Source organism: Pituophis catenifer, unplaced genomic scaffold (genome assembly GCF_029215685.1).
Source record: "Pituophis catenifer annectens isolate HBS135680 unplaced genomic scaffold, rPitCat1.0.hap2 SCAF_13, whole genome shotgun sequence".
Classification (NCBI taxonomy): Eukaryota; Metazoa; Chordata; class Lepidosauria; order Squamata; family Colubridae; genus Pituophis; species Pituophis catenifer.
The window spans coordinates 21,018,883-21,163,061 of record NW_027256893.1 but is presented as its reverse complement, the minus strand read 5'-3'; the positions used below and the strand labels follow the sequence as shown (position 1 = coordinate 21,163,061).

General features: G+C 41.4%; 1 protein-coding gene across 1 annotated transcript; it reads left to right on the top strand.

Moving 5' to 3' along the window:
- The first annotated feature begins 55,054 nt into the window (after nucleotides 1–55,054).
- On the top strand, nucleotides 55,055–135,102 carry TOX3 (TOX high mobility group box family member 3). Its single transcript, XM_070953111.1, is given in 8 exon segments — nucleotides 55,055–55,156; nucleotides 112,072–112,134; nucleotides 122,612–122,869; nucleotides 129,362–129,631; nucleotides 131,748–131,975; nucleotides 133,267–133,347; nucleotides 134,394–134,603; nucleotides 134,605–135,102. Coding segments are annotated over 8 exon segments (1,710 nt in total).
- The last annotated feature ends 9,077 nt before the right edge of the window (nucleotides 135,103–144,179 follow it).

The window sequence follows — 144,179 nt, the reverse complement described above, 5'->3', positions numbered from 1 at the left end:
GAATATTTATCCCAAAGGGGATCCATTTAGTCTAGTGTTTCATTAATTTTGATACTTTTTCCCCCCTTGCAATTTATTGCAGTGACTTATAGTCACTGCAGTTCTCAGTTTAGAGCAGTGTTTTTCAACATTGGCAATTCGAAGATGGATAGACGTCAACTCCCAGAATTCTCTACTCCGGCTGGGAGAATTCTGGGAACTGAAGTCCACCCATCTTCGAATTGAAATACTGGTTTGGAGATTTTGGTTGAAGGTATCAATGGGGGCCATTATTACAGATTGTTCTTGACTTACAACAGTGTGTACAACAGTGTGTATAAACACACATAGGACTCAATTGTGATCATACATCAAGGACTATGACCTTGAATTCCAGGCTGCTTCTCTCCTTGATTAGTTTCCAACAATGGATGAGCAGGAGGGTTAGACTAGAAGACCTCCAAGGTCCCTTCCAGCTCTATTCTGATTGATTGACTATCTGTATTGTCAATGAGCTTGTCGATTGAAAGGTCGGCAGTTCAGATGTTCGAATCCCTAGCGCTGCGTAACGGGGTGAGCTCCCGTTACTTGTCCCAGCTTCTGCCAACCTAGCAGTTCGAAAGCACGTAAAAAATGCAAGTAGAAAAATAGGGACCACCTTTGGTGGGAAGCAGTTGTGGGTTGCCCCGGTTTGGACCGGTTCTATAGAACTGGTAGTAAAACCAGCGGGAGGGTCCTCCCACTGACCCCAATGTCATCAGGAAGCTTCTGCGCATGGGCAGAAGCGCATGTGTGTGAGCTAAGTGAGTCTGTGCTTATGGCCCCATTGAGAATTGGTAGTAAAGGTAAGTAGAACCCACACCTGGTGGGAAGGTAATAGCGTTCCGTGCACCTTTGGCATTGAGTCATGCTGGCCACATGACCACAGAGACGTCTTTGGACAGCGCTGGCTCTTCGGCTTTGAAATGGAGATGAACACTGCCCCCTAGAGTCGGGAACGACTAGCACATATGTGCGAGGGGAACCTTTACTTTTACCTATTGTCAATGCAATGACTGGTCGGGTGGATCTCTGAGATTATGTAGATGGTCTTGCCAAGTTACTAGCCCAGCTGAAATTTTAAAAAGAGACTTTTTGGGACCCCACACAGCACATGGCTGACTGGGCCCGAAGAAGACAAAAGACTAATCCTCTAAGAAGATCCTTTAATGCAATACCTGAAAAAGATTTTGTGCAATTTCAGTTCTCAGTGGGAGCCCTATTCTTCCCACTTTCTCGCTGAACACTGTTGCTTTCGCCTTTATCTTTCTTACAAACATAAGCAACATGTTGCTTTTGTGCCGCCATATCGTATGCAGAGAAAAATGTAAGTCCTTTGAGACCGTTTTCTCAAATGTAAAAAATAAAGTTGGGCTGGAAATTGTATTTTTATTGCAATTTGTTTAAAAAAAAAAAAGGATGGCTTCCAACAATGGCTTGACAAGTAACAACAATAACAACAAAAACTACTCGGCAATTCATCTGAAAGATTAAATACAAACAACACAGCCTCCTTGCTTTTATTCTCTTATACCTTAGTCGGTTATGTCTCCCAACTGGTATCCAGGAGATAGGATGGCTGATAGCTATCAATGTTTTTATTTTTAGATATGAATTTTTCTTTCGAAGTTTAGATCAGGGTTTGTGTTTCTGTGAGGCCATTTTAAATTATGCAAGGTTGAGAGTTTGTATTTAGAATAGAATAGAATAGAATAGAATAGAATAGAATAGAATAGAATAGAATAGAATAGAATAGAATAGAATAGAATAGAATAGAATAGAATCATAGAGTAGAGTAGAGTAGAGTAGAGTAGAGTAGAGTAGAGTAGAGTAGAATAGAATAGAATCATAGAGTAGAATAGAATAGAATAGAGTAGAGTAGAATAGAATAGAATAGAATAGAATAGAATAGAATCATAGAGTAGAGTAGAGTAGAATAGAATAGAATAGAATAGAATCATAGAGTAGAGTAGAATAGAATAGAATAGAGTAGAGTAGAGTAGAATAGAATAGAATAGAATAGAATAGAATAGAATAGAATAGAATAGAATAGAATAGAATAGAATAGAACAGAACAGAATAGAATTGGAGCATTCACAACTTCTGGAGGCAGGTTGTTCCACTGATTAATTGTTCTTACTGTCGGGAAATTTGTCCTTTGTTCTAAGTTGCTTCTCTCCTTGATTAGTTTCCACCCATTGCTTCTTGTCCTACCCTCAGGTGCTTTGGAGAATAGTTTAACTCCCTCTTTTTTGTGGCAGCCCCTGAGATATTGGAACACTTTTATACAAAGCTTCTAAACATACATTTGATTCTTTGCCAAGATATCTCAACTTATTACCATTACGTACACTTTTTGAAATTTCAAAGCTGCTTCACAGAAGGTAGAGAACACCTTTCCTCTAAAGATAGATGATATTCCATTGCTGTATTTCATATCACTTTGGGGATATAACAGTAGCACTAGCACTTTAGAGTGCTTTACAGTCCTCTCTAAGCAGTTTACAGAGTCAGCCTATCTCCCTCAACAATCTGGGTCCTCATTTTACCCACCTCGGAATCTTGCACTTACCTGGGAGCCAAAACAACGTGCATGGGGACTCCTGGAAGGGGAGGGGCTGGGCCAGCCAGCAATTTAACAACCGGTTTTCCCGAACCGGCCTGAACCGGCTGAATCCTGCCACTGGAATAGGGTGAAGACAAAACTCATCATTTCCTATGCTCCTGGAAATGGTAACTCAGCCATGCTTGTGATGGGCCCAATAGTAAATATGGATTTGCTGTTAGAGCGATAATCTTTGGATAAATTCCATGGGCAAAATCTCATGCCCACATTCTGTAGAAATGGCTTCATGGTATTTAACCAACCTGAAGACCCCTAGAAATGATTTTACTCCCTGATTTTGCTGATGAGCTCCTGCTGATAGGATTGGCCATCATGTTAGCAATTTGATGTTAGAGCAGAATGTTTTACAGTCTTTGCAGGTAATTCAAGAGAAGGATAAATTATCGTGTAATAGACAGGGGGTTTAGCAATATAGACAGAGATATTAGGAAAAAAGTGTAATAACATTTCATGGAAAGATAATGGTTTTTTCCCCCTGTATTACTATAATTTGAAAATATCTAACCCTGCTTTATGGATGGTTGTACAAATTATATCACAGTTGATTAATTATTCTTTTTATAGTTCTCAAATTTAGTTTAAAGTTAAAATGTACCCTGTCAAATAGCTTCATTTATTAAGAAAGGAGAGCATATTCTGCCATCTCTTAAATATAATTTGAACAGCTGTCAAGGGAAGAAAAAAAATAAGACCATCAATTCTAAAACGCTCTAAACCACTAAAAACATTGGGGGAAAAGCATATTTTATTGTCTACAATATCTATGGTATTTTAAAATTAATTTCTCAGAATACCGAGAAGTCAAAATATAGCAAAGTAGCTACTTTACTTCGCTTTTTCCATCTCTTTCCAAAGGATTATTTAATTTTCTTTTTAGATTTATATCTTTCTGTTATCTACTTCAATTTTTCCACCACCAAAAAATGGGATGTTGGTTGGGTTAAGACAGAGAACCTGCGTCTACACCATCCTAGTCTATTTTCTCAACCACTAAATCACATTGTTTATCTATCTATCTATCTATCTATCTATCTATCTATCTATCTATCTACAATCTATCATCTTGCTTAACCCATTTCTCCATCTCTCTCTCCCCCATCTCTAGCTCTCCATCCATCTATCCATGCATCTCTGTCTATCTGTCTGTCTCTCTCGTTATCTCTCTCATCTCTCTCTCATCTCTCTCTCTCTCTTTCCATCCATCATTATGATCTATCTACTATATATGTCTGTCTGTCTGTCTATCTATCTATCTATCTATCTATCTATCTATCTATCTATCTATCTATCTATCTACAATCTATCATCTTGCTTGACCTATTTCTCCACCTTTCTCTCTCCCTCATCTCTAGCTCTCTAGCTCTCCATCCGTCCATCTCTGTCTGTCTGTCTGTCTATCTATCTATCTCACTCGCTCTCTATCATTTCTCTCTCTCTCTCTCTCTCTCTCTCTCTCTCTCTGTGTGTGTGTGTGTGTGTGTGTATGTATGTATGTATGTCTATATCGTCTGTCTGTCATCTGTCCACATGGATTGACACTGACATATAAAATATGGCTGTATAGTAGTTTTGCATACAGAGGGAGAAGATTCTTCCCTTGGAGTGCATGAGGGTCCTTACCGAGCAATATCCTCTGACTCCTGAAAGTACCTGCATCTTTTTCTGGGGGTTGCACAGCTATTTTCCATAAGTGTCGCACAACTCTGGGGCAAGTTGTATTCGGTTTAAGAGGCTGTGATGTTCATCCCCGCCTGTGTTCCAAAGCACCATGGTTTTTGCCTTCAGAACTGGAGCACAATACAATTCCATTTCTATCCTTGGAGGCTCGAAGCATAATTCTGTCTCGCATCTGCATCCCAAGACAGCCATTAGTGGAAATTAAACATTAAACCACCTGAGACTCTTCCTTGCTCATCTAGTGAAATGGTGGAGTCCCAGACTCATGATGACGATTCAGGAGAATGATTTCTAAACAGTCAACCACCACTTTCATTCTTATCCAACCCATCTCCTTGACAGATCAAAGTAACGCTATTAGAAAGACGCTGGAAAAAGTCTCCCTTCTAATGAGTTGCCGGATAAATTGATTCTATATAGAAAGAATATTTATTAGAATATTAGAATATTTTGGACATGTGATGCGACACCTGGAAAAATATGGCATTCTTCACTTAACCCTCCAGGGAAAGATTGAAGGCAAATGAGGTCCAGGTAGAAGAAGAACATTGTGGCTTCAAAATCTAAGGGACTGGTTTGGACAAACTCAGCAGCACTTTTTCGTGTGGCTGTTGATCAAAATAGGATCGCCAACATGATCGCCAACCTCTGATGACGGATATGGCACAAGAAGATGAAGAAGACTATAGAAAGAGCTCAGATTCTGAAATTCTTGTAACCCCATCCTTTTCATTTCAATAAGTTTTGCTAATGGTAGATTCTCGGAGAGTTTTGCATGCAAGAAATTACTTTTGATTTCAGCAGCTGCCAAAACAGCCTGATATCTAGTCTAGCATGATTCCTTTTGATGGATAGCAGGAACTCCAATGGAGGCCTTCTCTCTCTCACTTGTTAGCCAATGCGTTCGCCTGGAAATATCTGGGACTACATTTGAAACCTTCCTTTGACATCAAATATATATATTCAGCAACTGGACAATGGCCTACCCCATGTCAGTAGAATAAAAGGGGATTCGTCTAGCTCATTACTGCTCACCCTAATTCACAGCAGTTTTCTATGATTTAAATCACAGAAGTTATATTCTCATCCTGTAATACTCTGACTTTATTTTACTGTAGGTTTTATGCCTTATACTTCCTGCCAACAAAGCATGTCTGTTTTCTCTCTCTCTCTCTCTCTCTCTCTCTCTCTCTCTCTCTCTCTCATCTGTCTGCCTGCCTGCCTGCCTGCCTGCCTGCCTGCCTACCATTGATCATCTTGCTTTCTCCATCTCTCTCTGTGGCTTGGTGGGTGTGGCATGGCTTGGTGGGCATGGCAGGGGAAGGATACTGTAAAATCTCCATTCCCACCCCATTCCAGGGGAAGGTTACTGCAAAATCCCCATTTCTTCCTGATCAGCTGGGACTTGGGAGGCAGAGAATAGATGGGGGTGGGGCCAGTCAGAATTTTTACTACCAGTTCTCCAAACTACTCAAAATTTCCACTACCGGTCTTCCAGAACTGGTCAGAACCTGCTGAATCCCACCTCTATCTGGGACCAACTAGAGGTGGTATTTGCCAGTTCTCCGAACTACTTAAAATTTCCACTACCGATTCTCCAGAACCGGTCAGAACCTGCTGGATTTCACCCCTGGTTCAGTTATGGCCATAAATCAAGGACTACCTGTATACTGACTGCAGACACTCTGAAAGAAAAGCCAAGTTACAATTAATAAGCAAATCCTCCTGTACTATTAAACAATAGAGTATCAGACCAATGTCATTGTAACATGACAGGGATTTGTTTGTTTGTTTTTTTCCAAAATCCCTTCTTGATTGACACTGTAGGTTGTTTTAATAACGATTCGCTGGGATGCTAAAATGGCCTCAGTTTTGGCAGGAATTTTGTCTATCTTCAGCTTCCATTTTTATCCGGGATTTTGGCAGCCCTCTGAATCCATTCACCTCCTTCTCGTTCTCATTTTGCATCTCTTTTAAATTTAGACTCGCATTCTAAATATTTGCTTTTTAACATTAACACTCCATCCTGCAATTAATTAAATTATACTTCAATATACATATATTTTTTTTGCAGCTTTAACTCATAACTTAAAATAAATAAGATTGTAATTATCGGTTTCCATTTACCCATTTATTAAATCACAAAGTTCACACCAAGCAGTCAGGGTAGCTGAGTTTTTTTTTTCCTTAATGTGTGTCTGTGTATGTGTTATAATAAGGCAATCTCTCCACGATGACAGATGGTGTTTCATTTTGCCGACGCTGTGCTAAAGTACTATGAGTTGTGATGTGTTTGATTTTATTAGAGATCAGATTTAACACATGCATGCTACATAACTGCAATAGCAATCCCATTTCTCATCTGTGGGAGAAAATGAAACTGTGATGAAATGTAATATACTCACCCTCAGGCAAAACTAGTTGGGTAGGGAATTGCAACATTATAAATCTAATGGATATTGCTCTACAGGACTCTAGAAATTTACTGTTATTATGTTCAGAGAAAGAACTAGCTTTGGTAAAACTCGACAACTCTTCTGTTGGCATGGCTGCAATTTCACATTATTTAATTGCTACATCCCAACAGGTGGCTTCTTTGAGGAGTAACCTAAATTCGAAGCCACACATCCGTCAAAGGGCTCGGGAGAGGAATAATCATAAATGTCTCCACAATAAAGTAAGTGCAATTATAGTCAACTTCTACTAAAAGACAGCTGGAAGTAAGAAGTCTTCGCTTAAAGTTGTGGAAAGGCAGGGAAAAAAACCCCAAGGACTGAAATATTGGGAACATTCAGAAGGACATATATATATATATATCAACATTTAGGTGGAATTTTGGAGAACACGAGATGGTTATATCACAATATATTGTCTTATGCTGACTGACAAAAGAGTTCGCAGGTTTATAGGTGGATTACAGAATAACTGGCTGCCTATGTCCAGCTGATGAGCCATCAGTTTTATAGGCTGAAGTGGAATCCTATTGGCTATTTGTGCTGGTCATCAGTGGTGATATAGATCTAGCTGGGATCTAACAGAATAGGAGAGGAGAGGAGAGGAGAGGAGGGGATGGGATGGGATGGGGTGGGGTGGGGTGGGGTGGCGTGGCGTGGCGTGGCGTGGCGTGGCGTGGAGTGGAGTGGAGTAGAGTAGAGTAGAGTAGAGTAGAGTAGAGTAGAGTAGAGTAGAGTAGATGCTTATTTATAGCCTATCACTATAATTAAGTGTTTACCTTATGATTCTTGATGAACGTATATTTTCTTTTAGGTACCCTGAGAGCATATGCACCAAGACAAATTCCTTGTGTGTCCAATCACACTTGGCCAATAAAAAATTCTGTTCTGTTCTGTTCTGTTCTGTTCTGTTCTAGAAGAGAAGAGAAGAGAAGAGAAGAGTTGGAAGGGACCTTGAAGGTCTTCTAGTCCAACCCTATACAATGTCAGATAAATGGCTGTCCAATCTCTTCTTAAAAACCGCCAATGATGGAGCAACCACAACTTCTGGAGGCAAGCCGTTCCTTTGATTAATTGTTCTCACTGCCAGAAAATTTCTCCATAGTTCAGAGTTGCTTCTCTCCTTGATTAGTTTCCATCCATTGCTTCTTGTCCTGCCCTCAGGTGCTTTGGAGAATAGCTTATCAACTTATCTTTCCTTATCACATTAAATAACTACAAATTAGCTTATTGAGGCACTGCTAGGAATGTTTTTTTTTATTAAAAAACCATATAATTAAAATAGCATTGTGACTATCTATTCTGCCCCATGACATCCAATATATTTCTCATGATTTGACTCCCATCTTTATGAGAAACTGTTATGACTTTTTCATCAAAGCAGGGAGAAAAGTGTATTTCTCTTCTCCTTGTAATTTCCAGGGTTTTTCTTTATAACCTCCATTGTATCAAGATACGCAGCCACAACTATGTTGTCGTGATCTTGATGTGGGTTTGGGAAAAAAATTGAGCCCTAATTCTACCCAAGGATGGATTATATTTTGTGTGAGTTCAGAATTTAATTCACCTAAAGGGGAGATTTTGAAAAGCCATCCTATTTATGGCAAAAATGTATAGCTGCATTAACGAGATCTTTCATCTTAGACTTCCTTAGCTGAAGATGAAGTGAATAACCATCAATTATACCAGGTAGGTTAAAAGACAGGTTGCAAATCATGTAGAATAGCCTGCTCCGGAGGTGGGATTCAGCAGGTTCTGTCCAGTTCTGGAGAACCGGTAGTGGATATTTTGAGGAGTTCGGAGAACCGGTAGTAAAAATTCTGACTGGCCCTGCCCCCATCTATTCTTTGCCTCCCAAATCCCAGCTGATCGGGAGGAAATCGGGATTTTGCAGTAACCTTCCCCTGGAGTGGGGTGGGAATGGAGATTTTACAGTATCCTTCCCCTGCCACACCAAGCTGTTTTTCAGCCTATTTGTCCTTGTTTTTATTATCCTGTACCATCTGCCAGATGGTAAAAGTTCCAAAAAAAAAAAAAGGGTGCCCAGGATGAGATGGATCTTTTAGAATGTAGGGCTAGAATACTTAGAAACTCCAAGTATTTTGTTTCCATGTAGAGGGAACAATCTTTCTCTTTGATTCTATATGCTGGAGCAATTCAATCCGATGATTCATCCCAACTATTCAATAGCCGAAGTGCCGTTTAACCACTTCGATAACCACGGAGAGAAATTGGGCTTGGCCGCTACGAACCGAAGCCTTAAACAAGCCAAATGTCTTCAAAACCCAGCGTAATCACAACCGATAACAATTGTGTTTAAACTTTCTAGCATGACTGTGCTGAAGGGCCTGCTGAAATGATTATCCATCCAGTGCTCTAGCATTTTTCTGTGGGTAAGCACAGCAGGTGGATGATTCTTTCAGTCTTAAGATATTCAGCAGACAGTTTGCTTGTAAATAAGCTTCGCGCGCTTGAGATGAAATCAACAAAGATGAAGCTACCTCTGCGAAGAGCTTATTGGATCACATGAGGAGAAGAGAAGAAAAGAAAAGAAAAGGAGTTCTCTCTGCTAATCTTTCCTTTGGCTTTATTTTTCGAGGGGCGGGTTGGGGAAACCCCAACCCCCTAACCTAACCCTAAACAAAACCCACCAAATCAGTAATGTGTAAATTGAAGAATTTAAATCTCAACACCTATTTCAGCCTTTAATAAGGACTAGAACAGGGACTGTGCATTGTGTAGGGTCTCCTGCTTGAACTAGTCCTGCTTGGACTAGAAGACCTCTAAGATCCCTTCCAGCTCTATTCTGATTGATTGATTGATTGATTGATTGATTGATTGATTGATTGACTGGCTATAAAATCTGGAGAAGTGAATTTGGTATTTTCATTCCCACATCAAATCAGGAAGTTTGAATTATTAGAATTGCATTAAAATGGTAAATGGTATGATGCAACACATTTATTTATTCATTCATTCATTCATTCATTCATTCATTCATTCATTTATTAAGGAAGGAAGGAAGGAAGGAAGGAAGGAAGGAAGGAAGGAAGGAAGGAAGGAAGGAAGGAAGGACCCATCATAAGGAGTTTCATTTAAAAAGCAGAAGTCTGAATGCTAGCAGAGAATATGGATTTAGAATCCATATTTCTCTAAGGTAGGAACCTTTGGTCATTTCATTGAATGACCACATTAAATGTGAACATTTAGCACACAAAAAACTTAACTATAAAGCAGGGGTCTCCAAACTTGGCAACTTTAAGATTTGTGGACTTCAATTCCCAGAATTCCTCAGCCAGCTATGCTAGCTGGGGAATTCTGGGAGTTGAGGTCCACAAGTCTTAAAGTTGCCAAGGTTGGACACCATGCTTGCTGGGGAATTCTGGGAGTTGAAGTTCACAAGTCTTAAAGCTGCCAAGTCTGGAGACCCTTGTTTTAAAGCATCCACACCAGTGGTTGTGTAGTCTCTCCTTAAATATATCCATCAAAGGGATGGATGTACCACTTCCCATGGTTTTTGATTCTTCTATTTAATTGCTGTTTTTTGTTACGAAGCTACTTTTTATGTCCAACTTGAATCTAACTTTCTGTAACCTAAGATTATTATTATATGTTCAGCATTCCAGCATGTGAGAGGAGAAGTTATGGCCTTCTGCTGGGTGATAAATTGATCAATGAATAATGAATGAAATAAATAATCAAGTCCAAACTGAAGGCTTAAAACCACAGAGAGATTTCTCCAATCTTGAAGACAAAGTTATTACACCGTAAAGTTTTAGAGTTAAGCATCATCTCTATTTGGCACGCTTGTAGATACAAAACTGATAATTCAGCATTCGCCCATGCTGGACTGCTATGCCGAATACATTTTAAAAGGCTGGCTTTCGTTTCTATCTCCCTTTCTATCAAAGTGGTGTGTTTTATGATTGGATTTTACAGAATTTGAAATTTCATGCATCAAAAAGACCCCTGGTTTGGGAGAGGTTGGTCCAAATCTTCAATATGTGTTTTAAAATGCAGGGTGTACATTGCAGAGAAGCATTTCTTTTGAGGGAGGGAGAGAGGGAGCAGGAGAGAGTGGGATAGAGGGAGAGGTGGAGAGGGAGAGAGAGGGGGGGAGAGGAAGAGAGAGAGGGAAAGAGAGGGAGAGAGAGTGGGGAGAGAGAAAGGGGAAAAGGGAAAGAGAGAGAGAGGGAGAGGGAGAGGGAGAGGTGGAGATGGAAAGAGAGAGAGGGGGAGAGGGAGAGAGAGAGGGGGGGTAGAGAGGGAGAGGGGAGTGGGAGAGAGAGAGAGAGAGGGAGCAGGAGAGAGTGGGAGAGAGGGAGAGGTGGAGAGGGAGAGAGAGGGGGAGAGGAAGAGAGAGAGGGAGAGAGGGAAAGAGATAGAGGGAAAGAGAGGGAGAGAGAGTGGGGAGAGAGAAAGGGGGAAAGGGAAAGAGAGAGAGGGAGAGGTGGAGATGGAAAGAGAGAGGGGGGAGAGAGAGGGAGGGAGAGAGAGGGGGAGAGAGGGAGAAGGGAATGGGAGAGAGAGAGAGAGGGAGAGGGGAGGGGGAGAGTGGGAGAGGAAGAGAGAGAGTGGGGAGAGAGAAAGGGGAGAAGGAAAGAGAGAGAGGGAGAGGTGGAGAGGGAGAGAGAGAGGGGGAGAGGAAGAGAGAGACGGGGAGAGAGAGGGAGAGGAAGAGGAAGAGAGAGGAAGGGAGAGAGAGGGGGGGAGGCAATTGTAGACCAAAGGACTTACATTCCCCAATACTGTTCTGATTTCCTCTGCTAGTATTTAATATTCTTCCTCTCTACCTGCTCCTAGATTTATATGTCAGATAACCAGTAAAAAGAGGCACACAAATATATCATGCTAAAAATGCTATCAGACTGAAATTGTATCCGGGAGATCTTCTGACAGCTACAGTTAGCTTCAGTTCAGCCTAAAATACCCAGGAGGCTCTCCAACTAAGATGAATGGTGCCTCTCCTGAAGCCGTAGAAAGAAATGGAACTTAATAACTTTGCTAGGCAAATTTGTCACAGGAGTCACTTGAAAGAAGATGGGAGAGCAACGTCCCTCCGTGTCTCCAAAATATGTCCCAGTTCTGTGTAAATAGAGTCCAGTGCTATTCTACGGCTTATGAAGCAGCTGCCAATGTAGAAACAACATTCGTTCTGCAGGAAAAAGGCGTAGGGTTGCTGTCAGGCCATGAATTCTGATCGTATCGATCACCAGACTATAAAAAAGATGTTGAGACTCTAGAAAGAGCGCAGAGAAGAGCAACCAGGATGATTAGGGGACTGGAGCAGTAGTGAAATCCAATTTTTTGGTTCTGTGGGCATGGCTTGGTGGGCTTGGTTGGCATGGCAAGGGAAGGATACTGCAAAATCTCCATTCCCACCCCACTCCAGGGGAAGGATACTGCAAAATCCCCATTCCCTCCCCACTCCTGGGGGAAGGATATTGCAAAATCTCCATTCCCACCCCAGTCTGGGGCCAGCCAGAGCTGGTATTTGCCGGTTCTCTGAACTACTCAAAATTTCCGTTACCGGTTCTCCAGAACCTGTCAGAACCTGCAGGAACTGGGCATGGCTAGTCTAGTGAAGAGAAGGACCAGGGGAGACATGATAGCAGTCTTCCAATATTTGAGGGGCTTCCACAGAGAGGGGGGGGGTCAAGCTATATTCCAAGGCACCTGAAGGCCAGACAAGGAATAATGGATGGAAACTGAACAAGGAGAGATTCAACCTGAAAATAAGGAGAAAGTTGCCTTTGGAAGTTGTGGGAGCTTCATCACTGGAGGCTTTCAAGAAGAGACTGGACTGCCATCTGTCAGAAATGGTGTAGGGTCTCCTGCTTGGTTGTATGGGGGTTGGACTAGATGACCTACAAGGTCCCTTCCAACTCTGTTAATCTGTAATTCTCTTTTGTTGGCTTTCCAATCTTACTTGTGTTTCTCTTATTCCTAGCAAAATATCCAAGCAATGGGTGGATGAATGGAAATAACTTTTTTTGAGGGGTAGCTTGTGGAGCGCTATATCAAAAAATGGGTTTGCTCAGAGGTTGCTCATGGGCTCCCTCAATATTAAATTCTGAATGAGGAAACCTGTAGTTTGTGATATCCTATTTGGAGCTTATATGGCTTTGCCTTTTGTATCCAATATCCTTAATGTTGGGTTCAATTTTACTGATGGTGAACTCTGCTGGTCCTTTGGCCAGATTTTTATAGAAGAGGAGGGTTCAATTACTGGAGAATAACTTTGCTTAATGTCTTGTGTTTGCAATTCCATTTCGCGTGGAATCAGCAACTGACATATTAATTATAACAATCTGTTAAATGTATTTCACCTACCTGTTAATTACGGCAGGCCATTCTCATCCATTTCTCCGGGTAGCTTATTAATTCCACCCAGATGGCTTGGCTTTGGGACTGTTAACACACTGACTGTTAACTGAATGAGTCAGGTTGCCAAGCTACAGCAGCCTAAAGAAAAAGGAAGAGAGAAAGAAAAAGGAGAAAGAGAGAAGAGGAAAGGGGAAGAGGAGGAGGAGGAGGAGGAGGAGGAGGAGGAGGAGGAGGAGGAGGAGGAGGAGGAGGAGGAATGAAAACAAGTATCATAACTGAACGGGGCCAAAGGATGATTTATCAGTGAAGGAAGCCTTCCTGTTGTTTGCACAAGTCGGTTATGCCTTCAATCTCTGTCTACTAATTGCTATTAGGAAATGGCTGGAGAAGGATCATAATGTTGGAATTTGAGATGTGCCATCAGTTCAATGAATAATATTATTCTATCCTATCTCAGTACCATGGGGCATGAGAGGTACAAAAAATCCAGGACATCTCACCCAGGGTTATAATCTTAATTTAGTTTGGGTTGTTCTACGCCAGGATTGTTGCTCTTGAGTCTGAAATACCTCACTCATGATGAGAACATTGAAGTATTCATGCTAAATGACCAATAACCAAAATGTTTTGAAAGCAATAGGAAAATGTTTATTCATAGCTTTAGCAGATAGAAATCTTTTGGTGCCTTCAATGAAATGTTAACATGCATTTCTTGGTTTTATATATAGAATAGGATAGGATAGGATAGGATAGGATAGGATAGGATAGGATAGGATAGGATAGGATAGGATAGGATAGGATAGGATAGGAAAGGATAGGACAGGACAGGACAGGACAGGACAGGACAGAATAGAATAGAATAGAATTGGAGCATTCACAACTTCTGGAGGCAGGTTGTTCCACTGATTAATTGTTCTTACTGTCAGGAAATTTCTCCTCAGTTCTAGGTTGCTTCTCTCCTTGATTAGTTTCCATCCATGGCTTCTTGTCCTGCCCTCAGGTGCTTTGAAGAATAGCTTGACTCCCTCTTCTTTGGGGCAGCCCCTGAGATATTGGAATGCTGCTATCATTTCACCCATAGTCCTTCTTTTCATTAAACTAGACCAGGGGTCTGCAACCTTAAACACTCAAGGAGTCATTTGGACCTGTTTCCCACAGAAAAGAAAACACCGGGAGCCACAAAACCCTTCCTGTCCCTGACTATTTCTTGAGTGGCCACAAAACTGGCATATGTAGTTGAATTAAACATTCTGTTTTCTTCTGAAACTTTTCTTTTCTTGGATTTATCCATGGTTGGCCTACCGGGGGTTGAAAAGCCCAATAAATCGTGTGCTGGTGGGTGTCGCACTTTGGCGGTTGTGACTCATATTTTGAGTGACAGGGAGCTGCAGCAGAGGGGTGAAAGAGCCACATGCAGCTCCAGAGTTGCTCTTCACTGCACTCTTTCCAGAATCTCAACATCTTTTTTATATATATAGTGGTGACCAAAACTCCATTGAGTCTTCTTTGGACTCAAATGAGATTTCATCAAATTCTCCTTGTTCAGCCACCAGTGAAAAGTGCCACGGATCTGTCAGGATGAAGGAACAGAAAGCTGTAAGGCATTTATATCCTGAAAAGCACGGTAGACCAAATAAAGATAATACATTCGCATTGTAGAGTGAATGAATTACAGCTCAGAGACAATTCTAAACCAACTCCTGAGTAAGTGCTCAACAAACACTACACGGTTAAGAAGAGACTGCTAGCTGGGGAATATAAAATCTTAAATTGTACTGGATGCGTCAGCCTGAGTTACTGTTTTCGGAGTGACACAGATGTTAGGATAGGGAAGCGTAAATGGAAATTAAAGAGAAACAAATTTGGAACAGATGTGAGGAAGTGGTTTGGTTATTTATTTATTTCTTTAATCCATGCTGAGCATCACAATTGTGGGGAATGGCCTAAAAGGGGAGGGGGGAGCAGGAGCAAAAAAACCCAGAAACTGTTAAGGCAAGGGGCGAAGGAATGATCAGATGGCATCATGAGGGAATTGAACAACGAGAAGGGAAATGAGAGCTCGTGAGGCGAATGGCTTGAATTTAATGTCTGTTATTGGGTAAACAGACAGAACTCTGCCGTTTCCCATTTGCTTATTCAAAATGGAGTCGATGTTTAGGGCTAACAAAGAAACATTGTCACTACAAAAAGAAAATGGAGTGAGGTGGAACGGGTTACCTTGGATCTGGTTAATCAAGGTAGTCTGGTCCAGGTCACTTAATTTTCCAGAATATTCTATGTACGCACTTGGTGGAAGAATTTGTGGGAGGAATAATAACATGAGGAAGAGCTCAATTCAGCCAGGCCTGTGTTATTTTATTTCACCCATTTAAATCACTGTGGGGGATTGCATGAGTGAAGTAGAGATAGCCATAACAAACTTCTCTAAGAGAAGTTCAAGGCCATGGTGTCCGGCAGCTGTGCAAAGAAGAAATTGGAGGATGTCTTCTATTCGGGAAAGAACTGATTGGAGTTGTGGTGGACATGTGGAAGATGTGGGCAAGGTCTTGAACTTTCTTTTGGGTGAGGAAAACCCGGAAGCTTTCAGATTCGGGTTTTCCCAGATGTGCCAATATCACATCTCAAATAAAATGGAACTTTGAGGAACTTCGAGCCTCAGAATCTTCTTTCGTTGCGGATGTTACTTGGAACCCTAACATGCCATCTCATATTATGGAATCTTCATGCCATAAATCGTTCTATTTTCAGCTTCTCCAAGAATGGACTTCTTGGAAGACCAAGGCAATTGGGTTAGGAAGCCAGGACCATAAACACATGGTACAAATTGATGATTGGCTTCATATGGTTGATCCAATCTGCACTTGGAGTTGATTCAATATCCTTTGATGTCCTTGCATAGATGGAAAAGTCAAGGAGCAGGGGAAGAACTGATCAGGTTTTGCATTGGCTCTACATCTGATTGTGTACCAGGCTGGTTCCCCCAACCAACCAAAGCAGTTTGGACTGGAATTCCTGAAGTCAGTTTTTTAAGAAGTTAATAGCAGCAGCAGCACAAGAGACAATAAAAATTTAGGCTCTGGAGTTGCCTTAAATCTTATTAAGCAGTGGGTTGGATTAGAAAGTCCCTTCCACCTCTGTTATTCTGTTTTCTGTTTTTTCTTATTATTATCAAGATTATTATTATTGTAATCTTATTACTAGCAAGATTTGTGTGGAAATCCCTCCCTCCCTCCCTCCCTCCCTCCCTCCCTCCTTCTTCCGTCCTCCCTCCCTTTTTCTTCCTCTCCTCCGTCCACCTTCTTCCTTCCTTCCTTCCTTCCTTCCTTCCTTCCTTCCTTCCTTCCTTCCTTCCTTCCTTCCTTCCTTCCCCACTCCCTTCTCCCTTTTTCTTCCCACCCTCCATCCACCTTTCTCCTTCCTTCCTTCCTTCCTTCCTTCCTTCCTTCCTTCCTTCCTTCCTTCCTTCCTCACTCCCTCCTCCCTTTTTCTTCCCACCATCCGTCCACCTTTCTCCTTCCTTCTTTCCTTCCTTCCTTCCCCACTCCCTCCTCCCTCACGCCTTCCGTCAACCTTTCTCCTTGCTTCCATCCATCTTTCTCCTTCCTTTCTTCCTTCCTCTTTCCTTCCTTCCTTCCTTCCTTCCCCATTCATTCCTCCCTCTCTTTTTCTTCATGCCTTCTGTCCACCTTTCTCCTTCCTTCCTTCCTTCCTTCCTTCCCCACTCCCTTCTCCCTTTTTCTTCCCACCCTCCGTCCACCTTTCTCCTTCCTTCTTTCCTTCCTTCCTTCCCCACTCCCTCCTCCCTCACGCCTTCCATCCACCTTTCTCCTTGCTTCCATCCATCTTTCTCCTTCCTTCCTTCCTTCCTTCCTTCCTTCCTTCCTTCCTTCCTTCCTTCCTTCCTTCCTTCCCCATTCATTCCCCCTCTCTTTTTCTTCATGCCTTCTGTCCACCTTTCTCCTTCCTTCCTTCCTTCCTTCCTTCCTTCCTTCCTTCCTTCCTTCCTTCCTTCCTTCCAGAAATTCAATTTAATTTCACTCACGGCCTTAAACAAGTCCAACACCCTGAGTATTGAGGAGCCCAAGGGCCTATAAAGAACAGCACAATTGCACGTGATAACTGATATTTTAAAAATGCATGTGTTTAGGTTTGTTTTATTTAATTTTACTGGAAAACGGCAGCCTCGTGACTAGGAGCCAATGGTCTTGGGCCAAATCTAGACCCAGGCCGCCCCAAAATGAGCTCCCGATCCAGATGTCCCTGTTTTGAAGTTCTTGCACCTGGACAGTTTGGTTTCCAACTTGACCCCAATGCTTGTCATCAAGGCTGCCTCCTTTCGTCCTGCCAAAAGTGGGAGGGTGGGAGAAAAGCTTAAGTGGGCCCATATGGCGCTGAACAATTGGCAGCAAAGTCCCCTTGCCAGCCTTGTATTGCAACTCCGATTGTATTTCAACGTTCACAGAATTGGTTGACTATTCACAGACCAGCCAAGTCCTGCCAGGAGCTGCTCAATCTATGAATTTACCTAATTATGTCCTGAAAGCGCCGGAGAAACTGCCGTGGGGTTTTCAAGAGCGAGCCAAAATCCATTTTGTTTGTCCAAAGTGGGACTCCATCCCTCCCACACCCCCAAAAACAAGACACAGATCCCAAATAGGAGGTATAGATCCTGCCTACAACGTACAAACATTTCCTGGCTGGCTGTTCTTGTGTTACTTAGCTCGCTTACGTAGAAATGAGCCTCGGTGTTTTAATAGGGATTTGCGTTGAAAGAACCCAACTGCTCCGTTTTCGCTTTGGACCCGTTCGCGGGATGGCGTGAGCGTTAAGGTCCATTGGCCATAATGGTCTCGAAGCTCGAAGATCAAATGACATTCCTGTAAAATCCACCGTAATCACCCGAGTCGTAACGGGATGGTATTTGAGCTCTGTTTGTTCTGTACTTGTTTCATTATGTATTTTTATTGGCTATTTCTCCTTCTCCTTCTTTTTTTTTTGTTTTGTTTTATCCCCTGTTGATAGAAGGCACTTAGCTATTTATGAGTCTTTTCAAGGGTGAGGTGTGTGATTTCCTGCTTGGAATGTTAAGCAAAAGGATGGTTAATGACACATCTAACAAGGCAGATGGAGTAAAACTAAACGGGATGCTTGCTAGAGAGATCGACGCATCCTTGGCTCGACTGCAGGGAAAATGGCCCGAGGTTTTGAGGCTACGACGTCTTGTTTTGGGAGGCAAGGAAGGCTGATTCACAACAGATCTGGTGTAATGCCTATACATGCGAGGTTTTCCGTGGTGTGACAACACCTCCTTTTCCCATCCCTTGTTTCAGGGGTGGGCTGCTGGGGGTTCGCAGGGGTTCGGGAGAACCTCTAGCTAAGATTTTAGCCTAGTTCTAAGAACCTCCACCCTGACCAGGTGGCTCACTGGCTAAGACACTAAGCTTGTCGATCAGAAAGGTCGACAGTTCGGCGGTTTGAATCCCTCGTATATGTCTCCTGCATGAGCAGGAAGTTGGACTAGATGACCTCCAAGATCCCTTCCAACTAAGTTACTCTTACAGATTCTGTGCAGTCCAGGGCTGGGTTCCAGTGGTTGCTCCCGGTTCAGTCCGGTTCTTGCGAACCGGTAGTAATGGCGGCAGGAGGCTCCACCCACCCGTCCTGATATCATCACTGACGATCTGCACATGTGCAGAAGCGCGCACGAGAGCTCCCATTGTGAACCAGTAGTACTTACCTTTACTACCGGTTCGCAATGGGAGCGTGCGCACACCCGCTTCTACGCCTGTGCAGATCGTCAGTGATGACGTCGGGGCAGGTGGGTGGAGCCTCCCACCGCCATTACTACCGGTTTGCAAGAACCGGACTGAACTGGGAGCAACCCACCACTGGTCTGGCCCGCTTTCTTTCAATATGAAGACTGCTATTTATTCCTTCCTTTCTTAAACGGCATCATCTGAAGCAGCCATTCTGGCTGGCTGGGGGAAGCAGGAACCGACGGGTTTCTCTAGAAAACCTAAGTTTGCAGAAAGAAGCGCAAGGGAAGAAGATTTCTCTAAAGAAATGAAAAGGTAATTGCAGGCTCAAAGCTAGGAGGGGAAGGGTGGGGAAGAGAGCCTCTAATCATGCCAGGCTGGATTTGCCGCTAATTAGCAGCCCTTGAAAAAGTAAAATTAAAATGTGCCCATGAATAAAGATTATATATACACACACACACACACACACACACACACACACACACACACACACAACCTGTCTGTATGTGTGTAAAAGAGAGAATATGTGTGTACATACACCCAAATATATACACTCAGTATGATGGGAAGATGGATGGATGGATGGATGGATAGGTAGGTGGGTAGGTAGGTAGGTAGGTAGGCAGGCAGGCAGATAAAGATGGATAGATGATAGGTAGATAGATAGATAATGATGATAGATAGATAGATAGATAGATAGATAGATAGATAGATAGATAGACAGACAGAAAGGCAGACAGACAGACAGATAGTAGATAGATAGATAAAGATGGATAGATAGATAGAAAGATAGATAGATAGATAGACAGACAGACTGACAGACAGATAGTAGGTAGATAGAGAGAGAGACAGAGATAGTAGATAGATAGATAAAGATGGATAGATAGATAGATAGATAGATAGATAGATGATAGACAGATGACAGACAGAAAGGCAGACAGACAGATAGTAGATAGATAGATAAAGATGGATAGATAGAAAGATAGATAGACAGACGGACAGACAGACAGACAGACAGATAGAATAGATAGATAAAGATGGATTGATAGATGATAGATACAGTAGATAGATAGCTTGATGATAGATAGATAAAGATAGATAGATGCTCTTGTGTGACATTATGAAAAAACAATTCATCTTGGGCAAGAGGTTAGCAGTTTCAGCAAATCAGAATTTGCAAGGAAACAAATATTAACATTTCAAGCATTGTTTCTACAATTTAGGTCAAAATCAGCTGGAGAAAAAGAAGGAGAAAATTAGAAATCAATTATTTATCTATATTGTTTTTAAGGATGTTTTCTCTTCTTTTCTCTCTCTTCTTTTTCTTTTTCCTTTTAATATTTATAAACAATACCATAATGGAGGCTTTGTTGCTAAGTTGAAACATTCATATTTCTTTGCTTCCTTTTTAATATGGTAAAAACAATTCAATGTATTTTGCTTGGTATATTTTATTAATGTTATATTCAGCATCAGTTGTGCAACTGTAGTAATGATGCTTCTATACTAGGCATTATCTATTTTGGGAATATATTTCTGTTTGAAATTAAAAAAAATAAAAACTGGAATTTGTATCTGAATATGCAGGATGCCTGCATGTTTTATTCAACACACAGGGTTTTTTTAAGGGAATGCAATCACAATTTAAATATTATATCTATGTATTGCATATATAATAAACAAAATGAGGCATTCGCTATCTCAAGCTCTCATTCCAAGGGAAAAAGAGAACTTCTTAAGAACTTCCTTCCTTCCTTCCTTCCTTCCTTCCTTCCTTCCTTCCTTCCTTCCTTCCTTCCTTCCTTCCTCTCATCTCCCTCCCTCCCTCTCCTCCTTCTCTTCCCTCTCCCCCTCCCTTCTTCCCTTATCTCAATCTTCCTCTTCCTCCCTCCCTCCCTCCCTCCCTTCTTCTCAATTCCTCCCTCCCTTTTTTCTTCCTTCCCTCCCTCCCCTTCCTTATCTCAATCTTCCCCCCTTCCTTCTTCTCAATTCCCTCCCTCCCTTCCTTATCTCAATCTTCCTCCCTCCCTCCTATCTTCTCAATTCCCTTCCTCCTTCTCTTCCCTCTCTCCCTCCCTCCCTCCCTCCCCCTTCCTTCTCAATTTTCCTTCCTTCCTTCCTCCTTTCCTTCTTCTCAATTACCTCCCTCCTTCTCTTCCCTCTCTCCCTCCCTCCTTCCCTCCCTCCTTCCCTTATCTCAATCTTCCTCCCTCCCTCCCTCCCTCCCTTCTTCTCAATTTCCTCCTTCCCTCTCTTCCTCCTTCTCTTCCCTCTCCCTCCCTTCTTTCCTCCCACCCTTCCTTATCTCAATCTCCCTCCCTCCCTCCCTTCTTCTCAATTCCCTCTCTTCCTCCTTCTCTTCCCTCCCTCCCTCCCCCCTTCCTTATCTCCATCTTCCTTCCTTCCTCTTTCCTTCCTTCCTTCCTTCCTTCCTTCCTTCCTTCCTTCCTTCCTTCCTTCCTTCCTTCCTTCCTTCCCCATTCACTCCTCCCTCCCTTTTTCTTCATGCCTTCCGTCCACCTTTCTCCTTCCTTCCTTCCTTCCTTCCTTCCTTCCTTCCTTCCTTCCTTCCTTCCTTCCTTCCTTCCTTCCTTCTTTCCCTTCCTCCCTCCCTCCTTCCCTTCCTTCCATTTTGGTTTGATAAAACTTATCTTCTGTTGCATCTATTGTTTTTTTTCCTACCATGGTTACTGAGGGTAGTTTGTTATCATTATGTAACCAAGCATATGTTCTCTTTTTCAATATAAAGCCCAGCACACTTTCATCTCTTTCTGTTTCATAGTTACTGCGCTAATAACATGCACTTAAAAAAATGACAAAAAATGGATTCTGTTCTCATCTTGTTCCTGAAACTAATATTGATCTGCATTATACAAAGACATTTATAATAGAATAATCTCCCTTCAACTCTCCATGTTCTACCACAAAAGCTGTAGGGAAATCATTACTCTATATGCCGGGATATGCAAGCATGAGACAATCTTTATTAAATTGCCGTTTATTTACCAGCCTGATCTGAGCATATATAGAATTAACATCATTGCTCAATGAACACATGATAAAAGTTAGCTGAGAAAATGGAACTATACATTGGAGAAGAAAAGAAATCATTTATTGGAAGTAGATTTATTGGGTTGAATACATGACATTCGGTTAAAGAAAGATTCAAGCAGGCAGATAGATGAGAGATACATGGATGATAGATGGATCATAGATAGATAGATAAATAGATAGATGATAGATAGATAGATAGATAGATAGATAGATAGATAGATAGATAGATAGATAGATAGTGTAGTTAGATAGATAGATAGATAGATAGATAGATAGATAGATAGATAGATGGATGGATGGATGGATGGATGGATGGATGGATGGATGGATGGATGGATGGATGGATAGATAGATAGATAGATAGATAGATAGATAGATAGATAGATAGATAGATAGATAGATACATACATACATACCGAGGACGGACAGAGAAGCAGGCAGGCAGGCAGATAGATGAGAGATACATGGATCATAGATGGATCATAGATAGATAGATGATAGATAGATAGATAGATAGATAGATAGATAGATAGATAGATAGATAATAGATAGATGGATGGATGGATGGATGGATGGATGGATGGACAGTCAGAGTCAGATAGATAGATCAGAGATATATAGGATAGATGGATCATAGATAGATAGATGGATGGATGGATGGATAGATAGGTAGATAGGTAGATGGATCATGAAGCTCAGTTCAAGAAAAGGCCAGGTTTATGAGACTTGATGCTGCCTGGAGGAGTTGTACTCCACAACCTCTCAGTTTGCTGCAATTATAGGCAAACATAATCACTTTAATTAGCTCTATGAGTAATCTCCATAATCTTTCCTCTCCGATTTGGATCCTATATTAGCTATTCCACACCTTGTACTCACAAAGCAGCTATGAGATTCCCTCCTATCTTGCCATTCTAATTTTTCCCAGCTTCCCTTGCCTGCTGCCCACGATAAGCAGTTAAGAATCCGTTTCTTTTGATACCTCAATAATTACTCGGATATTAATTGAGTGCTAATCCTGCCTTTCCAGCCTGCCTGCTAATCTGAAATGTACGTCTTCTTTATTATTATTGGTTTTCGGTTTTGCTGAGCGCTAAACAGAGCTAGTAATGAAGCTTGTTCGCAACCGCCCCATTATAAATGATGGCTTGTCAAAAACACACCTTCTAATGATGCCAAAAAAAAAAAAATGCATGTTTTCTTCCAAGATGCTTAATGAGTGTACAGTTTTCACGTGGCCATGGAAGACTTTTAATGAACTCCAGAAAAATAAATCTATCATCACAGTTCACTTGGCAAAGATTTCAGTCTCTTGTCCTGCATAAATCCTAATTATTTTAATTCAGTGGGACTTTTTTTTTTTTGAGAAAGTACTTTTCAGATTCACCCAGCTTACAATATCTTATATCTTTAACGGATGAGTTGGAAGGGTCCCTGTGAGTCATCTAGTCCAAACCCCTGCCCAAACAGGAGACCCTACACCATTTCTGACAGATGGCAGTCCAGTCTCTTCTGGAAAGCCTCCAGTGATGAAGCTCCCACAACTTCTGAAGGCAACTTCTGTTCCATGGGTTGATTGCTCTCGCTGTCAGAAAATGTCTCCTTATTTCTAGGTTGAATCTCTCCTTGATCAGTTTCCATCCATTATTCCTTGTCTGGCCTTCAGGTGTTTTGGAAAACAGCTTGACCCCCTCCTCTCTGTGGCAGCCCCTCAAATACTGGAACACTGTTAGCATGTCTTCCCTAGTCCTTCTCTTCACTAGACTAGCCATGCCCAATTCCTATCTTGTAGCTTACAAGTTATAAGAAGACCTTCAATGTGAAAAAAGAAATTGTTTCTTCAGCCCCCCATTTTTATTTTGTTTTGCTATTTGTGGTCCAATTTGATTTTTTAAATTGAGTTTACAGGTAGTCTTTATTTAGTGACTGCCTCGTTTAGTGACATTTCCCCTCACGATAGTGATGGAAAAGTAATTTTGGGATCAGTGGTTGCTTTTATGACTTTCCCAGGTCTATAAAGCAAGGAAAAGATGAAAAACGGGCACATTTTATCACATGTGGTGGACTTGTTTCGAAGCAAAAAAAAAAAAAATGGGCAAGGATACGCAGGTGGTTAGAAAAGATGATAGGGAAACATGTAGATTTTAAACCTGAATTGTTTTTTATTATTGGTATAATATCAGAAAAAAATTGATAAGAAAATTATGTACTTAATATTACATGTGTTAACAGGAGCGAGGATTATATTCGCACAATACTGGAAAAATGAAGATATACCACAAGATGACGAGACAGGAAGACCCTAGATTGTGCCGAAATGGATAGATTGACATTGAAAATTAAACAGAAAGAAGATGTAGAATATTATCAAACATGGAATCTTTTTGTATCAAATGGTTGGGGAAAAGGGGTGGAGATTAAGAATGTAAATTTGTATTGTTATGCAAATTAAATACCCAGACAACACAATGTTTATTAACCGCTAAGATATGTATTTAATAGAAAATCAATTTTAAAAAAAAGTCAGATTATTTTTGACGAGACCAAAATACAAATCTCTGTCAAAAATGTATTGAACAGTGCAGGTGTCTCTCCATCTCTATCCATTTGAATTGGCCAATTGATGTGATTTGAATAGAATCATTGATTCAGATCGACACACACCTTGGTGTGTTGGATACACTTGCGTGCTCTAGTACACTACACATCGACACACAAAACCATCCACCCTTCTTCTGGGTAAGAAAACTCTGATGACGAGAACTTATTTGCTTATTCTTAATTTGTAGCTGGCGTAAGTAATTAAGAATGTGATTGTATTCCCCCTAGGCAAGCGCTAATGAAACTAAATACTCTTTCTTGCATTATCTTTGCCAGATGAATAAGTTCAAGTTACTTAGTCTTTCTCTCTCTCTTTCTCTCTCTGTGCATTCACTCAACACACACACTTGTGTTTGTGTGTGTGCGTATTTAATGATGTATAGACTGTCGATTGCTCTCATTTAATGCATTCCGTGTATCCTTCTTCTCCTGTCACCTTTTCTTTAAAACTCCAAATTCTTCTTATCCTCCATAGTTTCCGTACTCTCAAAAAAAAAAAAAAAAACTATAGGTGTAGGAAATAATTTTTCTTACAGGTTTTTTTGTTTAAATTGCATTTTTAGGTTGCCGCTTTTCCTGTTTGTGAGATACCTGCAAAGAGACCCCGCAATGAGCTAAGTCAGGGGTGTGAAACTTGATTTCATTGAGGGCCGCATCAATGGGTTGTGTTTGACCTCGGGGGGGAGGGGTATGCCTGGAGGTGGGCGTGGCCAGTTCAACATCATTCGTGACTGGGGCGCCTGTGGTGGCCCAAGCGCTCTGCCAGCAAAAACGGGCTCCCGAGCTCCATTTTCGCCTGCGACGGCCTCCTGCAACCCTCTGCCAGTGAAAACGAAGCTCGGGAGGGCCGCCCGCAGCCCTCACAAGCTCAGTTTTCAGGTGTAATGGCCTCCTGCAATCCTCTGCCAGTGAAAACAGAGCTCAAGAGGGCTGCCCGCAGCCCTCATGAATTCCGTTTTTGCTGGCAGAGGCACCGCGGGCTGGTCCTTCGCTTTCTCCAGGGCAGCCCCGCGGGCCAGATCTAAGGATCCCGCGGACTGTATCCTGCCCCTGGGCCTTGAGTTTGATTAGGGGACTGGAGGCTAAAACATACGATGAACGGTTACATGAACTGGGCATGGCCAGTCTAATGAAGAGAAAGACCAGGGGAGACATGATAGCTATGTTCCAATATATGAGGGGCTGCCACAGAGAGGAAGGGGTCAAGCTATTTTCCAAAGCACCTGAAGGCCAGATTAGGAATAATGGATGGAAACTGAACAAGGAAAGATTCAACCTGGAAATAAGGAAGAATTTTCTGACAGTGAGAACAATCAATCCGTGGAACGGAAGTTGCCTTTGGAAGTTGTGGGAGCTTCATCACTGGAGGCTTTCAAGAAGAGACTGGACTGCTATCTGACAGAAATGGTGTAGGGACTCCTGCTTGGGCGGATGGGTTGGACTAGATGACCTACAAGATCCCTTCCAACTCTGTTAATCTGTTAAATATGTCTACAAATCTCATCTACAATAATGAAACTTCCCAAACCGCCATCTGGAACTCAGCCATGTTTTCTCTCAATCTAGATCTTAGCTTTCCCATTCATTCCTGTCCTTGAAATATTTCTCTGGAAATTCTTCTATTTCCTACCAGGCTTAAATTATATGTATTGGCTTGATTTTTCTAAAAAAAAAAAAAAATCTAATTACAAAAGAGATATGCAAAATATTATATATAGTAGATCAAAATTAACTAAGGGTTATTATACTAATTGAAGTCAATGAGTCTATTTCAGAAAAATTATTTTGAGGTTGGCAGCCTAAAGCAGTTAAGGGAACAAAGGAAAGATTTAATAGTCTTTTCAGTTCCTGACTTGTGGATCTCTTACAGTTTAATTTACATTAAACACATTATTAAACAAAGAATTAAACCTGTGATTAATTCTGATTTATAATATGAAAAGTTGAACAGTGAATTGGAGGAAAATATATGCTGTTTTTTAAACTTCTAGTAGCCATCTATTTTAATGTGTCAGCTTCATGTCCAACTAAATATTATTAATGTCACCTTTTCTGTTAAAGTACCACACGTCAGAACTGAAATGGACTTAGAGAATAGCTGATAATGAAAAATCAGCTTTGAGATTCTCTTGCTTTTGTTTCTGAATTGACAATTGCATTTATTTCGTCTGCTGGGTTTTTCTTGTTTCTAAGAATAGCTCCTTATATCTTTGAGTCCCCAGGAGCATCGATCTCAGAGTAAGCGAGGTTACTCTTCCAAATAACAGTTGGGTCTACTCAACATCTGGAGATGCCACCATACCTGGAATCTGAAGCTAGCACTGAACATAGAATAACAGAGTTGCAAGGGACCTTGGAGGTCTTCTAGTCCAACTCCCTGCTCAAACAGGAGACCCAATATCATTCTGGACAACTGGCTGTCCAGTCTCTTTCTGAAAATCTCCAGTGATGAAGCACTCACAACTTCCAGAGGCAAGTTGTTGCACTAATAAATTGTTTTCACTGTCAGGAAATTTCTCCTTAGTTCTCGGTTGCTTCTCTCCTTGATTTGTTTCCATCCATTGTGTTGTGGCCTGCCAGCTTCTAGTAGAGCTGGCAGCAGACTTGGACGATGAGGAGGTTGGGGAAGAACTTGGGCCAGTTCTGGAGTCTGAGGAAGGCTCTGATGGATGCTCTGCATCGGACACAGAGATAGAGCCAGGGCCATCCGACATTACCCAGCCACCATAGAGGCAGCTGTCTTTGGAGGCTGATATGAGTGAGGAGGAAGAACAGCTGGGGCCTGTTCCAGATGCACGTATGCACAGAGCAGTGAAGAGAGATGAACAATGGAGGACAAGGAGTCGACTTGGGAAGCAAAGCACACATGGATGCTGAATGGTCCCTCCCTGGCTGGGGAATAAATAGAAAGAAAGGGGAGTGGTTGTCATAGGAGACAACAGTTTGTATTTCTGAAGATTTTGCTCATTGTGTTTCGTGCCACAAAGACTGCTTACCAGAACTTAATTTGCAGCCTTTCAGCTGGGAGCTCATAGTCGCAAGGAACTGATAAAGTCTGTTACTGCAGTTAACTCTGCAGAATGAGCTCCCCCCGGAGATACGGAGGATCCCGGATCTACGCACCTTCCGCCACGCCCTCAAGACTTTTTTATTTCAACAGGCTGGCCTGGCCTAACTTTTCCCTTTTAACTTTTTAAATTGTAAATTTTAAATTTGTCTTAAGTATTGGGGGTGTTTCAATTTGTCCCGGGCCAAATTATTTAATGTGGTTTTATACTGTCTTTTAAATTTTGTAATCTATGTGTTTTATTTTTTGGCTGTTTACCGCCCTGAGTCCTTCGGGAGTAGGGTGGTATATAAATTTAATAAAATAAAATAAATAAATAAACTCCTTGCAGGACTCTTGCTTGGAACTTTTCGGTGGGTGAATGCCATTAATTCACAAGAGGTAAATAAAAAGGAGGGGCTTTTTTTGTGAGAAGGAGTCTGTTTCTTGCTTTTGCTAAGGCTGGGTCAGAACACATTGCTTCTTGTCCTGCTCTCAAGTTCTTTGGAGAGTAGGTTGACTCTGTCTTCTCTGTGACAGCCCTTCGAGTACAGAGGCCATCACAGCACCCATAGTCCTTCTCTTCGTTAGACTAGACGTACCTATTCCCTCAATCGTTCGACCTATGGTGAAGCCTCCAGACAAATTTGTTGCTCTTCTCTGCACTCTTTCTAGAGTCTCAACATCTTTTTTGTTGCATGGCACCCTGTCACTTTCATTCTCCTGCAGGCATTTTCTTTATTTTACTTTATTTAGGCTTTGATCCCTTGGGTTCTCCTCTAAGGCTATAGAAAATTGGGCACAATTCTCTTTGACTCATAACCAGATAAATAGAGCTGGGTTTTCTTTTCATAATCACAAAAGCAGCGTAAGATCATCCTCCAGCTGCAAGTTTAGAGAATCTGTGTATTAAAGATTAACTTGAATATTATGGAAGGGAGAAAAAAAAATTATAACCATGAACATCATAGCTTGAGAATGAATTACATTAACTTCATTTGTGGCTTAGAGGCATTCTCTTTGAAATGCTGAAATTTAATTCACGAACGATATGTTCCGGTATCATAATGATTTATATTCATCTTGGTAAGCTCTTCTATCCACATGGAATTAAATTCCCAAGCCATCTCAAGGATTAAAACAATATCATCACTGTTAGGCCATTCTGATACCTTAATTGTTATTACAGTCTAACCTTAAATATTCAGCTGTAATTTTATAACTGTTTGAACTATGCTTTGAGGAAACCAGGCACCTGGTGGAATTTATTTTTTACGATCTTGAGTTTTTGTTTTTGTTTTAATTATTACTATATTACTGTTTAAAAAGCAGGGAAGCCAAAAACTAGGTTTTTCACCATGGATTAAAAGCAAAACAGAAAGGGTGAAAACAAAGGAATTTATCTCCACTGATGTGGCTTGACACATGAACAAGAGACTGAACAGTTGCCATGGCAATAAATGTGCTGGACTTATATGCATGCATTTTCTGCTATAGGATTTTGATTAATGGCATTGACTAGGGAGCTGGAGAGGAGGAAGAAATGGAACACAATGGAAATGGACTGTAATGGATGGACTCAGCTCTCTTAGTTGTGCGGAGTATTTTGTAGCATTAAGGAAATGACATAAGAGTTGCTAGCCATATTCTCACGGAGTTAGCAGAGAATGCCTTTGAACAACTCTTCCGCCAAATACGTCTCCTGAACCCACATTTTTCTCTTTTTAAAAATGCACTCCTTCAATTGGGTGGATGAGAACCACTTGATAATGCCTTGGTAGGACCACGCTTGGAATTGCATCCATTTTTGGTCGCCACGATATAAAAAAGATGTTGAGACTCGAGAAAGAGTGCAGAGAAGAGCAACAAAGAGGATTAGGGGACTGGAGGCTAAAACATAGGAAGAACGGTTGCAGGAACTGAGTATGTCTAGTCTAATGAAAAGAAGGACTGGGGTGACATAATAGCAGTGCTACAATATGCCCAGTGCCCAAGGAGCTGCTGAGCCAGTTCTACAGAGGAATTATAGAGTCTGTCATCTGAACCTCTGTAACTGTCTGGTTTGGTTCTGCAACCCAACAAAACAGATACAGACTTCAGAGGATAATTAGAACTGCAGGAAAAACAATGGCTACCAACCTGCCTTCCATTGAGGACCTGTATACTGCACGAGTCAAAAAGAGGGCTGTGAAAATATCTATAGACCCCTCACATCCTGGACATAAATTGTTTCAACTCCTACCCTCAAAACTACGCTATAAAGCACTGCACACCAGAACAACTAGACACAAGTACAGTTTTTTCCCGAACGCCATCATTCTGCTAAGCAAATAATTCCCTCAACACTGTCAAACTATTCACTAAGTCTGCATTACTATTACTATTAATCTTCTCATCGTTCCTATCACCCATCTCCTCCCACTTATGACTGCATGACTGTAACTTGTTGCTGTATCCTTACGATTGATATTGATTGTTTCCTAGTATGATTCTATTGCTTATTTGTACCCTATGACTATCATTAAGTGTGATTCTTATGATTCTTGACGAATGTATCTTTTCTTTTTATGTACGCTGAGAGCGTATGCACCAAAGACAAATTCCTTGTGTGTCCAATTACACTTGGCCAATAAAGAATTCTATTCTATTCTATTCTATTCTATTCTATTCTATTCTATTCTATTCTATTCTATTCTATTCTATTCTATTCTATTCTATTTGAGGGGCTGCTTCAAAGAAGAGAGGGTCAACCTAGTTTCCAAAGCACCTGAAGGCAGAACAAGAAACAATGGATGGAAACTAATCAAGGAAAGAATCAACTAGAACTAAGGAGAAATTTCCTGATAGAACAATTAATCCGTGGAAAGTGTGGAAATTGGGATCGTAGAAAACACCCAGGAGCATAGAAGAGTCCAAAGGCAGATGCATGAATAAATGTGATAAATGTATTTATTCATATAACAAAACATATTAACTATATACAAAGGCTGTCTTAATATCCATTAGGGTAGGGGGCACACAGCGTGTGTGACTACCCCTATCAAAGATCATGTCTCATGGAGAACAAACGTAAAAAAGAGCTTGGTGGAAAGGTTAGAGGGGGTTTTATACTCAGTGTAAGCCCCTCCTCTCCACATAGGGGTGGGGGCACTTCCTGCCTCCACTAGTGTCTGTATGATATATGTGCCAATGGCTTGCAAATACTTGACAGAAAGACTTGCCTCCAGAAGTTGTGGATGTTCCAAAACTGAGGGTTTTTAAGAAGAGATTGGACAGCCATTTCTCTGATCCGGTATTGGGTTTCCTGCTGGAGCAGTGGGTTGGACTAGAAATCCTCCAAAGTCCCTTCCAACTCTGTTATTCTGTTATAGAATTCTTTGGCTTGGGATCATCAGAGGCTTTTCAAAGCAATTTTTTCTGCAACCTCTTGGCCGAAGAGGTGGTAAAAAAAATGCTTTGAAAAGTCTCTGACGATCCCAGCTGAGTTGCCTGATCGGCAGAGGCTTTTCAAAGCATTAGAAAAAAATGCTTTGAAAAGTTAAAAAAAAAAAAAAAAGTTGGCCACGCCCACTCAGTCACATTACCCCCCTCCACCAAGCCCCGCCCAAAGAACCGGTAGTAACAAATTTTACATTTCACCCCTGGTTCAATGGCCTCGATTTGAACATAGAACCTTTGAGCCTTTGTATTTTACTGTGTTCTACTAATCTAGATGAAACGTTAGTAATATATTGCTAGCTCACGTATGACAGGCGATACGCTAAATTAATAAACAAGGTACCCATTTTCTCTTTAAGGTTTGATAGGATCCCCTGAAATCCTATTTGGAAAGTATAGAACTTATTAAAACAACAGGTTTTAATGGGCTCCTATAAATGCCTTAATGGCATCATTCCAGCTGAGTTAATGACGTTTGACTAATCATAAGCAAATACATTTAAAGAAGCAAAAATGAACACAAATGTGCAGCTGCCACTTCAGTTACAGAAGGACATCCCTTCTTGATTTGCTAACAGGTAGTATTTTACTCAGAAATAACTGTTGCCGGGATGCAAGTATTATTTGTACTGGATGGCAGAGCTTCAGTGTCAAAGGTACTTCCACAAATGGAGACGTGAAGGTCTCACCTGGCCAGGTATAGGTTGCTTTCTGTAATGTAAACATCAACGATGAAGAGATAAGCAATGTTTTTCTGTATCAAAGATAAACGAATCCAGGTATCTTTCAGAAAAAGCTGGCATTGAACTCATTCACCGTTGCTTAGAATTCATTAAAAAAAAAAAAGCTGGGTGTTTCAAAACAACAAGTAGTTTTACCATTGTAATAAGCTCTTTAAGGAAATATTTCTCTCTTTTCTCCCATCTGTCTAAACAAAATAGTTTGGCCTTTCTCTCTCCCTTTCTTCCTTTCTTCCTTCCTTCCTTCCTTCCTTCCTTCCTTCCTTCCTTCCTTCCTTCCTTCCTTTTCCTTCCTTTCTCCCTCCCATCTCTTTTCTTTCTTCCTTCCTTCCTTCTTTCCTTCCTTCCTTCCTTCCTTCCTTCCTTCCTTCCTTCCTTCCTTCTTTCCTTCCTTCTTTCCTTCCTTCCCCCAACAGCCTGTTTCATCTTATATTGGAAAAATACAATGTGACATCTGGAGAATAAATTGTTCAGTCAGCCAGAAATACGCCTTGTAAAAATTGCTTAGGTTTCTGTAACAAGATTATTTACTGCAACTGTTCACTGATAATAGACTACATTTTTGAAATGGACCTTTTATGAATCACATCAAGGTCTGTAGAAATGTATTCAGTGCATTAATCTACAACACTGCACATTTTATACCACTTCTGCGATGGAGTTTGAAAATCAAAACAGTGAATGAGACATAGTTCTTTATAACAAATACAGGGTACGTGAGTTGTAACTACTGTTTGCTTTTGTGCATGTGATGTTTCATGCTAAATGTTGTGGATATTTATTTAGCAAAACGTAACAGATTTGTTTCAGAAGCCTATCAAAATCTGATGTGTGACAGACACCGGCATTTATTTTGCCTAAATTAAGAGCATAAGAATATACATATTCATATAAAAAAGATGTTGAGACTCTGGAAAGAGTTCAGAAAAGAGCAACAAAGATGATTAAGGGACTGGAGACTAAAACGTATGAAGAATGATTGTGTGATTTGGGTATGTCTAGTCTGATGAAAAGAAGGATTAAGGGTCACACGATAGCAGTGTTCCAATATCTCAGGGGTTGCCACAAAGAAGAGGGAGTCAAGCTATTGTCCAAAGCACCTGAGAGCAGGACAAGAAGCCATGGGTGGAAATTAATCAAGGAGAGAAGCAACCTGGAACTAAGGAGAAATTTCCTAACCGTGAGAATAATCAAGCAATGGAACAGAAGTTGCCTTCAGAAATTGTGGGTGTTTCATCTTTGGAGGCTTTTAAGAAGAGACTGAAGAGCCCCTTGTGGTATAGGGTCTCCTGCTTGAGCTTGAGTAGGGGGGTTGGACTAGAAGACCTCTAAGGTCCCTTCCAACTCTGTTATTCTATGTTTCATGTTCATAAGACTTCATACAGAAAATCATTGTATCCCTTGGCAAATATTTTTGGGATGATCTGATCCATCACAGCCACCAATGACATCTACCGTACATCAGATTTAAGAAGGAGATGCGACTATTGACCTAGAGATCTTCCATCTCATTAAGATCTCTTCTGACAGTCTCAAAAATTCTAATTTTTTTATTAACAATACTTCTTTACTTCTGGATCACTTGAATATCCCAACAGATAAGATTGCTTAGGAGATATAACCTCAATACTCATCGGAAGTAACTGGATTATTGCAATGAACTCTACCTGGGCCTACCTTTGAAGAGCAGTTGGGAATTTCAGGTGGTGGACGCTTCAGATGGTACAGAAGAACGCATCTGTTCCAAATTTGCGTGCAATTTTTATTTTTATTTTTTTTTAAATGTAGATGAAGGTTGGTCTTCCCTAATTGGAAAAGGAAGACCAGTTCCGGATCACAACCCTGCCTACAGGAGGGTTGAACGTAAAATCTTTGAAGACTTCCAAACAATTCTGGATTTTTCTGCAGAAGAATGACCATTGTTCTCCTGTTTTCCCCCACTTGTGGTTATTTCAGACATGGGTTTCACATATTCTTACCACCGGTTCGCCACATGCACGCACGCTCACTTTGCAAGCAAGGCGCCTTCCGTGCATGAGCCCGGCCTCGAAAATGTGACTAAATAGGACGGCATTACACCGGGGCAGGTGGGCACTACCGGTTCGTCTGAACTGGTTCGAACCTGCTGAATACCACCACTGGGTTGTTTGTATTTTAGGATTTCGCTCTGGGGTGAGGAAATGGTCTCGTGGCCTGGGACCTAAACCATTCCAGATCCACCAGTTTTAAAGTTGTTTATGGCAGAGGCAAGAAAAGACATTCGCCCAACAGCCGAGTGTCCAGCACTTTTAGTACAATAAGATTGGCGTTCTTTTTTTTTTGGAACTTTTGTTTTTATCCATGTTGTTAGGGATTGTTGTGAGCTGATGTAATGATATGGGGCAACGTGGGACCTTGGGAAATAAGGGGAAGAGATGCTGCCTAGGAAATATTTGGATAAAAGAAGCAGCAGCCCACAGCTGCTTAATGGTTAGAGAAAGAAACTTACAAAGGATCTGCCTTATAATAATAATAATAACTTTATTGTCATTGTACATGTATACACTGTTTACTCATACAACGAAATTCACTTAACACCCAAAGACCAGGTCCAACACACATAACAATCCCCAAACACACTCCCACCCACCACAATTCCCCACCCCTAAACCACCCAAACATCCACACAACTGACCAAGCAATGCTGTCCAACAGCTCATTGATGGTGGCCCTTTAGTTCATTGTTGAGTGCAATTATAGCTCTGGGATAAAAACTATTCAGAAAACGTGTGGTCCAAGTTTTAATTGTTCTGTATCTTCTTCCAGAAGGCAACAGTCCAAAAAGATGGTAAGCAGGATGGGAAGAGTCTCTGTTACGCAACTTCCTCAAACGGCGAGATTCGAAGATGTTGTCCAGGGCTGGTAACTGGAGTCCAATGATATTCTGGATAGTTTTAATGATTCTCTGTGGAGCTTTTCTGTCTGCTACAGAGCTGCTCCCATACCATGCAAGAATGCCGTATGTCAGGACACTCTCAATGGTGCTGCGATAGTAGGACAGAAGTAGATGCTGAGATAGATTTATCTTCCTGAGCATTCTCAGGAAGTACAGCCTTTTCTGTGCCTTCTTCACAAGGCTGTATTATCAGGCTTTAAAAAGTGATGGTGGGAGATTTGTACTTTCAGACCTGCAAAATTCTGTTAAGAGTAGTCCTTTAATAAAGTAGAATGAACTCATCTGATCATGTTTCCTGTCTGGTCTACTTGAGAGATTAACATTGTATGAGATAGGCAGCCATAAATCAAGTAAGTAGGTAAGTAAGTACCGGTAAATTAATAAATTGTCTAGAGAGTACAAGAATTTTTCCCATTATTTGGTGGATCTGTCTGGGCTGTCTGTGAGTACAATAGAAGAAAATGCAGATGTATTTTTAATGCTAGCATCGTGTTCAGCACTTGGGAGCAATGTCTTAATTTGCCCTGAAATTTTAAAGAAACTCGCTTTTTTTGTTTTTTAAAGGGCATAAATATTAAACAAATCCTTGCTGCATATACGAAATGGCACTGACTGGAAAATTAGGAATAAATGTACAGAGAAGTAAAAAAGATTTGCTGTCCAGGGCTTGACCACCTGCAACAATGCTACACCCATCCAAAGTAATGAAATGAAATTTACTCTGAAATGAAATTTACAGGCTGTAAAGATCGTCCTTTTGTTCTCTTCTTCCCCAAATATAGCTGAGCTGTTTTATCAGTTGCTCTTGAAGTCTGAAATTATGATAATAATAAAATCTGAAATTATAATCAACAGGAGACCTAGCAACTCGGAATTTGCTGCAAGAACAGAAAAGTGATTTTTGCTGTGAAAAGGGCAATTTTTATAAGAGACATCAGAGGAATTAAATTTCATATTTTCCACCCAGGAGCTTAGGATTCTCTCCCTCTCTCAACCAAAGTTGGGAAATGCAAAATTTGGACTGTTAGTATGACTCATTTAAAGAAGGACATGCCATGAATTGCCAATGCAGTGGATTAACATGAAATATAGGTAGTCCTCGAATTACAACTGTTTGCTAAGCGACCCTGACTTATGACCGCTTTCCACATTTACGATCATTGCAGCATCCCTATTGTCACATGATTAAAATTTGGACGTTTGTCCACTGGCATGTACTCATGACGGTTGCAGTGTCCCCCAGGTCATGTGATCCCCCCTTTTGTGACCTTCTAATGAGCCAAGTCAATGAGGAAGCCAAATTTGCTTAGTGGCCGTAGGACTAACTTAAGAACGGCAGGGATTCGCTTAACAATGGTGGCCAAAAAGGTCGCAAAACAGGGCACAATTCGCTTAGCAAGTGTCTCGCTTAGCAACGGACATTGCGGGCTCAATTGTGGTCATAAATTGAGCACTACAGGTATTAATCGTGGCAAGGTGTAGTGGTGTAGTATCTGTATTTGCAAGATTTAGGGGAGGAGAGGGACCCAGAGATTCCAGAACTTTTAGAATGCAGAATTGTGTTAATTCAAGAAGCAGCTTGTAAAGGTGTTTTGCTCAAAGAACGATGGAACAAAGCGTTCCTTTGAAGCTTTGCATGCCCTTTGAATTTATTCTTCATGTCCTATCTATCTATCATCTATCATCTATCTATATCTATCTATCTATCTATCTATCTATCTATCTATCTATCTATCTATCTATCTATCTATCTATCTATCTATCTATCTATCTATCTATCTATCATCTATCTACAGTGTCTGTCTGTCTATCTATCTATCTATCTATCTATCTATCTATCTATCTATCTATCTATCTATCTATCCACATATTATATATATTCCAGACTGGGAAAATACATTCTCAAAGAAGATTTTGCTGACTTGCTTCCCCACCTTTGAGGTTTGGTTCAGAGAAATGGCTGATGGTAACATATCCGGCTTTGAAAAAAATAATGGGTTTTTTTTTGGTTGTGGTTCATGTCACTTTGGATGCTGTTGTAGTATCATTTCCCTTTCTTCTATGCCCCTTTGAAAGTTGCATGAGTGATAGAAATTTAAATATAAATAAAACACACAGTCGGCATTCACAGACCATTAGATCTTGGCTTCCCCTCCAGCGGCCATCTGTCAAGATGGCATCATGCCTTCTTGCAAAGGAGATGCCAACTTTAGGTGGGGGAAACAATGGAGAAAGTGAGACCCTCGTTTCAAACTGGGGGAGAAAATCGTATTTTTTTTGTGAATACCCTCTGACCTTTGCTATGTCCAAGGGAGGAAAAAGGCACTAACGCGTACTGTTGCATTTGGGCTGAATGTTTACTGCATTGCTTAAAAATAAGAGAACGGGGATGAAGCTCCTGAGAGTCTGTAGTAAGACTGTGACTGTCTTACTACAGGAAGCAAAAGTGAAAAACCTCCAATGATTTGTCTTGCCTTGCAAATTCACCATGAATTGGGTGTGGGACTGTGCCAGGATCAGGTGTTGTTTTAAAGGCAAGGGATCCAGATGGCCCTGTTCTTGGTAGCCTTCAAGAAGGCCTTAAAGCTTTTTTCTAAGACACAGGGGCCACGGTGGTTAGGTGAGCCCAGCATCTGTGGGGTTTAGATGGTGAGACAATTTTTTAGGGGTTTGGGTTACATTGCAAAATTGCCTTTTATGAAATATTGTTTTATGTACTCAGGGTGACAAGGTTGAGATGGGCAATGTAAACTCTATAAACTCTGTCTGTCCGTCCATCCATCCATCCATCCATCCATCCATCCATCCATCCATCTCTATTGATTGATCTATCAATCTGTCAATCACTCACTATCAATTCAACCAAGGAGACTATCACAATAACAATTTAATTTAATTTAATTTAATTTCCAATTTATATACCGCCCTTCTCCCTGAGGACTCAGGGCGGTGTACAGCCAAGATAAAAAACATAGAATACAAATATTAAAACATTTAAAATATATATAAATTTTTGGCCCGAAGTTAAGAATCACAAACTAATTAAAATAATTTAAAAATTTGTTCTAAGCCAACCCGGCTTGCTGAAAAAGATAGGTTTTCAGGGAACGACGGAAGGCATTGAGGTCATGGATTCTTCTTATCTCCGGGGGCAACTGATTCCAGAGGGTGGGAGCCCCCACAGAGAAGGCCCTCCCCCTGGGGGTCACCAGCCTACATTGTTTGGCTGATGGCACCCTGAGGAGGCCCTCTCTGTGGGAGCGCACGGGTCGATGGGAGGTCGTCGTAGCAGCAGGCGGTCTCGGAGATAGCTAGGCCCTATGCCATGGAGCGCTTTAAAGGTGATAACCAACACCTTGAAGCGCACCCGGAAGACCACTGGGAGCCAGTGCAGCTCGCGCAGGAGCGGTGTTACATGGGAGCGCCATGTTGCTCCCGTCACTACCCGCGCTGCTGCATTCTGGACCAGCTGGAGCCTCCGGGTGCTCTTCAAGGGGAGCCCCATGTAGAGAGCGTTGCAGTAGTCAAGGCGAGGTCATCTAACAAGGTGGGTCAATGGTCATCTATCTATCTATCTATCTATCTATCTATCTATCTATCTATCTATCAGTATCCATCCATCCATCCATCCATCCATCCATCTCTATTAACTGATCTATCAATCTGTCAGTCAATCGCTCATTATCAATTCAACCAAGGAGACTATCACAATAACAAGGTGGATCAAGGATCATCTGTCGTCTGTATATCTATCTATCTATCTATCTATCTATCTATCTATCTATCTATCTATCTCTCTATCTCTCTATCTATCTATCATTCTATCATTCTATCATTCTATCTGATATATAGATAGTACATATTTATTCATTCAATTACTATAGCCACCTATCTCAATCAATGACTCTGGGTAGCATACAATTAAAAAAAAATAGAATCATAGACTCATTGAGCCAGAAGAGACCTTGGAGCACTTCCAGTTGAACCCCCTGCTCAAGAAGGAGACCCTGTACCATTCCAGACAAATGGCTGTCCAGGTTCTTCTTAAATACCTCCAGTGAGGTATTTAAGAAGGTTCTGGAAGGAACCTTTTCTACCGATTGATTGTTCTCACTGTCAGGAAATTTCTCTTAAGTTCTAGATTGGATCTCTCTTTAATGGTTTTCCATCTGTTACTTCTTGTCTTGCCCTCAAAATGCTTTGAAGAGTAGGTTGACCCCCCCTCTTCTCTGTTTCAACTCCTCAAGTCCTGGAAGGCTGCTGTGATATCACTCATAGTCCTTCTCTTTGTTAGACTAGACATAACCCGGAATCATCCTGCTCTCAGGAAGGAAATCAGAATTGGAAATGCCAGGATCTGAAGGTATGGGGAAGAAATGGAGGTAGTGACAGATTTTATATTCCTGGGCTCCAAGATCACCACAGATGGGGACTGCAGCCAAGAAATTAAAAGACGCTTGCTCCTGGGGAGGAAAGCTGTGGCAAATCTAGATAACTTACTAAAAAGCAGAGACATCACCCTGCCAACAAAAGTGCGTATAGTCAAGGTGATGGTTTTCCCAGTTGCAATGGATGGCTGTGAAAGTTTGACCATAAGGAAGGCTGAGCGCCAAAGAATTGAGGCCTTTGAACTCTGGTGCTGGAGAAAACTCTTGCGAATCCCTTGGGACTGCAAGGCGACCCAACCGGTCAGTCCTAGAGGAGATCAATCCTGACTGCTCTTTAGAAGGGCAGAGCCTGAAGATGAAACTCAAATACTTTGGCCACCTAATGAGAAGGAAGGACTCCCTGGAGAAGAGCCTAATGCTGGGAACGATTGAGGGCAAAAGAAGAAGAGGACGACAGAGAACGAGGTGGCTGGATGGAGTCACTGAAGCAGTCAGTGTCAGCTTAAATGGACTCCAGAGGATGGTAGAGGACAGGAAGGCCTGGAGGAACGTTGTCCAGGGGGGTCACGATGGGTCGGACACAACTTCGCAACTAACAACAACAAGAAGACATAACCTGGAATCTTCCTGATCTCAGGAAGTAAATCAGGATTGGAAACGCCAGGATCTGAAGGTAGCTCACCAACTATGCCATCAACGATGGAGCTACAATTCCCTCCTCCATGTAACCCTCTGATATTGGCAGCAGAGAGCTAGCAAATACTTGTCATGTTCTTTCTTTGCACCCCCTCCTGAATCCCTACCGAACCCGGAGCCAAGTAGATAAACAAACGAACAGCTGGCTCTTCAGGGTGTCAGTCATCAAAGAGAGCCGTGTGCCAATCGGGTACTGAAAAGGCCATCAACATAAACGAGGTAATATAAATCCTTGTTTTTCTCGATCTGCCTTCTGTTACTCTTAACTCTGCAGAGAATCACTTCAGTTCCTCCCCTCTTTGCCTACGCAAACTTGGTATTGCTCAGTATTATGACTTCATTCATCAGAGCTGGGAGGAAAAGAGATATCACAGTCCATTAAACCAATTTCTTTTCAGGGAGGAGCATTAATATCCCCTAACTATATAGAAAAAGGGGTGGGGATTTTATGACTGGGTGCTGCATGCTTTTTATTATTATTATTATTATTTTATTTTTCTCCAAAGGTCTTAGTCTCATATTTGTCCACCCACCTGGAATTTTTAGCTTAGCGTATTTTGGGGAAGGGACGCAGTGGTGGGATTCAAATAATTTAACAACCAGTTCTCTGTCTTAATGACTGGCTGGGTGGGCGTGGCCAGGGGTGTGTGACAGGCAGCGTTTGGCCTCCTGCACCCCCCTGGGAGCAAAAACAGGCCGCGGGGGGGGGAGGGCGTGCCACACACCCACGCCCCATTTTGGGCCTAGTACGCCTCCCTGCATCCTCCTCGGAACCAAAATGGGGTGGGGGGGCCCTGTGCGGCACCCCCCCCAAGCCCTGTTTTGGGCCTAGTAGGCCTCCCTGCATTTACCTGGGAGCCAAAACGGGGCACGTGGGGACTCCAGGAAGGGGCGGGACAGGATGGAGTGGGGCCAGCCAGCAGTTTAACAACTGGTTTACCTGAACTGGCCCGAACCGGCTGAATCCCACCACTGGGAACGGGCTTTCTTTGAGTAAAGCAAAGAGCATTGGATGAGTGGAAAGGAGAAATCAATTAAATAAATATGTGAAAAAGTAAGGCTATATAAGCAAGAGGGGGTTATCACATCTACTTTGACTTTCACTTTTCAAAGGGTAGTGAAGTGGATTCCAAAACTCTAAATTCACGTCATAGAATGATTGTAAAAACAGGTGAACAAGCACATTGCTGAAGTTTGGCCATTTATTTGTCAATGTAATCTTGGAGGGATACCCTCCAAAAGAGAGTTAGGGGCTAGCTTGTGGCTGTTGGGTAGGGTTACTGACTCACCATCTCCAGTTCAGTTCACTAATCCTCTGAAACTGACGTTGGAAATGTTTATAGGATGTTCTAAGGCAGGGGCGTGCAACCTTGGCCATGTTAAGACTTGTGGACTTCAACTCCCAGCATTCCCCAGCCAGCATGGAACTCTGGAATTCATGGGAGTTGAAGTCCACAAGCCTACAGATGGATATCCCTGTTCTAAAGTTTGAGATGGCGTAGTCCATGGGGGGGAACCTCTACATAGATATTCTTGGATCTCCCAATTATTGTTGTCAATCACGAACATGGTTTCTATGCCATTCTTTCTCCTGGAAGAGTCTAGGGCAGTTTCCTTACTTTCATAATTTTCTTTTTTATCATCTTGTACCAATCAATTGGACAATAGTCATCAGTTCCAGTCACGGTGGCCAATGAGAAGGTTTTGTGGAGTGATGGCATGGGATGGCCTTTCCAAGATGCAGATTATAAGATTTATTTTAAAAAAAAATACCACTTGATATAATTGCATCTCTTATTTACCTAACGCCATTCTGATAGGTTCTATGCTGCTTTCCATTGGTTTGAGCTAGTCGTAGTTCAGATGTAATGTCTTAGCTACTTTCCATCCAAATTCAATCACTCTGCACTTGAATTACTAATGTATGAATCTTTTGTTTTTTAGCTGATACAGAAGTAATTCTGTTAGTTCTAAAAAGTCTAGGTCAGTGTTTCTCAACTTTGGTTGCTTGAAGATGGGTGGACTTCAACTAGGAGCCTTGGTAGTACAGTGGTTTAAAGCACCCTGTTATTAACACAGCTGCCTGCAATTACTGCAGGTTCGAATCTTACCAGGCTCAAGGTTGACTCAGCCTTCCATCCTTTCTAAGGTAGGTTAAATGAGGACCCAGTTTGTGGGGGCAATAAACTGACTTTGTATAAATATACAAAAGTATGAAGGCTATTGCTTAAAGCATTGTAAGCCGCCCTGAGTCTCCGGAGAAGGGCGGCATATAAATCAAATTAAAACAAAAAACAAAAAAATCCCAGAATCCCCCAGCCAGCACTGCTGGCTGGGGGATTCTGGGAGTTGAAGTCCACCCATCTTCAAGCTACCAAGGTTGAGAAGCACTGGTCTAGGTCAAAACGGTTTAAAGATGGGTTTAATTAAATAAAGAGGAACCTGTTCAAATATAGACAAAGTCTGAAATTTAACTAACGGATCACTCCTGCTTTTTCATTCTAAGAAGATATTTTACCCCTCTTTCTAAGAATCTTCTTTGTTGACTGTGTATCTTCTCGATTAATATCCAACAAGAAAACTGCCTCTTGTTTTTAGATTCAGGCAATTTCTTTAAAGTCAACATATTAGTTAGGCATGTAAATCTGTTTATTGCAGCTTCAGAAATAGTGTCAGGGTATGAAGCATCTGGAGCTGAGGAGCAAGCTGAAAAACTAATTTGTAAATTTAAGAGATTTTGTTCTGCCTTTGTCAAATGTTTGCTTAAATTTAACGGTTATCCATAAGACGGTGTGCGTTGCTTTTTTAAAGATCAAAGTATGCAGCGGCTCTTGGCTCGTGTTCTGTTAATCTAACCCCGCAATCTGCTACAAAGATTGATTTTGAAAAGCGGATAAAGACCAATGCAGTTCTGTTTAAGGGATCCGAACTAGTTACATGTAATTCAATTGAAGAATTCTAAGAATGTACGTGAAAACAGGGATAGAATTTTGGCTGGAAGCAACTTTCTCTGGCTAAAAGAAAAGATAGTCTCCTTAACTCAATATCCAACGTGTAATTTACATTATCTGCAGTGTTTCTCTGTAAACTATATCACAGGGCCCAAGGGCAAAAAGATATAGATTGGAATTCCAAAAACATATCTAATTGATATGTAGATGATGTCTGACGTGACCTCGGACTTAATTTTAATTAAATTAGAGGTTAGTGTACGCCTATATCCAACCATCTTAAATCCATCTGGACCTTAGCTGCAGATTATTTCTCTTCTGAACTATTTAAAGTTTGAAACCAAACCTGGAGAATGGATATTTGGGGGAATGGATAATATGGGAGAATGTTTCCCACAGGTATCATTTTGGCTTGTACTGTGTATCTATCACGGGTGAAATCCAGCAGGTTCTGACAGGTTCTGGAGAACCAGTAGCGGAAATTTTGAGCAATCAGGAGAACCGGTAGCGGAAATTTTGAGTAGTTCGGAGAACTGGCAAATACCACCTCTGGCTGGCCCCAGAGCGGGGTGGGAATGGAGATTTTGCAGTATCCTTCCCCCAGAAGTGGAGAGGGAATGGGGATTTTGCAGTATCCTTCCTCTGGAGTGGGATGGGAATGGAGATTTTGCAGTATCCTTCCCTTGCCACGCCTGCCAAGCCAAGCCATGCCCACCATGCCACGCCCACCAAGCCACACCACACCACGCCCACCAAGCCACGCCCATAGAACCGGTAGTAAAAAAAAATTGGATTTCACCACTGGTATCTATGATTAAGAGCGGAACAAACTGAAGTTCCAAATTTCCAGAAAGCTATTCATGTGCTTTATAACCAAACATGGTTGTTGAAAGCTAAAGTAAATACGAACAGAAGGATGTCACCGACAGCCAACTGCCATTATGGCTAAATATATTCATTCATTAGCTTTAGGCCTTCATGTCTGATTGGCAGGGAAACCTTGGTTATTTTCCCCTTGTCATTTCCAGGGACTAATCCAGCCGGTTGGTCTTTGTTGAAATGGAATGGTGTGGTGTTGGGCCAACACAAATGGGTGAGACTTTGCAACAGCCATTACTGAGCAGTAAGTGTGAAAGAAGAATGAGAATGCAAAAATAAAAATAAAAACGCAGAATCAGATGATTGAGACAGAGTCACCATAGGAAAGGGCTAAAATGCTAATGCGATTCTCCACAACAGATTGTCAGCCTGATCTTAGAAGGGTAGAAGTTTAATGTGTTGGTGTGAAGGAGAAAGGCATCATCAACTGCTTTCAACCATATGAGCAGTCAAAGAGGCAAGTTCGAAGGAAATATCGTGTGAGTGTTGAGTGATAATGGTAAAGCTTTGATAATAACTGGGGGTAAGGATGGATTAGATTTTGGGCTTGCAAACAAGCTACAATAACTTCTGTTCCTAGATGAATTTTCTTGTTTTCTATTTTATTGGTATAACATTTCATGTCAAAGATGAACTGTAGATAACCATTTTCGAATCGGGCATTCTTTAAAAAAAAAAATTACTAGCAATTTTATTAAAAATTACAACTACAGCTATTTGTCTATGGAGATGGTCAGTCCTCCAGGTCCTGGTTGTCCCAAAGGTGCTTTTTCAAGAGGCAACTGGACTTTCTGGATGAGATGCGAAATGTCTTCAAAGAAAAACCAGAAAGTCCAGTTGCTGCTTGAAAAAGCACCTTTGGGACAACTACAGCTCTTTAAAAAAAAACCTAATACAAACTTTAAAAAAAGAAAAGAAAAGAAAAGATGGTGCTGAAAACAAAAAAGTAGAAAAGAAAAAAAAGAATATAGTAAAGAAGAAGAAAAGAGATATATAAAGAAATGATTTCCCTCTTCATTGCAACAAGAATGTATGATTTTAATAACTTAATAACTTCTCTTAAAATACAGCAAATGATCTCTTCTTTGCATATCCCATCTCGTATCTATAAGCAAATCTTTAAAAACCTTATCAGTTCAATCCTGATCAGGAGAAGCCCATTAAGATTTACCAGAACTAACAATATATCTATTTTAACTTTGATCAAATAAATTAACTTTGTATTCCTTTCTTTTACTTTAAACAATCTTGATCTTTAATCCTAGAACTTGATTTCTTTTCTCTTTTTTTTGTCTATTTTCACACACAAAAAGTTTCAAAGCTTTAACAAGCCTCTTTTGTAAATCCAATATAGGAATGTTCTCCAGGTCACTCTCTTGATTTGTAAATCCTTTTAATTATTAAGACATCAACATTTTTTTCCTATTGTACATAGCTTGTCATTTTAAAATCCACTTTTAGATCCATCTCAATTTTGTCTAGTAAAACGTGCTCCTCTTCCATAGCAGAAAGAACATAGATTAAATCCACCTGTGGAGTCAGATATTCTTAAAAGTCACATCTGGGCCCATTGTTCTTTCTCTTGGTCTATTGTCTTTGGGTTTTTGCAATTATTTCAGTATACCACACACCCTCAAACTTTGCTGATTACCTCTATCGGGTTTTTTTATGATGCACATGCAAGTTTTTTGGACAGGGAAAATAGCTTTTAAATCTGTATAAGTATTTTGCGATAGGGACGCGGTGGCTCAGTAGCTAAGATGCTGAGCTTGTTGATCGAGAAGTTGGCAGTTCAGCAGTTCGAATCCCTAGTGCCGCGTAACGGGGTGAGCTCCTGTTACTTGTCCCAGCTTCTGCCAACCTAGCAGTTCGAAAGCACATAAAAAATGCAAGTAGAAAAATAGGGACCACCTTTGTTGGGAAGGTAACAGCATTCCGTGCGCCTTTGGCGTTGAGTCATGCCGGCCACATGACCATGGAGACGTCTTCGGACAGTACTGGCTCTTCGGCTTTGAAACGGAGATGAGCACCGCCCCCTAGAGTCGGGAATGATTAGCACCTATGTGCAAGGGGAACCTTTACCTTTAAGTATTTTGCAAAGGCTTAGGGCAGAGACAGGGAGTTTAGAAATTTTAAAATGGAAGGTTTTGAAAATGCAGTGGTCTCCTCCCAACTAGTCCTTCTGTGGTGCATCCTTTTCTTTGACTTTCCAATAAAAGCGAGGTCTGTGGGTGGTTTTCCCCCAAAGCAGAAATCAAGCAATTCCAGAGAATTTGTTCCAAGAATCTTAAACAGGCTACTTGCGAAAAAAACCCGGTCTTTTGTACCATCTTCCTTCAGTTTAGAAAGATTAACAAGGGATAGCTGTGTCAAGTCCTCTTAAAAATAATATGCTTTCATGCTATGTCTTAATGTAACACTATCTAACGCAGCAGATGTTTGGGGAACAAATTCTCCCCTTACACAATAACTGAGGCATACCAATGTTCGGTGTGTGATTTGCCTTTTAGAACTGACAAGTGTCAAGGAGAAGCAGAGGCCAAAAATCTCTCTCTCTCCCTCCCTCCCTCTTTCTCTCTGCATGCATTTGTGTGTGTGTGTATATATATAGAGAGAGAGAGCAGAGAAAGACAAATGAACAATGTTGAAATGTACTTATCAGAGAAATAGGTTGAAAATAGAGGAAGAGGAGGAGGAGGAGGAGAAGCAATAGAAGAAGGATTGCTGGAGGAGGAGGAGGAGGAGTAATAGAAGAAGGAGAAGGAATAGGAGAAGGAGAAGAAGCAATAGAAGAAGAAGGATTGCTGGAGGAGGAGGAGGAGGAGGAGGAGGAGGAGGAGGAGGAGGAGGAGGAGGAGGAGGAGGAGGAGAAGCAATAGAAGAAAGATTGCTGGAGGAGGAGGAGGAGGAGGAGTAATAGAAGAAGGAGAAGGAATAGGAGAAGGAGAAGAAGCAATAGAAGAAGAAGGATTGCTGGAGGAAGAGGAGGAGGAGGAGGAGGAGGAGGAGGAGGAGGAGGAGGAGGAGGAGGAGGAGGAGGAGGAGGAAATCAAATTTGTAGAAAGTGAAATCGTGAAATTGTAGTCTGATGTTTAACATGGTCAGACTCTGCGAGCATTAGAAAAGCCTGTGAGTACTTATGGGATATGGTGATAAAGAAATTACATACTTATTTGAGAGGAACATAAATAAAGATTAATAGGTTAATGAGTTATTTTCCTTTCATTACTACACCATTGTACTTTATTATAATTGCTTTGCACTCCTTTAATTAAATTTGAACTGAGGCCAACACAAGATAATTTGTTTTCCCTGTACTAAACAATGAGTATGCAGATTGGAAGTAGTGGAACCATAATCAGCCCTCTGTTTTGCAACACTTTTCTACTCGGAGTAGACATTATAATTGATAATTTGATTGTTGCAGCCCTCTGCACAATATATTTTAAAGTAGAATTAACATAATGGGAATTATGTCGTGTGCCTAATCTGGGCTGTTTATTGTGCCATGGAATGAAGGAATGACTTTCGGGTTGAATTGAACAAGAGATGTATCTTCCCATACCATTTGCATATTCGTATAAATAGGATGAAACCATGATTTATTTAATTACATTTGATTGAAGCAGCAATAAAGGGGCTGGGCTCATATAAGAACATTAAATTATAAATCATGACACTGGAAATACTCTGTCCAGTTCTGGTCACCATAGTATAAAAAAGATATTTTTTTCAAAAGACTGCAGAGAAGAGCTACGAAGATGATCAGGAGGGGTGGAGGCTAAACCATATGATGGACGGTTAAGAGAACTAGGTATCTTTAGTCTAACGAAGTGAAGACTTAGTAGAGACATGATAACATCTTCCAATACTTGAAGGCTCAGTGCTCTTCAACATCTTCATCAATGACTTGGACGAGGGGATAGATGGGGAACTCATCAAATTTGCAGGTGACACCAAACTGGCAGGAATAGCCAACATTCCAGAAGATAGGCTCAAGATACAGAAGTCTTGAACATTGGGCGCTATCTAATTGTTGTTGTTAATTTATTACTGGCGCTATTCCAAATTTTCAATTAAATCCCAATAGGAAGGAATTGGACCTTGTTCAAATTTGGCATTCTGGGGACGGGAAGATGGATATTCCCTCCCCCAAAGAGCTGCATATTTTGTCCTTTTGTTACAGTATATTAAGTTTATTAATTTATTATTTATTTATTAGTTTGATTTATAAGCCGCCCTTCTCCGGAGACTCAGGGCGGCTTACAATGCTTTTAAGCAATAGCCTTCATACTTTTGTATATACCTGCTTAGTAGGGCTTTTGGCCTCCCCTAAGCGGTGTTCTTTTTTATACAAAGTCAGCTTATTGCCCCCACAAACCGGGTCCTCATTTTACTTACCTCGGAAGGATGGAAGGCTGAGTCAACCTTGAGCCTGGTGAGAATTGAACTCGCAGCTAAATACTACGCAAGTTCAGAACTTGCACCACATAGCAAACATCCTGAGAATAAGCTTGTTTCACATGGAAAGAAAGAACACTTTCCAGAACTTGGAACACAGTTTTGGACACGGAATGACTAAAGCTAGTTTTAGTATTGGTTTTAATGAAAAAAAAAGAGTTAAAAAAAACCCCCTATCCTCCTTCATGGAACTCCATCAGGTCCATATGACATCATTTTCTTGGCACACAGAAAATGGGGATGAGGTTTTGGTTACCTTATTATGAATCAGACCTAGTTCAAACATCAAAGGTGTAATGGGGGCACCCAGCTAGCAGGGGTCGGGGTAGAAAGTTTGCTTAATTTAAGGAGGCTGCAGAGCACCCTGCATTCTTGAGAAAAGAGGAAATTAAGGGAAGCGCATCTCGATGTTGTAGAGGACACCAAAGGGAATTGGGAAGATAAATGTTACAAGGCTGGTTGAGCTACCGGGCAGTAAATAACAAAGCATTGTGACCTCGGGAGACCTAGAATATATATATAAAAGATGACAAGGTGAAGATGGAGAATGGAACAACTCCATGAGAGCAAATGCAATCTAAGATCATCCTGGTCTGTGGATGAGTGAAGAAAAACAAACATTTACGTTTGTCAATTATGAATTAAATTTATTAGAAATAAATGTATTACATCAAATTAATATAGATTAAATTTCTATTCCTAAAATTGAGCTGGTCTACTCTCTCTCTCTCTCTCTCTCACTCACTCACTCACACACACACACACACACACACACACACACCCTAAAAGGGGGTAAAAACTTAGGTGCGTCTTATACACTGAATGTAGCCCTGCCCACCCTTTGGCCTCTGCCTCCCAGCAATTTACCTCCTTGTAGCAAGCAGCAAAAAGAAACAGCCCATTTCAGCTTCAGCATAGCCTAATTAGCACAAGTTGATTGTCTGTTGGATCAGCCTCCCAACTCTCAGCTGATGCACAGCTGATCATCGGAAATACCGCTTCATCCGAACCGGTAGCATTTTTTTTACTGCCGGTTCGCCCAAACTGGTAGCTTTTATTACTACCGGTTCGCTCAAACTGGTCCGAACCAGTAACATTTCACCCCTGCTGTATATATTTAATTTATCAAATTTAGAAACTACCCATCTCCCACATAGAGGGAATCTGGGGGTTGTACAAATAACATTTAAAAAAAAATCTAAAATCAGAATAGAAAATTTTAAAATAGAGGCAAGGATTGTTAAAACTTAACGCTTAAAATTTAATTCAAAGGGACGGGGAGGGACTTCACGGTCCTAACTAACCCCACCGTTATTATATTAACATTGACACACAATCCATATCTCACTGAATTATAGGTTCCAACGAGTAATTTGCTTTGATTTCATTCACTTTCAATATTTTATTAATAGTCAAAAGAGGGGGGGGGAAATCAAAGTTTGTTTGTGACACGTCCTACGCAGCCAGAGAGCAAGATAAATAGCCAGTAACAGTCCATTACAGATCAACATCATTGTCCTTTGACACAACCCTACTTGGGAGTTAGCCTAATTGAACTCTACGGGGATTACGTCTGAGTCAACGGGCCTGGGACGGTCCTGCAATGAACCAAACAAATAATTAAACGGACAATATCATCATGACCAACCCTTACGCTGGATGGTTAGTATCAATTGACCCAATAAGGTTGGACAGAAGAGCAAATAACCCAGATGGATAATTATGCCTATCTCTATCTCTCTTACAGTCCTTTCCCCCTTCCCCCAAATCTCATTAGGAGAGTTGATCAAATTTAACCAACAGGAAAAGCATCAACAAGTCCAAAGCAAAGCTCAAAGCCCCCCCCCCAACACCAAACCCTAAAGTTGCTCTTGATGTATTCGTAGCTTTCCCTGCTGTGTGGATTTTGTAATGAACCCCCCCCCCCCAGTTCTAGCTCTGCCTAAACATCTTTGCTTTCATGCAAATTCCTCTGACCTCCCTCGTTCAATATTTAATATTTTGAATATCCTCCTCAAAATATCCATAAGAAAGAGGCAGAGTTGCTTGAGAATGGTTTTGCTTTTTTTAAAACAACTTGCTGTGTGGTGTGTGTGTGTGTGATGTGTTGTGCATTTATTACCAGGGAAGAGGTTTTCCCCCCTCCTTTCCTGAGGTTATAAGGTCAAGCTTTGCTGGATTAATTTTGCACAGTCCCTTTGTTGCAAACAACAAACAAGGTCATTTATTTTCATTTCCTTGTTCCTAATTGCACAGATCCCCTTTGGAGTATGAATTCACGAAACAGGTGGCGAAATGCTGAGAAGGTGGGGGCGAAGGGAAGATTTGAAACAGTTCCAGAAAACAGGGGTAGGTAGGCCCCATTCCAGTTACAGGTTTAAGTCTAAGCACAAAATACATCTGCTTTAAAAACGTAACACAACATCCTGGGTTGTGTGGTTCACGCAAGTTGCTGAAGGTCATAAAAATCTTTTCGTTGGTGGATGTCATTGATGGAAGGATCTTGCTAAGATTAGCCCACCCTCTGCAGAAATACATGTAGAAAGCCCACCAGTCTTATTTTATTTTCTAGTACGATTTTATAGATGTCTTCTAAATGTACATGTTAGACAAACCGCTCACCGAAGGAACAAACAATGCGATTCTCAGATGAAATTGGGACAAGTGAAGCTAATGTCAAATGTGGTCTCCCATCTCTTATAAAGGGTGACGTGAGCAGGGGTGGGCTTCAAATATTTTAGCAAGGGGTTCTCTGCCCGGTTGCTGGGTGGGGCATGGCCATGGTGGGTGTGGCCTAGTCGGCCTCCTGCACCACGGGGGGGAAGGGGGGGTGGCGTTTTTGCCCTCCCCAGGCTCCAGAGACTTTCCTTGAGCCTCCGGGAGGGTAAAAATGGCCTTCCCAGGCTCCAGAGGCTCTCTGGAGGCTGGAAACAGTCAATGGACTTCACATTTCATCATGCAAAGCTGCTTCTCCATTTGAGATCTCTCATGGTCCCTCAAATGAATGGATCACAGGGCAAGTCAAAAGTTCTCAACTGAGGAACAAATGACCCAGCTCCATTTACTATGTTTTGGACACATGGCACAAAAACCCAGGTTCCTTGAAAGGTCAATAATGTTGGGAAAGATAGAAGAGAAGATGACCTACCAGCAGCAGCTGGGTGGACGGACTCATTTACAGTGGTGATGGGTACACCACTGAAAGACCTAAAGGGTGAGGCTTTGGGGTAGATTATGCTGGAGAACCTCTATCGGTGTGGTTGCTGAGAGAATGACGGACTTGATGGTACATGATTAACCACCTCAGCCCATTTACAGCTGAACTCAAAAAGGGGGTCTTTGCGCTTGGTTGTTTTCTTGAAGACGTTTCGTTACCCAGACTAAGTAACCTCATCAGGCCTAGTGCATCAATACTTCTAGGCTTTCTAGTTCTGGTTTTCTAGGGGAAAGAGCAGAGAAGGAGGAACTGCCAACTCCCTATCTTTAGAAGTCCAAAGGTTCAAACCACCATACGTCTCTTTTTCCTATCTGGGCATACCAGTGAACTGTGAACTAGTTCTTTGCCAGTGGGAAGGGCAGTTGGTATTTGTCCTGAAGGATCAAAATCTCAAAGGGTTGAATCTGCTCTTCTCATCCACCCCTTGCCTTTTTAAATATATGCATATAACAACACACAGTCTGTGTAGCGTTATTGTAACGATCCTGCCTGTTCTGACAAAGATACGATTTTCTTCTATACTATTATTAGGATCTCAACCAACCAACCAGGTTGTAATTAAAAAAATCTTCCATTTTTAATGTTCAGATCCAAACTATTGGAAAAATTGATGCATACAATACTTGAGGCTGCATAAAAATTTACTTGTAAGAATAGAATCAGAAATACTGTCCTACCTCATACTTGCTATTTCAATGCCAATCTCTTTGTCTATGGAGATTCTCAGTCATCCAGGTCATGGTTGTCCCAAAGGTGCTTTTTCAAGAGGCAACTGGACTTTGTTTTTTGTTTTTTTGGAAGACATTTCACTTCTCATCCATCAGAGCTGAAGAAGCTTCTTGGATGAGAAGCGAAACGTCTTCAAAGAAAAACCAGAAAGTCCAGTTGCCTCTTGAAAAAGCACCTTTGGGACTGCCAATCTCTTTCTTACACCCAACTATTAAGTGTTTGTTTTTCCACCTAATGACAATTCATAGATGTGAACAGGAATCTCCATGGGAGGGTTCCCAAAAAATCAAGATGGCAGCACAATCTGAGCCCAGCCCCTTTCTACATACATGTGATATGACTATGGTGCTGTATCTACCATTTCCTCTGGAGACAATGCTTGCTGTATGTTAGTTTCACTAAAGGCAAAGAGAGAAAGTTCAAAAGTTAAGCTTAAACGACAGAATCTGGTGTTTTACATGAACAGAACTCTACCATCTATGCATGTAGTTCCTAATCCCTCGTATGCTTCTGCAATTCCCCTACAGTTAACACTCCTCTGTCTTATGTCCCATATCTAATTTAGGCCTCAAGTGTTTTTCTTAACTATCTTTGAAGGAAAAGATTTTCAAGTGGTCTACTGTGGATGTTTCAAATCCTATTTGGATGCTAGAAAGAAAGAAGAATTGTAGTGTCACCACTAAACTGAGGCAGCCAGACATTAGTATGAATCAATAATCCATTACAAGCGGTGGAATAATGGCAATTTCTTTCTTTCTTTCAAGAAAATGAAGTGTTTGAAAGCACATCCTGGAACATTTTGCAAATGATGCTAGTGATAGAACTATAGTGGTGGAAGTTTGCTTAAATCCCAGGTCAGAGGCAGATTTTGCATATGAATAAGTATGAAAAAATAGATTAAAGTAGTTATGAAGGAAAATAATATAATAGCAGCTGAAAACTCCAAGTTCTAGTCCTGCCTTCTTAGGGGCAGAAGCATGCTGGGTGTGTCTCAGCCTTTGGAAGGAGGCCATGGCAAACTACTTCTGAAAACGTTGGCAAAATTGTAACAACTTGTTCAAGCGAGAACTGTTTTAAAGTCACAAAACAAACAAACAATAGGTTTTTCTATTGTAGGAACCCAGAGGTCAAGAGCATCATGATGTCGTAATTCTTTAACGCACTTTTCAGGTGCTTTCTGTTATCTGTGACAATGATGTCATCCTATCTGTGTTGTGGTGGCTTAAAATCCCTGTGCCAACCCAGGGCATTTTATTACTTTGTGTGTCACTGCATGAAGTAAACCTCAGAAGTGTGTTAATTTAGATATTAAACTACACTGGTGATGCCTGTCTTGGATATGCCAGCCAGTTCTCTTCAAAATACTGTTTTGGTGGACAGCAAAGCTGCCTGGGGAATTGAGGGAGTTGAAGTCCACCAAGGCTTAAAGTTGCCAAGGTTGGAGATCCCTGGACTAGAAGACCCTGTTGTTCCGCCAGGCCGGACTATCAACACAATAGTTTTAAATTGGGGTATTTAAATTTATTGGGGTTTTAAATTTGAGCCACTTTATTTAATTATTTTAAATTTTATATTGTTGTTTTGTCTTGTGTTTTTAAATAGGCTGTACACCGCCCTGAGTCCTTCGGGAGAAGGGCGGTATAGAAATAAAATTATTATTATTATTATTATTATTATTATTATTATTATTATTATTATAAGAAGACCTCCAAGGCCCCTTCCGACTATTTTATTCTATTGATTATTCTATTTTATTCTATTCTCCCCCACCACAAAACCGCGTCCACACGTCCAATTAGTCGCGCGTCGTCCAATTCCCCCCCTCCCACCTTCCTTCTTCCCGCCCAGCCTCGCCCAACCGGTCAACGGCCGGACCATCGCCCGAAAGTTTGCCCCTTCCCACGTGGCTCCCCGAAAAACTCGGGATAACCGAGCCGAGCCGTCCGGGGTTACGACGACGAGCGAGCGCGCCATGTTTCTGAGGCGAAATGGTCGCGGAGGGAAGGCGAAGCGGGGCCACCCACTCACCCACCGCCTCAATATTCCGGGGCTGCTCCCCACTTTCCCGCCTCAAATGTGGCCGCCTTCTCTCGGCCTTGCGGGGAGACCCTTCCCTTCCCCGGGGAAGAGGGGAGGCTATCAGGGACCCTCAAAGAACGCGAATCCCCCTCCCGCCTGGCCGGGGCTCTTGGGCCCCTTTGAGGGAAGAAAGCTTCGCTTCTCCTCAGAGAGTCCCAAGCCGGGGAGGGTGGGGGGGGTGAAGGGAGGGGGCTGCGCGCGCACCCCGCTCTTTCCCCCCCTCAGCGCCCCCCCTCCAATCGGCGTCCCACCCAAAGCTGATTTGCGGAGGTGGGGGGGGGGGAGGAGGAGTGGATGGAAGAGCCGCTGTTCCTCGGCTCCGGGCGCGTGGCTCCTTTGTGTGGCGCACCTGGAAGGCGACCCGGCTCCTTGTCTGCCATTGGGAAAAGGGAGGGAGAGAGAGAGAGGGGTGGGTGGGTGGGTGGAGCCGAGGGGAAGGGACGGGCGAGCGGAGGGGGTGAGGACGCGCGCCCCCCTCCTCTCCTTCGAGCCGCGGCGACAGCGGCTCCTCCTCCGTCTCGGTGGCTTTCCCCCCCTTTCCTCCCTCCCCCTAGAGCGTCCCTCACCTGTCCCTTCCGGCTCACCTGCCGCTCTCCCCCTCCCCCTCTCTATCATCCCGCCTCCTCCTCCTCCCTCAATCCCCCTCCCTCCCCGCAGAACCCGGCAACTTGCTCCGCGCTGCCTGCTCGGAGAGTGCAGGTCTCTCTCTTTCTCTCTGTGTGTGTGTGTGCTGCGCCCGCGCGCGCCTCTTTTTTTGTGGGTGTGCTGGGGCAGGAGGAGAGGAGGGGGGGCAGCCCTTTGGAAGGTGGATCTAGTCCAAGCTTCTCCAGAACTTCGCCTCTTTGGATCAAGCAGATCTCCGACTCTTCCTCTCTTTAAGACCCCCCCCCAAACACACTCCCCCCTCCTCCTCCTCCAATCCCCCCCTCCTCACCCTCTCCCCCCTCCTGCCCTGCTGCCCCCCAAGATATCAACCCTGCGAAATGGATGTAAGGTTTTATCCCGCTGCCTCGGGGAGCTCCCTTCCCGGAGACCCTTCAGGTCTGGACTTTACCCAGTGTTTGGGTTACTACAGCTACAACAAGGTGAGTATTTATTTCATTATTCTCCCTCTCTCTCTCTTTCTCTCTCCCTCCCCCCCTCTCTTTCCCTCCTTTCCTCTTCTCTCTCTTCTCTCCCTCTTTCTCTCCCTCCCTCATTCCTCTCTTTCCCTTTTTCTCTTCCTCCTTCTCTCACTCCTCTCTCTTTCCCTCCTTTCCTCTTCTCCCCCTCTCTCTCCCTCCTTTCCTCTTCTCTCTCTCTCTTCTCTCTCTCCCTTTTTCTCTCCCTCTCTCTCATTCCTCTCTCTTTCCCTCCTTTCCTCCTCCTCTCTCTTCTTTCTCCCCCTCCCTCTCTTACTCCTCTCTTTCCCTCCTTTCCACTGCTCTCTCTCTTTCTCCCTCCCTCTCTTCTCTCTCTTTCCCTCCTTTCCTCCTCTCTCTTCTTTCCATCTCCCTCTCTTTTCCTTTCTCTCTCTCTTTCCCTTCTTTCCTCTTCTCCCTCTCTCCTTCTCTCACTCCTCTCTCTTTTCCTCCTTTCCTCTTCTCTCTCTCTCCTCTCTCTCTTTCTCTCCCTTTTTCTCTCCCTCCCTCTTCTCCTTCTCCCTCTCTTCTCTCCCTCCCTCCCTTCCTGTCTTCCCACCTCCCTCTCCCTCCCTCCCCCTCTCCCTTCTCTCTCTATTTCTCTCTATTTCTATTTCTTTCTATCCCCCCCCCTTAATCTTTTGTTCCAGGGGGTGCATAATTGTGTTACAGTTTGTGGATTTGCATTGGATGGTGTTGTGGTTATTGTCGTAGTTTGGTTTGGCTTCTAGAGGGATGGTGGAGGCTCTGGTTGGGTTGTACTTCGAGGGAAGGCAGGAGAAAGGGAGGGGGGGAAGAGATGGTCTTGATCTTACAACTTGTGCTGATGCACTGGTTTTAAAACTAGGGTTTTTTTCCCCTCTTAAAATCAGAACTTTCTCAAGTTTCTTTTTTCCTTGCCAGAACTTTCCCCCTCTCATCCTTTCTCACTTATTTGCAAATCATCTTTGGTTGTTGTTGTTGTTTGTTCTTTTCTATTTCCCCCTTTCCCTTTGCAAATACAATCCCTTGTAACTTCCTCCCAGCTTGGTGTAAATAAGGCAGAGTTTTCTCCTTTGGCGCTTCCAAAGTGGGCTCCTTGCAGGATAGGGTGGTTTTCTTGGGTCATAGGGGACCTGATGGTAAAGAAAATATCCCAGTGCATGGGGTTTCCAAGTCAAAAGAAAAAGTGCATTTTTAAAAATGTGTTTTTCTGTCTTGGGGTTGATGAGTGGGAACAATAAACAGTTTTGCTGGTTCTGTTTTGAATGCAGGAGTTTGGAGGCAGCTGCTGGGTATGTTTCCTTTTTATTTGGTGGGTCAGCTTGTACGGAGATCAGACTTATGTTTAAGGCTGGGTATTTAGATTGCATTACAGTTGTATGGATTACTAGTGATTGTGTGTTGTCTGCCGCCTGCCATTTCTCTGTCCCTGTTCTCACAATAGTCCCACTCCTTTTCCACATTCCTCCACATTTCTTCCTGGTTCGAGGATGTTAAAGCAAGGATTTTGATTCTACTAACCGAGTATGTTTTTCTGAGGGAAACTTGATGGGGGTCTCGTGAGCCTTGCATCTAAAATAAAGGAGCAAGCCCGAGGAACTCAGGACCACCCCAACTGAGAAAGGAGCTGACTACCAGATCCTTCAGCAGCTCCTGTCTTCATCAAGAAAAAAAGGAACCCTTTTTAAATGTGTCTCGTTGAGCCAGCTGGAAAAGTTGTAGCCCCTGCTTAGTTCTGTGTCTTATTGATATCTCCTTTTCTTGTCAAGAGATTACAGATGACAGAATACATGTAATAGCCAGAAGGGACGGATATTCCCTGCGGCTAAATGCATTACACAAAATATGTTTCAAACGTATCTGGTTTGTTTTCACCAGCTGCCAGACAAGGAAAGGGAAAAATTTCAAAACTTAAAGAGGTACATTGTGACTCATGTTACTCCCTTAAAGGACTTGGCTATTTGCACTATGCTTGTGTCAATAGCAGGCCAAGTTATTAGCAGTGGGCCTTCGTCCCTGTATTATAAAGAGCTCTTTCACAGTGAACTCGTCCCCTTTGGCTCTGTTTGTGCAACCTCGGGGGTGAGGGGGGGCGCTCTGGTGTGAGATGCTCCCTTAAGATACTGAGAAATTGCAGTGCCTTGCAAAGACTTCACCGATATCTGGGTTTATTGTTAGTGTCACTTGATAAAAGTTTGGGAAAATGGAAAGCCAGCAGGGAAGGAGAAGATTATTTTTTTTACCAAAAAAAAAAAAAATAATAATGTTGGGGAGTGTTTTCAGAAGTTTCTCGTTGGATCCATTTAATCCTTGGTGGATGGATGTCAGCAAAGTGAAATTTCTTTTTTGTTTAAGACAGCTCTTAATTTCAGAGATGCGTGGTGGGAAGAAATATCCCCAGTAGCTCTCCGTGGAGCGGGTGGCTTGAGAATTATATAAATGAGAGCTGACAGCTTATTTCAAATATTTAATAAATGCAGTGTAACCAAATGCAGGGTGTGCTTGTGTGTGTGTGTGTGTGTGTGTGCGAGTGTGCTACGCACGTGCCTTTTTCACCAGGCGATATTGGAGCAGCTTTGGAACAAAGCCTTATGTGTGTATATTCTCCTTGGCAAATGCAACATGGAAAAGTATCAAGCGAGCTGCTGTGTTGATGATTTCAAAAGAAAGGAGAGACATTGTTACGAAGGAGAGGTTGCAGAGTTTTTTTTTTTTTCTTTTAAAAAAGGGGTTTTAATAAGCCCTAAACAACCTTACACTGCCGTTCGGTGGTCAACAAATGTACAGTGCTGCAAATTTAGTGGAGCATGAATTCTCTCTGCATTAATTCAAGAACCGTTTCTGTGATACGTTACTTTCTCTTTTTTTAATTTATGGTTTGCGTTTTGTCCGGAGGCCTCTTATAGGTAATGAATGAAACAACACTGCAGGGTTGTTGTTGTTATTGTTGTTGTTTATTTGCAACTTTAATATGTGTACAGTTTTTAAATCAAATGCTTGTGGAGAAGAAGCAGTTGTAATCACATTTGAAATAAAATACTGTACAGCCTTTATTTCTTGAAGGAAGTTAAGAGGGCAGCTGATGGATCTTGTTTCCTAGAATATCCATCTCCCATCTGATCGGCTAGAAACTGTTAACTCATATACTTCTTCTTCTTCTTCTTCTTTTTGCCTGTGCTTAATGGAGAATATAACTTGGCCTGGGTTTCTACAAAAAAGGACGAAGCGGACTGTGGAAATGGACAGGACGTAAGAACTTGTTTCCAGATATTGGATTATCCTTACAGCTAGAACAAGTCCTGTTATCTCTGTGACTCCTGTAGAATAAAATGCCTGAAGACTGTGATGATAGATTTTAAACTTTATTTATGCAGTTTTAAACCACTGTTAGCAAAAGATTGTTTTAGATATACCTTGCTTTTTTTCAATTATACTTTCATTCAAGCTGCTTCTGATGGTTGGCCATCTAAAATTGCATCTATCTATCTATCTATCTGTCTGTCTGTCTGTCTGTCTATCTATCTATCTATCTATCTATCTATCTATCTATCATCTATCTATCTATCTATCTATCTATCTATCTATCTATCTATTCATCCATCCATCCATCTAGCTATCTAGCTATCTATTCATCCATCCATCCATCCATCCATCTATCTATCTATCTATCTATCTATCTATCTATCTATCATCTATCTATCTATCTATCTATCTATCTATCTATCTATCTATTCATCCATCCATCCATCCATCCATCTAGCTATCTATTCATCCATCCATCCATCCATCCATCCATCCATCTATCTATCTATCTATCTATCATCTATCTATCTATCTATCTATCTATCTATCTATCCATCCATCCATCCATCCATCCATCCATCCATCCATCCATCTAGCTATCTAGCTATCTATTCATCCATCCATCCATCCATCCATCCATCCATCCATCCATCCATCCATCCATCCATCCATCTATTTAGCTATCCATCCATCCATCCATCCATCCATCCATCCATCCACCCATCCATCTATCTAACTATCTAGCTATCTATGTATCATCATCATCAGTCTATCTAATCTTTACATGCCGACTGTAAACTCAATACTTAGCAATAATAGGTAGGCAGTGTGAATTTGTGAGTGTTTTCTTGAATCAGTGCCTAATGCTATATGAGTGTATGTTACGTGGTGTATACATTGGCCAGCATGGATTGGTATACCCGATGTTCTCTTATAACACGATGATCTGTAATGCATAACACATAATTGGTGTAACATGACTAATTATTGCTCATAGAACACAGCATTTAGTCAATTCAGAATCTCATGAATTCAGTGGGTTTTGTATGTGGAGTGAATGGCCAGAGGTTCTATAATTGCCTCTTTTATCCAGTTGCACCCAAGCCATGATTTTGAGCAAAAGGTATCATGGCATGATTGAGGGATAATGCTAAATCCAAGGTTTGCAAAAACATTGTGGCTGGATTTCATATTAAGGCAACCCAAGTCACAAAGGTGCTGTAGAAGCCAACCCCATTCTGACTTGAGTGCGATGTGTAAAACAGAACAAAATGACACCCATCCTTTTTTATACAAAATAATAACTTCCATTGCAAAACAGTCAGGAGCCAGGATAGAGTTCAAAAGTACTTAACAAGTTTATTTCATGTGACCTATACCTCTGATCTACTAATGGTTAAGATGAATTGGCACTAGATAAGAATCAACTGATTTCACAGGGTTGGAGTTGGGTCTCTTACAGTGTGTGTGTGTGTATGTGTGTGTGTGTGTGTGTGTGTGTGTGTGTGTGTGTGTCTCTGTGTGTGTAGAGACTCCAAACTGATGATACATTTGACCCCACTCTTGGGCTCAGGTTGATCATCTCCTACGCAAAAAAAATGTGAATCAGAATAGATCTGGAAGGGACCTTGGAAGTCTTCTAGTCCAGCCCCTTACACAAGCAGGAGACCTATACCATTTCAGACAGGTGTCTGCCCAGTCTCTTCTTAAAAGCCTCCAGTGAACCTACAACTTCTGGTGGCAAGCTGTTCCACTGGTTAATTGTCCTCACTGTTAGGAAGTTTCTCCTTAATTCCTGGTTGTTTCTCTCCTTGGTTAGTTTCCATCCATTCTTTCTTGTCCTGCCCTCTGGTGCTTTGGATAAATAACTTGACCCCCTCTTCTTTGTGACAGCCCCTCCAATACTGGAATACTGCTGACATGCCCCCCCACCCCACCAGCCCTTCTTTTCTCTAGACTAGACATACACAAATCCTGCAACCGTTCTTCATAGGTTTTAGTCTCCAGGTCTTTAATCACCTTAGTTGCTCTTCTCTGCACTTTTTTTTCCAAAGTCTCAGCATCTTTTTTTTGTAACGCGGTGACCAAAATTGGATGCAGTATTTCCAGGTGTGGCCTTACTTAGGCTTTATAAAGGGGTGCTAATGCTTCACGTGATTTTGATTCTATGCCTCTGTTTATACAAGCAAGGATTGTATTAGCTTTTTTGGCTGCTGCCGCACACGGCTGGCTCATGTTTAAGGGACTAGGACTAGGACTCCAGGTCCCTGTCACAGTTACTGTTTTTGAGCTTCTCCCTGCTTTATGACACTATCGTCCCATGATGGCGAACCTATGGCACATGTGCCACAGGTGGCACCTGGAGCCATATCGGTGGCATGCAAATGTTGCCCTAGCTCATCTCCGGCGTGCACCGGAAGTTGGGAAACAGGCTGTTTCCGGCCTCAGGAGGGCCTCCGGGGGGTGGGGGGAAGGCTGTTTTCGCCCTCCCCAGGCTCCTAGAAAGGCTCTGGAGCCTGGGGTGGGCAAAAAAACTGGGCCATCGCATGCCAAAAGTGGGGGGAGCACTGGGGGTTGCGCACGCATGCTCGAGGGAGCGGGACGCATTGAATTGTGAGTGTGGGCACACACGTGCGTGACCGCTGCCCCCCGCTTTTGGCATGCGACGGCAAAAAGGTTAGCCATCACTGCTATAGTCCATAGTATGAATCTATCGTAGTAGATAGATCAGAGTTTCCAGGGAGCCCTTGGCTTGCAATCGTTTAGTGACCGTTCAAAGTTACTGAAAGGATTATAACCAGTCCTTTCACTTAACAACCGTTGCAATATCCCTTCCAGTCGCGTGATCAAAACCCAGACATTTGGCACCCAGGATGTATGTATTATCATGGTTTTGCAGTATCCTGAGATCATGTGATCTCCATGTTCAACCTTCCCAACCCAACTTCCGACAAGCTAAGTCAATGGGAGAAGCCGGATTTGCTTAACGGCCGCACGACTCGCTTAACAACCGCAGCGATTGGTTTAACCATGGCAAAAAGGTTGCCAAAGCAGGCAGAACTCCGTTAGCGACTGCCTTGCTTAGCAGCAGGAATTCTGGTGCCCCTTTGTGGTCGTAAATGGAGGACTACTAATAAGCGAAGGAAGCTGGAGGAAAGACATTCAGTCGGCAAGCAGGGTTTTTTTTTTTAACTATGTAATTGTTCCTTTTGGGGCGTGCTTCAATTTTTATGACTGTGCGTGCAGCTGTATCGCTACGCAAAAGATTGCCTCTGACATGAGCTAAATTGTATGCTAGGGCATGTTTCATCTGTCAATAGACCTGTTTCAGAGAAGGGGGAAAAAGTAATATAGTTGATGATGGTTCACAAAAGAAGGCATAGCAAATGAGTTTTGCAGCTGCATCACTTAAAACATTCATTGCACAAACACTGGAGTTGGGTAAATAGATGGCTGAGATAAAAGGAGCAGATGGCCAACGAATCCTTGCAGATCTTGGAGAGTAAAGGTTGGCGGTGTAGTTGTCCCTTACTCACAACTTTAGGACTAAGTAGGAAAAGGAACTTCAATCCCTCCCCCCTTTTTCTTGGCTGCCTTCTGATCTCCTTTAAGAAATCCAGCAATTTTTGCGTTGGATAAGATCTCGTTTCATGCCATCTTATCTGGTTCAGCTCTTCCTGAATCCATAACTCGAAGTAATCAAAAGAAGTGGGAAATATTTTCTAGACGTGGATTTGTGTGTGTGTGTGGGGGGGGGGGGGGACGGGACACGACAATGTTTTTCAATCCTTTCTCCTTGCATTTTGGGTTCGATAGATTCGAATTTTTGTGGCATGGAAATTTCACAGCCACGGGGTTATCCAAAATGGTTTATATTCAACTTTTCCTATAAGTAGGGATGCGGTGGCTCAGTGGGTAAGACGCTGAGCTTGTCGATCGAAAGATCGGCAGTTCAGGGGTTCGAATCCCTAGCTCCGTGTAACGGGGTGAGCTCCCGTGACTTGTCCCAACTTCTGCCAACCTAGCAGTTCGAAAGCACATAAAAAAATGCAAGTAGAAAAATAGGGACCCCCTTTGGTGGGAAGGGAACAGCGTTCTGTGCGCCTTTGGTGTTGAGTCATGCCGGCCACATGACCACAGAGACGTCCTTGGACAGCGCTGGCTCTTCAGCTTTGAAACGGAGATGAGCACCGCCCCCTAGAGTCGGGAACGACTAGCACATATGTGCGAGGAGAACCTTTACCTTTCCTATAAGTAAACTTCTTGGTTTTAGATTGAACCGTTTGGTAATATGGAAGGCCTGCCGAATGGAAAAAGTGGGTGTAAGGAGGTCAAAGGGCAGAGGTTATGGGATCATGATGTCCTTATAGCAGCTATTATTTATATCGTCGTTAACCTTCAATCAAACTGTGTTTAGTTGTTCCTAATTGGTCCCGGAAGAAGATTATTTAATTACATTTACAATTATCCCTTTCAAAAGATAATATCCTAGATATTCAGATAGTTCTCGACATACGACCACAATTGAGCACCAGAATTTATGTTGCTAAGCAAGACAGCCGTCAAGTGAGTTTTGCCCCATTTTATGACCTTTCTTGCCACGGTTGTTAAGTGAATCACTGCAGCTGTTAAGTTAGTGATATGGTTGTTAAATGAATTGGGCTTCCCCATTGACTTTGCTCGTCAGAAGGTCACAAAAGATGAACACGTGATTCCATCATAAATATGAACCCGTTGCCAAGCATCTGAAATTGATCACATGACCATGGGGATGCTACAATGGTCATAAGTCACTTTTTTTCCAGTGCTGTTGCAACTTTGAATGGTTGCTAAGTGAACTATTGTACGTCGAGGACTATCTGTAATGGAAGGACTTGGTAGATTTAGTCACCCCAAGACAGACACAAGATAGAAGCTTGGTTGGGTCAATCTTGTGGATAAATCATCAATTTTTATGCACCCTGCTATCTTTGGAGGAGTTATGGAATCACACTGAAGGATTTTTGAGAGGTGGATACATTTTGGGGTCCTCGGGATATGCACCAATGCTGCAAACGATGGATATATACTCCTGTTGCGGCCCGTACGCGGCCTGTGCAGCTAGTAGGTGATTCAGACAGTGAGGAGGCTGGTGTGGTGCTGCGCCAGCAGCCTGTGCAGCTGGCACTCGAGTTGGACAATGAGGAGGCTGGAGAAGATGTGGTGCCAGAGGCGGGGATTCAGCCAGGGCCTTCAGAACCTCCAGAAGCTCCCATAAGTGAAGAGGACGAAGAGGAGGAGCCTCTTCTCGATGCACGGGCACGCAGAGCTGCCAAAAGGCAGGAGTGGCTCTTCAGGAGGAGGTCTCCTCGAGGCTAATTGGCCACTCCCTTAGCCTATTTAAGGAGGAACATCGACTGAAGCAATTTGCAGGGAACAACTTCGTTCACATACCTTCGTGTCCTGTCTTGCTTATCTTATCAGCTTCCTGCAAATTGCTTCTGGGCATTCTGCCAACCATAGTAAGCTTTCAGTTATTATTCTTTGAATTCTTGGCTGCTGTTAATGCAGTTAATTAACAGCCGTTGTTGTAAAAGACTGATTTATTTAGTAAACCAAGGTTTGAACGGACTTTGTGTGTGCTGCGTTCTTTGGGGTCTGTAGCTGGGGCGGAACAACTCCACATTTCCTTGACAGATGTATTGGGGAGGCCCAAACCAAATGGAATTTTACAATTGAATGTAAAATTTGAATCTAGGAATTACGGTTTAAGACCGTACAGGTCCGCAACGAACGGTCACATTGAGACTGGAGAATGCAACTTAAAGAGCATTTTGTAAGAGGTTATCCGCAGTCAAAATGATGTAGAATTTTTTTCCATAGAATTAGAAATGAGGAGGGTCACGTCCCCCCTCCCACTTTTTTTTTCTGTGCTTAAAAAAGGATGTAATGGAATTTGAGTGGTGCTCAGCGTTCCTTCCTGCTCTTTGAGCTTATCCCAGTAAGATCAACTGTTAACTGAAAAGGACACCTACAAGTTTTAATATGATAAGAGGTAACAATTATATTAGATTAAATTTAAAATCCCCTGGAGAAATTGCCAGAAGTACAATGTAAACAAGCCATATGGGATTATAGCAAAGTGATGTATACTTGGCAACTAGAGGTTGGTAACTACGGATGTCTAATATATTTGAGTTGGAAAAGCATACTGCCTACAGAGAGTTGGCCTTGTTAAATCAGCATAAAACCCAGCATTTCTGGAATTTTCAAGCTGGGGACATAAAATTTATATCGTTAGGTGAGACATTTGTTAAGTGAATTTTGTTCCATTCTTCTTTTGCCCTCAATCGTTCCCAGCATTAGGCTCTTCTCCAGGGAGTCCTTCCTTCTCTTTAGGTGGCCAAAGTATTTGCGTTTCCTCTTCAGGATCTGGCCTTCTAAAGAGCAGTCAGGGTTGATCTCCTCTAGGGCTGACCTGTTTGTTCACCTTGCAGTCCAAGGAACTCGCAAGAGTCTTCTCCAGCACCAGAGTTCAAAGGCCTCCATTCTTTGGCACTCAGCCTTCCTTATGGTCCAACTTTCACAGCCATCCATTGCTGGGAAAACAGTGGTCTTGACTATGGACTTTTGTTGGCAGGGTGATGTCTCTGCTTTTTAGTATGCTGTCTAACTTTGCCATAGCTTTCCTCCCCAGGAGCAAGCGTCTTTTAATTGGATAGTGTCTTAGAAATGAAATAATTCCATCTCAGGAGCCAGAAGTAATTCTAACTCACCAGTCCAAGCTGTGTGTGATTGTGGGTTTATAGGTGTCTGTTTACAATGAACTTAAACCCTCCCTTGGCTAACGGTGCAAACAGATCCTAATACTTCCCTGCCGTTTAAGCTCAGGTCTGATTTACAGGAGGATTGAATCGGCTGGAGTAAGGGTCATTTTGGCTTTGCTGACTTCTAACAAAACTTCTGTTTTATGTGAAGGGAAAAACCCACATTGGGAATAAATAAATAAATAAATAGAATGAAGCTCTACTTTGAAAGGGGCCAGCTGTTCTACATTCTGCTGCTATCTTTGAGTCCTTTTATGGTTTTGGCTGATGGAGAACTAATTTCGGGCATTGGCTTTAGTCTAGTAGTTTTTAAAACAAACAACCCCTTTTCCTTCTTTCTAAGCAATTGAATCCGTTGCATGTCTTTTGAAAAAAAATATTCAGTGGGCAGGAAAGTCCTAAGAAATATGTTAGTTAGGCCGCCTCGCTTCACAAGCCCTATTGTGTGACTGTTTTCTCCTCCTGCAACATGCACTAAAATCCCCTACCTCATCATCCGTGTGGCTGTCAGGCCTGGAAGCCATCTTTTTTCGTTGGATCGTCAGGCCTGCCACATTTAATGCTGTGGGAAACTGGGAGGGGGGATTGTATGGAGCCAGGGTGATATATAGTCAAAATAACATTCCTTTCTCAGAGAGTCAAGGACATCTTGCCCTGCACCTGGACGGCTGGAACTGGGAGGCATCTCCAGTTGGGACGGTGCTTGGATTGGACCATGTGATGGACATGTGGGGGTTAGGCAGGGACTTGAACTTTCCTTTGGGTGGGGAAAACCTGGAAGATTTCAGATTTGGGTTTTCCCAAATGTGCCAATATGACATCTCTAATAAAATGGAACTTTGAGGAAACTCAAGCCTCGGAGTTTTCTTTCATTGGGGGTGTTACTTGGAACCCTGACAGTGGCCCATATTGGAGTAAAGAACTTAGAAACAACATGTAGGTAGTCCTCAACTATCACAGTTGGGGCCAGAATATTCATTGCTAATACCCATTACGGCAGTATTTGAGGGGCTGCCACAAAAAAGAGGGGGTCAGCTTACTTTCCAAAGCACCAGAAGGCAGGACGAGAAGCAGTGGATGGACATGTCTACGGAGATTCTCAGTCATCCAGATCGTGGTTGTCCCAAAGGTGCTTTTTCAAGAGGCAACTGGGCTTTTCCTTGAAGATGTTTCACTGAACTGAAGAACCTGAAGAAGCTTCTTGGATGAGGAGCGAAACGTCTTCATGGAAAAACAAAGGAAGTCCAGTTGCCTCTTGAAAAAGCACCTTTGGGACAGTGGATGGAAACGAATCAAGGAGAGAAGCAATCTAAAATTAGGGAGACACTTCTTAACAGTGAGAACCATTTACCAGTGGAAGGGACATGCCTTCAAAGGTTATAGGCGCTTCATCACTGCGGTTTTTTTAAAGAAGAGAGTGGAGAGCTACTTGTCTGAAATGGTCAACCCTGAAACTGGCCTGGCTGAAGCAAATCTTGGAGCTTCGGTGCTGTCACACTAGAGTTGAGGGATAAGGAAGGGAGATTAGAGATAGCTGGGACTGTGTAGTCAAAACAAGATACTTTCTCTTGGGAACCAAGGACATTCTCACACCTGGCCGGAGGAAGGAAGAGTGATGTCACCAGACCAGCACAGGCTGCCTTGATTGGGCCATGTGACTGATTGTTTGGGATGGGGGGGGGGAACTTTCACTTTTAATTAGGTGAAATTTAATTTAATTGGCACCAGATACGTGCCAATATGATATTTCCAATAAAGCTATTCTTTGAGGAATCCTTGCGATGGATGTATTACTTGGAACCCTGGACAGTAGGGTCTCCTGCTTGAGCCAAGGGTTAGACTGGAAGACCTCCAAGATCCCTTCCATCTCTATTCCGATGGAGAGCTAAGCATTGTTCAAGTGCTCCATTTTGCAACCTTTCCTCCCCCGGTTGTTAAGCAAAGTTGTTGAGTGAGTCACTCAGTCATTAAGTGAATCCGGCTTTTCCCCAATGACTTTGCCTGCGGGAAGCTGGCTGGGAAGGATACAAATGGCGATCACATGACCCTGGGATACTGCAACGCTAGTAAACGCCTGCTAGTGACCCTGGGGCACGGCGCATCGGTCATAATTGCGAGGATATTGGTTGTAAGTCCCTTTTTTTCAGTGCTCTGAATGGCCATTAAGTGAACGGCTGTAAGTCAAGGACTACCTGTATTTTCACAGCAAAGCTTTTTCTGTTTTGCACCCTGGCAAGGGAGTTGTCCCATAATCTTTACGGGAGCTGTTTGTAAAGAATTATGGAGCTTTTTACCAGCACGAAAGCTTAGTTATTCATCTGTTCAAAAGAGAATAGCCCACAGGTTTCCTAGAAACTGAAACCATTAGATTCGAAATTTGAGTTAGCGCCTACTCCTCATGTAGAAATTACTCTTCTCCTTCGGGTGCTCGATGTTTTGAAGCTTTTTTCCCCCTGAGATCTGAATATTTTAAAGGTTTTTTTTTTTCTCGCCTATGCTCTGCTTAAATGTTTAGGTGTTCATGTCCTGTGTGGGTTTTCTATTTTTCTTTGTAGCTAGAAGAGTTTGTAATAAAAAATAAATGTGGGTACTGAGTTGGATCAGCAAAGGAGACCCACTGGTTTGGATCATTGTCTGCCTGCCTGCCTGCCTGCCTGCCTGTCTATCTAGATCCATCTGTCATCCATCCTTCCATCCGTCCATCTATCCATCTTATCTGTCAACCGTGAAGCGAACCTGGCTGGGGCCCTCTCTGAGCCTTCAGGGTTGCCACTAGATAGGAGGCGGGGGGAAATAGTTACCCTGTTTCCCCTGATAATAAGCCCAATTGGGCTTTTGAGTGCATGCGCTAAAATAAGCCCTCCCCGAAAATATTTAACCGCACGTGCAGCCGGTCCCCGCCATTTCCTCTGGTTAGGGTTAGGGAGATAGAGCTGGAAATCAGGTAAGATGGCAAGAGGAGCCCAGTCTTGTTCCACGCGCCCCAAAATAATAAGACCCCCCGGAAAATAAGTGCTTATTTCGAGATTCAAAAAAAATATAAGACAGGGTCTTATTTTTGGGGAAACACGGTAGCTGGAGCTTTGCAGCCAAAATAAAATAAGTTTTCCTGTGGGAACCAAGGCCATTCCAACAGGGGGTTGGGAGAGGAGGAGCGAAGTAACCAAGCAACTGGCCAGCACCTCGGTTGGACTGATGACTTGTGGAAAGGGGGAAAACTTTCTCTTTTAATTAGGCGAAAACCGCGGGAACTTTCAGAGTCGGTTTTCACCAGTTGTGCCAATACGATGTATTGAATAAAATTGTACTTTGAGGAATCTACCTGCCTCGGAGTTCTGCTTTCAATGGGTGCATTACTTGGACCGCTGATACCATCCATCCATCCATTCATCCTTGAACCTCTATGTTTTTCTGGCTCTGGTGTAGCCATTTGGAGATGCAGGGACCAAAATGGTTTTGAGGATGTATAGAAAGGTATCATGAAAACACCTGGTTCTCTTTAATCGCTTTTTTTAATTAATGAGCCTCTTAATTAACTTCCTTGCTAATGAACTCAACGGCCACATATTTTCCTTGAGCTACGCACCCCCTTTCTAATAAGTTATCCTTAGCCAGAAGAATTGATCAACAGGTGTGCGTTAACCGTTGGGGATCCAACTGTTTACATTCTCCCATTATTTACTCCCACACTTGTTCTTAAATCTCTAGCAGTTTATCAAGGAAATATAATCGACCTGTTTTTGTAGTCCTTCGATAAGTTGGGTGCTACAGTGGAAACTTGTTACCCTCCTTTTAATGCCTGTTGCAGGCCTCACTCAATATAATCTGTAAAATGGATTATTAACATTTCCCTTCCATAGCTGAAAGTAAGTTTGAAATCTGAATTCTCAGTTTTGGTCCCTTAAGCTCTACACCATGCTGGCTTTATTCAGCAGTTAACCACACGATTGACTGTTAACTGCAGTTTGTACAATTCTGTCATAGGGTTGTAGTTTTTTCCCCCCTTTTTATTAAAATCTAATGTCAGGACATTTTCATTGAGCTGCTTCTGTTAAACAAGGTGTTAGGTATATCTGGCCTAATAAAGACAAGGATTGTGGGAGGATGTAATAGTTGTTTTCCACTACTTGAGGCGCTGTCACAGAAGAGAGGGTCGACTTACTTTCCAAAATACCAGAAGGTTGAAGAAGAAATAACGGGTGGAAGCTTGTTAAAGAGAAACAAGAACCTAAAAGAAAAGAGAAAATTTTGACAGTGAGAAAAATTAATCAGTTGCCTCCAGAAGTTCTGAGTGTTCCATCACTGGATATTTTCTTTTTCTTTTTTTTTCTTTTTTCTTTTTTTATTTTTTTTTGTTTTTTATTATTATTATTTTTTATTTGAAAAGTTTGCAAATACATTTTCTCCCCAATTTCCCCCCCCCAAAACCCTCCAACCCTCCCTAACCCTCCCCTTTTCCTCCCAGGACTTCCACATAATAAAATCCAAATCAAAAATACATTTTATGAAACTTAAACCCCTCCACCCCCTGTGTGCTATTTATACCTTCATAAAATTCAATTAATCTATCCCTACATAATACGTTCATTCAGCTAAAAGCTATCTGATATTTCCTAGTTTGATATTTATTCTGCACATAATCTATCCAGTTTTTCCACTCCCATACATAAGACTCTTGAGTTCGGTCTTTTAAATATGCTGAAATCTTCACCATCTCTGCAAAACTGGCCATCTTAACAGTCCATTCTTCAATAGTGGGCGTAGTATCATTTTTCCAATATTGACCTATCAATAATCTCGCTGCTGTCACCATGTACAATATCAACTTTGTTTCACCCAATGTAAAACCCTTGGCTATACCCAATAACATCATTGGATATTTTCAAGAAGAGACTGGATAGCCACTTGACATAAGGCCTTCCCTTGCCTTGAGCATGGGGTTGGACTATAAGACCTCCGAGATCCCTTTCAGCCCTATGCTTCTGTGTTTTTATGACTTTGATATCATGGACAATCTATTATATATGCTGGGAATAGTTTTTGATGATAAAGCCTGGGGCTTAACCAATTAACAGATTAAATTGGTTGAACATGTCAGTTATAGGCAGGAGCTTCCCGTTTGCATAAAAGGATCAAACAACGGCAGACAAAATATTTGCTTGGAGCACTGAATTCATGCAAGGTTTTTTGTTATTTTTACAGCAACCTCGCAAAATGAGCAAACTCTCTGGAGGCTTTTAAGTCAGTTTTCCAAGCTTCTATCAATCCCCAGTGCTCTAAGAAAAACTTAAATAGTTTTTTCTTTTTCTTTACTGCAATAACAATTTACTGGTAGTTTCCCCGCATGTTTCATGCCTTCACGCTGTTATCCTTTTCGTAAAGTTTGAGGAGCACTCAGAAGTGTTTGTAGGAAGTTATTATGAACTATTCAAATATCCTCTGGATCGCATATCAATCCATATTTATCCTTTGTCATCTTGCTAAAATATTTGATTTTCCTTCCATTGGGTAGAGATATAGCCTACTTCAAGGACGGGCTTACAAAATCTCACTTGGGTTTTATTATTAGCATGATGAAATCCACAGTGAGATAGATCTCAATGCGAGATGTATGCAGTTAGGATTAAACAAATTCTGAGCTCAGAAATATGTTTTAAAGACATATTTAAAAAAAAAAAAACCCACCCATTGTTATCTCAAACTTCCTTTCCATTCTGTTCAGCAATATAATTTAGGAAAAGGAAAAGATCGACATTTCTGATTACGGGTCAGAATTAAATCTGTTGGTAAGTGAAGATCTACCTTCTGCCCAATTGTGGAGCAATGAGAAAGTTTTTGACAATGTTTCAGAGTTTCCTTGAAATGAACAAACAGCTGCTGCCAGTTGGTGAGGTTAGCAGAGATGGCTAAATTACCTGCTTTGATTAAAGAAAAGAATACAATTAATTCTGTTCCTACTTGGGAACCTTTTTTGAACTCTGTGCTAGAGGCGGAAAAAAAATGAAACTTTGATTTTGCTGATTAGATAAGTTTGTTGTTACAGACATGGCTATGCAGTCTACAGTATATTATGTACAAATAAAAAGTCAAGGTTTTATGTTACTACCTTAATCTACTGTGCCAAAAGGAGCTGGAAGTTGATGCTTTTTCTTTTTCTTTTCCCCTTTCTCCTACATTTTTTTCCGTCTCCCCTTTCCCTCCCCTATTTTCCCACTCTCTTCATTTTTCTTCGTATTTCTGTATTTTATATTTTAATAAATGAAAATATTCGAACCTGTTCGTGTTTCCAGAGTTCATTGGCACTCATTTCCCCACACTTTGAGCAGAAACAGGGAGCAGCACTAACCTTGGCTGATCTGAAAAAAGCTAGGGAGAGGCAGGTATGAAATGTGCTTGAACAGACAAGCAAATAAATATCAGAACGGTAGATTAGACTGGAAAGTCAAAAAACGTCTTGAAGGAAGACTGTAACAATTGGTTCCCATGTGGTGACCAACAAGACTGCAGGGTTATGTCCGTAGAGTTGCCAAGATTCAAACTCAGCTCAAAGGAGACATGATTTAAATCAGCATTCCTGCATGTGAAGCATATGTCGTATCCTAATGACTTTTCAGCTGGGTTAACATCTCATTCTAAACGGGGGTCACCAACCTTTCGGACCTCAGGGACCACTAAATTCATAATTTTAAATCCCGCAGACCACTAATATGATCTGCCTAATGACCAGCTGGGTGGGTGTGGTTAGATGGTCATGTGACTGGGTGGGCGTGGCCAACTCCTTGCTTGCCCGCCCGGGCTCCTTAGAGCCCCAACAGGAAGCAGTTGTTGGAGCTAAGCAGCCACCAGGAGAAAGAGTTGGCAAAACAGCTCAGTTCAAATTGGATCTGGCCAAGAAGGAGGCTCAGCAGAAACACCTCACTGAGGACTACGAGCATGGGCTTTCCAAGCAGAGAGAAGACCTGCAGGAGTGCAAGGCCAGGTGCCTGGAGGCTCAGCGGGCTGAGATGGTCAGCCAGTTCCAGGCCATGATATAGTCCCACTGGAACAAGGTCCTTCAGTTCTTCGCCACCAGCGGCGCTTCCCTCCAGACTTCCCCCAAAGCCCAGCACCAGGAGGCTGAAGCCGAGTCGGAATTATCTGCCCCTCTCTGACCCCACAAAAAGGAGGAGACTCTCTGCAGCAACGCAAAGATTCATTGCACATATCCGCCCCAGGGGCCGTAGTTTGAGGACCCCTGATTTAGTGCAATATTAAAAATGCAAATAATTTTTCTGTGGGCCACCAAAATTTTCTCGCGGACCACCAATGGTCCACCGACCACCAGTTGGTGACCACTGTTCCAAACCATGGTTTGTTAAACACATAACATTAAGCAATAATTTGGAGTTTGGAAATGTCAGCAGCATGGAACAGATGAATCTTTTCCTGGCACAATGTACGTTAACTGAGTGGAGTAGCTGAGAGTCCTTTTAATACTACATACAATGTCATTAAAGTACTAGCTTATTAAACTAGGAGAAGGTGAGTTCTAGTCCTACCTTAGGCACGAAAACCAGCTGAGTGAGTGACTTTGGACCAATGACCAGGGATGGTGAGTTCTAATCCCACTTTAGCCATGAGAGCCAGATGAGTGACTCTAGGCAATCACCTGGAGACGATGAGTTCTAGTCCCACCTTAGGCATGAAAGCTGGTAGGTGACTTTGGGGCAGTCACTAGGAAATAGTGAGTTATAGTCCCCGCCTTAGGCACAAAAGCCAGCTGGGTGATTTTGGACCAATCACCAGGAGACAGTGAATTCTAGTCCTTCCTTAGGCAAGAAAAGTGGCCAGGTGACTTTGGGCCAATCACCAGGAGACGATGACTTCTCGTCTCATTTTAGGCATGAAAGTCAGCTGGAGGACTTTGGGTCAGCCATGCTTCTTCAACCTAACCCACCTCATAGAGGGGTTATGGGGAAAAAAATAGGAGGAGAAAGGAGTATTATGAATGTTTACTACCTTGAGTTGCTTATAAAGTAATTAAAAACAGGACAAAAAGTTTCCAACAAATAAACCCATAGAATGCAGTGACATTAAAAATGTGAAACTTATAAAGCACTTACGTACAATGTCACTTCCCTAGCTTTCCCCTCTACACGGGGAAATAGCTTCTGTTAAAAAGGATCCCTCTTGATAAGAGGTCTGATGATTTCGATCATCAGACCTCCTATCAACTCTCAGAATTTCCTCAGCCTGGCTTTGCTTTGCTGGCTGAGGAATTCTGGGAGTTGAAGTCCACAAGTCTTAAAAGTTGCCAAGTTTGGAGAGACTCCTGCAATAGAGGAAATTAGTTAGGCTGAAGGGAGGTGGTTGAGTCACCCTGTGACTCTTCACATCAATGGGGATTTAAATTTCTTTTGTTCCTGCTCTGGACCTCTTAAACACCCCATTACTTATAAATGGAAAACTGAATACAGGGAGGGTTTATGAAGTATATCAGCTGGGAAATGTAAACCAAGGGTTGGATAAAGTAATCGGTGAATAATAAATGTTTATGGAAGAAGACCTTCTGCTGAATTCTCAACTAAGCCATCTCGTATACGTAAAAAGTGGTTTAGACATTGGAGCGAGGATGAATTAGGCACACAGGAGGCTCAGATTACTTATATCTGCTGTTACCTTGTGCTCGTTTGTCTTCTGTCTCTGCCATTTCAATCCCGCGGCCAAAAATAAGAGAGCAAAGGAACGGTAAAACAGCCCCTCGAGGGAGTTGACTTTCTGCTTATTTTGAAAAACTAGTTACGGTATGACTAAGCTCTTTTGAAAAAAAAAAATCACTTTATTGTGTCGCAATCGCAGAACTTAAAATGAAAAAAACCCCTTCGTTTTCAATTACTTTATCAAAACACGCTCCGAGGACTGCAAGGGTGTTTTGTTTAATTTAGTTCGTCTCAAAATAACATTTTCACTGCAGGCATGTTCCTCGCCTTTTAAGGGACTTCAAGTATTTTCACAGGACAGTGTGTCTTTTAAAAGGGTTTTTTTTTTTTACACATTTCAACAAAAGCTCGCGTGGCGCAACACGAAAAAGCTTGTCGTTTCCAGAGGTGGTTTCTTCAAAAATCCTTTGCGGTTACAGTTTCTTACTCCAACATAAAAACGTCGATTTTTCTTTGGCGCTGTTGCATGTAATAAGATGTTCGTTCTAGTTCTGCAGCTGAAACTCAAATCATTTTTGGGTGTGTGTGTGTGTGTGATGCCGTCCTATCGTTCTTCAATGGGTACATTTCAGACTTGAGTTGTTATGTTTGTAAAACAGTCCGAGTCTCAATGGCAAAACTGCAATTTTTGTTAGCTGGAGTAAAATCTGTTTGCGTTCAGTGTGCAGTGGTTGCAAATTATGGTTTAAAGTAAACAGATGCAGTTCTCCCCTACATCTGATTTATTAAACAACCACTTGTAGGGTTCTTAAATCAAGAAATGAGGAAGGAGGGCCTATCAACAACCCCTAGTAGAGTTCTTACATCAGGAAGGGAGGGCCTATCCAAAACATTTTCCCTCCTCATTCAGTTGTTTGTTTGTTTGGTTTTTTTGGTCAATTCAAATGCCAGATCATTTGAATTTTTTTTGGTGCAAGTTTTTGAAAACTTTGTTGGATTTTTTTAAAAAAATTGGAACACTTATGTCTCTAGGGCATCGTTATGTTATTTGCTTATCTCAACTTTTAAAGGGTAACTCAAGTAAAAGCAAGCTAGGAAACGTAAGCAGTTTGAAAATGAAACTGGCTAGTTCAATGATGAGTAGAGTTTAAGAGGTTAAGCTTTACAGCATAGAAAAGTTTTATAGAAAGAGTGCTTTTTCTGTTAGGCTTCAAGGAGGAGATAGAATACACACACACACACACACACACACACAATTTATATTTCACTGATAAAGAAATAAAGGGAGAGTAGTATAGATCTATTTGTCGTCAATGCGACTGCTTGTGGGCTTCTGGATTGGAGCTGAAAGGCGAAAGGGATGCAGTATGCTCCCTTCCACATGTGGGAGGGAGCATAATCCATCCCTTTCGCCTTTCAGTTCCAATCTCCCTTTATTTCTTTATCAGTGAAATATCTATCTATATCTATCTATCTATCTATCTATCTATCTATCTATCTATCTATCTATAAAATATATAAATAAATATATATTATATATATAATAGAAGTCATTTGAAGCACCAAACACACCAAGAAAGTAGAAACATAAGTTGTCTGAGATAAATTTAATCAGTGAAATAACTCCTAGATTATAAACCTGAGGGTAGGATTTATTTTGCCGTTGATTGTCGTAAGCCATTTTGATGGATTGATTGGTTTGACTGATTGGTTGATCAAGTAGGTTTTGACTCTTGGCAACCACTTCGGTTTTCTCCATGACAATCTGTCCCTAATAGGCTCTTTCAGACCTTCCAATGGTGCCTTCATCACGGCTGTAACTAAGTCCATTTATTATTGCTGTTGATCATTTTCTCTTTTCCTCCCAACTTTCTTGGCATCACAACCTTCTCCAGAACATTGGGTCTTTGCATAATCTGTCTGAAGTGGGACACCAATAAGGGAGGATACTTGTAGCTCCGGGTTGAAATGAGGGGATTCTTGGTTTTCTCTGTGCTTGGTAGCTTTCTTGCTGATGTTTCTTGACCCAGCTAGGTAACATCATCAGGGCTAGAAGGGAGTGGGGTTTGCAAAGCGGAGGGGGAAGGAGGAAAAAGGAGGAGGAGGAGGAGGAAGAAGAAGGACTGTTAGGTCCTTGATGCTCTTTGAGCTTGGTGGTTTTCTTGCAGACGTTTCATTATCCAAAGTAGGTAACATCATCAGTGCTAGTAAGGAGTGGGGTTTGCTCTCAGTTTATATTCTAGTGCAGGGTGTCAAACTCTATTTCATTGAGGGCCATATCAGGGTTGCATTTGACCTTGGAGGGCTGGGGTGGGGGCATGGCCATGGTGGGCATGACATGGGACGTATCAGGGGCACCTGTGGTGGCCAAGTGCTAAGGCAGGACTTCCCTGAGACTCTCCCTCACTCTAATTATTGCCTTCCTTCCTTCCTCCCTCCCTCCCTCCCTCCCTCCCTCGGCCTTGAGTTTGACACCCCTGTTCTAGTGGCTTGCCCTATTAGTGGGAGTGGTCTTAGAGGTTCTTTGGTTGGGCTGCTTACTGTTGGCTTGTTTGGCAGTTCCTAGATTGGGATATTGTTTACTTCTTGATTGTTGAACTGATGCTAAACTTGGAGTTAATCTATGTTCATCTGGGTACTGATTGCTGATGGGGAAGTATATTGGTCTTTTTGTTCCCTTTTTGGCCTGTTCATTGTGTCTTTTTCATAGTATGTTGATACTGTTTAAGGGATACGGTGGCTCAGTGGCTAAAATGCCGAACTTGTCGATTGAAAGGTCGGCAGTTCAGCGGTTCGAATCCCTAGTGCCGCGTAACGGGGTGAGCTCCCGTTACTTGTCCCAGCTTCTGCCAACCTAGCAGTTCGAAAGCACATAAAAATGCAAGTAGAAAAATAGGGACCACCTTTGGTGGGAAGATAACAGCGTTCCGTGCGCCTTTGGTGTTGAGTCATGCCAGCCACATGAACACGGAGACGTCTTCGGACAGCGCTGGCTCTTCGGCTTTGAAACGGAGATGAGCACCACCCCCTAGAGTCGGGAATGACTAGCACGCATGTGCAAGGGGAACCTTTACCTTTACCTTTAAATATTATTTATAGTGCCTGTTGATGGCTAATTTGTCAGAGTGCCAGGCTTCTAGAAATTCCCTAGTATTTTTTGGGACTTGGCTTGGTCTAGGATGGTCACAGTTTCTCAATTGATGGCCACAGTTTTGAAATGGGACAATTTGAGCCTGTTTATTTATTCCTTGAGTGAAAAAGTCTGGTTGACCGGTTTGGCGATCCAACTGTTTGTTTTCTTAGCTATCTATGTTATTCTCAAGAGTCTTCTCCATCACCAAAGTTCAAAAAATTCAATTCTCTTTCTATTCTATTTCTTCAAAGTCCAACTTCATTTCCATCATGTCTCACAAGGAATGCCATGCCTTATATACAATTTCCTGATCTTTGTTACATATAGACACATCATGGTATTTAAATGTTGGTTTCTCGGTGTACCACATCATTTTTTGGGGGTTGTCTTTGATGCTTACTGAACTCTTGAAAGGATGGACTCTCCGAAATTGTAAGGAAGTGTCAGTTCAGTGTCTTCACCACATTACATGGAGTTGTTTCGATTCAGGCTGTGGTTTGGCAAGGACTTCAAACAGAACACTTTGAAGACGTTTTCTTTGAAGACGTTTAGCTTCTCATCCAAGAAGCTTCTTCAGCAGAGCTTCAGCAGAGCTGAAGAAGCTTCTTGGATGAGAAGCTAAACGTCTTCAAAGAAAAACCAGAAAGCCCAGTTGAAAAAAAAAGCACCTTTGGGATAACCATGACCTGGATGATTGAGAATCTTCAAAGACATTCTGCCTTTATGAAATTTTTTAGCATAGCAGCCACATTCTTACATTCAGAATATTTTTTACGCTAGCCTGCTAGGAAATTTTAGGATATGGTTTTAAAATTTCCTTTAGCCAATGTTAAAAAAAGCAGTATCTCTACAAAAGCAATAATAATTGTCTCGTCTGTGTAGGGTTTTTTTTTTCCAGAAATTACAGAATTCTAGGAAAACCAAGCTCAAAAGGATATTTCTATATGTTGCAAGAAAACAGCAAATCTGATTCATATATATTACTTATATTATTGACTCCGTTACTGAAAAAAGTGTAGGTGTTTTAATAGTTTTGAATCTAATCTTGCTGATTTATAGTTTGTGCTGGTTTCTGCCTATTATAACAAATCTTGGGTACAGTAAGGATGTATTTGATTACTTGGCTAGCTTTCGGTGTCTGACAAAAATACTACATATATAGGACCCCTATATTGCACTAACCATAATGTTCTTTATTTAGTGTGATGTGTGAACCCAACCAGTTTTTGGCATATTCAGCAGCTGAACAATGACTTGGCCTGTTGTATGAATCCTATCTAAATCAAAACTCAGCTTCTGTATCCATATAGAGCCTTCAGGCAGTCCTTGACTTATGGTCCTTATGGTCATAATAATAATTACCCTTATGGTCATCATGGACCACGTTTTCGTGGTTGTCATTAAGCCGCCACTGTGACTGTTAAGCTAACCAATGGGGGCAGTTTTGCTGAAACCGCCAGTTTGCAGCAAAACCGTTGTAAACAGGGTCACATGACCACAGGATTTTGTAACCAGGCGTAAATACTACCCAGTTGCCAACTGTCCGAAGTTCAATTCTACGACTGTGGGCAGAGGTGACCGTCGGATCTACAGTTCTGGGTTGTAAGTATCTCCCATTGATGTCCATCGGAACTTTGAACGGTTTGCTAAATGACTTGTCGTAAATCAAGGACTACTTATATTCCCATTCGGGCATCAGGAGCCGTAGGATACATCCCTTATGCATAAGAGAATGGAGGAAGATTGAAGATGCTGAATCAGATTGTATCAATGGATCAACTTCATGATTCTGTTCCATGGAAGAATCATACTGTTCAAATTAGCAAAATTATATTGATTGACTGCGTGCTGTCAAGTTGGTGACAACTTTCAATGACAACTAGATAGACCTTCTCCAGGATATAATTGTTGTATGTTTGATGTGATTGACATCTGAACGTAAGGATAACACGCTAATTTAAAAATCCATATCAAATCTTGAATGCTAATTCTGTGGATGACAGACACAAAGGCATACTAAATTTTAAGATTTACGTCTTGGTTAATAATAATACCCCATTTCTTCAAGATGAGGAAAAATAAAACACGATCTCGATGCTATAAATGAATTTAATGAACTGGAAAGACTGACATTTTCACAGTAACCGTCACACTTCATTTCACGAAGTAGTTAAATATTGAAGCTGTATTAAAATGCTAGCTCGACACTAAATGGCAGAATAGTTTACAAAATAAGGATTTTGGAGAGCTCTCCCCCTTTCCTCGTGCTAAAAGATTGATGAAATAAGAAAATAATAAGGCTTGAGTGATCCTTTAATATATCCAAAGTACTGTGTCGAAATAACATTGTAGTTGGCAGACAAGTTCTGAAAATTAAGGAAAATAAGTTAAGACATGCCAAAGAAATTTTTAATGTCAAATTGATAATACTTAAAGTAATAAACATTTTCACAGTTGGTTTCCTTCATGATGATTATGCAATGTTAACCTTTGATATTAGGGTGGGCGCTTCGAGATTTCATTTTCCAGTGAAGGAATTTCCTATGTAATCCCCATGAAAGTGATGGAAAAGAACATAACGTAATAATAATAATCATCTGTTCTGATTTTAGCAAAATATTAACAGTTACAAGAAGAAATTTTATATTCCTGTTTTGAGAGCTATGTAAACCGAGTTAAGGCTACAAGAAGGAAAAAAAAAAGAGTCCACAGGAAATATCTCTTCTGCAAAATCAATTGAAATCAAAACAGATAGGCAGATATTGGTTTGCGCAGAAATGGATAAATTGATGTTAGAATTAAAAAATAAAAGAGAGACAGAATATCATGATATATAGAATAGATTTTACCAATGGATGGAACCGAGAGGTGGGAGTTGGAACAGGAAATAACCAGGATTTGTAAACCCAAAATGTGATGTTATATATGTTAATATAACTAAGTACATTGGGTAAAATAATCATATATAATTTTTTTTTTAATTATTATTTTTTTTAATTTGATTTATATGCCGCCCTTCTCCGGAGACTCAGGACGGCTTACAATGCATTAAGCAATAGCCTTCATTCTTTTTGTATATTTTATACAAAGTCAGCTTATTGCCCCCACAAACTGGGTCCTCATTTCACCTACCTTAGAAAGGATGGAAGGCTGAGTCAACCTTGAGCCTTGGAGAGATTCGAACCAGCAGAAATTGCAGGCAGCTGTGTTAATAACAGGGTGCACTAAACCCCTGTACTATCAAGGCTCCATAATTAGTAATGTTTGAAGAGTATATATGATATTTGTTTTATATTTTAGTGTGTATGGTGGAGATGACGCCAGGATGGTCGCACTATGTCCAACCTTTTAATTATAGATAGATGATAGATAGATAGATAGATAGATAGATAGATAGATAGATAGATGATAGATAGATAGATAGATAGATAGATAGATAGATAGATAGATAGATAGATAGATAGATAGGGAGGGAGGGAGGGAGAGATTGTTGATTCAGATTTTACTTAATCAGATGTAAAACTAGATTGGTGAGAGATGGGACACCAGTTCTATATATATTTTTTACAACCTGTTCCTGAATTCCCAATGATTAAAAAATAACTATTTAGGATTGTGCAGAGATCTCAATTCCGAGAGGAAAACGGACGGTTGGTGGACACGCTCGTGAGGAATACCTTCTTAAAGAAGACGTATTGCAGCATCCAACCAGACCAAAAAACCCCACAAGCTTGTAATTCCACCCCCCACCCCATTGATTCTTTCTAGCAGCTGGTCTTTAAGTCATTCTGCTTGTGATTCAAAAGGTAGTCCATGATTGTTCGGTGTTAGAGGAGCTGCATTTGAATGCACAAATTCCCAGGTTAAGCCCATGGCATTCACAGTTGAAAGAATCTTAAGCAGAATGCCTGGGAAGACTTCAGTCTTGAGACCAGTGGTTGTATTGGAAGGACAAAACACCCGGTCCTTTTATTACCCAAGACAATGACATCAGCTGTATATGGTATTTGCGTGTATTTTCCCAGCAACCATCTATTGTTGTGAAGTAGCCCTGCTTAATAAAGACAGCATTTGGAGGTGGCTTGATCTCGAATGAACCATTCGCCCATTAAATGTCTAGGGAGATTCTCCGTCCTCCAGGTCATGGTTGTCCCAAAGGTGCTTTTTTTCAAGAGGCAACTTGGACTTTCTGGGTTGTTTTTTTTTTCCTTTGAAGACGTTTGAAGACGTTGTCAAGAAGCTTCTTCGGCTCTGAGGACCCTTAGTGAGCTCAGCGCTGAATTAGACAAGCCCATGAATTGATTTGTAGAAGACAGTTCCACGTGTTCCAGTGGATTGATATAAAAGGTAAAAGCTAAAGCTAAAAGTTTCCCTGTCAATCATGTCCCTGTCAGTCATGTCCAAGGCACAGTGCTTATCTCTGTTTCTTCGCCAAGGGAGCCAGTGCTGTCCGAAGACAATTTCCATGGTCATGTGGCCAGCATGACTATATGCCAAAGTGCATGGAGTGCTGTTACCTTCTTGCCAAAGGGGTACCTATTGATCTACTTGCATTTGCATGCTTTCAAACTGCTAGGTGGGTCGGAGTTGGAGCAAGGGACAGGAACTCACCCCGTTGCATGGCGCTGGGTCTCGAACCTGGGTTGTCGGCTCTCCAGTTGACAAGCTCAGCGTCTTTAACTGCTGAGGCCATCACACCTCTTGGATTGATATGCAGTAGTAGTAATTTGCAGTGAGGGTGAAAACAATGTTCTGACTGCTGAGACGGTCTAGCAAGAACAAGAAAAGCGGAGACCTCAAATTCAAATGATATCTGTCTGCGGGAACAAGCTGTCAATCTTATATGCGGGTGTGTGTGCACAGGCAGAGAAGATTTTTTTTTGTTCTTTTTGAACAAGTTTTGTTAAATTTTTCTTTTACACATTACATGTGGAAGGTCAATTTACTTAAACGGTTTCAAAGTAAAAATTGAATAAGTACATTGTTTATATAGCCAAAAAATGTGATGGGGATTTTGAGAAATCTACTTTATAAATGGAGGAATAAGATAATTAATGGAAGTAATGCTAAGAAATTAGGATTTGAAGGGCGGATTGTTTATATACAATGTATTAAGCAACTTTTTCCTTGCTTAATTTAGATCTGATCATCTGCATTTTATATGCCGATTCTGTATACATTGCTCAGAAGTAATCTTCAGTAAGTTCAATAGGACTTACTCTGACGTACATTTGTATAACATTATGTTACATGTCACCGTATGGTGATTTTTCATATTTATGCAAAATAGTTCTTTCTCTGACAAATATTTTTGCTTTGTTCTATTCTGATCCATATTACTTATTCTGACAAAGATTTATTCAAATGTACTAACTGGGCAGCTTGTGATGCTGCAGTGATCTTTAAAAACATATGCCTTATGCCTAGAGAATTGCAATTATTGATAAATCTGTAGGGAGTTTAAATATAAAAAAAAAAGAAAAATAACTATAATTATTTGGAACGGAATAAAAATAGGACGTACGTTACTGCACTGTTTCTCAACCTCACCAACTTGGGGATGTGGGAACTTCATCTCCCAGAATTCCCCAGCTCATCTTCCATCTGATAAGGGTAACAAACATTGCATTTACCTTATCATAATTCTAATGTCACCCTTATATGTATCTGTCAACAGTCTAATATTTGGTAATTTACTTAAAACTAGTTTTCTGTTGGAATCATATTTTGGAACAAAATTACTTTCCGTGACCATGTAAGAATCGCTTAAGAAGGGCGCCAAGAAATGTAATAAATAAATAAAAATAATAAATTGAGCAGGCGATTGGACTAGAAGACCTCCAAGGTCCCTTCCAAATCTGTTCTTCCGTTAAATAAGCGTAGATTAAAATTTAACTTTATGTTGGGCACTGTAGGATGATTTTAGTATTTTAAGATCAGATTCTCTTTGTATTCAATCAAGTTTGTACAGGTAGTCCTCGACTTAACAATTTGTTTAGTGACTGTTCAAAGTTACGACGGCACTGAAAAAAAAGGGACTTATGGCCTTTTTCACACTTACGACCGGTTCATATTTATGACGTGTCTCAGGGGTCACATGATCAGCTTTTCAACGATTGCTTATTTGTACCCTATGCCTATCATTAAGTGTTGTACCTTATGATTCTTGACAAATGTATCTTGTCTTTTTATGTACACTGAAAGCATATGCACCAAAGACAAATTCATTCTGTGTCCAATCACACTTGGCCAATAAAGAATTCTATTCTATTCTATTCTATACGTTTCTGCTCTTGAGAAAGTCTTTAGATATCTGGCTCTTCCGTTGTTGGTGCAAAGCAATAGAAAACTTGAGAAAAAGAAGAAGAAGAAAAAAAAAAGCAGGAGTTCAGCATAGAGGAAGATAATGTCCTTGCTTGGAATGTAATAACTTTGTTTAAGAGGTCAAGGCACTCCAATAGCTTTTGAACACGCCGGTTCTCGCTTCTCTTTGATCACTCCGCAATTAAGATTTGAAATCATCAGACGGTTACCCTTCTGTTCTTGTTAGTTTTTTTAAACTGGGAAGATGAAGGTTACAAGTTAGGGAACAAGCCGAACTTCAAATCAGCTAAAGATTTGATTCTAGGGGATTCTAATTTCAGTGGGAAATTGTGGGAAATTAAGACATTTCTGCCTTCAGTCCAAAAGCCAGATAAAACATAGAGACAGAACGGAAAAACAAAATGCTGATTAAGAATACTGAGCTGGAATAATGAATCCAAAGAAGTAGCCGTGTCTAGCCCATCCGTGTCTAGCTGTGTCTAGCCCATGCCTTTCTTACTAATTATCCTTGACTGTTAGTAGCTCAGATTTACGTAGAGAGCTTAATAGCAATAGCCCTTATATACCGCTTCATAGTGCTTTTACAGCCCTCTCTAAGCAGTTTATAGAGTCAGCCTCTTGCCCCCAGCAACCTGGGTCCTCATTTTACCGACCTCAGAAGGATGGAAGGCTGAGTCAACCTTGAGCCGGTGAGGATCGAATTGCTGGCAGTCGGGCGGAAATAGCCTGCAATACTACATTCTAACCACTGCACCACTACGGCTTGCAATAAATCTTTATGCTCGTTCGAACTGCCTGAATCTCCTGATTTCCCCGGCGCTTGACATGTAACTTTTGCTTTGCGCATCATGCTAAGTCCCAATTTATTTAATCAGGGTTGATCGACTAAACGATGATTGGCTTGGTTCCCAGAAAATGCTAACTAGGTTCCCACAACCAGGCTATCCCATTAGGGCTGAGTCTCCATAATACATTAAGCCAGAAAGAAATGGATTCTATTGTGACTTAGAAGCAACGTGCATATCCATGTTTAAATACTGTTAATTATTCAGTTGTAACCCCGTTGGGTTTAGCTATCCAGACTGATCAACAAATTGTTTTGGGCTGGTTCTGAAATACACTCAACACACATACTCACATAGACACACAGACACATTGTAGAGGTTTAGTAACTCTCTACCCTGTTTCCCCTAAAATAAGACATCCCCTGATAATAAGCCCAATCGGGCTTTTAACCCCCCCTTGAAAATAAGCCCTCCCTGAAAATATTTAAACGCATTTGCAGCTGGTCCCTGCCATTTCCTCTGGTTTTCTCCATGCGCCCCAAAATAGTAAGACCTCCCCGAAAATAAGGCCTAAGGCTTATTTCGGGGTTCAAAAAAATATAAGACAGGGTCTTATTTTCGGGGAAACACAGTATCCCAAAGCCATTCTTTAATGAACTGACTTTTAATAATTAAATCGAATCGAACTTGACTTAACTCTGTTTAATTTACACACCGTTGCACATAAACTTAGTCATTATACAACGAACAAGACCGTAGGAAATAAGTTAGTTATGGGATCTGATTTAAAGGAAATTTTGTGGCATCTGACAACTCAGGATAGTGGTACACTCCAGCCTTTTGAACAGAGCTTCTGAATTATTCTGGTATGAGCCTCAGGCATTGCTCATTGTGCCGGCGTAATGTGAATTGATTATTGCACTAATCATTTGTAGCTAAATCTGTCAGCGTGTTTTGACGAGCTCATCTCAAATGGTGAATGAGATGAAAAATATTTCTGCCATCTCGAGCGAATATTTTAGTACCGCCTAGTTGGAAATTCTCCAAGCACATGGTAGGAAAACACAGCTTCGTTTACCTGTTTAGGCAAGAGTTTACGAAGCATGTAGTATCCCGTGATGTAAGAAACTCTCTTCCCATCTGGTAGACTTAGCCTGTCAGCCTGTTAACAGCGGAAAAAAGTACACCGATCAATTACAAAAGAAATGTAGCTAGTAGCAATCAAATTAAAGGCTGAAAGAAAATGCCATTTGCATTTACATTGTTTAAAATGTTTTACATCGTTTAAAATCTTTTTTATGCTGTCCAGGTAATACAATGAATGACCTATGCGTGCTACATGAATGGGGCACATTGTGTTGCTTCTTTGAGATTTACAAATTCAGTGTACAGCTACTACGTATGTTGTTGTTTTGGGACCATGAATCTCATACTTTGTAAATAAACTCCATGAACTAGTGACTCTGATACGATAATATTTTGTGCAATGTAGGGCTAGTTTGATTGAGTGGTTAAGGCCTTAGCCATGGAAGTCAGCTGAGTGACTTCGGGCTAGTCACCAGGAGACTGGGAGTTCTAGTCCCACCTTAGGAATGAAAGTGGCTGGATGACTTTGGACCAATCAGCAGGAAACAGTGAGTTCTGGTCCCACCTTAGGCATGAAAGCCAACTGGGTGACTTTGGGTCAGTCACCGAAACTGTGAGTTCTAGTCCTTCCTTACCTATGAAAGCCAGCTGGGTGACATTAGGCCAATCACCAGGAGATGGTGAGTTCTAGTCCCGCCTTAGCAGTGAAAGCAGTTGGGTGACCTTGGGTCACCTGAAAGCAGTTGGGTGACCAGTCCCTCTCACTCAGCCCAACCCACCTCATAGAGTTGTAGTTGTGGGGAAAATAGGAGAGGGAAGGTATGCTTGATATGTTCTACACTTTGAGTCATTTGTAAAAACAGTAAAGGTGGGATGCAAATAAATAACAGTAGGCTTTTGAGTTTCCCTTAGGAGTAATGGAAGTAGTTCTTTGCCAATAAATAGAAAACTTCGATGCTGGAAGGAACCAGTTAGATTAACTGGTTGGAGATGGTGATAAGTCAAGGACTATCTGTAAGTAGGAGCTATGGCCTGAAGTTCTAAATTCATCGCTATGTTTGGTTATTTGAATGACTTCAAACAGATCTGTAGGCTTCTGTCTGCCAGTTTGGGCCGAACAAACTACCGTAAAGTTTTAGGAATAAAAATGGCATTTACTGTGTTTCCCCAAAAATAAGACCTTGTCTTATATTTTTTTGAACCCTGAAATAAGTGCTTGGCCTTATTTTCAAGGAGGTCTTATTATTTTGGGGCGCATGGAGCAAGACGGGGTCTTCTTGCCATCCTACCTGATTTCTACTTCTGTCTCCCTAACCCTAACCAGAGGAAATGGCGGGGACCGGCTGCGTATGTGTTTAAATATTTTCAGGGCGGGCTTATTTTCAAGGGGGGGCTTATTTTAGTGCATGCGCTCAAAAGCCCGATTGGGCTTATTATCAGGGGAGGGCTTATTTTAGGGGAAACAGGGTAATTATATTTTGGAGATGGGTTGGGTTAGTGGTTAGTGATGGTTCAGGATAGAGGCAGTAGGACCTCCTCATCACCCGAAGAGACTTCTTGAGACAGGCCATGGCAGCAGTGCAAGAATTACAGGTCCTATGTTCCTCCTAATTCTCCAGACGCTCTTACAAGCTTGTTGGTTAATTAATGCGGCTTAGATAGTAACACTTTTTAATTTGAAGATAACATATGAGTGACAAGGTATTAATTGCACCAAAGATAACATGCTAATTAAAAGGTTTTCTTCACAGTTGTCTAAGGTTAACTGTGCCTTGAAATATTGGAAATGAACGCCTAATTACATTATAGTATCTGAATGCTCTGTGTGTGGGTTTTTTTGTTTGTTTTTTAATAAATCTGTCTCTTCCGTTTTGGTAGTTTCTTCTTTCCTTTTGAAGGGGTGATAGTAACGGTGGCTGGTGGTTGTTTTGTTCATGTTAATTCTTTTGAAATGAAAGCATTTATCAAGTTCCCCTGTAAATATTTATAGATTTTAAGAACAAATAAACATTTTCTAGGATTACTGTTTATGTAATTGCAGTGTACAGGGTTGGATTCACGGATTACTCTAAGCCCGTGATGGCGAATTTACGGCACGCTTGCCAGAAGTGGCAGGCAGAGCCATCTCTCCGGGCACGTGAGCCATCACCCATTGCTCTTCCGGGTCCCAGCACGCCGGCCAGCTGGTTTTCACGCGCGTGGGAGCGCTGGAAATCAGAAGAGCAGCCGCCCGGTACGCATGTGTGTGCCGGGAAGATGATCTTCCAGTTTCTGGTGCGCGCGTGCGTACCGGCCCCATGCGTGCCAGAAACCAGAAGTCCAGGTAGCCCATGCGCATGTGCACACCGGAAACCGGAAGATAATTTTCCCGGCATGCACATGCACACCGGGCGGCTGCTTTTCCGGTTTCCGGAACGCACGCACGCGCGTGGCCCCGTTTCGGCATTCGGTGCCGAAAAGGTTCACCAACACTGCTCAAAACTGTATTTTATTTAGCTATTATTGATTGCTAAAGCCATGAGTTTAAAACCGCTAGTGATTTTAAAGATTACATAACTGTCATCGTGTGACAGTTCTCCATGTGGAGAAGTTTACATGTGGAGAAGTTTACAAGAATAAAGTTAGAGAAACCAATGGAAAGAAGGAGAACAAGGAGAACAAGGAAATTTAACCAACAAGAGATACCCACGGCCTATAAGGTGGGTACCTTATTTTCTCCCAATTGTAGCCTTCAAAATGTGTTGGGACTGCAACTCTTAAGGATTTGTGTGTGTGTGTGTGTGTGTGTGTGTGTGTGTGTGTGTAGGATCACAACAGCATGAACTTCAGGGACAGGAATTATGTTAATTTAATTTTAATTGGAGTTCATGTAATATAGACAAGAAGCAACGGAGGGAAACTTATCAAAGAGAGACCCAATCTAGAACTAAGGAGAAATTTCTTAATGGCGAAAACAATTAACCAGTGGAACAGAAGTTGCCTTCAGAAGTTGTGGGTGCTCCATCACTGGAGGTTTCCAAGAAGAGACTGGACAACCATTTGTCTGAATTGGTATAGGGTTTACTGCTTGAGCATAGGGGGTGGACTAGAAGACCTCCAAGATCCCTTCCAAACTCTTCTGTTATTCTCTTCTTAACGTCAGTGACAGTGATTTGCGCTCGGTCAGCTCTGACTGTGTCTGTTTGTGAGTGTATATGTGTGTGTTTATAAGCCAATTTACTCTCTATAGTTAGCTGGCACCTCTGTGGATAAGAAATTACACCCACTGCCCACATAATTATAGGTTAGATCCTCAGGTTGTGTCCCTCTAGCGGAACGCTTTCTTTCCATTGGAAAAAGTATCTTGTAAAATGTATTTAGACTTGCCTGACTCTGCTATAAGATTCAGAAGAAAACAGATACTGATATCCTAGAATCTGTTCAGATATTCTTGTTTTCATCCTTGCTCCATTTTCAAACCTGGCCTTTTGTAAACAGCAGCTTGAGAACATTGTAATGAAAAAGTATGGAAGATAATATAACATGAATGCAGAATTCCATTTATCAATTGGGCTCATGCTGGCTTCAGAAATACAGATTTGTAAAGATCTGCAACATCTTTTTATGCGTTTAAATGTTTGTTAGGAGAAATAGGATGCTCCTGTTTTTATTGGACTTGATTCTTCTAAAGATAAAGAAACCTGACTGTACAATATATAGCATTTATATAGCATTTCTACCTGTGAAATTAGAAAAGCGGTAAACACCGAATTGAATATGTTGAGTATAAAAGGCTCCATCTCTTTATTGTGAATAGTGATAACGATCAGGTTGTTATGTTTTGTGCTGCATAATGTGGAATACAGGTCACGGTGGATAACCCTATTCTAATCGGGGGGTTTTTTTTTCCTAACATAAACCCATTAACCTGTAGTGATAACCTCACCTCAGTATTCTGGGATAAACCACTCTACATTATAAAACGATAAGAGACTCCACGAAATAACTCTTTTGAAAAAGACACTGTTAAAATAAAGAAGAAAAAGTTAATAGGAGTTTCTTCATTTAGAAGGCAGATCAATTGAAAAGAAACTATTACGCACTTTGAAAAAGATAGGCCCAATTTTGACTTGAAAATATAGGCATACAGAACCTATAAAGGAGAATATTTGTAGCTCAGGATGGAAATAAGGAATAGTTGATGTTCCCTATTTTGGATAGTGAAATGTCTCCAAGAAAACAATCGAGAGCACCAAGGATCCCTCCTTTTGTGACCTCTTGGGAGTTGAGCATGGATGTCTTCACCCCAGTGGTGAAATCCTCCCTGGTTTGTCAACAGTTCACTGCCCATGGATGCGTGATGCCCGCCAAATGTGTCCTGGGCATGCACACGCGCACATTCACACTACGAGCCAAATGCGCTCTTCGTGCGGAAAATGGAAAGCTTGGGAAGGTAAGTAGAACAGCGAGACGGGGAACAGCTGTGCCGCGTGATTTAGATTCACTAGAAAGCATGATTTCCTGCTTTCTAGTGATTTTAAATCGCGCGGCACAGCTGATTGTTGGAAATACCAGTTCAAACGAACCGGTAGCTTTTTTTTTAGTTTTTATCAATACTGGTTCGCCCGAACCGGTAACGTTTCACCGCTGCTTCAACCCCTATTCCAAATCTTTAAATCTCTACGCTAAGTGTGTTATTCCCACATTCCTGGAAGCACAATAATAATAAGGTGACAGTCTACAGAAGAACTCCAGAGGACTAGTGAAAAAAAATAAGTTTCTCTGTACAGATGGTCCTTGACTTATAACTTCATTTAGTGACCGTTCACTAAATGTATAACAGCACTTGGAAACGTGACTTACAATTGGTACTCCACTTAGGACTGTTGCCGCATTCCCATGGTCATGCGATCACAATTTGGGCACTTGGTGGTTGCAGGATCCTGGGGTCACATGATCACCATTTGTGGTTACAGCTGGCTTCCAACAAACCAAGTCAATTGGGGGGGCACCTGATTCACATGTTATGAACTTAACAACTGCCGGTGATTTGCTTAATGACAACCGTGGCACAAAAGGTCGTAAAATTGGATGTGACTTACTTATCAACTATCTTGCTTAGCAAACAGAATTACTGTTCTCCATTATGGTCGTAAATCGAGGAATACCTGCATAGTTCTTCTTAATAGTAGGTTTGTGTGTTTGCAGGCATGCATCCGTTGACGGTTGAGGTTTTTATTTTAACCCAAAATCCATTTGGTCCAATAACTTATTTCCCACGTGGACCATCCTGATGGGATCTATTAGCATGTCATGTGACAATAGGATTTTGCTGTGTAGAATTCTGCAATCTATCCCTGAAAACCCAACCATCTAAAATCCTGAAGACACAGCTATGATGAACAATCATCATTGAGAGTCTGGTTCTTCAGTAAATTTAAATTCCTTTGAGTTTATTTTAAGGGAGTGGACTCCACAGGTTACCATTGCTGATAGACGAAGTCTATCCCCCCTCTTTTTTTTTCAGCTAAAACCTTTCTGTCCCCAAATTTCTCTCTGTTGGGTAACCCAAACTTTAATATTATGAAGGAGAACAGCAACACCCTTAGTTGCACTAGCTGAAATCTTATTTTAGATGGAGCTTTTCCTCTTTCTTGCTGGCTATTTGTGAAAACCCAGATGTGGAGTCAAGGTTGTATGCTTTCCCCCCCCCCCATCATTTTCAGGGAGGGAATACAATTTCCCTTTGATAATCAAGTTAGGATTGCGGTTCTCAGAGGTCGCTGCGAATCCTCTTTGAATAACTTCCCTTCTTCCATCCCATCTCCTCAAAATATAATAGCTATTTCATAACAAAATAATACTCATCTTGGTTAATGTAGAATAATCAAGGCACCTACCATTATTGCTGTCCTATTGAAAGAAAAAAGAAAAAGGAAAATAATGAGGATAGAACGTCAGTCTCTTAATGTAATGAAACTCATTGAATTTGATTTAAGAATGCTGAACCTCCCCATTCAAACTCTCTCGAAACAGTGAATGAAGGGGAAGCAATTTCATTATTGCCTTATTCATTTGAATACAGAGCTGCATTTTCAAGACCCCCCCAGATAAGAAAAATTGCTTCTGGATAGGTTTAGGGGATCTTGCTGGACCATTAGGAAGGTTGAAATGTCAATCTCGAGAGGCAGTTAGGATCCATTTAAAGAACAGCAAATTACTACTTAATTTGCATATCTGCAAAATAATGGTGATTCCCCCCCCGACTGAAACCTCCACAATTTTCATCCCCAGTATTTGAAAAGGGGGTGATAGAACTAAGCTGTTTATCGGGTACAGTGTTTTCCCCAAAATACGACCTACCCGAAAAGTAAGTCCTAGCTTGATTTTTACATGTGCACCCAATATAAGCCCTACCCCCAAAATAAGTCCTAATGAAGACCCCGCCCACTCCAGAATGCACAGGTAAAAATTAAACTAGGGTGGAGATGGGGGTAGTAGAGGTGGAGCTGCCCTACTATTTACCTTTGGACAGTTGCAGCCAGGCCTCGCACACTCTGACCCATTTCTTCTGCAGCTGGGAAGGTTTTCCTGAAGGCCTCTCCAGCATGCAAGTGAGATGAGTCAGTGGACAACATCCCCCCTGAAAATAAGACCTGGTGTCTTTTTTGGTAGCAGAAAAAGACAAGGGAAACAGGGTAGAATTCTTTGAATCAGAACAGAACAGAATAACAAGAGTTGGAAGGACTTCAGAGGTCTTCTGGTCCAACCCCCTGCTCAAGCAGGAGACCCTATGCCATTTCAGACAAATGGTGGTTCAATCTTTTCTTGAAGACCTCCAGTGATGGAGCACCCACAACTTCTGGAGGCAAGACATCCCCACTGTCAGGAAATTTCTCCCCAGTTCTAGGTTGCTCTTCTCCATCATTAGTTTCCATCTGTTGCTCCAGAGGGATAACTTTTACAGATGTTTTAAACATATTGGCAGGTTCCCATGGTTTAGTCAAGGCGATGGTTTTTCCAGTTGCAATGTCTGGCTGTGAAAGTTGGACCATAAGGAAGGCTGAGTGCCAAAGAATTGAGGCCTTTGAACTCTGGTGCTGGAGAAGACTCCTGCGAGTCCCTTGGAGTGCAAGGCGATCCAACCGGTCAGTCCTAGAGGAGATCAACCCTGACTGCTCTTTAGAAGGCCAGATCCTGAAGATGAAACTCAGATACTTTGGCCACCTAATGAGAAGGAAGGACTCACTGGAGAAGAGCCTAATGCTGGGAAAGATTGAGGGCAAAGGAAGAAGGGGACATCAGAGAACGAGATGGCTGGATGGAGTCACTGAAGCAGTTGGCGTGAGCTTAAATGGACTCCGGGGGATGGTAGAGGACAGGAAGGCCTGGAGGAACATTGTCCATGGGGTTGCGATGGGTCGGACACAACTTCGCAACTAACAACAACAACTTCTAAATATGGAGGGAAATGGCTGCCAGATGTTCAGCCATGCCATTCTGGATGGTCTGGAAGTTGCATAGAAGTCTTCCTTAGCCCCACCCCCCCAAGGTACTGTTCACATTTATTGCTTTAGGCAGGAAAGAGAGAACAGGTTTTAGGCCTGAGGTAGAAAACCCAAACAGGGTAACTCCAACCCAAAATTTTTTTTATTACTATTCTTTAGCTCTCGTTGGTGTATGAGTGGCTCCATTAATTAATACAAATATACCAGCCCTTGGCCTGAGCAGAGCCCAGTGTGGTTTTGGATAATAATTGCTCAGCAGAAGACATGAGTCTCACTATCCATTCTGACCTTAGGCTACAAATGCCCGCCGGCTACTTGACAATAAATATTAAAATGCAGAATAAAACAACAAAAATATCCCAACGACATACCAAAAGGGGCCAAGGGACTGAAACATGGAGCAATGCTACTTTGACAACATTTAGAAAAAAAGGAACTCAGTCGGTCGTGATGTACAAGTAAACCCCTCGACGTACGACTGCAATCGAGCCCAACATTTCTGTCACTAAGCAGAGACAGGCAGATAAGTGAGTTTTGCCCCATTTTAGATCTTTCCCGACACGGTTGCTAAGTGAATTTGGCTTTCCCCAATTGGCTTTGCTCGTCAGAAGGTCTCAAAAAGGGATCATCATGTCATGCAGAGAAGAGCTACACAGAGGATGAGGGGACTGGAGGCTAAAACGTATGAAGAATGGTTGCAGGAACTGGATATGTCTAGTCTAATGAAAAGAAGGACTAGGGGAGACATGATAGCAGTGTTCCAATATCTCAGGGGCTGCCACAAAGAAGATGGGGCCAACCTATTCTCCAAAGCACCTGAGAGCAGGACAAAAAGCAATGGGTGGAAACTAACCAAGGAGAGAAGCAACTTAGAACTAAGGAGAAATTTCCTGACAGTGAGAACAATTAACCAGTGGAACAACTTGCCTCCAGAAGTTATAAATGCTCCAACATTGGAAGTCTTTAAGAAGATATTGGATAACCATTTGTCTGAAGTAATGTAGGGTTTCCTGTCTAAGCAGGCGGTTGGACTAGAAGACCTCCAAGTTCCCTTTCGAAATCTGTTATTCTATTCTATTCTATTCTATCTCTGGGATGCTGCAACCAGCATAAATACGAGCCAGGCTGCCAAGCCTCTGAATTTGGATCACGTGACCCATGGGGGATGCTGAATGGTCGTTAAGTGTGAAAAACAGCCATAAAGTCACTTTTTTTCCGCAGTGCCGATGTAACTTCAAATGATCCCAAAACGAATGGTTGTAAGTCAAGAACTGCTTGTACCGTGTTTCCCTGAAAATAAGACCCTGTCTTCTATTTTTTCGAACCCTGAAATAAGCGCTTGGCCTTATTGCCATGTGCTCAAAAGCCCGATTGGGCTTACTATCAGGGGATGTCTTATTTTGGGGGAAACAGGGTGTTTAGAAACCCCCCGACTTCCAGAAAAAATAAAAAGGAAGGCCCAGATTTGACAGGAAGGTCCAGGCGTTGTGAAATGGCCGATTTAATGAAGATGAATGGAGAAGTTTGGCCAAGAAAGGATCACCTACTGGGCACCAGGCTTAGGTTACCGAGGGGGTGTGGTGGCACTTCATGTTTCCATTTATCAGTGTCATATTTTGGACCGAAAGTGAGCTAGGTTTTTTTTCCCCCCCTCCTCCTCAGATGAATAGGTCAGTTTTAATATATATGGCTCATGTAGAACATTTGGTTGATGTATTTCCATTAGCTGGGCAATAATAGAAAAGCAGCGAAGAGAAACACGAGACCCTCATTTCCAACACCCCCCCTCCCCTAAAGCCCAGCATATACTAATGACTGATACAGCCAGCCTTATATTGATTTTTCTTTAATGTTTCTCACTTATATACGTTCTGTAAAATAATGGGGAAGGCAACATCAAAGGGGTAAAACAGATATCAATACTGGTTGCGAAGGAAGAGGGAAAAAAAACATAAAATAAAATAAGATTTTTCTGAGTGCTTTCCAGGGGACTGCTTCCATATGCTGCGTTTCTGGGCTGAAACCGAAAAAACTGATTTTTATATAAATCTTCCAGAAGGGCAAGTTAAAATTCTGAGACTGTTGAGAGAACAAAAAAAAAAAAAAAAAAAAAAGAGTTAACTCATTTAAAATGCACACACAATTTAGGATTTGTTCGCCGAAGCATAACGAATTTTCTTTTCTCTCCCCCTCAGCATATCCCAATTATGCAAATGAAACATTTTCATCTTACTTAGTGGAAAGAAACCAAACTAATCATAACTAGATTGTTCTTCTTCTTCTTCTTCTTCTTCTTCCTCTTCCTCTTCCTCTTCCTCTTCCTCTTCCTCTTCCTCTTCCTCTTCTTCTTTTTCTTCTTCTTCTTCCTCTCCTCCTCCTCCTCTTCATCTTCTTCTCCTTCTCCTCCTCCTCCTCCTCCTCCTTCTGCTCCTCCTCCTTCTCCCCGTCCTCCTCCCCTCCTCCTCCTCCTCTGACAAAACCATTTTCTACACTTCTGAAACAGTGGTTTGCAAAGCCCTTTAGCAAAATATTACAATTTTTCCTCTGTGCCCCCCTTCTTTTCCTTCCCTTCCCTTCCCTTCCCTTCCCTTCCCTTCCCTTCCCTTCCCTTCCCTTCCCTTCCCTTCCCTTTTCTCTCTCTCTCTCTCTCTCTCTCTCTCTCTCTCTCTCTCTCTCTCTCTCTCATCATTTAGCAGCTGAGTAAAAAGTTTGAAAGCACAATGGTGATGCAGGACCTTGTTTTTCACAAATGTGGGTGTCGAAGCAGGTATTTTAAAAATGTAACGCAAGCCTTCCATCCCATATGTTTCCATAATTTAAATTAATTTTTGGTACAGTCGTATTGTTAATCTTTGGCGAGTTTGTTGATTGGCATTTCGCAGACATATTTCTGGAAAGCTCCCAACCCCATTTTCTTGCAGGCTTTTTGGCAGTAGCCGAGAGCAACCGTTTTCCCACAAATTGGAGTCTTGTAGAGGCCTGGGAAGCCAGCCAAGATTTAAATTACCCAATAACCTCTGCTCTTTATATAGCTTGTATTCCTCAATGGTACGGGGAGTGATTTGTTTAATACAGTCAGTCCTGCAGCATATAATAGACTGATAGATGAGTAATTCTCTGGCAATGCATGTTTCTTAAATTCGTATAGATTGAACAACTGGGCCACGGTACTCACTTCTAGGTGTGCAAACAGTAACTATTAACAGGGAGTTAAAAAGGTTCTGATGGGATAATGTTTCGGTTTGAACGTTTGGCGGGAGCAACGTTTTTTTTTTTTGCCTTTGTGTTTTATTTTCTCAAACATGATTTCATATAACCCTCCCCCCCCCGTTTGCATTTTTCACTTAGCGTCTATAAATATTGATCTTGGCATTTGGCGTTCGGCTGAAATTAAATTGAGTATCCATCTGCAATGGTGGCCGTGTAATTAGGGCTCCCTTCTTTTATTTTTATTATTTTTTTTCTTTTCTTTTTTTTCCCCGTTGTGTTGCATTTGACTTGTTCTTTGTTTCTTCTTTTCGGTTAAAAATGTGTCCCCCACACTGGATTTTTTTTTTTTTTCATTTCTTCTTCAAAAGCCAAGCCGGACCTCTTCCTACTGTGGAGTTTATTTAAAAGCTTAAAATCATGACGCCAAATCTCTCTCTCTTCTCTTTTTTTTTTTTTGGTCTCGGACAAAATTGATTTTGCTCACAAAAATGCGGGGGGTTTGAAAGGGAATATTCAGAAATATGCAAATCTCGCCGAGATATAAATCTGTTTGAGCAGCTGCGCCGAAGCAATCAGAGGTTGTCTCCCTTCTCTTTCTCTCTCTTAACCTTGAGGATTATTTAGCTGTTGGTTGTGAACATTTTTAAACAAAATTGTCACCTGCTTGTAGGGAAGGGAAAAAAACCAACCCCACATTATTTTGGGAGGGGGGAAGAGAAGGGCCTGGTATGGCGATCCAAATCTTTTAAAGCTGAACAGCTTAAATGCTTTCTCTTTACAGCAGAAAAAGCCCAGGCTGTGCAAATACTGAATTATACAAAGAGATTTCTTCTTTCTTTTTTTTCATAACAGTGCCCTGTTCCTTTCTCTGGAGAGATGCCAAACGGTAGTTAGAAGGAATGACATGCCAATCAGAAATTATTATTGAAACTATAACCTGTTCTGCTGCCGTATCTTATCTGGAAGTGTCAAGCTGATATAAGTCAGATGCTTTACTTTAAAACTTAAAACGCTTCTGTATATAATTCTGTTCATTGCAAGCTAATCCTGTGGGTGACAGGATCTCTCAAAGAACTCAGATTTCCATGATAGCAAAGAAGGGTCTGTGTGTGTGTTAAAAAGAGAGATGGTGTGCACTAAATTCCGAGTTCTCTGTGCTTTCAAATGAAGTTTGGCCAACATGGCTGTTGTGGTCCGCCAGCAGCCTGCGGACCTGGCAGCGGAGTCAGACAGTGAGGAGGATGGGGAGGAACATGGGCCAGTCCTGGAGTCTGGGGAAGGCTCGGACGAGGGCTCTACGATGGAGGCAGAGATGGGGCCAGGGCCATCTGGGAGTTATGCACGGACTCCGGAGCCTCCAAAGTCGGACATCAGAAAGGCAGAGGAACAGGAGGAGCCTGTCCCCAGTGCGTGCAAGTGCAGAGCTGCTAGAAGACAAGAACAGTTAAAACAAAAGGGACGACTCAGGAGTAACGCCTGGAGATGATTGGCCCCTCCCATAAGGCTTAAAAGAGAAGCAAAGGCACGTGGGCCCTTTGCAGGAAAGCAACGTTGTTAATTCTGTTCCCAGTCGGCATCTCTGTTTGATTCTGGATTCCGTGTGGCTTTGCCAAGTAGGTCTTTGGCAGCTTGTCAAGGGAGATAAAGGTTGGTGATTATCCCGAAGGACTTTTTGAAACTAATTGGGACTCAGCTGTGAATGAACGTAATTCACAGCTGTTGCAATAAAAGAGGTTTTTGGGACTACTTGTGTGTTTTAATGACTCAGGAAGCCTAGGTCACAACAATGGCTGAGGATTATGGTCACTGAAATCACAATACATCTTACATTATAGATCAGGAAAGTTTCCATTAACCCGCTGATGGTATCACTTGTTATTGATTGCTATAGCTGTGCGCTGAAATACAGGTAAACCTTGATTTATGACCACAATTGAGCCCAAAACCTCTAAGACAGTTTTTCAGTGAGTTTTGCTCCATTTTTATGACCTTCCTTGCCACAGTTGTTAAGTTACTAAGATGGTTGTTAAGTGAATCTTGCTTCCCCATTGACTTTGTTGGCTCAAAAGGAGATCACATGACCCCGGGACACTGCAACTGTCATAAATATGAGCCAGTTGCCAAGGGTTGATCATGTGGCCATGGGGAGGCTGCAACAGTCATAAGTGTGAAAAAATGGCCCTTTTCCCATTGCCATTGTAACTTTGACCGTGACTAAATGAATGGTGACCACCTTTTGTAACCTTCTGATCAGCAAAATCGGGCAAAATTCACTTAACAAGTGAATTTGCTTAGCCACGGAAATTTGGGGGGGTTCAGTTGTCTCAATTCTCAGTTGCAGAGAAGAACAACAAAGATGATTAGAGGGCTGGAGGCTAAAACATACGAAGAACAGTTACAGGAATTGGGAATGTCTAGTTTAATGAAAAGAAGGGGTAGGGATGACATGATAGCAATCTTCCAATATTTGAGGGGCTCCTAAAAAGATGAGGGGGGAAGGGGTCAAATTATTTTCCAAACCACCAAGAGGCAAGACAAGAAACAATGGATGGAAACCAACCAAGGAGAGAAAAGTATCCTAGAACTAAGAAGAAATTTCCTAAGGATGAGAACAGTTAACCAGTGGAACGACTTTCCTCCAGAAGTTGTAGAGTGCTCCATCACTAGAGGCTTTGAAGAAGAAACTGGACAACCATTTATCTGAAATGGTATAGGATCTCCTGCTCCAGTAGTGGGTTGAACTACTAGAAGATCTCCAAGGACCCTTCCAACTGTATTATTCTATGTTCTAATTTGAGGACTACCTGTTGATGTTAGTCTCCTCACTGTCAGGCCTGGAAGCCATCTTTTGCATTGGGCCTTCAGGCCTGCTACATTTACTACTGTGGGAAACGGGGAGGGGGGATTGTATGGAGCCAGGGTGATATATAGTCATAATAATATTCCTTTCTCAGAGAGTCAAGGACATCTTGCTCTGCACCTGGAGGGCTGGAACTGGGAGGCATCTTCAGTTGGGATGGTGCTTTGATTGGACCATGTGATGGACTTGTGGGTGTTGGGCAGGGATTTGAACTTTCCTCTGGGTGGGGAAAACCTGGAAACTTTCAGATTTGGGTTTTTCCAGATGTGCCAATATGAATATAGAATAACAAGAGTTGGAAGGGACCTTGGAGGTCTTCTAGTCCAACCCCCTGCCTAGGCAGGAAACCCTACACCACTTCAGACAAATGGTTATCCCACATCTTCTTAAAAACTTCCAGTGTTTGAGCATTCACAACTTCTGGAGGCAAGTTGTTCCACTGATTAATTGTTCTAACTCTCAGGAAATTTCTTCTTAGTTCTAGGTTGCTTCTCTCCTTGATTAGTTTCCACCCGTTGCTTCTGGTCCTACCCTCAGGTGCTTTGGAAAATAGCTTTGCTGCCTCTTGTTTGTGGCAGCCCCTGAGATATCAGAACGCTGCTATCATGTCTCCCTTAGTCCTTCTTTTCATCAGACTAGACATATCCAGTTCCTGCAACCGTTCTTCATATGTTTTAGCCTCCAGTCCCCTAATCACCTTTGTTGCTCTTCTCTGCACTCTTTCTAGAGTCTCAAAATCTTTTTTACATCATGGCGACCAAAACTGAATGCAGTATTCCAAGTGTGGCCTTCCCAAGGCATTATAAACTGGTATTAACACTTCACCTGATTTTGATTCTATCCTTCTGTTTACGCAGCCTAGAACTGTGTTGGCTTTTTTGGCAACTGCTGCACACTGCTGGCTCATATTTAAATGATTGTCTGCTAGGACTCCAAGATCCCTCTCACAGTTACTACTATTGAGCAAGGTACCACATATACTGTACCTACGCATTTTGTTTTTCTTGCCTAAATGTAGAACCTTACTTTTTTCTTCAATGGATTTCATTTTGTTAGATAGTGGCCAATGTTCAAGTCTTCTGTATCTTAAGCCTATCTTCTGGAATGTTGGCTATTCTTGCCAGTTTGGTGTCATCTGCAAATTTGATGAGTTCCCTATCTCTCCCCTCTTCCAAGTCATTGATGAAGATGTTGAAGAGTACTGGGCCTAAAACAGAGCCTTGAGGTACTCCACTGCATACTTCCCTCCATGTAGATACAGTTCCATTGAGGACTACATGTTGAGTGAGGTTGGTCAGCCAAGTTACGAATCCATCTGGTGGTGATGCTGGTGGTGAACCCACACTTTTCTACTTTATCTGATAGTAAGTTATGGTCTATTTTATCAAATGCCTTACTGAAATCCAAGTAAATTATATCGACAGCATTCCTCTGGTCCACTAATTTTGTCACTTTGTCAAAGAATGCAATAAGATTAGTCTGGCATGATCTGTTTTTGACAAATCCATGTTGGCTTTTGGTTATTACTTGGTTTGACATCTCTAATAAGATGGAACTTTGAGGGAACTCAAGCCTTTCATTGGGGGTGTTACTTGGAATCCTGACACTTACCTTTATGTGCATTATTCAGGCATCCCAGCTCTACATATTTGTTGTTGAGTAACGTCCAGAAAATGGAAGAGCATGTTCTACTCCCATCCATGTTAGTCACAGGAGAAGCTGAAATGTTCTCATGTCATGTCAAGTACCATGAGTGAATCTTCATGAATTACCGCGTGTTGGGAGTTGTTGGGGTATTGAAGGAAAACTTCACTGGTAAAGTGAACGTCACTGGTAAAACAGTGGCCAACTAAAGGAGGAGTAAGGAAGGAGTATTGACTGAACTAAAATCAAGTTTCCAACTAATGGGTTGATTTTGTATTTTTGTTTTGAACTGAAACACATTTTCATTTGTTTTGGATTTCTGTTCAGGATGGCAGTCTTAAAAAGTATTTTTTTTCCCCCAGCCATGATTTATACAAAGGGTAGCACGAGGTGTCTCAGTAATATTCTAGGATATTAAGAAAGTTACTTGAATGTGACATGACAAAACCAAGGAAGTATTATAGTGGATGAACGTCCCGTTGTATTATTAATCATCTGTTATTTAATTGAAGTGTTTTATCCAAAAATAGTATCGCCACTATTCACTGCCACATCAGTTTCATAAGAGGAAATATATTATTAGGGGGTTATTACATATCTAGCAATTAAGTTCAGAATCTGTGCAGATTCTGTTTCTTTGAAGGGGAATACTACGACTATATCAAAGAAGTAAGATCTTGCATCTTCACTGCTGTGTTTAACTAAAAATATCTCGGCTAACCTTTCATTATTCTTATTATAACATAGTTCCATCTGTTTTCTACATTATTTTTCCTCATTCCTCATTCACAAGAATTTGAGTTGTGCAATAGAACCAAATAACGTTCCAGATTAGAATTCAGAGTTTTCATTTCCGTAAGTGAAATTTGATAGAAGAGGCGTAAGAAAAGCTACTTAAGAGACCAATGGCCATATAATTAGCTGTGGTCGAATTCGGTTTTGGAAGAAATATTGTAGGCGTGTCCGACAATGGTATAAAACCAGCTTTTGGGATTTAAAGAATAAAAGGCCTTCAGATTTAAATACAGTGCCTAGATTTCATATTATGTGCAACTTCTATACCAGTGGTGGCAAACCTATGGCATGAGTGCCAGAGGTGGCACACAGAGCCCTCTCTGTGGGCACGCGCGCCATTGCCCCGGCTTTGTTTTGGGTTTCTGCTGTGCATGCCCGCGCGCCTCCCACTGGCCAGCTGGTCTTTGGGTCTTTGCCGCGCATGCGTGGGACGCAGGTGTGCCTGTGCAGGGTGTAGGTGCACATGTGGGGGCCCACACGCATGTGCCCATGCCTTGCAGTTTGAGCGGGGTGTAGGTTCATGCATGGGGTGTGCGCACATGCACGGGGCATGCATGCACATGTGCCCACATCTTACAGTTTGGGCACGCGCATGCACTTCGGGCACTCAGTGCCTAAAAGGTTTGCCATAACTGTTCTATACTAACCGTTATGGAAGAGATTCATGCAACTGGAAAATGTTCCAAAAATGATAAATACGTAGCCTACTATAGCTCTTTAAAGAAATGCAGTGTGACTCACTGGGAGGTACTACCTGTAGGCCTACTTCCTAGATTAGTGATCATAAACTTGCACCATCAACATATGTTGGCTTATTAAATAATGTTGTGGATGGACCAATAGAGTAACACTTATCCACAAATCCAAACTGTAGGACTATATTAAAAGATGGGTGGAAGGAGAAAGAGAGAGATTGGGTAGGGTCTGTCTATCCATCCATCCATCCATCTATCTATCTATCTATCTATCTATCTATCTATCTATCTATCTATCTATCTCCATCTACCACAGGGGTGTCACTCGCATTATCACAGCGGCATCACATGGCATATCAGGACTTCCCCCCCTTCGCTAAACCAGGCAGGGGAGGGGGCCCAGCACATGATGTATTTGGCATGTGGGCCGCGAGTTTGACACCCCTGATCTACCGGTATCTATCTGCCTATATGGTTGTAAGACAAATCAATTACCCGCCCACCCACCCCTATCTATCTATCTATCTATCTATCTATCTATCTATCTATCTATCTATCTATCTATCTACCTACCTACCTACCTACCTACCTACCTACCTACCTACCTACCCATCCCTCCATCCATCCTTCCATCCATCCATCCATCCATCCATCCATCCATCCATCCATCCATCCATCTATCTATCTATCTATCTATCTATCATCTATCTATCTGATCTTTATCCTACCCTTTATTATTTTATAAGGAACTGAAAACTAAATTCATAAATAAATACAACCGATTCTCAAAAATAAATTCATAAATAAAACAAATACAACCAATTCTTTCTTTTATGTATTAGAACGTTATGCTCCCTACTTCTTTTCATTATTGTTCAACAGTTATCAGATTTTCATAAACAAAAGGAGACCAAACCAGGTTTCCTTACATCCTGGCCTATCATAGTTTCTTATCATGGGAAAGCTGATTAGGGGTTGCTGTCTCTTTTAAGAGCTTGGAAAGTGAGACACGTTACAAAGAAAAATAGAAATTACATTGCCCAGTATGTTTTAATTTATTATCTGAGAAATTTGTAATGACAAACTTGATTGGCAAAAGCTGATTTTCGTTATTTCTGTATTTCTTTGTATCGTTATTGTTGTTGAGAGAAAGTACTGCTCTACATTGTAGTGTTTGGAGTAATCCTGTGAAATAGGACTCATCCAGTTCCTCATCTTTTCATTTATTGTTTGTGTTATCCTGATTTCCATGTGATTCCTCATTAGTGAAACAAAACTTAAATTTCTCCATTCACTTCATTTGGCATTTCAGTCAATCAAAGAAACTGGGAATGCAATGAATTCAAAACGTCCCTTCCCCCACTTCCAAACACTTAATTTTTAATTCCTGCCTTTATCCAACATTTTATTTGCTAGACAATTCTGATTATTAATCCTGGAAAGCAATCAAATCCCTTCCAAATGCAGAGAAGATGTTATCTGGTAAAGTGATTAAGATACAGTAGTTAAGCCTGTAAAATAATTAAGTTTTGGTTCTTAATTGCATCTTTGGGAATCAGTTCATTCCTCCTTTTCTTGCCAGAAATGCAAAGCAAAAGGATGGGATGCTAAATGTGGCAATTTAACTAAACCTCTACATCTGTAATGTTGATTTCTAATTCTCCACACTGCTCCGAACACAATTGATTCCAATTTCAATTTTTTTAGCAATAGAAAATTGCTTAGCACCAAACGACAAAGACTACGAGAAAGACAGAAGCCAAGAAAAGTTAAAAGAAGAAAAGAACTTTTATTGATCGCTTTATTGAATGAATCACCTGACTTACCATGCATCAAGAAAATGAGTGTAAATGGAATGAATGGTGTTCTCAGACTAGTTTTTTTTTCTTTATCATATCTTTGTAACAAAAGTATATCTTATTCTTTTTTATTTATTTATCTACAACCACAAGCAGAATGCTTACATTGACTTGGACTTTTGTAGAAGGTACAGGTAGTCCTCAACTTATGACCACAGTGTCAGGGTTCCAAGTAATAGAATAGGAAGAGAAAGAGAATAACAGAGTTGGAAGGGGCCGTGGAGGTCTTCTAGTCCAACCCCCTGCTTAGGCAGGAAACCCTACACCACTTCAGACAAATGGTTATCCAACATCTTCTTAAAAACTTCCACTGTTTGAGCATTCACAACTTCTGGAGGCAAGTTGTTCCACTTATTAATTGTTCTAACTCTCAGGAAATTTCTTCTTAGTTCTAAGTTGCTTCTCTCCTTGATGAGTTTCCACCCATTGCTTCTTGTCCTGCCCTCAGGTGCTTTGGAGAATAGCTTGACTCCCTCTTCTTTGGGGCAGCCCCTGAGATATTGGAACACTGCTATCATATCTCCCCTAGTCCTTCTTTTCATTAAACTACTAGATCCATAGCAAGCAAAACTCCGAGGCAGGTCAAAGAATAGCTTTATTGGAAATATCATATTGGCACATATCTGGTGAAAACCAACTCTTGAGGGCCCCTTGGTTTTCACCTAATTAAAAGTGAAAGTTTTCCCCTCAACCCCAAACAATCAGTCACATGGCCCAATCAAGGCAGCGTCCGCAGATCTGGTCACATAACTCCTCCTTCCTCTGGCCAGGTGTGAGAACGTCCTTGGTTCCCAGGAGAAAGTATTTTGTTTTGACTAGATAGGCCCAGCTATCTCTAATCCCCCCTCCCTATCCCTCAGCTCCAGTGTGACAGCACTGAAGCTCCAAGATGGCTTCGGCCAGGCCAGCTTCAGGACTGACACACAGTTGAGCCCAACATTTATGTTGTTAAGTGAGAATATTTGTTAAGTGAGTTTTGCCCCATTTTACGACTTTTCTTGCCACATTTGTTAAGTGAATCGCTGCAGTTGTAAAATAAGTAACGCGGTTGTGAAGTGAATCTGGCTTCCCCATGGACTTGGCTTGTCAGAAGGTTGCCAAAGGGGATCACGGGAGCCCAGGACTCTGCAACCATCATAAATATGAATCAGTTGTCAGTCATCCGAATTTTGATCACTGGGGATGGGGATGCTGCAGCGGTCATCAGGGTGACACACGGTCCTAAGTCAATTTTTTCAGTGCCGTTGTAACTTTGAGCAGTCACTAAATGAACTGTTGTAAGTCAAGGACTACCGGGTCCCTTATGAAATGGGAATTGCACAGTGGTGAATTGCTACCGGTTCGCACCGGTTCGGGCGAACCGGTAGTTTAAAAAAAGCTATTGGTTCCTGTGAACGATCAGCTGTGCCGCACAATTTAAAATTGCTAGAAAGCAGGAAATCCTGCTTTCTAATGAATCTAAATCGCGCGGCACAGCAGTTCCCCCCCCTCGCTGTTCTACTTACTTTCCCAAGCCTCCTTTTTCCGCGTGAAGCTCGCATTTGGTGCGTGCTGCGCATGCGCGGCCAGCAAACCGGTGGCAAATCGGTTCAGATTTCACCACTGGAATTGCATGAGAAAAGAGCCCTGAAGACAGATCCTTTTGAAGTGCCTCTCCAAAATTAAATCTTCGACTGGGGGGGAGAGAAGTGCAAAACTCTTTGTTCTGTTGGGTCTGATTTATAGCATTTCCTAGCTGATCGCCAAGAATTTGCTAAATTAAAAACCATTCATAATAAGCCTTATAGAGATATACAAAAGATAAATGCTTTGTGTCTCCAGTTCTCCAGACCTCAGGTGAAAGATTCTTAAATTGCTTGGCCGGCTAGTGCCAGCTGCTTGATTTCAGATGCCAACAGAGCTATGTTTCATCAGGAGTTGGCACACTTTAGTGCTAATGTTTTTACTGATTACCCCCCCCCTCCCCATTTCTCTAGGGCCAATGCTAATTAATGGATACAATTCGTAGCTGATTAGTTGTAGATCTTACATTAATTACATGCACATGTTCACTGTTCAGAAGATTATTTCTACCACGGCCTTTTTCCCTCTGTCTAGAGTTATTAGATTTTTTTTTTAAACAATGCATTGATATAAAATTGGTGGAGACTCTAGAAAGAGTGCAGAGAAGAGCAACAAAGATGATTAGCAGACTGGAGGCTAAAACATATAAAGAACGGTTTCAGGAACTGGGTATGTCTAGTTTGTTGAAAAGTAGGACTAGGGGAGACATGATAACAGAGTTTCGATATCTATGAGCTCCGGTGGTGCAGTGGTTAGAATGCAGTATTGCAGTCTAATTCTGGCGACTGCCAGCAGTTCGATTCTCACTGGCTCAAGGTTAACTCACACCTTCCATTCTTCCGAGGTGGGTAAAATGAGGACCCAGATTGTTGGAGGGCAAGATGCTGTCTGTGTAAACCACTTAGAGAGGGCTGTAAAGCACTGTGAAGGGGTATAGAAGTCTAAATGCTATTGCTATTCCTAAGAGGTTGCCACAAAGAAGAGGGGTCAACCTATTTTTCAAAGCTCCTGAAGGCGGAACAAGAAGCAATGGATGGAAACGAATCAAGGAGAGAACCAATCTAGAACCAAGGAGAAATTTCCTGACAGTTAGTACAATCAATCAATCAATCAATCAATCAATCAATAGAATGGCTCCCCTCCAGAAGTTGTGGGTGCTCCAGCATTGGAGGTTTTTTAAAAAAGATTGGACAACCATTTGTTCGAAATGGTAGGATTTTTTGAGCAGGGGGTTGGATTAGAAGACCTCCAAGGTCCCTTCCAATTATTCTGTTCTGTATTAGAAGTAAACTCTCTCTAGATCAGTGTTGGTGAACCTTTTCGACACCGAGTGCTGAAACGGGAGCGTGCACGCGTACAGGAAACTGGAAGAGCAGCCGCCCGGTGCGCATATGCGCGCCAGGAAGATGATCTTCCAGTTTCTGGTGCGCCACCTTGTCTTCTGGTTTTTGGCACGCATGCATGTGTGAAGACCAGCTGGCCGGTGCACATGCGCATGCCGGAAACCGAAAGAGCAGGCCGCCCGGTGCACATTCACGCACTGGGAAAATGATCTTCTGGTTTCCAGTGCGCACATGCGCTCCGGCCACTTGGTCTTCCAGTTTCTGGCGTGCATGCACACGCAAAGACCAGCAGGCTGGTGCGCTGGAAACAGGAAGAGCAACAGGCGATGGCTCACGTGCCCGGAGAGATGGCTCTGTGTGCCACTTCCACCACATGTGCCATAGGTTCGCCATCGCGGCTCCAGATTATGGATTTTATTTTTTAAAAGAATAGAAAGAGAACAAACAGTTTTTTTTCTTATTGTTTCCAGTAGAGAATCAAAACATTTGCTCTCCGCAATGTATGATCTGACATACATCTGGTCCAAACTGCAATCTTTAATTCTGATTACATCTGCCTCAAGAACACGGAGTAGAAATGGTAATGAACCGTACATGCAGTGCATTGAAACTTTTGCCAGAAAACTTCGGAAGGGTAAGACACGAAAACAGCGCAGGAATGAATGGAAGGGTACCTCCTCAGCCCTCAGCTACAAATTTTGATTAAAATTCCTCACATTCTTCCCGTGAACAAGAGGCTTTACATTTTTGTGGCCCCTGGTCTTTCAAACTTCTTATGTTTGGCACGTTTTTCTGAAATGTTGAGATAAAATGAATCCAGGCAGGCTGTGTGTTATTTTTCTTCAAGCTTCTGCTATTTTTTTTTTTTTAAGAGGAAGAGTTACTGTGGGAGAGAAGTTGAAGTTTTCTGAAAAACTTTGAAAAAAAAGTAAAAAAAAAAAAAAGCAAGGCACAGAGCTCACAACCAAGGAACCTGTTGCTAAAATTCACCTCTGGGAACAGCTGATTGGGGGTATTCCAGGAGGCCAAGCCACCCGCCAATCAGCTTTTTTCTTATTTTCCTCCCCAAAAACTAAGTTGCGTCTTATACTCCAAAAAATACAGTAATTAAGGTTTAGCTTCATTCATAGTGTTTATAATGAGAAGTCTGGTTGAAATATGATAGTTGATTTCAAGAAGGGCTGCCATGGAGAAGCTGAGATAGATTTGGAGATATTTCAGAAGATAGGATAAGAAACAATCCATTCAATCAGCATAGAGCTGGAAGGGACCTTGGAGGTCTTCTAGTCCAGCCCCCTGCTCAAGCAGGAAACCCTATACCAGGCTGTCAAACTCCCGGCCTGCAACCCCAATGCGTCACACGCTGCCCCCGCCCAGTTTGGCAAAGGGGAAAAAAGTCCCAATACGTCACGTGACGCTGCCGTGACGCCGTGAGTTTGACACCCCTGCCCTATACGATTTCAGACAGGTGGCTGCCCCGTCTTTTCTTTAAAAACCTCCGATGTTGGAGCACTCACAACTTCTGAAGGCAAGCTGGTTAATTGTCGTCACTGTTGGGAAGTTTCTCCTTAATTAACGACGAGCTTATATTGAAAGAAAATTGATTCGAGTTATAAAATCAGAAATCTAGTGGCCTGAAGCCATTTCCCAATGGGACAGATTGCCTTGGATAGTCATGACGAGCAAAGCTATCTGCCCGGATTGTGGTTATTCTGGACTGCTTCACTGGATCGAGGATTGAGTGGGATGATCTCAAGGTCTCTCCCAATCCTTGCCTTCTATGATTTTATGGTCTTTTTAAGATCTCATAATGTGTTAGAACAGATTTTATGGAGCTAAAATGACTAATGGTTTGTTGGGATACAGTACTGCCTTTTGCCGATGTACCGCTCCCTTATACAAACCAAAGTTAACCCTGGTGCAAGGGGTCGGCAACCTTAAACACTCAAAGAGCCACAAAGGTCCTAACTGGAAATTCTGGAGCCGGCCGGAAGTCCAGTTACCCCACCATAGAATTTCCTCCTAGTGTGGCGTCCTTTTTCCTCTGCCGACCGGAAGTTCGATTCCCCCACCATAGAGTCTCCTCCTAGCGTCCTTTTTCCTCTGTCAACCAGAAGTCTGATTCCCCCACCATAGAGTCTCCTCCTAGCGCAGCGTCCTTTTTCCTCTGTCAACCAGAAGTCCGATTCCCCCACCATAGAGTCTCCTCCTAGCGCAGCGTCCTTTTTCCTCTGTCAACCAGAAGTCCGGTTCCCACACCATAGAGTCTCCTCCTAGCGCAGCATCCGTTTTCCTCTACCTGTCCTAACCAAAAGCCCTATCAATTGTGGAGCCGACCGGCGACAGGGAGCCACAGCAGAGGGATGAAAGATCCACATGCGGCTCCAGAGCCGCAGGTTGCTGACCCCTGCCCTGGTGTAATGAGAAAAATCACCAGTTGCATTTTTTGTAGCCCTGGCGCTGACTTTTACTGTGAATGATCTGCTGACTGAATTGATAAGAGTTAGCTCTCTGCCATGGAAGTGAGAAGCTAAAAACAACTCCACCACCGAAGCTAGGTTTTTGATACTGTTTTTACTGTGGGCACGAATACCAACTTAGGCCTGATTTTAAACCCTTTCCAGTTGTTCTTGGATCTTTCCAACCTAAAAGGCTGAGTGCTCCTTCATAGTTTTTAACCTTCGCTGCATTTTCCTTCATTATGCAAGAAGTTTTCACGCAAGGAATTTGATCGGGAAATTTACCTTGGCGGCAAATACATTCCACTTAGTGTGTGATGGGTATAAGATAGAATCCTCATTTCAAATAAAACATTGCCTTTGTAATTGATCGATCGCTTAAATTGTTCTTTTACTGAGATTCCTGACACTGGGTTATGCTACGAGCAAGATTAAGCAGCCTCTTGCATGAAAGTGAATTTCTGCATGTAGGGAAGTTGGCAATATGTCTTGCCTTCGTAGCCCAGAATGCACAGCACGTTCTTTGCTGGTTGTCAAAACTTTTATGCTTGTGGGAATCATTGTTCTTTTCACGACTCTTGAAAAGTTTTGTAAGGAATTGTTTGTAGCTTTCTCAGCACCCTACTGCAGGGATACAGTGTAACAAACATTGTAAATGGATGTGTCTTTCTCCTAATTTTCTAATAAAATTTAGCAATTTAAAGCCAAACGATAGTACCCTCTCCTCCAAAATAACAAAAATAAAACCAGGTATTTGACGTTTTAAGATTCAGCAGTGTTGTTGGGATCAATCTGTGTCTGTCTTCAGGGATAAATTGAGGTAATTTAAGGAGTTAGTAATTAAATTCTAACCTAACCTTTCTATACGTGCCTTTCTATCACTCACACAGTTTAAATGTTTAATCACAATTTCATTATTAAATAGGATGCAAGTTTTGTTTTCAGCTATCGTTAATTTGCTTAACAATTTGTTTCAGCAACTCGCTGCAATTTGTTTTATAACCTTCAGATTTGCCATATAAGGCGTAGAGAGCGCTTTATTAAATTTTACTTTTTTTATTTCTATAACTTCCCTTCTCAACAGAGGTGACTCTGCTAACTTTTTACTAATCGTCTCGAATGGTATTTTAGCTTCGGGCACTGCCTGTAATAAAATTGTGTATTGGTGTGTATATGCATGTGTTTGTACAAAATGTATAGACTATTTTACAGGTGCAAAATGAGTGGCAGATAAACGTAAATAATAAATAAAATAGATACATATGTAAAACAAAGTACAGGTAATCCTCCATGTACGACCACAATTCTGCCCCAAATTTATGACATTAAGCGAGACAGTTAAGACAGTTTTGCCTCATTTTATGACTTTTCTTGCCCCGATTGTTAAGTACATCACTACCGTTGTTAAGTTAGTAACTTAGTCATTAAGTGAATCTGGCTTCCCCATTGACTTCGCTGGTTAGAAGGTCACAAAAGTCCATCACATGACCCCAGGACACAACAACGGTCATAAATATGAGTCAGTTATCAAACATCTGAATTTTGATCACGTGACAATGGGGATGCTGCAATGGACATAAGTGTGAAATGCAATGGACATAAATGTGAAAAAGTCATAAATCCCTTTTCTCATTGCTGTTGTAATTTCAAATGGTCACTAAACGAACAGTTGTAAGTCAAGGAGTATTTATACTTGTATTGAGTATTGAAAAATCTGAACTCTGCCTGATGTTGATGTAAGAAGTTTGGAAGTTTTACTTATTCAGTTTCAGCCTTTTTGGATTCTTTTCCAGGCTTGTCATAATCGTATGACTCTGGAATGGAAGGGAAGGGAAGGGAATGGGAATGGGAATGGGATAACAAGAGTTGAAAGGGAATTTGGAGGTCTTCTAGTCCAACCCCCTATTTGAAACCCTACACCACTTCAGACAAATATCTAACGACATAATCACACCTTATATGTATTATTATCCTTATATTATGCTGTTTTCAAAATGGCTTTGGCTGAAAGGGAGGAACAAAGTTATTATAAATAAAAATGGTAAAAATATATTTGGATACAGTCAGGGTGGATAAAAATTGATGACTTTTTTTTTTAAAAATGGATTTTTAAAATTTAAATCCGATTTTTTTTATTTAAATCAGATTTTTTAAAAATGCTTTGGAGTAAAAAAAAATCTATTAAGATAGTTTTCTATTTAAGATACATTAATAATTTAGTTTATTCAGCATGAAATGGAGCTTAGTTATGTAGCACGAGGCAGTATATTCTGCAATATTGGGACAGTCGGTGAGTCAACAGTGGGTCAGAGGAGGAGCCACTGTGGGACAGAGATGACAGTTGCTCTTTAAAAATTAGGATTTAAATCAAGTTGATTTAAAGCAAGCCTTTTTACTAGTGATTTAAATCATTGTTTAATGATTTAAATCATTGTTTAATTTAAATCATTGTTTAATGATTGTTTAAACCAGGGGTCCCCAAACCTGGCGACTTTAAGACTTGTGGACTTCAACTCCCATACTGGCTGGGGAATTCTGGAAGTTGAAGTCCACAAGTCTTAAAGTCGCCAGGTTTGGGGATCCCTGGTTTAAATCAACTGGATTTAAATCAAATCCACTCTGGATACAGTGGTTCTAGAAGGAACGGTTAAAGTAAGAGTTTTTAAGAAAGACCAGCCAAGGCCTGTCAGTTCTCAGGATTTCCAACTGAACATTTGATTTAAAAGTTGTTGAAACTTGGCAAGTGCGAGAAGTGTGCCAAATTAATTCTTTACACTACCCACTCCGATAGCATTAGTGTCAGAGTTGTTCTTATAACATTTACATTGTCCAAGGTTTGTTGCAGGGTATAATAGAAGCGTAATGCAATATCGTGCGATATACTAACAGCGTGCTTTTCCTTTCAGTTTGGCAACAATAACTATATGAATATGGCAGAAGCAAATAACGCATTTTTTGCAGCGAATGAGGTAAGCATCACATCCTCCTCCACCCCACCTCACCCCTACAAACACTTTACTCCTCTTCGCTTTACACTGTAATTCTATTGTTCACTTCTATAATGTTTGCAGCCTTTTTCAATAGATGATGGGCGAAGTGCTAAATTTTCTTGCGTTTTATGGAGCACAAAATAAAGTCTTTAATGAGAGAGAAAATAACCTGACACTATACCATTGCCGGTCAATTTAGTTGTCTGTAAGAGCGTTACTTACGTAGCATGTCGATAAAAAAAACAAATCTATGCGAATGTGCGTGTGTCTTTGTGTGTATCTATGTGTGTGTGTGTGTGCACGTGTTTGTATCAGGCACAAAAATCAGGTCCATGTGTGAAGGGTCCAGTTAAACTGATTTATTGCTAAAATGCCTAAGTAAAGGAATCTTCTCAATGAATGGTTGTTGCCTATTTGGATTTAAATAAGAGGCGACAGAATTTATTTTATTATTTATTTATTTATTATTCATATTTCTATGCCGCCCACTCTCCGAGGATTCTGGGCGGCTTACACCAAAGACAATCTGGGTCCTCATTTGACCCACCTCGGAAGGATGGAAGGCTGAGTCAACCTTGAGCCGGTGAGATTTGATCCGCTGATCTGCTGAACTAGCAGTCAGCTGAAGTAGCTGCAGTACTGCACTGTAACCACTGCGCCACCTCCGCTCTTTATTCAAGGGAGACTGCTTGTGGCTATGTAAGGATTCTAAGCTGGTCCCTTTTTTAGCGCTTCCCACAGGTTCTGCCACTCCTGCGATTTCTTACATAGACAGACAGATAATTATAGTCCCATTGGAGGGAGATAGGGCCGTGATGGCGAACCGGGGTCGCCCCAGCCCAGCTCCACCGTGCATGTATGTACGCTTCCCGCCAGCCAGCTAGTCTACGGGTCTCTGCCGCGGATGTGCAGGGGGTGGGGCACATGCAGGGGATGCACACATGCATGCATGGGGGGTGGGGCACATGCGGAGGTGCTCGCATTGGAGTTAGGGGGTTTGTGCGAATGCGCACACCCAGTTTTGAGCCTGGAAGATCTCCTGCACCAATCTGCAAGCCAAAAATGGGCAAGGGGGGGTAGGGCACATGCTCAGGGGATGCATGCACATGAGCTGGGGGTGGGACACATTCGCAGGGGCAGGGCGCATGCGCAGGGGGGCGCTCGCATTGCATTTTGGGGTTCTGACACACGCATTTGCGCACATGCACTTTGGGCACTCAGCATCAAAATAGTTAGCCATCACTGAGATAGGGGATTTAGAAGTGTGTGTGTGTGTACATACACACACACACACACACACACACAAAGGCAACCAGAAGGAAGCAGATTTAAGGCACAGTAGGCATACATTTTAAAGCAAATTCACTGAACGCTAATCAACTAATTAGGGCCATAGATACAAACACTTTATTTTTCAATTTAGGTTCTTAGGAAAACAAAGGGAGCCCAGCTCATTTGTGGGATTATTTGTTTTCTGGGGAAAATAAGAAAAGAGGCTCTCCTTAGAGAGTCGTGGTGGCGGCTTGGTTCAATGGAAGCATTAGATCTGAATCGATAAAGTCTGACTTGGTCACAGGACATTTGCCACCCCAGTATTCATGTAGTTTATTTTTCACTCTGTTGGTCCTCTCCTTGACGGTCTTCTAAAGCAGGGGTCTCCAACCTTGGCAACTTTACGACTTGTGGCTGGCTGAGGAATTCTGGGAGTTGAAGTCCACAAGTCGTAAAGTTGCCAAGGTTGGAGACCCCTGTTCTAAAGAGCATCAGGGTAGCAAAAGTGACTCTGGTTCCAAACCGAGCTGGGTTTTTTTGGCCAAAATACATGCTTGGATGGAAATGGAAACCTTGGCCATTACCTGCTGAATTTCTCTGGCTTTATTTTTATTTCTCTTGCTGGTTCATTTGTATTAATAGAGGATTAGGGATGACAGAATAGAATAGAATAGAATAGAATAGAATAGAATAGAATAGAATAGAATAGAATAGAATAGAATAATAGAATAGAGTAGAGTAGAGTAGAGTAGAATAGAATAGAATAGAATAGAATAGAATAGAATAGAATAGAATAGAATAGAATAATAGAATAGAGTAGAGTAGAGTAGAGTAGAGTAGAATAGAATAGAATAGAATAGAATAGAATAGAATAGAATAGAATAGAATAATAGAATAGAGTAGAGTAGAGTAGAGTAGAGTAGAGTAGAGTAGAATAGAATAGAATAGAATAGAATAGAATAGAATAATAGAATAGAGTAGAGTAGAGTAGAGTAGAGTAGAATAGAATAGAATAGAATAGAATAGAATAGAATAGAATAGAATAGAATAGAATAGAATAGAATAATAGAATAGAGTAGAGTAGAGTAGAGTAGAATAGAATAGAATAGAATAGAATAGAATAGAATAGAATAGAATAGAATAGAATAGAATAATAGAGTAGAGTAGAGTAGAGTAGAGTAGAGTAGAATAGAATAGAATAGAATAGAATAGAATAGAATAGAATAGAATAGAATAGAATAGAATAATAGAATAGAGTAGAGTAGAGTAGAGTAGAGTAGAGTAGAGTAGAATAGAATAGAATAGAATAGAATAGAATAGAATAGAATAATAGAATAGAGTAGAGTAGAGTAGAGTAGAGTAGAGTAGAATAGAATAGAATAGAATAGAATAGAATAGAATAGAATAGAATAGAATTCTTTATTGGCCAAGTGTGATTGGACACACAAGGAATTTGTCTTGGTGCATATGCTCTGAGTGTACATAAAAGAAAAGATAGGTTCATCAACGTATTATCATGATAGCAGTGTTCCAATATCTAAGGAGCTGTCCCGAAGAAGAGGGGGTGGTGTCAATCTATTCTCCAAAGCACCCGAAGGCAGGACAAGAAGCAACGGATGGAAACTCACCAAGGAGAGAAGCAACCTAGAACTATGGAGAAATTTCCTGAAAGTGGGAACAATTGATCAGTGGAACAACTTGCCTCCAAAAGTTGTGGGGGCTACATCGCTGCAGATTTTTAAAAACGAGATTGAACAACGATTTGTCTGAAATGGTATAAGGTGTCCCGCCTGAGCAAGGGATTGGACTAGAAGACCTCCAAGGTCCCTTCAAACTCTTGTCATTCTGTTATTCTGAGGGAATGAAAATTGCAGCAAACTCCTCCAGTATCTGGGTTGGACTTCAGAGTAGACCTCGTAAACAGAAACGACTAAGATCGATAGAAATATGGTCAGCAATCAAGTTTTTCTGCCTCTGAGCCAGAAATCAATCAATCAATCTACCTTCCTACCTACCTACCTACCTACCTACATCTATCTATCTATCTATCTATCTATCTATCTATCTATCTATCTATCTATCTATCTATCTATCTATCTACCTACCTACCTACCTACCTACCTACCTACCTACATCTATCTATCTATCTATCTATCTATCTATCTATCTATCTATCTATCTACCTACCTACCTACCTACCTACCTACCTACCTACCTACATCTATCTATCTATCTATCTATCTATCTATCTATCTATCTATCTATCTATCTATCTATCTATCTACCTATCTACCTACCTACCTACCTACATCTACCTACCTACCTACCTACATCTATCTATCTATCTATCTATCTACCTACCTACCTACCTACCTACCTACATCTACCTACCTACCTACCTGCATCTACCTACCTACATCTATCTATCTATCTACCTACCTACCTACCTACCTACCTACCTACCTACCTACATCTATCTATCTATCTATCTATCTATCTATCTATCTATCTATCTACCTACCTACCTACCTACCTATCTATCTATCTATCTATCTATCTATCTATCTATCTATCTATCTATCTACCTACCTACCTACCTACCTACCTACCTACCTATCTTTCCTATATCCTTGTACAGTAGAGAAAAAAGAAATTATAGAGGAGAAAAATTGTTGGAGATAAATGTGGCTATATTCAATGCGGTATTTTTATTCTCGTAGTTTTCAAACAATGCCTCCCTCTCCCTCCTCCTCCTCCTCCTCCTCTCTTTCTTCCCTTCCCAACAAGATCGCTTAGATAAGGGAAGATTGCTTGGCACCGGCTTGCTTCAGTGTTGGTTGTGGTAATGAACACCCCCCCCTCCCCAATCTGTAATGACAACATGATGTTTCATTCTGTAGAATTTCATTCCTCCATTTGAATCAAACATTGATGAAGGCTCTACTGCCAGCAGCTGTTCAGAGACAATTTAATTCCAGCTGTGATAATTCACCGTGTCAGACATTGGCTGTTATATGTTGATACAACAGCTCTCCAAATTTGCATTTTTATCAAAAGGAACAAATGTTTTGAACATTTTGGTGCAGATGGCATTTAAACACACACACCGAGTTTTTTTTTTGTTGTTGTTGTTGTTGTGGTTAAGGATTGGGGGATTTTCTCTCCTCCTGAAAATAATCTAAGAGAAAAAAGCATGAAAAAAAGTGAATAGCTCTTATAATCACGATGGGTAACACAACCTTCTTAAAAACATTGCATAGTCCTCTCCGGATCCTAAGAGGGATCTCCAGAATCAAATTGCACAACATGGAGACACTTTTCAGAATACGAGCAGGCCAAATCCTTTAGCACAAGACTATTTTCAACACCAGCTTTTCTCTTCATTTAGATTAGGTTCACCTTATCCACTGATCTACACATTACTTACAGCAATCATACCACGAGACAGTTTTGATTCTTCTTTCTTCTTTTCTTTCTTTTTTTTAGTTAAACCCTAGGAGGTATACATCCAGAAAACATGACAAATATGATCATCTTTGAAAAATGTGCTGCAGAATAAAATAGTTGTATTGCAGGGAAGCATAGAGATAACCCAACTATTGGAGTTCACTTTTTTTTTTCCATAGAATACTCCCTTTTTGCAAAGTGAATTCCACTGCCATGTCTGACTTAATTTATACTTGGAAGGACTACAGAACATTTGAATCTCTCTCTCTCTCCATTATCTGTCTGTCTGTCTGTCTGTCTGTCTGTCTGTCTGTCTGTCTGTCTGTCTATCTATCTATCTATCTATCTATCTATGAATAGAACAGAACAGAATAACAGAACAACAGAGTTGGAAGGGATCTTAGAGGTCTTTTAGTCCAACCCCCTGCTTAGGCAGGAAACCCTACACCACTTTAGACAAATAGTTATCTAATGTCTTCTTAAAAACTTGCAGTGTTGATCTATCTATCTATCTATCTATCTATCTATCTATCTATCTATCTATCTATCTATCTATCTCATATTCTGCTGTGGATGACTGCTTTGCAGTCATCAAATCATGGGTAAATTTAGTTACCAAGTCCACAATATTAGGTAACATTTTCAATCTGTGCTTGTCACATCTTAAAGCTTATATTGCATTTCAATCTAACGCCTGCCAGTTCGCTTGTGCCTTTAGCCCTTAAAAAAAAAAAAAAAAACCTAGCCTCAGAAATTGAAGTGGCTTTTTTTTTTTTTTTTTTTTTTTTTTGCTTTTTGCTAAAAGCTGGGCCTGTTTTCATAAAAGCTGTCACCCCATTTTGTTTCCTTTTTTAAAAAAAAAAACAAAAAACCCATCCTGGAGCACCTTAAATATTTATTGAAATAATATTTCAAATGATAATTACGATGGTAATGAAGACAGTCAAATGCCAGATATCAAGAACGAGTGTTTATCCATATTGTTAATGCGATATGTTAGATTTCATTAAGCTGTAATGGGGTAGTAAATGAGTCACAAATTATCACTGCATCTGTTACCAGGCAGCTTTTCGTGCCAATCCCAACTGTAAAATGTAGCCATAGGGTTATTTTTATTAGCCAAACGCCTTCCGTGCCCGGTGCATCCTTTTGTGTTGGTGAACTTCGAGTCTGTGTGGATTATGAATCTCTCCTCCCCCCCTCCCATTTTTTAATATTGAAACAGGAATAAATATCTCCCCGGATGCAAAGCAGGAGCTTTCGGGGCTGAGATTAAGTTGCAATATTTGTACCCATGTGTTTGAGTGTGTGTGTGTGTTTTTGAGCCTTGCTTGATTTTCTCGAGATGGTTTTATGTCTGCAGACTGTTGTCTGCTGCCTTTGCCTTCGTGATGGGAGAGCAGTAATGACAGCTGACAGTTTTTCATCGACAGGCAAAGGGACTTCCCCTTTTTTCTCTTCCTCGCGCATTTCAGTTTCCATTTTCTCCCGAGCAGTTATTAATTTATATCATCATTAACGGTTTGAAGGATGACAATTTCTAGCCCCTTAATGAGAAATTTCACCAAACGTATCATTTTTAAATTAACCGGCATTAAGTCGCTCTTTCGGACAATGTAAATAATGCATGAAGCGAAATTGCTGCCTCCCTTGGAAACAAAATTGCTAGACTGAGCGAAACAAAATAAACCCAACCTATCATAACGATAATAATAATAACACATAAGGTAAAGTCTTTTAATTCAAGCTCAGCTCCAGGTAACTAGATGAAGGAAGGCCTTGAATTTTTCTGGACAGCAACACCAAAGGAGATGACCATGCAGTTTTTGGCAATGCCATCTGTTGTGACCACTACACTACAGAATTTCCCCAATACAACACAATACCTGGGACTACCGTGTTTTCCCGAAAATAAGACCCTGTTTTATATTTTTTTGAACCCTGAAATAAGCTCTTGGCCCTATTGCCATGCAATCAAAAGCCCGATTGGGCTTATTATCAGGGGATACCTTATTTTGGGGGAAACAGGGTAGTTAATATCTTTATTAATGCTCTGGATTTTCCTTGGCAACAATGGCTCAAACTCTTTAAGTGTTTTGTGTTGTATCTTATTTGGCTTTGTGATGCTGATTTGGGAAAACAATCAGAGAGCTTGTGTTGTGCAGAAGCCCCCAAAATAACTACAGCGGTTTTAAAAATAGGCAACAAATAGTTGTGGAGTAGCAATGTTAGAATAGGATTAGATTAGATTAGATTAGATTAGATTAGAGTAGAGTAGAGTAGAGTAGAGTAGAGTAGAGTAGAGTAGAGTAGAGTATAGAGTAGAATAGAATAGAATAGAATAGAATAGAATAGAATAGAATAGAATAGAATAGAATAGGGAAGGGACCTTGGAGGTCTTCTAGTCCAACCCCCTGCTTAGGCAGGAAATCCTACACCACTTCAGACAAATGGTTATCCAACATCTTCTTAAAAACTTCAGTGTTGCAGCATTCACAACTTCTAGAGGTAAGTTGTTCCACTGATTAATTGTTCTCACTGTCAGGAAATTTCTCCTTAGTTCTAAGTTGCTTCTCTCCTTGATGAGTTTCCACCCATTGCTTCTTACCTTCCTTCAAATGCTTTGGAGAATAGCTTGACTCCCTCTTCTTTGTGGCAGCTCCTGAGATACTGGAACACTGCTATCATATCACTCCTACTCCTTCTTTTCATTAAACTAGACATACCCAGTTTCAGCAACTGTTCTTTATATATTTTAGCCTCCAGTCCCCTAATCATCTTTGTTGCTCTTCTCTGCACTCTTTCTAGAGTCTCCAAATCTTTTTTACATCGTGGCGACCAAAACCGAATGCAGTATTCCAAGTGTGACCAAGGTCACACTTGATAAGGCCACACTTGTTTATGTGTAGTGCTGGATGGGACATTTTTCACCCTAACTAGGGCTGCATAATTGAAATATTGATGGGCTCATAATCAAAAGAGAACTTACTGGCCATCATTGGGTGAATACTCTACTTTGGTCTAAGAAGGTATCCTTTATATTGGGCTTACTACTATAAAAGTTAACAGCTGTGTTTATTTATTGACTTATTAATCAAATGTATAGGGCATCCAACTCAAAATGAATCTGTACCCAATGTACTAAATAACAGACTAATCCAGAGATTGATATACCAACAGATAATAAAATTCCCACTTCCTAACTGAATGCTGATGGGTTAAAAAAAAAATCAGGTCTATATAGGATAGCAGATTTGGGGTTACCTTGAACCTCTTGAGGATGCTATTCCAGAGGGCAGGAGCTGTGATGGACAAGGTCTACGTCTTGGGTCCCATTAGATGACATCACTTTGAAGGTTGGAGCTAGAGCTTGCCTATTCTATCTACATCTTAGTAGATGAATTGGAACAATGGAACAATGATGTTTCTGTGTTGGTTAAAAGAGTCTCTCAAAAGATGTTTAACAACAAAGTACAGGTAATTAACAAGGTACAGGTAGTCCTTGATTTATGATTGGTCAAAGTTGTGACTTACCTGAAGCTCTGATGATTGTGTGCCCAACCCCCACGGTCACTGCACTTTGAATGCTTGGCATCACTTAATGATGGATGTTCCACCAGTTGTAAATTGTGGAGTGTAAATTTGAGTGTAGAAATTTACATGTGGATATTGGGCCAGAACAGATATTGTCACTTTTTTTTTCAGAAGAGACCTTATCATGAACACTCACATACAGGTAATCCTTGACTTGCTACCACGATTGAGCCCAAAATTTCTATGGTTAAGCAAGACAGGGTTGCTTTCTTGCCACGGTTGCTAAGCGAAGCACTGCAGTTGTTACGTCGGTAACAAAGTCGTTCAGCAAAACTGGCTTCCCCCTTGACTTTGCTTGTCCAAAGGTTACAAAATGGGATCACATGATCCCGGGACACTAGAACCATCATAAATACATGCCAGTTGCCTAGCATTTGAATTTTAATCACATGATCACATGGGGATGGTGCAACGATTGTGTGGAAAACGATCATATGTTGCTTTTTGCAAGTGCAGTTGTGACTTCAAACAGTCACTAAACAAATTGTTGTAAGTCAAGGACTATCTGTATCTTGTTCCAGGTAAACAAAACCAAGGCACCCCCTTTTAGGAACCATTGTGGAACAATTTGCCTCCAGAAGTTGTGAATGCTTCAACACTGGAAGTTTTTAAGAAGAGATTGGATAACCATTTGTCTAAGTGGTATAGGGTTTCCTGCCTAAGCAGGGGGTTGGACTAGAAGACCTCCAAGGTCCCTTCCAGCTCTGTTATTTTAAATATCATGTAGGTTGAAAGCCTTGTTAAGGATATTCTTGGCTCATAACCAATGTTGTAGGTTATTGAGCAGAGTACCCATTGAGTAAACGCATGAAAAACGACTGGGAGTGGTTGTGAACAGTCACAGTCAATATACAAACACACTGAGTTGTTGTAGTCTTTTACTTTTAAAAAAAGTAAAGCAAAATCCAAAAACAATCCAAGTCATACACAGATAAAATGAGAGTTAAAAGATCAATCCAGGGATATTTCAAGTACAAAGTCTTCTTACCAGTTGTAGTCATACACAATAAAACAGTTGTTCTTGAGTTTCAAAACAGGAACAAGTTCAATATCAAAACATTCAATAAATAGTAGAAAGCAACATGTAGCTATGATCAAACAGTGATCATGCAGAGAGATCAGATAGAGAGTTACAGCAAATAAGCAGGTAAATGGTGTAGTATCCACATAAGCCATGATCCTGACTTCCCTTAAGTACATTGGCTACAGAGCTTAGCCAATCAGGATACAGGATGATGTAATACAGTCTTAAAGCAATACAATACCTTTCTGACTGCAAACATACATTGTTGATTTATATATTGCCTGACCAACTAGTTAGACAAATAACCATTTCCTAACAAGCCTTATCCATCACCAATTGTAGTAAATAAACCTTTTGACTACTGTAACAATCCCCTTAATATGATACAACCTGCCTATTGTAAATAAATGGAATAATAAGAGGGAATTTGAAATAGGATTCTAAACTTTTCAAGTGTTTGAGCTACGAGTCTTTACTATCAGTACATATGTGCACTACCAAAATTGGGAGCATTTATGGTCGTGTCAGAACAATTTGTAAGACGATTGTTCTGTTTTGTTTTTACTAATATATCAATAAAGTGGCAATTTGTTCTCCAACTAAAAAAAAAAAACCTATCCCAGGCTAACCGATGTTCCTTCCAACAACAAAGACAGATGTTGCTAATTAAGTGTGCATTAAAAAACAGTTAATACTGATACATCATTAAAGCCATATGATAATGAGAGTTGAATCTTTAATCTGAAGGATCTGAAGAGCTGGGCAGATGTGAAGCGTGCTGCACACTTGTGACTTACAATTAAAAAAAAAAAAGAAGAAGAAGAACTTGAGACTCAGATTGTGAGGAGTGTAAAAGAATTTAAAAGATGCCCCAAATGTGCTTTTTTCCCCCCCAAAAGGTAACTTTTTGTTTTTCCTTGAAGACGTTTCGCTTCTCACCCAAGGAGCTTCTTCACTTCTGAAGAAGAAGTTGTTGAACTGAAGAAGCTTCTTGGATGAGAAGCGAAACGTCTTCAAGGAAAAACAGCACTGGGAATCTCCACGTAGACATTTTTTAAAAAAGAGTGTTTGTTGTTGCGTGATCGTAACGAAGAATTTATTTATTTCTTTTTCTTCTAGCAAACATTCCATACTCCAAGCCTTGGCGACGAAGAGTTTGAGATTCCACCAATTACGCCGCCCCCCGAACTGGATCCCACGAATTTAGGGATGGCTGATATTCTCCTGCCTTTTCAAGGCCTCAGTGATCAGTTGGGAGCCCAAGGAAGTGAATTCACACCTCAGTTTCCACCCCAGAGTTTGGATCTGCCTTCCATTACAGTATCTCGAAACTTGGTGGAACAAGATGGCATTATCCAAAACAATGGATTACATATGGTAGGAACATATATATATTGGTGTGTGTTTTTCCCAATCTTCTGGTTATTTATGGTATCTGTTTTCTTGCAGCAAAGAAATAGGGAGGATGTAAAACTAGCATTAAAACTTGCACTGATGATATTACCTACTTTGGTAATGAGACTTCTGCAAGAAAAACAACCAAGCTCAGAGAGCACCAAGGACCCTACAGTTGTTGTTGTCTCCTCCGCCTCTCCTCCTCCTCTTCTCATTCTTCTTCTCTCTTCCACAAACCTCATCTCCTTCTGGAACTGATGCTGTCACCTAGTTTGGTAATGAAACTTCTGCATGGAAACCAACCAAGCTCAGAGAGTGTCGAGGACCCCACAGTTCAGCCCCGAGCTACCAATATTCTCTTCTCACAGTAATCTTAAGCAAGAAAAACGATCCACTAAAAATACCCAGATTTTCTACTGAGTTCCTTTGCCTCTTTAAGATTAACATCATCCCGAATATTAAATTTATATTTCAAAGCCGTGTTGATACATGCCCGTCATTACTTATTTAAAATACACACTTTATTAAAGTGATAAATATTTATTAATAATAAAATTCCTTTATTTAAATTGTATATTTTAAGAATGATCTTTTCCTTGGAGCCCCCTTTTTTTATGACCGCAATAAAAAAAACATAAAAGAGGCATTTTAACTATGAAATTTCATTTCATGGTCAATTGGGTTTGCTGTATCTGAAAGAACTAACTACGGGGCCATAAAATAATTATGATATTAATCTACATTCGTACAATGGCTGCATGCAGCAGTGCTCAGCTTCTCGATTTTTTAATTGCATCTTTGTTGTCAAGTGTTAAATCGGTATTGATAGTTAAGTCACAGACTTTACAGATACTACAGATATAGCTTCAATATTGGGTAAGATATATAGAAACTGGAATATTTCTTGAAATCTGAAGGTGACATCTATGAGCAACAGTGTCCATCTGGACATCTCTCTTGCTGAACCGCCTGTTATCCCAATAAAGATAAATATTGCTTTAAAAAAAATAATTAAAAAGGAAACCGGGTATGTTACAAAGAACAGAGAATTCTGTATTACCAGGAATATTACTGGATTCCCCATGTATTCATTTTGACAAAATAAAAAGCAACGAATGGCTACCCACGGAGTAAAAATGGCAGGGAGACTAAGAGTAAATAACCCAAGGAGTATAGAATGTTAGGCAACGGATTGTTGCCACACCCATTGTGGTTCTCACAACATGTTCTCCTCCTGTGAGCCCAAATGTATTTATCCATTTTACCTGCTGTTTATGTACCGTTCAATCCAACAACGCCTGTAGCAGATTCCAAAATAAAATAAATAAAAACTCTCTAAGAACAGAACAATCAAGGAGAGAAGCAACCTAGAACTAAGGATAAATTTCCTCATAGTTAGAACAATTAATCAGTGGAACAGCTTCCCTCCTCCAGAAGTTTTGGGTGCTCCATCACTGTAGGCTTTTAAGAAGAGATTGGACAACAATTTGTCTGAAATGGTATAGGGTCTCCTGCTTGAGCTAGACTAGAAGATCTCCAAGATCACTTCCATTATTCTGTTATCTCCAGCTTCTAGGAGAGGGGTATCAAGCTCAATTTCATTGAGGGCCACATCAGGACTGTAGTTAACCTCGGGGTGATGGACAGGTGTGGCTGACTGGGTGGGTGTGGCTGACTGGGTGGGCGTGGCCAGATTGACACCACTCCCCAAATTGCTGGCATGTTTCTTCTTCGCATTGGGTAGACCGGGCTGAAGCCACGCGGGCCGGCCCCATGAGCCGGATTCGACCACATTGTGTTTGACACCCCTGTTCTAGGAGAAGAATTCTGGTCAACACCAATCTATGCATGAAAACTAGGGTTTGATGGATTTGTAAAAAAATAACAGCATGGAACCAATCTAATTTCTGGGAAAACATGGTTCTAAAGAAGGTCTCAGCTATGCAGAAGCTTCATCTTTGTGGTGCCTGAAGATGACAAAATGGCTACCCAAGAAGCCTACTATCCTGATTTTTTTTTTGAGTAGGCAGAAAGCTACTGGGAGAAGACTGTCTCATGCATCTCCAGGCCTAAGCCATGTTGAGTTGTTTCCCCGAGAACACAACTTTTTATATACCACATGCAATCCTAGATGTTTTTGGAAACATCATCATTCCAGGCAGTTTTATATAGCTACGGATCGTTCTTTTAATTGGATTTATGGATTGACCCTGTTGAGATGTCCAGCGGAATGTCACCTTGAAGAAATGTCATGAAATTTTCAAGCGTCAACGGCGAAGAAATGAAATGCACTTGGGCAAAACCTATGATTAATACACCGTGTCTCCAGATTTATTCTGAATACTGCCTGACATGTGCACCTACAAAACTTGAATATAAAACCGCCAGAGGCATGAGTAAAAATAGGTTATGTCAAAGTTCACCCATGTTCCCCTCAGGGCCTCGAGTTGACTAGCTACATAACAGTACTTTTACAGGCTTCTCTTAGATTTGCTGCCAGAAGACAATCAGAATAATAAATAATGCTTTACATTCCATTAGTAAGTTTGGATGGCTGTATTTTAAGTGCAAGTAAGCAGTTTTATTGTCAAACTCAACCGGTCTCCCCAATTATTAAAGATGGCTGTCGCTGGATTAACATTTTCCTACCTCTTGCAAGAAAAGATTAATAAGGCAGCCCAGGATGCCTTGTCTTACATTCCCTAACTAGCCCGTGTGTTTTTTGTGTGTGTTTGTAAACAGAAAGGGATAATTTTTCATATTGCTGATTAGTTTATGATTATGGACAGGAAAGAAAGAAGCATTTATCTTCATTTAAATGCATTCTGTTAGGTTGAGATTTCCTTTCCCTGAAAAGAGAGAGAGAGAGAGAGAGAGAGAAGGCATACAGTATCATTAGCATTGGCATTTTAATAATATGGTAATGCAAAATATCAACATTCTTAAATGAATTACTGGAGGGAAAAATTGAATAAAGTACCATTTGTGTTCGGAAAAGCACCCAGGGCACATATCACAATATGGGGGAAAAAATATGTATACATCTAGACATAAGCAGATGGAAACCCGTTAGCAAACACCATCACAAGCCATTACAAAACCGAAGCATCACTTGACTGTGGACAATCACCTGAGAAATTATTTTAATTCGCAAAGGACGGCTGTTCTACAAAGCCATTCCTTGGGCTCCGTGGGGTTTTATCTTTTTTTATTTTATTTTATTTTTATTCTTCTCTTCTCCTTTTGTCCCGTTCCCCCTTCCCCCCCCCTCCCGCCAAACCTTTAAACATCTCTCTATAAGCTGCCCAACCCGCTGAGTAGCACTGACATCAGTAGTACATCAATTTCAGAAAGTGGATTATTTTTACCAGACAGCTATTGTGACATATTGGGTCAGTCATAAATGAAAGATATTCATGCAAGCATGCAATACTTGTAATGAAGTCTCACTCTGACCTTCTGTATGATTGATTCTGTAATTTAGTTTTCTCAGGCACTGCCTGAAATGAAATGAAATCATGTTGAACAAGTTTTGAATACCCACAGTGCACCAGGAGAAGAAAAATCTGTAGCCCTGGAGGCTCGGGAGAGAAGTAGCTGAACAATTTATCTCCATGCTATTATAGCCTTTGCCAACATTCAAGATTTTCTTCCCTCTCTTTCTCTCTCTCTCTCTCTCTTTTCTTATTTGGCTTAAATACTTAATTCTGCAGGTAGCTGTAAATGGGAAAATAAAATGCTGTTCAGATTTAAAATGACAGCACCGGAGTACGTGCAAGGGACTGATAAAATATCTTGAATAGAACTGACCTTTTATGTTGCCGAAAGTTACTGAGGGATTCATCCTAATAATTACCATATAGATTATTTTTTATTTCTTTCCTGCAATGAAACATTTCAGGGAGCAGTGGTGCTGATTGAATGAAAATTGAACTTGTTAACATTCTCTCAGCTTAGCCTGTTGTACATAAGAGAAGGTTAGCTTTGATGAATTTTGAAATTCCTTTTTTTTTTTCTTCTTCTTCAGATATCTAAGAAACAGACGGGGAAATAATTGCCTTTTTTTCAGCCCACGTTTTTATTTTATTTTCTTCTCTTTTTTTTTATTAAAAATAAATTATCTCTGGTTTTTACAAAAAAAAATATACATCATTCTTGTAGTATGGGTGTTGGTGGGTGCACATTTTTTCCCCCCTATGAAAATGTGAGGTTTTTGGAAGATTTAAAAAATATCACAGTGTTTTGGTGACATAATCTTACTTAAAGATTGTGTCTTAAATTAGATGTTGTGAGGAGACTATGGAAGAATAATGTGGTATATTCTTCTGTAAAATTTATATTGCTTTCATTTATCAAAGAAGAATCAAATTCACCAGGAAGAAGAATTTTTTTAAAAATAATCTTTATTTGCATTTATAGTTCAAAGGAAGACAAAAAACAGAAAAAAGAACAAGACAAAACAACAAGAAAAAAAAAGAAAAGCAAAAAAAGAAAACATAAGAAAATATAAACAATACATTGGTATTTTCGATAATTTTTGATCAAGCTAAAACAGCTAGAGATTGGAAAAAATATTTGTCTGAAATGGTATAGGGTTTCCTGCATGAACGGGGTTGGACTAGAAGACCTCCAAGGGCCCCCCTCCAATTCTGTTATCTACTCCATGAAAATTCACCAGATGCCTGCTTTCTAAGTGTTAGCTTCATTATTAAAACAATATCCCACATTGTGATATACAACACACAGGGAGATTTTATCTCCTGTTTACCATGGTTTACAAATCAGCATTATCATCTTATTCTTTTAAGAATCGGTGATGGGCTGTATGAAAATTATTAAATAAAGTATGATTTACATCACTGAATATTCTTGTTAACCCATGTAGGTTAAGAAACAGCTGTAGGTTGAAGCATCTTTCAGCTTAATCTTTGTATGTTGGTCTGTATCTGTTTATTTTAACTGTGTTATGGCACAAAAGAAATGAGCCATTGCAGATGAAACAAATGAAGATAACTTGAAATTTTATGGAGACAACACTACAAATCTAAATTTGTATTGGTTTTCAAATTCTTAAACCCCCCCCTTTTTTTTCTCTCTCTCTCTTTCTCTCTCTCTAAAAAGACAAATTGAGAATGCTCTTTAGGTTATTGCAAACCTGGGTAGACACGATTGCAGCTTATTTCCTTTATCAAATGTATGCTTCCAATTTTGTTGCATATTTGTTTTAAATATATACGTTCTTTTTAATATAAACTTTATGGTCTGAATGAGTGTGGCTGTAATTAGGACAATGTTGCATTAGTGTTATTTCATATATTACAACCAATTTTTTTTTTCAATCTTCATTACTGTGTTTAGCGATTGGTCAAAGAAGCCTTTGTTAATTCAAACGTGTTGTCAACATTGACATTGACATTGCTAAGGGAGGAAAGTTATGGAACACAATTTTCTAGCCAAAATGTACAACATTGATTCAGCCCAGACCAAGTCACTTTCCAAAAAGGAGTTGATAGAGCCAACACCAAAAAACCCTAACCTTCATTTACTTCTTATATTTTTCAATCTAATTAACATTAACTACCTACCTTAACTTGGATTTCCTCATGTGTTTAATACATTTCCTCTTCTCTAGTATGAAAAAGGATTGTGAGGATGGCTTGCTCTAAACCTTGCTGGCAGGCAAATCCAAAATATAGTGATAGCAATATAACAAGATATTTTTCCCCAAACAGTGGAAGGATATAATTGCAGCCTTTTTTGCAAACAGCAGCAGAAGGCGTTGCTAGAGAGAAAGAAGGATATCTTCCCAAAACATTTGAAGTTAGTTTCATTGCATATTTGGAAATCCTACCTACCTGATTCCAACAAGTAGCATATTTCTGGGCTGTTAAATAGTATTGATTTTTTTTTTAAAAAAATATTTTATATGAGCCCTGGTGGTGCAGTGTTTAGAATGCAGTATTGCAGGCAAATTCTGCCCACAGCCTGGAGTTCGATCCTGATGGGGGCTGAAGGTTGACTCAGCCGTCCGTCCTTCTGAGATTGGTAAAATGAGGACCCAGATTGTTGGGGGCAATAGGCTGACTTTGAAAACCTCCCAGATTGTCTTGTAAAGCATTATGGGGCAGTATATAAGTCTATATATAAGTCTGTATATAAGGTATATATATATATAATATAAACGTTATTGCTGTTTCTCAACCAAATTTGGGGGGTCAATCAAGAAAGGAGGGGAACATTCCGGCCATTTCCAGAGATCTAGATGTTTGTGTAAAGTTAAACCTGGTCATTTGTGCCCAAATCAACTCTGGGTTGATTTATTCCAGGTTCCATCAGTTTGTTTTCTTGACTCTCTCTCTGGTTTCTCAGATGTTCTCCCAACACCAAAGTTCAAAAGTGTGGGTAGTGTCCTAGCCTGTCTCTTTTAACATTCAAAATTCCATTAACAGCCCTCCATTCTTTCTCTTGTTTCAGGATCATACCCATACAGGAATGCCTCAGTACCGTCAGGACCATTCTTTGATCATGAGATCCGTTGTCCACATGACGGAAGCTGCTCGTTCAGGAATCATGACTCCTAACCAGCTTACTACTATTAACCAGTCCCAGCTAAGTGCTCAACTGGGATTAAATCTAGGGAGTACCAATTTACCACATACGTCTCCTTCCCCTCCTGCAAGCAAATCAGCAACTCCTTCTCCATCCAGTTCTATCAATGAGGAAGATGCGGATGATCCCAACAGAGTAAGTTACAGCACGTGCCAATCAGTCAATCAATCAATCAATCAATCAATCAATCCAAAGCTCTTTCTACATAAACTTTTGATGCTTTTGCTCCGGAAAGATTTCAGAATCCTTGCGCCTCGGTGGCTCAGTGGTTAGAATACAGTACTGCAGGCTATTTCTGCTGACTGCCGGATGCCTGCAATTTGGTAGTTCGAATCTCACCAGGCTCAAGGTTGACTCGGCCTTCCATCCTTCTAGGGTCGGTAAAATGAGGACCTAAATTGTTGGGGGCAATACGGTGACTCTGTAAACCGCTTGGAGAGGGCTGTAAAAGCACTGTGAAGCGGTATATAAGTCTAAGTGCTATTGCTCTCGCTTGCCCAAAATAACAGATTTTCAGATAATTTGGGGGAGTTGCCTGTCTGTGGGTAGGATGGATAACCTAGAGCCTGTAAATGTTCTATTGCAACACCATGCAAGAGAAAATGAGCAGATAGTAGCAAGATAATAATGGGTTGGTTGGCTGGCTAGTTGTTTGTTTGTTTGTTTTTGTAAAAACAAGAGTTCAATATATCGATGGGCACCACTTTTATCCAGCTTTATCGCACAGAGATCCTTTGTGATTTTTTTCAAAAGAAGGAAGTTACCCGCATAAGGGTCCTCATGAATAGATTCCTGCCTTATTAATGCGGTCCTCTTGTTTGTCGTCTCTGGCTGCAGTGCTTTTGAAAAGTTTTCACATGCCACCTCGTTGGGTATTCATGCTTTCAAAAGAAATCAACAAACCCGATGCATTTCTGCCTTAAAAAGCAGACTTCTCCTTTTTCATAAGTGGTGCTCTTTACCTTTCTTTGTTTTTCATCTTGAGAGTAAATGACCATCCGAAAGAAAGATGGCAGGTGGAGAAATACATCTGAACTCGCAGCCCATCCGTTTTGGAAACAAATAGCAGGATTTTAGACGTGTTTCTAGCACAGCGTCTTAATTTTTTTTTCTTTGGTTTTCTTTTCCCTGGGGTTGGAGAAAACCTTTGCCATTATTTAACCTTAAGCCAAAGGAATGTGGCAAATCACATCTAGAGATTGGTAGGCTAGCCGATGGGTGAAAACCAAGAGATTTGCACACACGTAGAAGGTGTGGATCTTATCAAGTGGCGTTTTGATGAAAATTCTGCCTACGAGCTACGCAGGGCAGCTGCAGAGAGAGAGAGACACTGGCACTGAGAAAGGATTGAGAAATAACTCTACCCATTGCTCTTTAGCCTGGACGAATTAACAGAGATGTTAGCAACAGTGTGAACAAAAGGGCTGGAAAAGTACGAAGAGTTGCTTCCTCTTCTTTTCACGCAAAGTAATATCTTGTTTCTCAAATGTTAGTGGGGTCCATTGGACACCAAAGAAAGTTTTAATGCTTCAGATGTTCTAGTTGTAGAATTTAATAGACTGTCCAGAGTCGATAGATAGATGAGAGATGAGACAGAAAGAGAGAGAGAGAGAGAGAGAGAGAGAGAGAGAGAGAGAGAGAGAGAGAGAGAGAGAGGCAGGCAGGCAGGCTGGCTGGCTGGCTGGCTGGCTGACTGACTGACTGACTGACTGACTGACTGACTGACTGGATAGGGTGACTTTGGGTCAATCACCAGGAGACGGTGAGTTCTAGTCCTGCCTTAGCCATGAAAGCTAGCTGGGTGACTTTGGGCCAATCACCAGGAGTCTGTGAGTTCTAGTTCTGCCTTATCCATGGAAGCCAGATGGGTCACTTTGGGCCAGTCCCTCCCTCTCATCCCAACTCACCTCACAGGATTGTTGTTGTTGTCAGAAAATAGGAGGAGGAAGGTGTTTTGGCTAAGTCTGCTGCCTTGATTTATTTGCAAAAATAATCAAGGGATACAAATAAATAAAGATCACAAAATCAGGCCCAACTCCCCCTCAACCTCCTTGCTTAGCAACAGAAACTCTGCCCCCCCCTCCCCGGTTTCTGTTCGTAAGTTGAGGACTTTCAAGGAGTTGCAGACAAGCCTTGGCCTCCCTTCCGAACATCTGTTTCCCTTCTGATCCGAAGCCTGCTATTTTTAATCACATCTGGCCTCTGGAAAAAAAAAGACAAGGTTGAATTTTCCTCGTTTCTGCTCTTCTAGGCTGCCGGAGAAAAGCGAGCTGCCCCAGATCCTGGCAAGAAGCCCAAAACGCCGAAGAAAAAGAAAAAGAAAGATCCTAATGAACCGCAGAAGCCGGTGTCCGCATATGCCCTGTTCTTCAGGGACACACAAGCTGCAATTAAAGGCCAGAACCCCAACGCTACCTTTGGCGAGGTTTCAAAAATCGTGGCCTCGATGTGGGACAGCTTAGGAGAAGAGCAGAAACAGGTAAGCGGAGCGGAGGAGCCCGCCTTGGAGTTCGGAGGGAAAGGCGCCAAGGATTACAATCCCATCTAATTAAAACAACGGAGGGCTGATCTATTTGTGTGTGTGTGGGGGGCTTCGTTAATGAGGAAGCGAGCACAGATGGGGGGACACGACCAGGCTGCCTTTTAGTCTCGCCTGAGAAACTCAAAAAGAGTCAAGATCTACCCGGTGGATTTGGTATTTGCGGTGGTAGGATTTTAATGAACCGATGGATGAACCTTGATTAGAAGCGTTTTTCACCGATATTTTGATTATCGGGCGATCCTGTGTTCCTGGCAGGCACGGGGGCACACAAAGGTAGAAATGCGTGCGCACACACACAAACACATACACAAACACGTACACAATACAGACTTTCTTAGGAATGTTTTTTTCCTCTTCTATCTCAGGAAAGGACTGGTTATTTTTGTTTTGTTCCCCTTTTAAAAATTCTTTTAAAAAGGAGTTACAGTGTTGATAATGTCAGAAATTGTCCTACTACTACTACTACTACTACTACTACTATTACCTCCTCCTTCCTCTTCCTCTTCTCCTTCTCTTCCTCCTCCTCCTCCTCCTTCCTCCTCTTCCTCTCCTCTTCCTCCCCTCCTCCTCCTTCCTCTCCTTCTTCTCCTCTTCTTCCTGTCCCTCTCCTCCTCCTCCTTCCTCTCTTCTTCTTCTTCTCCTCCTCCTCCTCCTCCTCCTCCTCCTCCTCCTCCTCCTCCTCCTCCTCCTCCTCCTCCTCCTCCTCCTCTTCTTCTTCTTCTTCTTCTTCTTCTTCTTCTTCTTCTTCTTCTTCTTCTTCTTCTTCTTCTTCTTCTCTTCCTCCTTTCCTCCTCTCGTCCTCCTCCTTCCTCTCCCTCCTCTCCTTCTTCTCTTCCTCCTCCTCTCCTCCTCCTCCTCCCTCTCCCTCTTCTCCTCCTCCTCTTCCTCCTCCTCCCCCCTCCTCCTCCTTCCTCTCCCACTTCTCCTTCTTCCTCTCTCTCTTCTCCTTCTTCTCTTCCTCCTCCTCTCCTCCTCCTCCCTCTCCCTCTTCTCCTCCTCCTCCTCCTCCTCTTCCTCCTTCCTCTCCCACTTCTTCTCTTCCTCCTTCTTCCTCTCTCTCCTTCTTCTCTTCTTCCTCCTCTTCCTCCTCCTCCTTCCTCTCCCACTTCTCCTCCTCCCCCCTCCTCCTCTCCCTCCCCCACAGCTCCTCTTCAGGCAAGAACTGCTGTACTTTGTGAAGCTTCTGGGTGTTGAAGGTCTGGTGTTAACATTGTACCATTTTTAACAGGTATATAAAAGAAAAACAGAAGCTGCCAAGAAGGAATACCTTAAAGCCCTTGCAGCCTACAGAGCTAGTTTGGTGTCAAAGGTGAGCTGAATGCTGACTTCAGTTCAACGTATAGGAGCAGTTTTTGATTCAGATTTATTTTCTTTTTCAATCATTTTGTTAAAGGCTTTTGTAAAATAAGTAACTATCTCATTGCTTGAGGTATGAAATGGGGTTCCTGTTCCTTCTAAAATTACTTGCAAATGCAGAACTAAACCTGTGAGAAAAGAAGGGGCGAGGTAAACAAATAAGAACTTTTTAAAAGAGCTATATAATAGGTCCAATAGATTTAGTTTCTTCAACATATAAGATCAAGGGAGTGTCAGGTAAAGCACTGCAGCATCACAGAATGTACTTTTTTTAAAACGACCGTGTAACCCCTTGCATTGGGGTGGAGTCGGGGCGACAATGGAGCTGAGAGTTTACTGGCCAGATGCCCTTCCTGACACCTGCACAGTGTTCGCAGCAAACAATTACTCATTGCACCCAGAGAGATAAATATTTGCCGTTACCTAGGATTGAACTCACATAGCCTCCAGGCGAGAGCTCTACCTCTAGGCCGCCACGCCGCTCCATCACAGAACGTACTACGATAAGACACAATACATTAATACTGAGACCAAGGCTGCCTACACTGCATCAATAACCCTCATCCGCAGTCAACTTGCTGCGGCCAACTTGCCACGGGACAAGAGTGATACTAATATTGAAGAAATAGGGGGACTAGAATCATTAAAGAAAGGAGGGACAAAATGAAATGCGACTGACAAAAATTAAAATGTTTTTTAAAAATTATTTTAAATATCGAAATTGAACGGTTGAATCGTCCCGTTGCAAGTTGGCCGTGGCGAGTTGGCCGCAGCGAGTTCTTCAGTGGTGGGATTCAGCCAGTTCACACCACTTCGGGAGAACCGGTTGTTAACTTTCTGAACAGTTTGGTGAACTGGTTGTTGGAAGAAATAATTAGGGCAGAGAACCGGTTGTTAAATTATTTGAATCCCACCACCGGAATTCTTCCATCGTGAACTCTTAACCTCGAACCCAGACAAGTAGACTTATGGTTGTTGCGTTCTCTTTTTGGCCCACAGGCTGCTGCTGAATCAGCGGAAGCGCAGACGATCCGGTCCGTCCAGCAGACTCTGGCCTCCACGAATTTGTCTTCTTCCTTGCTTCTGAACAGCCCACTTTCACAACACGCCACAGTCGTCACCTCCCCGCAGACTCTCCAGCAGCCCCTTCCCAGGGCCATTGCCCCTAAGCCGTTAACCATGCGGCTGCCCGGGAACCCCATCGTCACCCCCCGCCTCCGTCGCCCCCAGCGGGCCCACAAACATTTCCCCCTCACTGATCAGCTCCATGACGACCAGCATGGCCCCCACGCCGTCCTCGGCCCCCTCCCAAGTCAGCCCTTCCTTGCAGAGCCAGCAACACCAGCTGCAGCATCTCCAGCAGCTGCACCTGCAGCAGCAGCAAATGCAGCAGCAGCAGCTCCACCAGCAGCAGCTCCACCAGCAGATCCAGCAGCAGATGCAGCAGCAGCATTTCCAGCACCACATGCAGCAGCAGCTGCAGCAGATCCAGCTCCAGCAGTTGCAACAGATGCAGTTGCAACAGATGCAGCAGCAGCAGCAGCAGCACCCGCCGCAGCCCTCCCCCCAGCAACTTTCCCCGGCTTCCTCGCAGATCACCTCGCCGATAGCGGCCATCGGCAGCCCGCCCCCAGCCAGCCAGCCGCACCCGTCCCAAATACAAGGCCAGACGCAGACTCAGCTCTTATCGCAGGGCGGTATTTTCTGAAGACCCGCCAAGTCGGCCTGTGCTTTGCATCCCGGAGGAAGTAAAGCTGTGAATCGGGCAGAAAATGGCGCAGGGCTGAGGAAGAGTTTATGCAGGAATGCATAACACATAAAAGGGACTTCTAAGCTGTCTATTAGATAGGCAATAAAAGAACTACAGTGTAGCTGGGTATAATCCTTTAGCTGAATTATAAATATTTGTTTTCCAGGGTTCCTTTCCCCCTTGCCCTTTCCCCTTCCTCTTTCTCCCTTCCCTTCTTTTTTTCCTTCCTTTCCCTTCTTTTCCCCCTTTCATTTCCCCTTTCCCCTTCTCCCACCCCTTCCCTCCCTTTCTTTACTTTCTTCCATTCCACCTGCCCCTTTCCCTTCCCTCTTCCTTCTTCCCCTCCGCTCCCTTTCCCTTCCCTTTCTCTTTTGTTTTTTTAGGCAAATAAACTGTGCTCTTTTTTTCCCACTTTTTTTTTTTTAATGTGGCCCCTTTTTTAAAAAATTTATTCCAAGCTTTACTGACAATATATGAACTGAATAGTCTTAAATGCCTGGGCAAGAAGACTTGAGAAAAACAAAATGGCCTTTTTACAATTTTCCGATGAAAACTGTTCCTTTCCTGCAAAATTGGCAGACCGGTTTAAGTTTTTGGAATTCATTTGAACCCCCAAAGCTCTTAAAAGCACAGTTGTAACTACCTGTAAAATGTCGATTGGATTTCATACAATCATGCTTCCATGACATGAGTAGGTGACAAATGTTTTTCTGTCATGGATAATAATGATGTAAAAGAAATATCACAGACTTTTGCCAAAGCTCTTTTTTTTTTTCCTTTTTAATAATGTCTTCTGAAGTTCATCAACATCAAAAGCCATCTTTTCATTTTACTCTGCTTGGTTCCCACCCACCCCCAATTTCTCTAATATTTTGGAATAAAACACACACTTAATTCAGTTCTGCTCATAACCCCCCATTAAAAAGAAACTGAATATTCTATTCTGTGTTTGGGTGAACTTTCAGATTTAATACACTGTATTTTTTAAAAAAAGGAAATGCACTTAAATAAACTGTTATTACAAAAAAAAAAAAGTAAGAAGAAAAAAAATGTTGAGTTTTTAAAATATGATGTAATATTGGTAGATTATTTAAAGGGGGTTGCCACATCTGAATAATCAGTGTAAATATTTTCTTTAAAAGGTTGTAAGTTTTCAGATCATGTGTTGTAAAGTTTTCATAAATGAGGCTTTAATGTAAACACTGGTAACACGAATGATTTAATTGCGGCATTGCTTATTGTGTTTTTATGCTGTTTTATACTTTTTTATGAGTTACAATAGCAGCAATTAAGTTGTTTGTATTTTGCTTATCTAAAAAAAATGCTTTTATCTTGCTATAGAATAAACACATTTCAGGAAAAAAAAAAACCTACCACCACCAAACAGCTTTGCAAAATTGTAATTAGTCAGTGCTGAATATGGAATATGGATGGGACATTTGATGTGTCCATCTGGTGACAACGGTGACCTACAGAAGGTTGGAATCCTTCGACCTTGTACTCCTTGACTTATGACCACAATTGAGCCCAAAATAACAACAATCATTGACACTATGAAATATGCAGCCATATTCCCGTAATACGTATTATTACAAGAATAGGTATAGGTATAGGTATAGGTATGGAACGGAATGGAACGGAACGGAACAGAACAGAACAGAACAGAAGGAGGGAATGAGAATAGAATAGTCTTGAAGTAGTGTCTGACCCATCGTGACCCCATGGACAACGTTCCTCCAGGCCTTCCTGTCCTCTACCATCCTCCGGAGTCCATTTAAGCTCATGCCAACTGCTTCAGTGACTCCATCCAGCCACCTTGTTCTCTGCTGTCCCGTTCTTCTTTGGCCCTCAATCGTTCCCAGCATTAGGCTCTTCTCCAGTGAGTCCTTCCTTCTCAATAGGTGGCCATATAGAACAGAATAGAATTATTTGTTGGCCAAGTGCAATTGGACACACAAGGAATTTGTCTTTGGTGCATAAGCTCTCGTACTTCATCAGTCAGAGCAAGCTTGTTAGACAAAGAGTCGTTGGAATGCATCAACGCCTTTCACAAAAACCTCAGGGGTTTCCTCCCCAAACTGTGTTGCAATATGTCGATGAATATTGCATATTCTTTAAGCAGGAATTGCATTTCTGGATCTCAAGGTAAACAATCTTCATCATGAGTATAGCAACATTTAAGGTTCATTGTTTAATGTCTTCAAGTCTTCAATATTCCCATAAAATAGAAGCAGGATCATGCAATAACTCATTTTATCTAGAGTTCTAAAGCATGTGTAGAAATGGTGAGAAGATCTTCTAGCTCCTTTGATATATTGGAGAATAGAATAGAATTAGAACAGAACAGAACAGAACAGAACAGAATAGAATAGAATAGAATAGAATAGAATAGAATTCTTTATTGGCCAAATGTGATTGGACACACAAGGAATTTGTCTTCGACGCATCAGCTCTCGTACATAAAAGCTATAAGTGATAAATCATGATCATAGTCATCATAAAAATACATTCATCATAAATTATAAGATACAACCCAGTGATAAATGTAACACTTAGTGATAGATAATAGCGGAGTGGCTCATGAAGACAACATTGTAAAATAATTCCCTCCCCCTCCCAAAATCACGATAAGGTGGCATCTGATGGAGAAAACTCTAAATCTATCTTTGCTCATTTTTGGGTCAATAAATGCAATTTTGTTTCCTTACGTACCAACAGAACAATATATTGCAATTAGGATAATGCTCCATGACAGACTTTCTCTTTTTTTTTTTTTGCATAGATCTGCCTCTGTGTATTTATTTCAGAATCCATTGATTTTTTTTTTAAAAAAAAAACAAAACTTTTATCTAGGTTGACCTTAAAAATCATAGTGTCTGTCCTATGAGAAAGGAAATCAGGAGCCCTGTTGTACTCACTGTTTTACATCTCCCCCCACTCCTCTCGTTTCTCCATACGAGGAAAACAGTTTGACCACTATCCCCAGTTGTCTTGCATGATTAATTACAGCATCTGTCCTGTCAGAAGCTATAATGAAGAGGTCTTGATAAAAATTGCAAATTACCACTGGCAAACCATCTTAAAACGGCTTGGGATAAAATGGAAAAACAGCAAATCAGGAACCTGAGTAGAATCCTAATCTTGAGGAAAATAACATCAGAGAGATGCAGCGTCCAGGGTTCTCTTTCCTATAAACGGGGATCAAACTGAAGTTCACAAAAGTACTGGCTTTAAAGCTGCTATCCATCCAGAAATATTACATGGTGTTCCCCCCCAACTTGATTTCTGTGGAGCTTTTAAATAATGTTGGGAGGAAGAACATAAAAGAGGGCAGGAAATTTCCGTTACGTGCATTACGACCTTGGGAGGCCAGGGTGGCTTACAGAATTGAGTTGGTGGCATTTTATTCCCAGTGAAATCAATAGGCTTAAAGCAGAATATGAATAGGAATTAATAGGAATTAGAATAGAATAGAATAGAATAGAATAGAATAGAATAGAATAGAATAGAATAGAATAGAATAGAATAGAATAGAATAGAATAGAATAGAATAGAATAGAATAGAATAACAGAGTTGGAGGGGTCTTGGAGGTCTTCTAGTCCAACCCCCTGCTTAGGCAGGAAACCTACACCACTTCAGACAAATGGTTATCCAACTTCTTCTTAAAAACTTCCAGCATTGGAGCATTCACAACTTCTGGAGGCAAGTTGTTCACTGATGAATTGTTCTCGCTATCAGGAAATTTCTCCTTAGTCCTAAGTTGCTTCTCTCCTTGGTTAGTTTCCACCCATTGTTCTTGTCCTGCCCTCAGGTGCTTTGGAGAATAGCTTGACTCCCTCTTCTTTGGGACAGCCCCTGAGATATTGGAAAACAGCTATCATGTCACCCCATGTCCTTCTTTTCATTAAACTAGCCATACCCAGTTCCAGCAACCATTCTTCATATGTTTTAGCCTCCAGTCCCCTAATCATCTTTGTTGCTCTTCTCTGCACTCTTTCTAGAGTCTCCACATCTTTTTTACATCGTGGTGACCAAAACTGGATGCAGGATTCCAAGTGTGGCCTTACCAAGGCATTATAAAAGTGGTATTAACACTTCACGTGATCTTGATTTTATCCCTTTGTTTATGCAGCCTAGAACTGCGTTGGCTTTTTTGGCAGCTGCTGCACACGGCTGGCTCATATTTAAACGGTTGTCCAGTAGGACTCCAAGATCCCTCTCACAGTTACTACCACATATACTGTACCTGTGCATTTTGTTTTTCTTGCCTAAATGTAGAACCTTACTTTTTTCTTCATTGAATTTCATTTTGTTAGATAGCGCCCAATGTTCAAGTCTGTCAAGATCCTTCTGTATCTTAAGCCTAGCTAGAAAAGAAAAAAAGAAAAGAAAAGAAAAAAAGAAAAGAGAAAAGAAAAAAGAAAAGAAAAGAAAAGAAAAGAAAAGAAAAGAAAAGAAAAAAGAACTTCCAGTGTTGTAGCATTCACAACCTCTGGAGGCAAGTAGTTAATTTCAGTGGGACCCCAAGTTAGCATCCAAGGCACTTAAGATATTGCAGCCTTCCAAAAAATATTGTGGCAGAGAAGAGATTGACTGGATACCTTCTTTGGTCAGATGACACCTGTCATCTTCATCACCTCTCCATTGTTAAGACTCCCAACGCTGATAGGATGGGAAAAGGTCTCCATTTCCCTAACAAATTCACATCAAGAAGAATAGAAACGATAGCAGCCAGCTCCAAGGCATCATACATGGTGCAGCAGACCCTACGTTCTCAGCTCCTCCAAGCCTTCCTTAAATCTGTATTTTTCCCTCTTTCTCCCTAGTTCTACCTAACTTTTGGACTGTGCCTCAAAAGTCATGTGTAGCTAAAAGAAAAAAATATTGGCGAAGAAATTAACATTTTTCATTTCTTCTGAGGGTATTAATCTAATTTAGCAATTGCAGGACAAGCCATAAGGTACTCATTTCTTTATCCTGAAAGAGACAAGATGGCAGGGATTAAGAATCCTGCTCCAGCAGCTGCTGTTTGAGGTAGCTGCTGCTTCATTAAATCAAATGTTTGTCTTGACCCTATTAATTCATTTATTTATATATTTTTACTTATTCACGTATTTATTTCTCAGATTTCTATAGGGCCAGCATTCAAAGACTTTTGGGAGTGTAACAGCAATAAAAGGATAAAATAATACAGATAAGGGAAGCAATGCAAAGAATGATCTTTACATCTCAACTAGGTGATTTTCCACTCTGCACTTAAATGGGGTGCTCCCCTTCAAACAATCAAGCTTTATTTGGGAAGAAGCACTCTTTTGTTTCAGAAAAGAAGCCATTTCTCAAGTCAAAATAATGAACTAATTATGTGCATGCTGAGCTCATCCCTTGAATATGTCAACTTTAATCAGAAGTGAGAAAAAATAGATAGTTGGAAAATCTTCACCATCAGCATCCTTAACAGATTGATAGACTGACAGAAAATGAGTGAGAAAGAGATTAGAGAAGATGATAGATAGATAGACAGACAGATAGATAGATAGGTAGGTAGGTAGATATATGTAGACAGATATACAGACAAAATAGATGATAGGTAGGCAGATAGGCAAATAATGATATTTTGTACATAAAGATTAGTAAGTAGATTAGATAGATATATAGACAGACAGACAGACACCCTGTTTCCCTGAAAGTAAGACCCAATCAGAAAATAAGTCAGCATGATTTTTCAGGATGCTCCTAATATAAGCCCTACTCCAAAATAAGCATTTAGTAGCGTATTTCCCTCAAAAGAAAACCTAACCAGAAATAAGCCCTAATGCATCTTTTGGAGCAAAAATTAATATAAGACCCAGTCTTATTTTCGGGGAAACACGATAGATAGATAGATAGATAGATAGATAGATAGATAGATAGATAGATAGATAGATGTAGGTAAAGAGATAGCTAGCTAGCTAGACAGACAGACAAACAGATGTAGACAGACAGATAGACAGATAGATGTAGATAGACAGTTGATAAATGGATGATAGATAGGCAGATAGGCAAATAATGATATTTTGGACATGAAGAGTAGATAGATTAGATGATGGATGGATGGATGGATGGATGATAGATAGATAGATAGATAGATAGATAGATAGATAGATAGATAGATAGATAGATAGATCTGCGAGGATAGATAAGAGAACTAGAGATGAGAGGATATATAGAGAGATAATTGATTTGCCTTACGACCATATCAAAATGAAAATAAAATACAGGATCTAATTCCAGGTAAAATAGGTAAAAGAAAATGCGATAATAAAATAAATATGGTAAATACAAAGAATCAACCTTCAGGTAAATACCTTAAATTTTTAAAATTTTGTATTTAAATCTAGACCCAATACCGGTAAATACTTGATCTAGACATTGATCAGGATGTCTAGATCAAGATAATTTTCAATTGCAGAGTAGCATGATGACAGAAACGTCCCAGCCATCTGATCACAGCATAGCACAGTTCTATCAACTTTATCTAGAGAGAAGTCCCATTGGGAAAATAGGCTCTGTTGGACCAAACAGATTTGGCAGCTTTCCTAAGATACCTAATAAATTTGAGGTCTGTATTTGATTGGAACATTTGAATTGAGGAAGGCAAAAAAGTCTAAGACCCATTGAAGTTCAGCTTTTTGTTGTTGCATGGTTACCATTCAGTTAAATGGGGTTTAGATGGAAGAAAATCCCAAGCATATGCACGCACATAGACACACACACACACACACACACACACACACACACACACACACACACACCTCAATTGCAGCTAATTGAATATAGCAATCAACGCTCTTGAAAGCTCCTGAAATTCTTACCTTCAAGAAATGAAACCTAAACCACATATGACAGTAATTGTATATATGGCCTGTAATTGCAGGCTTGCATTGCTAGGAAAATGTCACGCGTGATAAGAGTTAATGACAAAGCAAGCCTGGGTCCCTTCATTTGGGAAGAGAAGCCAGTACAATTCCACCCATTAACCAATTTCATCTAGCCTGCATTTTATCATATGAGACGAAGGGCTTGAAAACCCATTGATGATCAATCTTGCAAGGAAATGGGTATCATTAAAATCACCGAGGGCATCCTGAAATCCAAACTTAGTTGCAAAGAAGTGAGATCTGTTGAACACATTATTTGATTCTGGGTCAGTATTATGCCGCTAAAAAAAATGAAAACATCAAAATATATTTATGATTGAAGTAGATTTGATAGCTTCCTCCTCCCTCCTCCCTCCCTCCCTCCCTCCCTCCCTCCCCTTTCTCCCTCCTTCTTTCCTTCCTCCCTCCCTCCCACCTTCCTTCCTGCCTCCCTCCCTCCTCCCTCCCTCTCTCCCTCCTTCTTTACTTCCTTTCTCCCTTCCACCTTCCTTCCTGCCTCCCTCCCTCCTTCCTCCCTTCTTCCCTCCATCCCTTCCTCCCTCCTTCTTTCCTTCCTTCCTTCCTCCCTCCCTCCCACCTTCCTTCCTGCCTCCCTCCCTCCCTCCCTCCCTCCTCCCTCCCTCCCTCCCTCCCTCCCTCTCTCTCCCTCCTTCATTCCTTCCTTCTTTCTTTCCATCCATCCATCCATCCATCCATCCATCCATCCATCCATCCTAGCTGAATATATGTGTGTCTTCTAAATTGCAGAGCTTCAGTTCACAGAATAGGGCGGAGTTTCACGTGGTGACATGATCAAAATTCAGACGCTTGGCAATTGGCTCATATTTATGACGGTTGCAGTGTCCCAGGGTCATGTGATCCCTTTCTGCGACCTCCTGACAAGCAAAGTCAATGGGGAAGCAACTGCAGGGATTCGCTCGACAACGGTGGCAAGAAAGGTCATAAAATGGAGCAAAATTCCACTTAACAAATATCTCACTTAACAACAGAAATGTTGGCTCAATTGTGATCGTAAATCGAGGACTACCTGTAGTTATGCTGGGGTGGGTCATACAAATATATGTATCATTTTAGGGTACTGTAGTACCTTGTGTTTGAACCTTTGCAATTGAGCAATGAAGTAGAGGAACATAGTCTCTGTTTCCACTAGATGTTGTGATCTAGATTTCCTGAGTCATTAAAACACACGGGTTGTCCCAAAAACCTCTTTTATTGCAACAGCTGTGAATTACTTTCATTCACAGCTGAGTCCCAATTAGTTGCAAAAAGTCCTTCGGGATAATCACCAACCTTTATCTCCCTTGACATGCTGCCAAAGACCTACTTGGCAAAGCCACACAGAGTCCAGAATCAAACAGAGATGCCGACTGGGAACAGAATTAACAACGTTGCTTTCCTGCTAAGGGCCCACATGCCTTTGCTCCTCTTTTAAGCCTTATGGGAGGGGCCAATCATCTCCAGGCCTTACCTCTGAGTCGTCCCTTTTGTTTTAACTGTTCTTGCCTTCTGGCAACTCTGCGTATGCACACACTAGGAACAGGATCCTCCTGTTCCTCTGCCTCTCTGATGTCCGACTCTGGAGGCTCCCGAGTCTGCGCATAACTCCCAGATGGCCCTGGCCCCATCTCTGCCTCCGACGCAGAGCCCTCGTCCGAGCCTTCCCCAGATTCCAGAACTGGTCCATGTTCCTCCCCAGCCTCCTCACTGTCCGACTCCGCTGCCAGCTCCGCAGGCTGCTGGTGGACCACAACACTAGATACACTCAAAACTGTGAAAAGTGAAGAGGAAAAAACATATCGCCTGTAAAGCAGGAGAAACATTGAATTTTTCTTTGGCTTGTTTTTTTTTTTTTGGGGGGTGTGTGTATCACAGGTGGGCTTCACATAATTTAACAACCGGTTCGCCCCAGCCCTGAAAAATGTGAGGGTGCACATGAACACGCTTCTGTGCATGCGCTTTATTCGCACACATGCTTGCACATATGCATGTGGCTTAAAAGCGTAGCTAAATAGGACAGCATAGCGCCGGGGCAGATGGATGGGGGCAGGTCACAACTACCAGTTCAACCAAACCGGTCCGAACTGGCTGAATCCCACTCCTGGTGTGTATTTGTGTGT